Genomic DNA, 144179 nt, shown 5'->3' on the forward strand with positions numbered 1-144179 from the left:
CCTTTCCCCATTTCTTTTTTTTTTGTCAGGTTTGTCAAAGATCAGATAGTTGTAGACATGTGGCATTATTTCTGAGGGCTCTGTTCTGTTCCATTTGTCTATATCTCTGTTTTGGTACCAGTACCATGCTGTTTTGGTTACTGTAGCCTTGTTGTATAGTTTGAAGTCAGGTAGTGTGATGCCTCCAGCTTTGTTCTTTCGGCTGAGGATTGACTTGGCAATGCGGGCTCTTTTTTGGTTCCATATGAACTTTAAAGTAGTTTTTTCCAATTCTGTGAAGAAAGTCATTGGGATGGGGATGGCATTGAATCTATAAATTACCTTGGGCAGTGTGGCCATTTTCACGATATTGATTCTTCCTACCCATGAGCATGGAATGTTCTTCCATTTGTTTGTATCCTCTTTTATTTCATTGACCAGTGGTTTGTAGTTCTCCTTCAAGAGGTCCTTCACATCCTTTGTAAGTTGGATTCCTAGGTATTTTATTCTCTTTGAAGCAATTGTGAATGGGAGTTCACTCATGATTTGGCTCTCTGTTTGTCTGCTATACAGTCATGTCATCTGCAAACAGGGACAATTTGACTTCCTCTTTTCCTAACTGAATACCATTTATTTCCTTCTCCTGCCTGATTGCCCTGGCCAGAACTTCCAACCCTATGTTGAATAGGAGTGGTAAGAGAGGATATCCCTGTCTTGTGCCAGTTTTCAAAGGGAATGCTTCCAGTTTTTGCACATTCAGTATGATATTGGCTGTGGGTTTGTCATAGATAGCTCTTATTATTTTGGGATACGTCCCATCAATACCTAATTTATTGAGAGTTTTTAGCATGAAGGGTTGTTGAATTTTGTCAAAGGCCTTTTCTGCATCTATTGAGATAATCATGTGGTTTTTGTCTTTGGTTCTGTTTATATGCTGGATTACATTTATTGATTTGTGTATGTCGAACCAGCCTTGCATCCCAGGGATGAATCCCACTTGATCATGGTGGATAAGCTTTTTGATGTGCTGCTGGATTTGGTTTGCCAGTATTTTATTGAGGATTTTTGCATCAATGTTCACCAAGGATATTGGTCTAAAATTCTCTTTTTTGGTTGTGTCTCTGCCAGGCTTTGGTATCAGGATGATGCTGGTCTCATAAAATGAGTTAGGGAGGATTCCCTCTTTTTCTATTGATTGGAATAGTTTCAGAAGGAATGGTACCAGTTCCTCCTTGTACCTCTGGTAGAATTCGTCTGTGAATCCATCAGGTCCTGCAGTCTTTTTGGTTGGTAAGCTATTGATTATTGCCTCAATTTCAGAGCCTGTTATTGGTCTATTCAGAGATTCAACTTCTTCTTGGTTTAGTGTTGGGAGGATGTATGTGTCAAGGAATTTATCCATTTCTTCCAGATTTTCTAGTTTATTTGTGTAGAGGTGTTTATAGTATTCTCTGATGGTAGTTTGTATTTCTGTGGGATCAGTGGTGATATCCCCTTTATCATTTTTTATTGCATCTATTTGATTCTTCTCTCTTCTTTATTAGTCTTGCTAGCAGTCTATCAATTTTGATGATCTTTTCAAACAACCAGCTCCTGGATTCATTAATTTTTTTGAAGGGATTTTTGTGTCTCCATTTCCTTCAGTTCTTCTCTGATCTTAGTTATTTCTAGCCTTCTGCTAGCTTTTGAATGTGTTTGCTCTTGCTTCTCTAGTTCTTTTAATTGTGATGTTAGGGTGTCAATTTTATATCTTTCCTGCTTTCTCTTGTGGGCATTTGGTGCTATAAATTTCTCTCTACACACTGCTTTGAATGTGTCCCAGAGATTCTGGTATGTTGTGTCTTTGTTCTCGTTGGTTTCAAAGAACATCTTTATTTCAGCCTTCATTTCGTTATGTCCCCAGTAGTCATTCAGGAGCAGGTTGTTCAGTTTCCATGTAGTTGAGCGGTTTTGAGTGAATTTCTTAATCCTGATTTCCAGTTTGATTGCACTGTGGTCTGAGAGACAGTTTGTTATAATTTCTGTTCTTTTACATTTGCTGAGGAGAGCTTTACTTCCAACTATGTGTTCAATTTTGGAATAGGTGTGGTGTGGTGCTGAAACAAATGTATATTCTGTTGATTTGGGGTGGAGAGTTCTGTAGATGTCTATTAGGTCCACTTGGTGCGGAGCGGAGTTCAATTCCTGGGTATCCTTGTTAACTTTCTGTCTCGGAGATCTGTCTAATGTTGACAGTGGGGTGTTAAAATCTCCCATTATTATTGTATGGGAGTCTAAGTCTCTTTGTAGGTCACTGAGGACTTGCTTTATGAATCTGAGTGCTCCTGTATTGGGTGCATATATATTTAGGATAGTTAGCTCTTCTTGTTGAATTGATGCTTTTACCATTATGTAATGGCCTTCTTTGTCTCTTTTGATATTTGTTGGTTTAAGGTCTGTTTTATCAGAGACTAGGATTGCAACCCCTGCATTTTTCTGTTTTCCATTTGTTTGGTAGATCTTCCTCCATCCCTTTATTTTGAGCCTATGTGTGTCTCTGCACATGAGATGGGTTTCCTGAATACAGCACACTGATGGGTCTTGACTCTTTATCCAGTTTGCCAGTCTGTGTCTTTTAATTGAAGCATTTAGCCCCATTTACATTCAAAGTTAATATCGTTATGTGTGAATTTGATCCTGTCATTATGATGTTAGCTGGTTATTTTGCTCATTAGTTGATGCAGTTTCTTCCTAGCCTTGATGGTCTTTACAACTTGGCATGTTTTTGCAGTTGCTGGTACCGGTTGTTCCTTTCCATGTTTAGTGCTTCCTTCAGGAGCTCTTTTAGGGCAGGCCTGGTGGTGACAAAATCTCTCAGCATTTGCTTGTCTGTAAAGTATTTTATTTCTCCTTCGCTTATGAAGCTTAGTTTGGCTGGATATGAAATTCTGGGTTGAAAATTTTGTTCTTTAAGAATGTTGGATATTGGCCCCCACTCTCTTCTGGCTTGTAGAGTTTCTGCCGAGAGATCAGCTGTTAGTCTGATGGCCTTCCCTTTGTGGGTAACCCGACCTTTCTCTCTGGCTGCCCTTAACATTTTTTCCTTCATTTCAACTTTGGTGAATTTGACAATTAAGTGTCTTGGAGTTGCTCTTCTTGAGGAGTATCTTTGTGGTGTTCTCTGTATTTCCTGAATTTGAATGTTGGCCTGCCTTGTTATATTGGGGAAGTTCTCCTGGATAATATCTTGCAGAGTGTTTTCCAACTTGGTTTCATTCTCCCTATGACTTTCAGTTACAGCAGTCAGACATAGATTTGTTCTTTTCACATAGTCCCATGTTTCTTAGAGGCTTTATTCATTTCTTTTTATTCTTTTTTCTCTAAACTTCTCTTCTCACTTCATGTCATTCATTTCGTCTTCCATCACTGATACCCTTTCTTCCAGTTCATCGCATTGGCTACTGAGGCTTCTGCATTTGTCACGTAGTTCTTGTGTCTTGGTTTTCAGCTCCATCCGGTCCTTTAAGGACTTCTCTGCATTGGTTATTCTAGTTAGCCATTCATCTAATTTTTTTTTCAAAGCTTTAACTTCTTTGCCATTGGTTCGAACTTCCTCCTGTAGTTCGGAGTAGTTTGATTGTCTGAAGCCTTCTTCTCTCAACTCGTCAAAGTCATTCTCTGTCCAGCTTTGTTCCATTGCGGGTGAGGAGCTGTGTTCCTTTGGAGGAGGAGAGGTGTTCTGATTTTTAGAGTTTCCATTTTTTCTGCTCTGTTTTTTCCCCATCTTTGTGGTTTTATCTACCTTTGGTCTTTGATGATGGTGACGTACAGATGGGTTTTTGGTGTGGATGTCCTTCCTGTTTGTTAGTTTACCTTCTAACAGACAGGATCCTCAGCTGCAGGTCTGTTGGAGTTTTCTGGAGGTCCACTCCCGACCCTGTTTGCCTGGGTATCAGCAGCGTTGGCTGCAGAACCAGCAAATATTGGTGAACTGCAAATGTTGCTGCCTGATCGTTCCTCTGGAAGTTTTGTCTCAGAGGAGTACCCAGCCATGTGAGGTGTCAGTCTGCCCCTGCTGGGGGGTGCCTCCCATTTAGGCTACTTGGGGGTCAGGGACCCACTTGAGGAGGCAGTCTTCCCATTCTCAGATCTCAAACTGCATGCTGGGAGAACCACTACACTCTTCAAAGCTGTCAGACAGGGACATTTAAGTCTGCAGAGGTTACTGCTCTCTTTTTGTTTGTCTGTGCCCTGCCCCCAGAGGTGGAGCCTACAGAGGCAGGCAGGCCTCCTTGAGCTGTGGTGAGCTCCACCCAGTTGGAGCTTCCAGACCTCTTTGTTTACCTAATCAAGTCTTGGCAATGGTGGGCGCCCCACCCCTAGCCTCGCTGCAGCCTTGCACTTTGATCTCAGGCTGCTGTGCTTGCAATGAGCGAGGCTCCGTGGGCGTAGGACCCTCTGACCCAGGTGCAGGATATAATCTCTTGATGTGCCATTTTTTTAAGCCCATTGGGAAAGTGCAGTATTAGGGTGGGAGTGACCCAATTTCCAGGTGCTGTCTGTCACCCCTTTCTTTGACTAGGAAAGATAATTCCCTGACCCCTTGTGCTTCCTGGGTGAGGCAATGCCTCGCCCTGCTTTGGCTCATGCACGGTGCACTGCACCCCCTGTCCTGCACCCACTGTCTGGCACACCCCAGTGAGATGAACCTGGTACCTCAGTTGGAAATGCAGAAATCACCCGTCTTCTGCGATGCTCACACTGGCAGCTGTAGACCAGAGCTGTTCCTATTTGTCCATCTTGGCTCCTCCCTTCTAATTTATTTTTTTTAAGACAGGGTCTTACTATGTTGCCCAGGCTAGCCTCAAACTTTCTGGGCTAAAGCATTTTTCTTGCCTCAGCTACCCAAGAGCTGGGACTATGGGTTTGTGCCACCACTTCCAGATAAAACATGAAATGTTTAACTTAGAAGAAACTATTTGGTTTATAGCCAAATAGTTCTGAAATATAATTTGCAAATTAATTAGTTGATACAATGTAACAGTTATTCATTAATGTGATCCATATGTTACATGTTTGTTTCACTTTAAAAATGCATATTTGTGTGTAAGAGAGGACATTGGGAGATTTTGTAGCTGCCAACTTGATAGAAATTAAAAGACAACTAAAATGGAATCTAGGATTTCTGGCTTCCACTTTGGGATATGGAAAGCTGCAAGGAGCATAGCCCCTATGCTTACAACAAAATGACACAGAGTAAATGAAATTTATGATTTCTCAAACACAGCAGAGGGCTGAGACTGCTGAGAAGATCACTTGAAGAAACTCTGAGAGACACAGTGCCTATCAGGAGAGAGAAAACTTGAACTTTTTTTTAGAGACAAGGTCTCACTCTGCTCTGTTGTCCAGGCTGGAGTGCATTGGTACAATCATAGCTCACTGTAGCCTCAAACTCCTGGGCTCAAGTGATTTTCCCACCTCAGCCTTCTGAGTAGTTTGGACTACAGGTGAGTGCTGCTGTGCCTGGCTAACTTATTTTTATTATCTTTGTGGAGATAGAGTCTCACTATTTTGCGAGGCTGGTCTCAAACTCTTGGTCTCAAGTGATCCTCCCACTTTGACCTTCCAAAGCACTGGGATTACGGGCATGAGCCATTGCACCCAGCTTTGAAATTGATTCAACTATTGTAGATGCAACAGGACACCAGTGACAAGAGTTTACATACAGTAGCTGATAGATGCTGAGTGCGCACTGTGGGGGTGGTGCAAAGTTGCTGAGGACAAAGAAATCTGGGGACTCCTTATCATTTTGCAGGCTTTTCTCTACAAACTCTACCAAGTTGTGATGGAAAAAATATCAAAAAGACCTATAATAAGTGTCTATTATGCTTCAGGCTTGAGGCAGGGAAAGTATAGCTATATGGGAGGGATAAGAAACTCGACCTTCTGGGATCCTTTCTGTTTTCCCCATTTTCTTCACCCATTATGAACAAAAGCCTGAATTTGTGTGTGAGGGGAAGAGCAAAACTGCTTACCCTTGGGCATTGGTGAACTGTCTTTGACACAGGGAAAGGGAGAGAAAAAAACACTTTCTTGGGAGAAGAACAGAATTAAGTACTGAGTCCACAGTGGCAGCCCGGAAAAGAGCAGGAGAAAGGAAAATGCCACATTCCCATGGCCAGGGACATTTTTAAAAAATTAACATTGTATATGTTCTTAGTACCTGGTACATATTCTCTCAAGTCAGTCTAGAAGCCACTTTCAGCTTCACTGGGCAATTTGCATGTGTGGTTGTAGCTTCCTTTCTCAAGTGCTGTGCCTCTGAGACCGAGGGCATCCTGTTCACAGAACCAAGCTCAGTTAGATCTGAAGTGCCCAAGGAGTAGTGTCTCCAGTAGGAACCACCAACCAACAAACAACAAGAATTTGTGGATATGTATCTTAAATCTTTGCCTCTTGGTAGTGCATTGCAGACTTGTGTTTCATACGGTTTCTTAAAGGATTGGCAGTGGGACTGGCCCCTCGGCACCTGCTCATTGACCTCAGCCTTTTGTACTTTCCTGAAGTCTCTCTCTCGCTTCCCCATTCCCCCACTATGCTTCCTGGAATTCTCTCTCCAATAACTTATTTCCAGCAAATTTCTTGTGTCAGTGTTAGCTTTGGGGAAACCCAAATGAAGACACACAGGAATTATAAAAATGTCTGTGTCTGTATATTAATATATGTCTCTCTCTATATAGCTGATAACTGGAATGGAAGAAAGGGAGATTGTATTTGTATGTCTGTGTGTGTGTGTTCGTTTGTTTGTTTTATAGGCCTGCTGTACACAATTACCACAAGCTTGATGGTTTAAAAGAACAGAAATGTATTCTTTTACAGTTCTAGAGGCTATAAGAAGTCCAAAATCAAGTTGGCGACAGGGCCAGGACTCTCTGAAGGTTCTAGAGGAGAAGGTTTTCTTGGTTCTTCCATCATTTGATGGTGGCCAGCGGTCCTCTGTGCCTCTTGGCTTGTAGACACAGCACTCCAATGTCTGCCTCCATCATGCTTCTGTCATCACGAGGCATTCCTCTGTGTGTTTGTGTCTTTGTTTTCTATGTGGCCTTCTTAAATAGATACCAATTATTTGAATCTAAAAGTCCAATCTAATACAGTATGGCCTTTTCGTGACCAATTACATATGCAAACAAATATTTCCAGATGAGTTTACCTTCACGGGTACTGGGAATTAGGACTTCAACACATCTTTTAGGGGGACACAATTCAACCCACAGCAGTGAGTTAGGTATGTTTACTCATTGTAATATATGATTTTTCCATATTATATTGGGTAGGGATGCATAACCCACTTCTCTAAAACTGATTGCAGTCTTCCTGGCCTCAAAATACAGTCCATGTTGAAATTTCAGAATAAAAACCATTAGAAATGTCATTCCATTGTACTAATCAAACACGTTCAGATATTAACAATTTAATAACTAACACCTTGTCCATTTTCATTATTATCCTTTTATTCAAGAAGCTACATAAATAAATGTATATATGATCTCTATTGCCCATTTTTGTATCCGCTTGGATTTGATACCGGCTGTCTGTGATGGACCCTCACCATCTCAACATATTTTCGATGGGGATACCAAGGATGCGAAGCCTTGGCTTTTCTTTACCAGGCTATCTCTTAGCGTTGGGTTTGCAGTGATTTAACTTGAGAGACAACGTCCTCTCAATTTTTTTTTTTTTCTGAGTAAAGAGTAGACTTGGTTTATTTGCTATGAAGGCAGTGAATCCCCCAAGCTCTGTGTTCTTCCTCAGTGCAACCTACTGCATATATAAGCATTCATTAAGGCCCAAACGTATTATCTCCATGACACTTCATGGCATAGAAACCTGAAACCAACCACATCACACTCATGCTGCTTGTACCATCAGTAATAAAATCCCTTTTTCTCTGACCCAGGAGCTTCGTGTTTTCTGCCAGCGTCAATGGGGACAGTAACAGGTTAATGTGTGAGCTTGAAAAGAGTGTAGCAATCCCAGACCCTTCACAGTTAATGACAATGCAATCAAGAAATACCTTTTTTTAAAGTACAGTTATCATTAAAATACAGCCTCTGCAGAGTATCGTAATGTTGAGTGATTTATAATTTCGACTTTGTGCTTTTGTATATTGTTGGAGAAGTCAAAAAAGAATGAATAGCTATTACTTTTATAATAAAAATAAAGTTTAAAGATTCAGCCAGATGGTATCTTTATTTGGCTTGAATTAGTCAGTGTATAATATATATTTTAACTAAATTCATACATATTTTAACATATTTTAACTAAATTCATCCTTCAGATTTCTACTCAATTGTCTTTTCTTTTTAGAAGATTGTTTTAATCCCTTTGCTATTTTTTTACTTCTTAATACATGTCAGTTTTAATTATATATTCCATAGTGTAATACTTTGATAAATTAATGATAGTGTTTACTATTTAACTAGGAACCCCATAAGAGCAGAGGTTTTTTGATTTTCTTTTTTAAAAAGTCTTCCTCTCTCCTTCCTTCTCCTTTTGTTCCTCTTCCTCATCCTCTTTTTCTTAACATTTTTTTCTTCAGAGCCTAGCACAGTGCCACACTTATAGTAGGTACTCAACACATTTTAATTAGTTAACTAAATCACGTAACTTGGAGGCAAACGTCTGGACCCAAAGTCATTCATATCTCTTCTTGATTCTCCTGCATAGAGATCATCATGATTTTCTAGTGACTTTTGGTGTTATGATCAGCTCTTCATATTTTACAGATTACAGAATTCTCTCAGGCTGAAATTCCATACTCACTTCTTTAAAATATAGACTTATTGAAGGACTTGCAGGACACTTCATGGTCTGAGCATCTGAGCTCCTAAGTATTCCTTACCGTCTTCCTATATTCCCCATTTTTCAGTCTGATCTTGCCTCACTCAAAAGTGCCATAATCTTCCTCAGTCTGTGCCTTTGTTTGATTCCATATTTCAACAGGCTCACTGTAATCACCCTCCAGTTTTTATACTAGGATCATTTCTTTAAGGAGCTGTGTCTGAGGCCCCCAGGCCCAGCCTCTATATCATGACTGAAGAATTCCTTCCACAAACTCTTGTGCTTCTGTAATTCCCTGTGCTTCCACCTATTGTAGCAAAATTTGCATTGCTAAAAAAGTTTGCATTTGTCAATTTAATCTTTAAAACGGTAGCCTAAATTTAATTAATGGCAAGAACTTTGCCTTATTCATTGTTGATATGGCTCCTAGAATAGTGCAGGGTGTCAGATAAGTAGCAAATGCAGAATGAAGGAAGAGTGCAGGGACACCTATTAAAGGATCCCAAGCTGAGCAACAGCCAAAGAATATATATTTGGTTTAAAATATTCTTTAAATCTTATCCTAAAATGAGAAGTCAAATTTGTACTAGATTTTTCAGAATGATTCCTAAAATTAACTGTAAATATAATTTTACCTTGTCACATTGATTAATATGATTAGCCTGGTAAAGATTATTGCCAAGCTTTTAACAGGTAATAGATAAATTTAACTGAGTGTTAACCATATGCTGAGAAATATTTGAAGGGTTATACATACAGAAAATGATGTTTCCGCATTTAAAATCTTATGAAGTGGGCATTAATATCACCTCCACTTTAATGGCAGGAAAACTGAGGCACAGAGAGGCTGTATAAGTCGCCCACATAACTAGAAAGTGGCAGAACCATGATTAGTGATTCTGGCTCCAGAGCCCACAGTTCTGACTAGAAGGCTACAAATTTTCATACGCACCGCAAGTGGTATATTCTATACCCTCTGCCTCTTGTTTGCCCCATGTACATGCTCTAAACTCCGGAACTGTGCACAGAGCCATAGTCATGCTATGATGGACAGACAAAATTTGAGAAGTATGATGAATAAATTACCAATATCCCCCATAAATATGGTAAGAAAATGTTAGCCTAGTAGTCTAGATATGGCCGAGCAGCAGAAATAAAATGAGATCATCATATTCCTTGAGATTTTAAAATATCTATCTTTCACTAATATATAAAGTCCTCGTCTCCCAGACTATAGCATCAAGCGTTAATAGACATTTCTCAAAAGAAGATGTGTAAATCGCAAACAGGTATATGAAAAATGTTCAAAATCACTAATCATCAGTGTTAAAAAACAAAATCCCAATGAGATATGACCTCACCCCAATCAAAATGGCTATTATCATAAAGACCAAAAAAAAAAAATCCAAACAGGTGCTCGTGAGCATGTGGTGAAAAGGTAACTCATATACCATTGATGGAAATGTAAATCAGTATAGCCATTATAAAAAATAGTATGGAAGTTCCTCACAAAAACTAAAAATAGAATTACCATATGATCCAGTAATCCCATTACCAGATATGTATTCACAGGAAAAGAAAACAGTATATCAAAGAGTTATTTGCACACTCATTTATTGCAATATTATTCATGGTAGCCAAGATACGGAATCAATCTCAGTGCCCATCTACAGGATGAATGGGTAAAGAAAATGTGCTTTTTATAGACAATGGAATACTATTCAGCCATAAAACAGAAGAAATCCAGTATTTGTGGCAACATGGATGAACTTGGAGGACATTATGTTAATTGAAATAAACCAGGCACAGAAAGACACACACAGCATGATTTCACTCATATGTGGGATCTAAACAAATTAATTTCATACAAGTAGAAAGTAGAATAGTGGTTACCAGAGACTGGGAGGGGAAGTAGAAAGAGGGGACCTGGAAAGGTTGGACAATGGGAACAAAGTTTTATCTAGGAAGAATATGTTTTGGTGTTCCTGTTACACAGTAGGATGACTATAGCAGATAACAATGTAGTATCTATTTCAAGATAGTTAGGTTTTGAATGTTGTCATGCAAAGAAATGATAAATGTTTAATGTAATGGATGTGGTAAATACCCCAATTTGATTACTAAATTATGTATACGTGCATTGAAACATAACCCTTGACCCCGTGAATATGTACAATTATTATGTCAATTATAAATTTTAAAATTAAGTAATAAATAGTGAATATGTATATGCATGAGTATACATTGTAATGTATACTTGCATATGTGTATTTGCCTGTGTTTCTGTTTGTACACACACCCATGTATATGTCATTATATGTACACTGAGCCTTTTTAAATTGGCATATATGTATTTTTGCCATCTCTGATTGCTTTATTTTACTACTTGGCTATCATTTTGTAAAATCCGTGTTTTGGATTTGTGCTGTTCATCTTATTCTATTCTATATCTTTCTTTTATTTAGCTTAAAGCCTTTTTGAAATGAGGCAGGATATGGATTAAATGAATAAGCCAACACAGAATGAGCATAACATGTAATAGTAACTAAATGTCAGATGCTTTTATTGAATTTTTGTGCTTTTAAAAGAGAAATGAAAAAAATTATTTGCATTTGCAAATGAGTATCTTCAGTGGAAAATACTACCTAGCACCAAGAGACATGTTAATATTAGGGTTAAAGCTTTTTAATATTTTTGGATGTTAAAAAGTCGGGTTATTGAACATATTAACAACCATCCATTCATATTGTCTTAGTTGAGAAAGGCAATCTCAAATTCAATCAAGGATAGAAAAGTGGCCTCTTTGTGAGATCAACTACCCTAGTCATCTAAAAGGTCAATGGCATCTGCCCTTTTGCAAACCACTTATAAAGCGTGGGGGGCCATAGCATCTGTGGGCTTATCTTCCTTTTGCTTCTATAAATAAATCATCTTATTAAGAGGCATGGAAAGAAAAGGGTTTTTATGTCAGTAAAGAAACGATGATTTATAACACTGTAAAAAAAGTAAAATAGGGCTTTTTTAAGGTGATTATAGAAGTAAACAAAATGGGGTACAGTCAGAAATATTACTGAATTTAAATTCTCAAACATCTTAATTTTAAAATATTATTTTTTATTTCTGTCATCACTATGATGCAGAATATGTTTCATCAGACCACCAGTCACTTAGGATGCTGAAGTTTTTTCAGATTACTTGAATAATTTCAGATAGATGATGAATTTTTGGTTTGATAGTAAATATAAATAAAGATGATTTTAAAATACAATGATTACAATTTTGGAATTTTTCCTTTTTAAAAAAACACGGGCCGGATGTGGTGGCTCAAGCCAGTAATCCCAGCACTTTGGGAGGCCAAGGCGGGTGAATCACCTGAGGTCGGGAGTTCAAGACCAGCCTGGCCAACATGGTGAAACCCCATCTCTACTAAAAATATAAAACGCAGCCAGGTACGGTGGCGAGTGCCTGTAGTCCCAAGCTACTCAGGAGGCTGAGGCAGGAGAATCGCTTCAACCCAGGAGGCGGAGGTTGCAGTGAGCCGAGATTGCACCACTGCACTCCAGCCTAAGTGACCAAGTAAGACTTTGTCTCAAAAAACAAACAAACAAACAACACCAAAAAAAAAAAAAAAAAGAGAAAGAAGAAAGAAAGAAAAAAGAAACATAGGGGTGTGGTGGCTCACCCCTGTAATCCCAGCATTTTGGAGGCCAAGGTGGGTGGATTGGATCATGAGGTCCGGAGATCAAGACCATCCTGGTCAACATGGTGAAATCCCATCTCTACTAAAAAATACAAAAATTAGCCAGGTGTGGTGGTGTGTGCCTGTAGTCCCAACTACTTGGGGAGGCTGAGGCAGAAGAATTACTTGAACCCGGGAGGTGGAGATTGCAGTTAGCTGAGATCATGCCACTGCGCTCCAGCCTCGTGACAGGGTGAGACTGTCTTGAAAAAACAAAAAACAAAAACAAAAACATGCCATGAGAAATAGATGGAAGCCACATAAAAACACCTTGCTTATATATTAATAATTCCAAGCATGATTAGAAAATAGTGTCAAGTTTTAAAAATCTCTATTATGAAATAATTTTAAGTATGTACAGAACAAAAAAGGTCAATATTTCTAGGTTTCTTATGATACATAATGTGATTTTCTATTCTAACAGTTTGAAAATGCTCTCCAATTTTAGTTGAATAATTCTCTGACAAGTATGCAATCTTGGCTTGAATTACCTCCAAATCATATCATCTGGAAGAATAATAACATATTTTTGCAGTTTTCCTCCTATTGTGAATGTATCCACATTTATTGAAAGTTAAAGTTGCACTAGGAATTTATAAACACCCTATAAATGTCCTTATTTTCAGAGATGATGATATAAGGTTATCTTTCTTTGTTATTACTAAAATTTTGATCTGACAGTACTCTATCAACACTTGGATATGCAGAGCTTCAATGAATACTTAGAAGTATTCATTTTCTATATAATATAATAAATGCTCAATAATTGTTATTATTTATGAATGCAATACTACAAAAATAGCACTACTGACATTTTTTAAAGATATTCAGACACACAGGCCAATAGAGGAGGCCTTAATGATAACATCAATAGGAAAATACAGGAACAGTGAATGTACTCATTAAATAACAGAGCTAGCATTCACGTAATTTTAATCTGTGAGGGATCATTTTGTTATCTTATTATGGTGCGTGTGTGTATGTGTGTGTGTGTGTGTGTGTATAACAAAATGCTTTTTATTTTTGTGCATCAATATAAATTCTAACAATGGATTCTTCTTAATTTAGGAGTTATATTTAAAATAAAATTTATGGAAACCCAGAGGCAAACAAACATTTTCAGCTAATAAACAAGTTTATCCTCTAAGTTTGTATGTTGTGGTGTTCCATTGACATTGTCACGAAAGGTAGTGGTCCTATGTGTGTGTGAAAAAGAAAGGACATATTCAGCCTGCCAGTAAGTACTCCAGGGACTACCTGCAACTGATCAGAAGGTAACTGGATTTCCACACCAATTTCATCTTTGACCTTTTAACTTGGCCATTGTTTTTGTGATTCTGTGCGATGGGCCCCTGTTAACTTGGAATTCCGTAGCGACCGTAGGTCTCCTTTCACTGACTTTCAATCGCACATCAGATTGTAGCAATTTTTAGCTACTATTAACCCAGTCTGGTTTCAAATTGTTGACCTGTAGGTCACAGGCCCATTACTAATCCCTGGAGCAATTCAGTCTCTTAGTTATTATGTGTCATTTAGTAGACTTGATTCATGTGCCCATCTCTTAGCAACATCAATAGAACTTCTGTGTGGAGATCAAGAGTGAAGAGGGGCCCAGATTTTATTGAAAAAATACAATAGAAGAGCTGGATTAGTTTTGTGATTTTGAGGCATGACATCTCATTGATTATGAAGAGGGATCTATGTGTGCATAAAAACCAATGTGGCCATTGCACACATGAGAAAAACACACAATTTTAGAGAAATATAGAACATGAGGAATTTTTCTTGTTTTCCAACACAATTAATGTATACATGTAAGTGAGCTGTGCTGCTTTTAATCCTCATTTTGTAGAAATAAAGCTTCCCCTTGATTAGACTTTTTACTAAGCATGATTTTTACAGTATTCACTTTTGCATAAAAGGCATTATTTATTCAGGTTAAATAATGCAGTGTATTATGATAGCTTTGAGACAATATTTTTATGCAATAAGCATTTAGTAGTTATAAGGATAGTTTTGAGAGAAATGCATTATATTAGATTAGTTTTGTTTAAGCCAAAGAAAATTATTAAAAAGTGGAAACATAACAGGAAAGTATAACGTTAGGATGGACAGAAAATAAATTGATATATGAAGGGCTGTATTAGAGAACAATATGAACAACTGCTTTCTATTTTCATGGAGGATACATAGTTTGAGTGCAGGGAAGAAGCAGTTAGATCTAAGATAGAATATGTTAAAGAAAAAATGGTTATAATCCAGTCAATAAAATAATGACTATAATAACAACAGGTCTCTATTAAGGGCTTACTATGATGTCAGTATAACCAAAGCACTTAGCAATGCATTAACCCATTTAAGACTCAAAAAGCAAAATTAAACATTCATGAAGTATTACTATGGTTTTTCTCAATCTTAAGGAAGAGGAAGGTGAGGCTTAGAGAGGCTGAATCGTTTGCCCAGGGTTATTTTTGCTGGCCAATCCTAGGTCCCTGATTGGAACGCAGGCAGGCAGGCAGCCTTCAGTGCCTAAGCACTTACTTAACCACTATGCCATTGAAGAAAGTTCCTCCTGCATCCTTTAGACTGTAACTGAGAGTTACTATAGTATCAGTCTCCTCATTCTTTCCAGACATGTATCTTAACCCCCATTTCCCTATTTCTGTTACTAAATAATATTATAATACTTATCTTGTAGGTTTAAATTCTCAGTCACCTCCAAGTCCTTGTTATCCTCCATGCCCTGCATTTAATCATACATAAAGTCCTGTGCTTGACACCTTTCCTACTTTTGCTTATCCTCTTGCTTCCCCTCTGAGCTTAATCTCCCTTGCATTTCTCCTGAAAGATTGCAAAATATTACTAGGGTTTTTTTTTTTATTATACTTTAAATTTTAGGGTACATGTGCACAATGTGCAGGTTTGTTACATATGTATCCACGTGCCATGTTGGTGTGCTGCACCCGTTAACTCGTCATTTAGCATTAGGTATATCTCCTAATGCTGTCCCTCCCCGCTCCCCCCATCCCACAACAGTCCCCAGAGTGTGATGTTCCCCTTCCTGTGTCCATGTGTTCTCATTGTTCAATTCCCACTTATGGGTGAGAACATAAGGTGTTTGGTTTTTTGTCCTTGCGATAGTTTACTGAAAATGATGGTTTCCAGTTTCATCCATGTCCCTACAAAGGACATGAACTCATCATGTTTTATGGCTGCATAGTATTCCATGGTGTATATGTGCCACATTTTCTTAATCCAGTCTATCATCGTTGGACATTTGGGTTGGTTCCAAGTCTTTGCTATTGTGAATAGTGCCACACGTGTGCATGTGACTTTATAGCAGCATGATTTATAGTCCTTTGGGTATATACCCAGTAATGGGATGGCTGGGTCAAATGGTATTTCTAGTTCGAGATCCCTGAGGAATCGCCACAGTGACTTCCACAATGGTTGAACTAGTTTACAGTCCCACCAACAGTGTAAAAGTGTTCCTATTTCTCCACATCCTCTCCAGAACCTGTTGTTTCCTGACTTTTTAGTGATCGCCATTCTAACTGGTGTGAGATGGTATCTCATTGTGGTTTTGATTTGCATTTCTCTGATGGCCAGTGATGATGAGCATTTTTTCATGTGTCTTTTGGCTGCATACATGTCTTCTTTTGAGAAGTGTCTATTCATGTCCTTTGCCCACTTTTCGATGGGGTTGTTTGTTTTTTTCATGTAAATTTGTTTGAGTTCATTGTAGATTCTGGATATTAGCCCTTTGTCAGATGAGTAGGTTGTGAAAATTTTCTCCCATTCTGTAGGTTGCCTGTTCACTCTGATGGTAGTTTCTTTTGCTGTGCAGAAGCTCTTTAGTTTAATTAGATCCCATTTGTCAATTTTGGCTTTTGTTGCCATTGCTTTTGGTGTTTTAGACATGAAGTCCTTGCCCATGCCTATGTCCTGAATGGTATTGCCTAGGTTTTCTTCTAGGGTTTTTATGGTTTTAGGTCTAACATGTAAGTCTTTAATCCATCTTGAATTAATTTTTGTATAAGGTGTAAGGAAGGGATCCAGTTTCAGCTTTCTCCATATGGCTAGCCAGTTTTCCCAGCACCATTTATTAAATAGGGAATCCTTTTCACATTGCTTGTTTTTGTCAGGTTTGTCAAAGATCAGATAGTTGTAGATATGCAGCGTTATTTCTGAGGGCTCTGTTCTGATCCATTGATCTATATCTCTGTTGTGGTACCCATACCATGCTGTTTTGGTTACTGTAGCCTTGTGGTATAGTTTGAAGTCAGGGAGCATGATGCCTCCAGCTTTGTTCTTTTGGCTTAGGATTGACTTGGCGATGCGGGCTCTATTTTGGTTCCATATGAACTTTAAAGTAGTTTTTTCCAATTCTGTGAAGAAAGTCATTGGTAGCTTGATGGGGATGGCATTGAATCTATAAATTACCTTGGGCAGTATGGCCATTTTCACGATATTGATTCTTCCAACCCATGAGCATGGAATGTTCTTCCATTTGTTTGTATCCTCTTTTATTTCGTTGAGCAGTGGTTTGTAGTTATGTTCTGTCCTTAACCAAGATGAATCATTTTAAGACTCAACGAAGTTCGTGTGACTCTCTTTAAAATCTCCAAAATTCTTCTATTCCCAGTAGAATAAAGAATAAATCAAGAATTTAGCCTCAGCCAGGCATGGTGGCTTACAACTGTAATCTCAGTACTTTGGGAGGCCGAGGTGGGCAGATCTCAAGATCAAGACATTGAGACCATCATGGCCAACATGGTGAAACCCCGTCTCTACTAAAAATACAAAAATTAGCTGGGGGTGGTGGCGTGAGCCTGTAGTCCCAGCTACTTGGGAGGCCGAGGGAGGAGAATTGCTTGAACCCAGGAGGCAGATGTTGCAGTGAGTCAAGATCGCACCTCTGCACTCCAGCCTGGGCGACAGAGTAAGAATCTGTCTCAAAAAGAAAAAAAAAAAAAAGAATTTAGCCTGAAGTTTGGTTTTCACCATGACCTTCCAGACCCATCTTCCACTGGTCTTCCATACAAGCTGCTATGCATTCTTGAATCAAGCTGGCTTATTTACATGCTTAGAGTATGCATCCATGTCTCTGCCCTTGTTCTTCCACTCATATCCCTCTTTCATGTGAAATTCACTTGACCCTCATGTGACTCCCCAGAATTCTTGCCTTGCTTCCACACTCTTCAGTGACTCCCTTTCCAATCTCAGCAATCATTTGACCTCCAAGTGCTCACTGTGTATAATCCTCTTACATTGTCATCTACTTTTTCTCACTCTGTGGTCTTTTCATGGAAGCATATGAGCTAGAGGGGAATTGAATTATTATGTAACTTTCTCAAAACAACCTGTGCACTTAACTAAAATCTCAGATGCTTAGACCCTCCTCCACATCTACTGAATGAGAATTGTTGGATTCTACAAGTCATATACTGCAGCTGGACTACACCTTTCCTAAGGGCTAGCCTCATCTTCATTCCCCCAAAGGATGACAACAACCATGGTGACTGCCTAGCATTTTATTAGACAGTCATCCAGGGTCCTTTCCTACCCACTGATTCTAAATGCAGTTCACTGATTTAATTGTGGCTCATGACAGGATAGGTAATCAAAGCAGATGGCCCATGTTTCCACTACACTTTTTAATTTACTGCATGACATATCACAGATCATCTAATGGGTTTCCTATTTTAAAAAAGTAGTTAATAAGTCACACTTTATTTTTCTTATCCCCTCCCCTGATTTCCTTACTAGTAAAATCACACTTAGAAGCTACATAGTAAAGTGCACCAAAGAAAGCATCGCTTTTCTGCTTGAGGCCAGTTAGCATTTCTTACTCGTTATTGGGTTTCTGTATTTAACCTCTCATTCCCAGAACTCACAGTCATAATATTCCCCATGGTTTCTATGGACAAAGCTGTCCCTGAGGCAAAGTGTTGTTAGGATTTCTACTTTGGCAGTCTTCCAAGTGCTGAGTCCTAATCTTGGAAAACAACAACAACTAACAACAACAACAACACATTAATGTGGCATCAACTTGAGGGATCCATGTCTCAGATGCCCATATGTGTTCATACAAGGTGTGTGTGCCTGATGGTCTCCTAATCCACAGCAAAGTACCTTTTCCCAACACAGGTAAGAAGTTAACATCATATAATTCTTAGTGTAGCTCCTCTTCTCCTTTTTTCCACTTGAAAATGGAGAATGGAAACTCCTTTATTCTACTTAGAACATTCAAGGAAGTCTCATTGTCCTAACCTCTCTCTGCTTTTAGCTTTCTGAGAATAACAAAAGGAAATATTGAGAAGAGGTAGCTTGGGAGGGCTTTTTGGCAATTAAGAAAACAGATATAAGTTCAGTACACAATGCTGTAAAAAGGATGAAGGGTTATCACATTGGTAGCTAGATGGTTTCAATAGTCATTGCTTCAGAATTGTCTTTAGAAAGAAAGGATTTTTCTCTTTAATACAATTCATTGCATCTTATAATTTTGATTTTTTGCAAATTTTTCATTAAAGAAATATAACTATGGTTACCAAAACCCTAGTTTATTGTATCCACTTTCTAAAAATGAATACATTCTTGGCTTTATTTGAAAACAACGAGAATATTTTTATCAGAAAATGCTTTCACATAAGACAAATTTTCTAGTGAACACAGGATACCCAGAATTGCTGTTTTTTTCACTCTTAAAAAGGTTATTAAAAGATACTTCATTGAGCAATGAATAAAGAACCTAGCATGTTTACGCCATTATTTATATTGATCTAACGGAAAGCTACAGGAGAAGGCAAAGGAATGGAAGATATTTGCCCCCGTTAAGTATCATCTGTCACTGAGGAAGCAAATCTTTGTGTACCTCCTAGTAAACTGTAAGCTGCTCTTGGTAATAGGAGGGCTTGATAAGCTGTAACTTTATTTGCACCTTACACAGTAACACCATACACAATCAAAACAGAAATAAAAGGCACTTTAACTTGAGCACTTTCACTAAACATAAATATGCATTTTATTTTATCAGGCTGGGATTTGAGATGGACTCATTCATTATGGTTCTTTTTCTCTTATGGATTATCTCTTTTGTTCCATTTTATTCAATTGAATTTCAATTCAATTTCATATTTCAGTTAACATTATGTATTATTTCTAAAAGTATGATGAATTGTAATGATACTTCTGTAATTTTAATGTGTTTTTATGCCTTTTAATAGCAGAGGTACAGTAGTTTGTCATGAAGAATACTATTGCCTATGCTAAGAAGCACTAAATAAGTCTTTTTCTACGTAGAAATGCAGCATGTGTACATTTTTTTAGTTTATTTTAGTCTGCCAAGGCAAGACATATGCTATTTTTCTTTGTATTAATTTTCTCTTCTATTTAATACAGCAACTTCAATTGTTTCCAAGCCAGCTATTTATTTTGTCTTAATTTTATTTAAAATAGTCATCCATTAACTTAATTTTTATCTTTTCCCATTTTTTAATTTAATAAATAAAGTCACAAAATTTTCTCTCCTTAGCCTGAGGATGTAAATAAATATACAAATACATAATGACTGTGAATGGAATTGAATAGAAACATTAGTCAGTGGAAAGGATTGAAGAAATAGCACATTATAAGGCAAAGGGAGAAAAGCCAGCTTCAATCAGTGGACCATGGCACAAATTCATAATATATATCACTTCTCTACTTAATAAATCATATTTGATGAAGTTATCTTTTATGTAACCATTACTCATATATTCAGTAACTTTGTCATTAAACTATTCAGTTAACAAAAAATAAAAAGTAGGTCAAGAATACTGTACAACATATTGATATACCAAGAACTTCATATAAAATGATCATACTAATATTGTAAAATGCTTATTTAATTTTATTTCTCTTAATTAAAATTTTTTCTGAATTAATCATTTTATATTCTATATATTATTCAGTTTTTCACTTTAAAATGATTATCATCTTAATACAGTGGTATCATGAATCAGAGTTTAATAGCCAATGTTTTGGTTTGGCATAAGGCATATACATTCTAAAATTGACTATAACAATAAGCCAAGATATTAAAAATGGAGTAATGTGAAATATAAAAGTCTGCATTTAAAGTAAAATTGTCAAGTGCAAATTTCCATATAGTATGACTGCATGGCTAAATAGAAGGAAAATTTTAAATAAAAAATGTAAAGGACTTAATGAATTTTTTACTCTAGTTTCATTATATACCAACACTATGTCAGGAGTGCCAAAATGACTATAGTGTTTTTAAACTTGTAGTAATAGGAGTAGAGCACATGAATCAAAGGAAAACAGCTATCTGTTCTCCACTGTTGAGACTATGCTCAGGCCTTGGCTCATTTGAGCAAGAACTGAAAACCCTGTGAGCAGAAAACGAAGTCAAGAACAACAAAGGATTTAGAAACAATAGAAAACGAGGCTCATCTGAGGAAAGCAAGGGTGACACTCTCTCAAAGGTCAGTGAACATGCTGACTGTTCTGAAATATTTATATAATGGTCATATAAAGAATGCTATGCTTTCTCAGTGTAGATGTTAAAAACGAAACTAAATGCAGAAGTAGAAATTACATGAATACAGAATTTTGCTGATCTACCTAAGAATTTATTGCAATTCAAGTAATGCAGTCCTGGAATGGACTTTCTTGATGGCATCCATCTTCCTGTTTCTGGATGGACCAACAGTATTGGATACTTCAGACGAGGTTGTGATTTTCATTGTGTTTTGTTGTTGTTGTTGTTGTTTGTTTGTTTGTTTTTACTGGGGGCAGAAGCTATGGTTGACTTCCAAGGTAACTTCACTAATAAATACCTTCAATCTGGCTGTGTTTTTCTTTGTCTTACTGTTCATTCTGAATCTACTCTATCGCTAGCCTTCAACAGACCAGAAGACTTCAAATCCGCTTGACCCATTTCTCTGACTTTGCATCTCCAAGTGCTCAGCAAATCCACTGAGATCTTCCTTCAAGATACCCAGAGCATGACTGCTTTTCACCATCTCCTGCTACCAGCAGGTGTCTGTTCCTTTCCTGTCTCTCCAACAATGATCATCACCAAACTGCTAGAGCAATTTTTTTAAAACTTCAATAGCTCCCAATTTCCTTCAAACTAAAACCAAAGTTATTCACATGGGAAAAAAAAAAACCCTCATCTTTTCCATGTTTTGGTTCATATGTCATTTTCTCAATGAGATCTGACTTGACAAACTTTAATTAAGGATTTCACCTCAGCCATTTGCTTCCCTGAGCAGCACCCCCAGTTCACTACACTTTGTTGTCCAGTTTTATATCTTCGTAGCATTTATTACTGTTTACTATACTATGTGTTATGTATTACCTCTTTTTTTTTCTCTCATGGCCGAAATATAGGCAGAGATCATTTTCTGGTTGGTTTACTGATGTATCCTAAATGCCCCAAATAGCTTCTGTCACTTAAAAAGTACCTGGTACATATCTGTTGAATAAATTATTATTTTTCACCTGTTGTTAAGATGTTTGTGTCCCTGGGCTTTAGTATTTTTCAACTATGTTGTAAGTTTTACCCATGCATATTTTAATAAAGGTATACTTTATATAGTGTAAAATGTACAAACCTTAAGCACGTATTTCAAAGATTCTTTGACAAGTGAATATATCCATGTAACCTACCATTCTATCAAGTTATCATGCAGTACAAATGTTAATTTCATTTCTATTGCTATTAATTAGTTTGGCATATTCTAGAACATATGTAATCATGACATGAAATCAAACAGTATGTACCCTTTTGTATTTTTTCACTCAGTCTTATGTCTGAGTCTCACTCAGGCTGTTGCATGCATCCGTTGCTTATTCTTGGTATAATTCATATTTTTCTTATTTTCATTCCAGTATACAAACTGCAGCTTGCAAATTAGAATTCTCACCTTTAGATTTTTTCCAAGGGATTAATTTGTCTTTCTACTGCTGGCCTTATAGATGTATGTCATTTAGCATATTTGATATAAGCAACATGCTGATTGATAGGCCCACAAGCCCAGTGTTTGAGATGAGTACAATGGAGCGGCTGGAGAGTTTGCTTCTATGATTACCAATTTTTCCTCTTGTTTACATGTGTTTCATCTCTCAAAGCAGTGAGGGATGAAAATGTGTATGGATCTATCCAATCTGTCCCAGTACTTTATATCCTTTGATTGTCTTAAAAGCTCCAGGTGCTATTTGCGCTCAGAGCATCACCTCGTCCATTTCTGTTTCCAAGGCTTCCTGGCATTATTCATTTTGTTTAACAAATATCATTCCTGACATTCATATTTCTAGCAACTCTGGCAAATTTATATGAAAGGAGCCTATGTAGTTCCTGTAACCTGACTTAAAGTAATGCTGAAAATTAATTTCCAATGCAACTTTTGCCATTTGTGGTGAACTGGATTCAGGCTGAGGTGATTTTATCAAAATTCTGAACCTGGTGCTGGCCTCACCTATTGTCCACTTAACTGCAGCAAGCTTTCAATGCACAGACTTGACGAATAGGGCTTTTAATTGTTAGATTACCGTCTAATGATAGAATTTTATACATATTTCTTTCTCTACCTTAAAACCCTTTCTCACATGTAACCAATTCAAGCAAATCTTTTTAAATAGGCCATTATGTCATGAGTGGCAAATGTAATGATGCAAATAAGTACACTATTTGAATGTAAATGAACTGGCATTATTTTTGAAAAGTAAATATAATTATGGAAATTGACCTTTGGCACTGTAGTATCACTAAAAGCCTTTTTTTAATTAAAAAAAGATTTATAGATTGAAGAGATATGGGAATATTTATCTTGAAACTTGAAGTCAGGTTTTAAGAAATGGTTCATAGATGTCTCCTTTTTCTCCTTCAGAGATGATGACACAAACACAAAATACTCCAGGCTAACTGTTTTAGTAGTAAATTTAAATATTTCAGAAGTTACTGAAAAAGTATTTGAAGACAGAAAAGCATTTCTGTTTTCAAGCAGAATTGGCAAAATGATGAGTTTAAGCTGTCATGGATCAGAACAGAGAAAGGGCTAGACCAGGAGATGTTCCACCATTGAGAACACATATTCCAAATGTTCTATAAAGTGTCTTGAAACCAAGTCACACAAATTTCAGAGGACTTTGAAAACAAGGGTTGCAATGGTAAAGAGAAAACTGGTTATAAACTCGAGAACAATGTAGGAAGTGAGGAATCTAGAGAAGTTGACTCAAAACTGCAAGAAGAATTGACATAGCTGGAAGTTTGGAGAAATAATATCAGAAGGCAATAAGAGACAGCAAGAAGATGTTCAGTAGTGAGCAGATCAGGAATGTGTGCATAAGCTCCAGTGGTCAATTTTTTCTCAAACTCCAGTATTCAGGTAGACATACGGTGCAGTGCATATGTCTGCAGGCCATGTGGCTGTTTCATGTGTTTTTCAGTGATTGAAGAAATTGGAGAAGAGTATATAGGGACTCCTTTTCATTCCTTGATAATATTTTTTTTAGAATTTTAGGCCCAGAGCTGACAGTATGTTTCAGCAAGATCATTCTTATTGATAATTAAAAAATAGATAGAGGGAGAAGCTACTCTTTGACTCAAGCATAAAAATGAGCCACGTGTCAGTGGACATGCATTCTGATCTTTCCCCTAGTCCATTAAGAAAAGGGAAAAATTAGGCAAAGGATTTTACGGTGGAAATAGCTGCATTAAGTATATTCATTTTTCTCTTTGTCTTAATTGAATTGTCTTTTCTGAAAACTGATAAAAAACATATCTGTTTACTTTTTTATATATGCACGCCATAAGCAGCAACTATATTTAAAACATTTAATCTCTCATATTTAACATAAGTTCAATTAAAATGCATGCTGGTGTCAGTTATATGTATGTACTTCAATTTATAAATAAGCAAGAATACACAAGTTTAGAAAAGGACACTAGCTTTATTTGAGACACATGAATATAGTTTTCCCTCAATCAAAATATATCACTTCTAAAAGTCAAGTTTACATTCCGTTATCTGTGTCTGTTTTCATAGCATCATGTTGACATGTCATCAGTAGAGAGGATAGACTTGACAGGGTGACTTTGTGGCAGATTTCATTAAAAATAAAATATTCTTTAAGAATAAGGGCAAAATCGAAAAAACAAATGAGACAGGTGAAGTAAATAGCCTGCCTTGAAATTGAGAGAACTTTCTTTTTAATAGCTCAGTTTTCCTGATGAGACACAGGCCTCTGCTTTGTAAAGACCCAGTGTTTTCAATGCAGTGGCCTCATGGAATTACTCTGCCCCTAGGTATTTGTGGCAATGAATAGCAATGTACGTGTGTATAAAGAAGTAAATGGTGTGCACAAAATGGCCTTTTAAATCACTGCCTACAGTTATTTTAAAATATTGACTTTCTTGCAACGATAAATTCACTTTTTGGGTTCTCAGCGACCGTCTGAATTCCAATGTGATGTAAATGAAGAAGCAACTCTCTGCGATTGGCATTCTCCTCCTCACTGCCAGCCTCTCACTGGGCAGCCACATGTGGAATGCCACTGATTTGTATGCAGTGCTAAATCGTCCTATCTACCAGCGAGCTCTGTGGCAGGTGTATTGGACCACAGCCTCTGATAGCATTCAGTAAGTAATTTCTTGCTGAGCCGTTTACTCAAGCACTTGACTTTTTGACTCTGTTTGTTAATGGTTCTGCAAACTGAGGCTATAAAATATACCCAAAGTCATTCTCCTTTCTCTGTTCTTCATTATACCCTCCTCAGGCTAGTTTTGGACAATTGGTTTTCTTCTTGTAAGAGATATAGGTTTGGTATTTTAATTTTAATTTTTCAACTAGATGGAAGCACAAAGATGGGTTACATTTTTAAAACTACTATACTTCATATTGTTTAAAGGTTCTGCAGTTTATAAAGATCATCTTGATCTTATCAAATTATTGACGATAAATAAAGGGCAAGTTATTACAACTTAATCTTCATAGGTAAGATTTTTAGTTCATGTTCATGAGAAAAATTGTACTATAAGTATAATAAAGGCACATAGATACATATACAGTGTTATGGTCTTTGAAACATTGAAAATGCCGAGAATATCCATATAGAAGTAAAGACAATAACTAAGCATTGGAGATTTTCTTTCTCTAGGGTACACTGGAGTAAATTTATTACTTCAGTAAAATAATTATTTTAAAGTATTCCTTTTAAAAGCATACAGAATTCCAGACTTGCTCATTTGTGGCATATGTGTTTTCTCTTAATTTCTTTTCATTGATCTGATTTGCCAGAATTAGTTGGGGGTAAGTATTATAAACTCAAACAAATAAAATGACACTAAATATAACATTTAACTTACTTATGACATTCTAAAATTTTTAAAGATAATGTTCAACAAGGCGATTATTTTTAAAAGGTCCTTTACAATGTCCTAAGAGATGCATCTCCAGGAAACCAGATCTGATGTGTGCTCAGGCTATCTTCTGGTTGAATGTCTCATGAGAACAAGCCTTTAACGGCAAGTTTAACCCTTAACATTTACACCAAACTCTTTAATTGATAACAAATTCACAAGGGAACATGCAACAGATACATTTTCAATGTTCTGTGACATAGCTGGAATTCCCTGAAAGAAAACTACAAACTCTTATAGAATGTCTTAGAGATTGGTTTTCTCAGATGACAGGCACTGCAGGAGCTTTAGTTATGAACAAATAAAAACATGTAAGGTTACTGACTAAAGAAATGACCATTAGTTTCCTCTGGATGTGTTCAGTCATTCTTGTGAATTCAGTTGTATTCAGTTATATTCTCAGTTTTGAATACATAAAAGAGCAATACACTGCTTTATCCACTATTTCATACAAGTGCTTAAATACGTTGGTATGCAGGTCTCACAACAAGATCAACCTGTTGCAAATTTCATACCTGGCTTCTATAGTGTAAATGAAAGATTTTAAAAATCTGTCAGGCATAACTGACTACTTTCTATTCATGAGTTAATATATTTAAGGTTCTTAACAAGCACAATATGGCTCACAGTAACACTATATAAGTCTTGGCTGTTACTATTTTGGCTGTTACTACTTTAGGTCAAATACTGAGGTAGGCAGATTTTCTCAGGTCTCTGGTCATGCTCATAATCTAAAGAGAGATGAGTAAATTCTCCCCATATAACTAGTTTAGTCTCCCTCTCCTTTTTACATTCTATCTTCCTCTTGAGTGATTGCAGTAGGATGAACAATTAAACACTCTAGCTTCGTAGAAACTCTGCTCTTTCAAATGCAATAGCGTACACCTGCAATGCTGCATCATTAAAATAGTACACTGGTCATTTTTTAAAATAAAAATAGAATTCAATTTCTGAGCTTTTTGACAAATTTATACAACTGACTAAGAATCAACCCCAATAAAGGTATATAACATGTCTTTATATGATATGTATATATATGTAAAGAGACATATATGTAAAGATATATATATAGCATTCAGATATATATATATATATATATATATATATATATAGCATTCAGTAAGTAATTTCTTGCTGAGCCATTTACTCAAGCACTTGACTTTTTGACTGTGTTTGCTAATGGCTCTGCAAACTGAGGCTATAAAATATACCCAAAGTCATTCTCCTTTCTCTGTTCTTCATTATACCCTCCTCAGGCTAGTTTTAGACAACTGGTTTTCTTCTTGTAAGAGATATAGGTTTGATATTTTAATTTTAATTTTTCAACTAGATGGAAGCACAAAGATGGGTTACATTTATGTTTACATTATATATATATATATATATATATATATAGACCCCTTTACCTCCTTTCATTGAATCTCCATAAGCCATTGGTAACTATTGCTCTAATTTCTGATTTTGCTTATTCTTCATATAGATGAAATCATAAAGGATGTATTTTATATAAATTGAATTATAAAGCCTAAATTCTTTAGTCTGGGTTCTTTTGTTTAGCATAATGTTTTTGAGGCATAGGCCATGCCCACTCTTGTTTTTTATGCCAAATATAATGCTTTGAAATGACATACCATAATTTATTTATTCATTCTTCTGTTTATCAACACTTGTGGTGATCCAGCTTTTGTCTATTACACTAAAGCTGTCAGAAATACTTTTGAAAAAGGCTTTTTGTGGACTTATGTTTTCATTACTCTTGGATAAACACCTGTGCCTGAAATTGTTGAGCTATGGGGTTAATATGTGGTTAGCTGTGTAAGGAACTTCCAGATACCTTTCTAAAATGGTGGTATAATTTTATATGTTACCAGAAATGTTATGAAACCTCCAGTTGCTCCACTTCATGATCAATGCTTAGTATTGTAATTGTTTGTAATTTTAGACATTTTAATCGATGAAAAATTGTTTAATTTGCATTTTTCTAATAACTAATCTTTTTCATGAGTGTATTCATATTGTTTCTATTGTGTCCATTAAATCTTTTGCTTATTTTTTTATTTGGTTGTATCTCTTCTTGTTAATGAGTCATAAGAGTTTTTATATATTCTGAAAATGACTTGTTTCATATTAAAGTATTAGGAATATTTTCTCACATGCTGTAGCTTGCTGGTTTATTTTTTTATAGCCCCTTTCAAAGAGCATTTTAATGAAGTCAAGTTTATCAATATTTTCTTTTCTTATTTATGCTTATTGTTTCCTAACTTAGAAACAATTGCATACTCCAAGGCTGCAGAAATATTCTATTTTTTTTTCTAAAAGTTTAATAGTGTTAGCTTTTTCCATTAAGGTCAGAATCTATTTTGATTTTACTTGTGTGCATAGTATGAGTAAAGTAAATCATTGGATTTTTTTTCTGTACATATCCACTTTTTCCAGCACTATTTGTTAAAATAACTTTTATTTAACCATTGAACTGCCTTGGCACCTTTGGCAAAATCAATTCACTATGTATTTGTGTATTTATTTCTGTACACTGTTTTGTTCCTTTAATATATCTGTCTACCTTAATTTCATTACCACACTGCTTTAATGACTGTAGCCTTATAGTCATTTCGAAACCAAATAGTGTCAACCCTCACAGTTTGCTGTTCTTTTTTAAAATTTGCTGCAGTTATTCTTCATCTTCCTAATTTCCATATGCATTGTCACGCCAACTTCCAACACCTACAAAATGTCCTGCAAGAATTCTGATTGGGTTTGAAGTAAGCCTATAGATGTACTTCAGAGAACTGACCTTATGATATTAGGCTTTCAGTCTATGGATAGTGTGGATTTTCATCTCTACATGTTTTAGTTTTTATTTTGTTGTTATGTTAGTGATTGTCTCTAATTTCGGTGTAGGGATCTTTCATATCTTAAGTTGAATTTATTACTAAATACTTTGGTTTTGGCACTATTATAAATGCATTTTTTTTTCATTTTCCTATTGTTTGCTCCTAGTATATAGAAGTGCAATTGCCATTAGTTTATTAACCTTGTATCCTTCGACAATTCTACACTAATTTATTAGTTCGGGTACTTTTGTAAATTTCTTAAGGTTTCTTGTATGAACAATTACGGCATCTGAAAATGGAGACAGTTTTACTTCTTTTCCAATCTGAATGTCTTTTCCCCTCCTTGGATTATTGCCACAGTCAGGATCTCCAGTACAATGCTGGCTGTAAATTATGAGTGAGAAATTTTGTTGTGTTGGGGAATTGAGGGAAAAGCATCCAATATTTAACCTCTAATTATTCCCTTTATCAGCATGAGGGAGCATCCTTCCATTCTTAGTTTGGGAAGGATAAAAAAGTTTTACTTAATTTATTACATTTATAAATTTTAAATCATAGGACATTTTCTTCTATGTACTACTTGAGTTCCGTGTTATATATTTTGATATGTTGTATTTTAAATCCAACAATTAAAACATTTTCTGATTTCTCTAGTCTTTAACCCAAGTATTATTTAAAAGTGTATTTTTAAATTTTAAAACACGTCCAGACACTCAAAATATTTTTCTAAAATCTTATAGTTATTGATTTTTAATATAGACTAATATATTGATCCACATTAAATAAGTTCCCCCAAATTAAAAAAAATTGAAAATATGCTGTGTGTGACTTCAATTTTTTTTAATTTGGGGGAACTTATTTAATGTGGATCAATGTATTAGTCTATATTAGTAAATATAACAGTGTGCACTTGAAAAAATATTGTTTCTGTAGTTGTTGAGAGCAATGCTCTATAGATAATTAAGCTATCAATATTTCCCTAATATTTTTGACATATATTGTACCAACTGCTTAAAGATATATAACTGACATATATTGTACCAACTGGCTACTACGATTGAGGACACAATCTTTAATGTTGTCCATTTTTGTTTTACATATTGAGAATTTTTAGTAAGCAAATCTACATTTTTGATTGCCTTGTCTTCTTGAAAATTGATCCTTTTGTGATTATGAACTGGCAGTCTTCATCTTTGTCTGGATGACTAATTTATCTAATATTGTGACCACTCCAGACTTTTCATATTTGTTATCTACTTGACAGTTATTTTATCTATTTACTTTTAACTGATCGGTGTATTATGTTTGTATTTAAAATGCATCTTATGACAGCATATAATTGTGTTTTGCATGTTAATTGACTAATAATTTCTGTTTTAATGGAAAATTTACATCATTAATATCTGGTATGATTATTTTTATCATTGCATTTAGGTCTACTAATTTGTTACTTATTTTCTATTTTTACTCTATTTTCTATGTTTTCTCTGTTTTGAAGTCTTTGAATAATATTTAGAATTATATTTTAACTCACCTCTTGACTTTTTACCTGCTGGTTTTATATTTTTTAGTAATTCTGCCAGAGATTACTGTATACTTCCTTATTATTTTCGACAGTCTTTTGCTACTCTACCATCTCACATGATATTTAGAAAAATTGCAACCATGTGGGTGTATTGAACACTGCATCATCTTTTATCTCATTTAGTATATCAATAATCATTGAAAACCCCACAAGAAAATATTTTTTCTTTAAAGGATGTAAGTATTTTAAACAAATAGAAAACACAGTCTTTTATATTTGTCTATATGTTTACATTTCTGATGCTTTTTATTTATTTCTGAAGGTAGCACATTTCCCTCTGGTATCATTTCCCTTCATCCTTAACAACTGCCTTTAATATTACAATGCAGGTCTGATGGTGGCAAATTATCTTTGTTCTTCTTTACTTGTGGTTGTCTATATTTTACCGTCATTCTTGAAGGGTATTTTTGCTGGATAGAATTCTGGTGACAGTTTGTTTACTTTCAGCATTTAAAGGAGAACTTTTCAATAATCATAAAATTAGATTTACCTAATGTTTGAAGTTTTAGCCATTCTGTTTCCAAGGTCTTTTTGCTGACCTATTTTCTCTCTCTGGTCCTTTGGAACTGCAATTACCCACAGTTTAGATCTATTGAGGTTACTAGTAGAGTCCCCGAGGCCCTGACTATTTTTAATTCAATGTTTTTTCTCTTCTTTGGCTGAGATAATTCATATTGATCTAACTTCAAGTTCACTGTCTTCTCTGTCATCTCTATTCTTTTCTTAATCAATTTAGTAAAATTTATATTATAGTTTTTTCCTATGTATTTCAGGTGGTGATGTCTCCACTACTAGATACAAAGAGGAAACCCATGAGTGGGGCTAAGCTTGTCAGTTCAGCTGCCTTCCATCCCCTTTCTTGTCCCAGTGATGAGTTTAGAAAAGGGCAGGTGGTTTCATGATAGCAGTCCTCATTTCTTTGAATTTCATTTTCTGTCTCTGGGAAAAGAGCATTCTTCACTTCTGGCCTCAGGGTTGTGATATATGATCCTGAACTTCAAAAGTAGTAATTATTTTAAAATGTAATAATCATGCCACATCTCTGTTCTAAACCTTCTAACCGTTTTCTGTCTCATTGGAATGTGAGCAAATATTCTTTTTGTAACATAAATAGCTCTAGATTATTTCATCGCCTGAACTCTTTTTCTTTCTCTTCCCCACCACTATGCATCTTGATCACTGGTCCAGACACACTGGCTTCTTCAGTCTTTCTCAATCACATCAGACAAGTGCTGGCTTCAGAATGTTTTCCCTGGGAGCCCAGGAGTTCAAGACCAGCCTGAGCAACATGGCCAATCCCCATTTCTACAAAAAATTTAAAAAGTTAGCCAGGATTGGAAGTGTGGTCCTTGGTCCCAGCTAGTTGAGAGGGTGAGGCAGGAGGATCGCTTGAGCCCAGTAGGTTGAGGCAGCAGTGAGCTGAGATTACACCATTGCACTCCAGCCTGGGTGACAGAGTATGACCCTGTCTCAACATAATAATAATAATAATAACAATAATAATGTTTTTCTTGGTTTCATTCTGCTTGGAAGGCCCTTCTTAGAGACTTCTGCCCCTCATCCTGAATTATTTTTCTTTTCATCACTAGGTAGACACACACACACACACACACACACACACACACACACACACACACACACTTTCTCTCTAATCCCAGATAGAATGTAAGCTCCAGAACAGATATTTCATGTGTTTTGTTCTCTGTTCTATGCCTGTATCTTGAATAGTACCTGAGATATCATAGACACAAAAGATATTTTAAGTTAATGCGTGAAGTCTGAGATTAAAGCTAACTGAAGAATAAAGAGCAAGAGATGATAACTAATGTTATTTGAGTCCTGAATCAAGCGATGTCTGAGGCTAGACCACTCTCTTTTTACTTTTCAATTTTTGAGTCAAAACATTTTTTATAAATTCCTTTATTTATTTTTTCACTTAAATAAGTTTGAATTAGGTTTCTGTTACTTTCTCCCAGAAAATATCTTAAAAGCATTCTTTATTCTAATTGTTACTACAATTACTTCAACTTTTTATTCTATTTATGGAATAACAATTTGCATTCTGTACATTATGAGTATTCCAAACTAGACAATATCAGAATAATTTTTGTTATCACCACCTACAAATTGATATTTGAAGTTGTAAGAAAATCGCCATGTCTATTGAATAATTAAGGCAAAAGGAGATGCATTTGGTAAACATGTGTAAGCTTTTTTTTTAATTTTTATCTCCAGTGAACCACATAGGGAGGTGAAACAATTATGAGAACACATTTGTATGAGCGTGTATGTAGTTTTATTCTCTCAGTACAAAGACTTGTGTGCTTCACTGGAGAAGGTGGGAGGAAGCATATGGAATCACAAAAAGAAGCCTTTTATAAAGTTTCATATTTGAGCACGATAACTCAGTTCTCCACAGAAAAATGCCATGCACAACTAAATATAATAAAAGTGGTAAGCCATGCAACAAATCTAAATGTAGTAGAAGATCCCGTAAGAAGTGCTATTTAATCTGAACCTTTAGAGATAAGTAGATTTTTCAAAAGAAAAAGGACGAGTGCACTGAGCAAGAATAAAGAAAGGACACAGCAGGCTGTGTGCAACAAAGAGAGTAGAACTTTGGGGATGATTTAGCAGGTGATGAAAGATAATTTGAAGTCAGATCTTAAAGAACCTTGACAGCCATGCAGGAGGCTGAACTATACTCTTCAGGCAACGGGGAGCTTGCAGAGAGTTGTGAACAAAGGAAACCTCGCTCCAATATGCATTATAGAACATAGCATGATTGGAAATGTGCAGGAGTGATTGGAGAAGGATTCTATCGAAGCCCTAGAGGTTTAGCACTCAAGTTGGAAGAAAAGTGGGCTTTTGGTTTGTTGGTTTCATTTTTCTAATGTACTGACTTTCAGGTATTGGCCATTTAAAAAATTAGCAATTTCTTATTTTTACCCTGTTTTTACATATGCCCTCTCTTGTTTACATGCTTTTTAGACTATAAGGCAAGCTTATTTCTTCCGTACACATTGTAAACTTTTATTTATTACCTAACCCAGCAGAGTTGTCATCTCTGGGAAGGCATTCTCTTTTCATTCTATACTATTAGATAGACTTTCGTGCCTCCTAGAAGAGGAAAACATAGAGCAAACAAATATAAATTGAATTTAATTTCCAAAGAAAGCCAATATTACTCAAACACAGAATCACACTTTAATTCATAAAGGCAGTTCAGTTAAAAAAACACTGTATTGCTAAAACCAATTGGAAAGTCCAGCACAAGGTAGCACCCATGAAAATAGCAGTGAAGTAGTTCATTACACAACAGAATCCTAAAGAGAGGCTTTTTCTGTCTGCAAACAATTACCAGCATTGTCTGAGTTTTTGTAACTTAGGTTTATTTATTTTTTACCTACTTTTTGAGCCCACCACCTTGCTTGGTCATTTCTTTCTTCAAGAAATACTTTTGTTTATTTTTCATTTCTCCTATTCTTCTGGTGAGGCCCTGATTAAGTATGTATCACTTGATTTCTAAAAAAATTACTATACTTTTATTTTGCCAGCATCTCTTTTTTTAACCAATGAGTTGCATATATATGATTGATATTCCTGAAGAAATGATTTTGTGTCCCTGCAATGTTCATGTTCATTTCGTCTGTAATAATATCATGCGTTAATTGAACTGTATTTTATAAATTCTTCAATAATCAGTTCTCCCCATTAACCTGCTTTCCCAGCCATTTTTCCCAATCCCTTTTCTAATACAGGGAGTCGTGTGTATTCACTGCTTATACGTATTTGCCTTTATTCATCCTGCTACCTCAACGTGAAATGCCCTGGGTCCTTCTGGTTTCAGTTAAAGGAAAGGTTAACTTTCATAGCAGAATAAACAAACTGTGGCTTGAAGAAGAAAGAATGTTGCTTCACTTATACGTACATCTCCTGGGTAGGGCTGCAGGGAGACTCTACTCCATAGGGACATTCAGTGACTGAGGTTTCTTTAATAATCTAGCTTCATCAGTACCTAGGTTCTTATCTTAATCTGCACAATCAAAGCTGGGGTACAGGCACATCCATGCTGTAACTGTTAGGAAGGGGAACTCAGGGAAGGTCAGACAAGCTATTTTCTGTAAAGCAACAAGGTAGAAGCTCTATACATCACTTCTGTGCAGAATCATTTGGTGAAGACATTTACGTGGCTGGATAACTATGAACAAAAGGAACCAGAAATCTGTACTCAAGTTACACGGCCACACTGCTTGTTACATACTACTACTCCATTATGGCGGCAGATAATAATGCCATAATGATTGTCTCTCTGACATACTCTTGTTTAACTATTAAATTTAGGTTCATTTGAACATTTTCTAGAATTATTTCTCCTCACGGTTTTGGGCATTTCTCTGTTGTCTCAGTTTAAAAATCTTGAAAAATTGGTCCATATTTTACTTTTAAAAATCAATATTATTGAGTTATAATTTACACAGTAAATGAGCGCATTTTAAGGTACAGTTTGATGAGTTTTGATGAATGTAAATACCCATGCAATTTCTTCTACAATCAAATAATAAAACATACCTATCATCCTAAAATTCCCCAGCTAATCTCACACCTCAATATCAATTAACTCTTTCTCTGCATCCTATCACTATATATTAGTGATGCATGCAGCCATAATGTATATATTTTTGAAAATTTGGCTCCTTTTGATCAGAAAAGTGACTGCGATCAATTTATAATATACAAAATTTGAGGGGACTATAACATTAATGGAATAAACATAGTTACATTAACCATCTACCCTTTACAAACTACCATACTGGGTACAAAATTATGAAATCTGGTAGTTTAACTGCTAGAAAGATTTAAATAATAAATAGATTCCTGAGAGAACCTTGCTTTTCCCTTAAATAGTCAAACTCACTTGTTCTGAAAAATGGGATTCTTTATATTAAAAATCTCCGTATCATGAAGAAAAATCTCAAATAATTTATGTAAATAATTTTCTCTCAAAGAGGTAATCATAATTAATTCACTATGTCAGTCAAGTGATTAATGCTGTTGTGGCTGGGCGTGGTGGCTCACACCTATAATCCCAGCACTTTGGGAGGCCGAGGTGGGCAGATCACTTGAGGTCAGGAGTTTGAGACCAGCCTAGGCAACATGGTGAAATCCTGTCTCTACTAAAAAATACAAAAATTAGCCGGGCGTGGTGGTGCCTGCCTGTAATCCCAGCTATTTGGTATTGAGCTGAGATCACACCACTGCACGCCAGCCTGGGTGACTGAGCAAGACTTCATCTCAAAAAATAAAAAAAAAAGAAAAAAAGCTGAGTCATGTTGATAATGGGAACCTTTGAAATAATATGAGAAGAATGATACTTTACCTCTGTGACCTTCCTTCCCAAACATAAACACAACTTAATCATGAGAAAAACCCTAGCCAAATCTTGCATTAGTCACATTCTTCAAAATACCTGACCAATCCTTCTCAACATACCGAAGTTACCAAAAACAAGAAAACCCTGAGTTGTCACAGCCAAGAAGAGGCTAAGGAAACATGGTGGCTGTGATGGTTAATTGTAGGATGTGTTGACTTGACTGAGCCACAGGGTACCCAGACATTTGGTCAAACGTTATTCTGGGCATGTCTGCGAGAGTGCTTTTGGATGAGTTTAACATTTGTCTTAGTAGACTGAATACCACACATGGCCCTCCCTAATGTATGTGAGCCTCAACCAAGCAACTGAAGACCTGAAAGAACAAAACGGCTGAGTAAGAAGGAGTTCCTCTTGCCTGACTGAGCTGTGACATTGTTTTCCAGTCTTTGCACTAGGATGGAAACAGCTCTTTTTGGGTGTTGCACCTGCAGGCTTTTGGACCGAAACTTACACTATCTGCTCTCCTGGTTCTCAAGACTTTGGCCTGGGATGGAATTTTATCATCAGCTCTCCTGGGTCAACAGCTTGCTGACTGCAGCTCTTAGGTTTCTCAGCCTCCATAATTGCATTATCCAATTCGTTATATTAAGTCTGATATGATTTTGATCTGTGTCCCCACCCAAATCTCATATTGAATTGTAATCCCCAATGTTGGAGGTGGGGCCTGGTGGGAGGTGTTTGGATCATGAGAGTGAATGGTTTGGTCCTTCATGAATGGTTTAGCAACATCTCCTGGTACTGTTCTGGTGACAGTGAGTGAGTTCTCATGAGATATGGTTGTTTCAAAGTGTGTGGCACCTCCACCCCCTCTGCTTGTCCTGCTTCTGCCGACCCCTGCTCCTGTTTTGCCTTCCACCATGAGGAAAAGCTCCCTGAGGCCTCCCCAGAGGCAGATGCTGCCATGCTTCCTATACGGCCTGCAGAACTATGGGCCAATTAAACCTCTTTTCTTTATAAATTACCCAGTTCAGGTATTTCTTTATAGCAGTGTGAGAACAAACTAATATAATCTCTTTAGTATGTTCTATTGATTCTGATTCTCTGGAGAATGCTGACTAATGCTATGACTAAACACAAGATAATATCCTGGACAGGATTCTGAAACAGTTAAAGAACATTAAGTAAAAGCTAAGAAAATATGGGTAAAGTGTAGACATTAGTTAAACATTGTGTATCAATATTGGTTGATTAGTGTGGCAAATGCACCATGCTGGTGTAAGATATTAATCACAGGGAAAAGTGGGCACGGGTATACAGAAACTCTCCATACTAACTTGCAACTTTTCGGTAAATCTAAAGTTTCTCTAAAATATAAAGTTTATAAAATAAAATCTCCACAGGTAATTGTAACAACTGACCAGGTTTTAGACTTACTGCCATTGAGAATACAAAAATGAATTTAAAAGTTTAGGAATGAAAAGCTAATTTAAAATGTGTATAATTGAACACCCTCTTATTCTGATGAGAAAACCGTGACCTCAAGTCATAAATTTAGCCACTCTAAGATTATAAGTAGCAAAAGCAGCACTTGAAACTATACTTTTTCATTGGAAATCTGTTGTTCCTCACTCTAAGCTTGTTTGCATATTTAATTAAAATATAAATTCATTACAAAGAAAACTAGTATTCACAGATCTACTCCTATCTCTATATTGGCTTAATCTAGCATATTATTTCAGAAACATGTAAGAACATCAATCTGTACATAAACTCCCATTTCACAAATAACTATAAATCTAAAGTAAAATTATGTATTAAATATAAACCTAATGGCAAAGCAGCTAAATTTCCATCAACAAAATTAATGTAATTGCATAATTTGCCAAAACTAAATTGCTAATCACAAAATAAATAGGAGGAATTTATACTATTATGGGTCCTTTGTCACTCAATTCTTTCATCTTTTGTTTTCCATTTAAGCCACACTGAAATTTTCATTGGCATTTTACTATTAGGCCTTCACTTTTGGTCTGAAGCATAACTTTCTTACTAAAACCTCCTTTACTCCCAAGTTCACTGTGTAAGAAATTCTGTGTAGCATAACTTAATGCACAGACCATAAATACAAACAAGTGTAAATAAGGGCAGACATTGAATGGCACAACTTGGTCATAAATCTGTATTTCAAATTGTTAGTCATATACATTTGTTATATTTTAATGCAGTCTGAGACATAGTGAAAGTGTGAAGCATAAAATTTGAGTGTTCTGGAGAAACCTGAGATCCATGAATGTGTGCCCATGTGCCCCAAGACCATGATAATTTTCAGATGGACACCATGCCCCCAGTGAATTTACCGTCTAATAAAATACACACATACAATGTGAAGATTGCCTAACTTCATTGTGCTGGGTTGTAGGCAGCTTGGAAAGGATGTGGTACTACTGAGCCTGCATATGTCGGCAGGACTCAGGTTATGAAGCACTAGGAAGGCCAGGCTGAGAAGTCTTACCTTTTTAATGAATCGATAGGGATTCACTAAAGACTTTGAAAAGTGCTTCTGAAAGTTTAAAATAGAAATATTGCAAATCATGTATTTTTTGTGGGGCAAAAACTAGATATATAGAAACCAGAGCGTATGATAACTTAATTTCAGACACAGGAGGATAAAAGCTTAAACTAGGTCAGTGGAATAGCAAAGTAAGTAAAATCAACCCATCTTGGCAACTAATTGCAAATAGGGATGCTAACGTTAATATTAAGCTTCATGTCAGGATATGGAAGAATGATTGGATGTTGTATTAGATTTCTTTTGTGGTTTTAAAAATCACCATAAAGCTAGAGGCTTAAAACAACAAAAATGTATTATCTCACAGTTCTGCAGGTCAGAAGTCTAGGCACTGCATGACGGAGTTCTCTGCTCAGGGTCTCACTGGGCTGAAATCGAGGTGGCCACCATGACTGTTTGTCTCATATGGGTTCAGGGTCCTTTTCCAAGCTCACTGTTTTTGGCAAAACCTATGGCTGTATGATCAAGGTTCCCATTTTCCTTCTGTCTTTCAAAGACCTCTTCGAGCTTCTATTCCTTGCTAAGTGGCCACTGGGGGATGTTCATAACAGGATCTTCGCCCTCTCCCATTCCAGCTGGAATGCAATCACTGATATCCTCTTTTGTGACCAGCTGGAGGAAATTCTCCACTTTTAAAGAGCCCATGTGATTAGATCAGGCCTACCCTGATAATCTACCAATTTTAAGGTCAACTGATTTGAGGCTTTAATTACATCTGCAAAATCCCTTCACGGCAGCACCCCAATTAGTGCTTGACTGAATAACTAGAAGAAGGGGTGTGTTCACCAGGGTTGGGTGTCTTGGAGTTGGGGATGGTAGAATCTTAGAATTCTACCCCACACTAATATTTGAAAAATAGAAAATTTGGATGGGTGAGCAGACTTTCCCATACAGTAGCTATAATTTTCAAACAGCACAGCTAGACTCAAATAATTACAGAGCTTGCACAGATAATGTAAATGAGTAAGGAGGACTGAGTGTTAGGAAATTATAACAAAGGTAGAGCAATAGAGAGAAGACAGAGTTATAGAGAACAGAGTGCTATGAGATTGCCCAGATACAAATTAGAGTTGTCTTGAGAGAATGAATGCTTAGCTTGCCAGACCTCCGGGCCTTTTAAAAGAAGCCAGAAACCCAGGTTTTTATGTATCTCCTGATTTTCAAATGTTGGCAACTATTTCAAAAGATTTACAACCTTGGGCAGGCCAAAGTTATGTGAGCCAAACAAAACATATCTCAGGGCAAAATCCGGCCTCTAGCCTGCCAGTTTTTGACCTCTGCTCTACAATAATAAGATTGATTTTTAAAAATTGCTTATTAAATCACTCTCATTAATGTGTAGTCATACCTCAGGCTGCTGTGCACAGTAACTCAGACTTTTTTCTAACTAACTGAGTGACCTGCAAATCACACTTTCATATTTCCCTAAGTTAATTTTAAATGCCCTGATTATAGGTATTTTGCAAGGTTGTTGCTATAGAAAACTGAAATTCTAAATCTTGCTATTTTTAGAAATTCTTATGAGGTTTCTGGACATTTAATTGGATTGGCATTACTAGTAATTTTTGATGAAAGTGGAATTGGAGAAATTTTTATGCAGTTTAAGTCATATTTCTGAATAAATAGACTAAGAGGAAAATAAATAGTAAACTAAAACTATAGTTGTTCTCTTTTGCTTCAAAGGATTACTCCATAACAGGGCTTTGGCACACACTTCCTGACACCTGTGTTAGGTATACTGGATACATGTTAACACTGTTTATAGTCAAGTACATATCCACATATGTACACATGTGTACTTATACAGATATGCACAGGCTAGAATGTATGCTGTCATATCGTAGCATTCAGAAGAAGCATCTTTGTGTCAGATTTGCTAAATCCACCACCTTTCTTTCCTGACTTTGAGCAGTGCCATCAAACCCTTGAAGCTTCATTTTACTCATCTGTCAAATGGGTCTAATAATATTACCTACCTCTATGGATAAAAATAATATCACAAATGTAAAGCGCTTAATACAGGGTCTGGCCCATAGCGACTGTCAATAGTTATTAGATACTATTATTGAGTATAAACATGTGTATTCATGTAGATACACACGTGTTAATAGAAGGAGATATATTTATTCTAACAAAGTATCATTTAATACAGTGCTGGAAAAAACAACTTGACCTGAATATCTTGTTTACACTATTTTTGCTACTTTTCTGAGTAACATAAACATTACTATGTTAGTTCTTTTGATTAATGACGAGGGCTTCAAAAGAATATCTGAAGGAGAAAAGGTATTTTCAAGGTCATCATGAGTGATATTTATTGGAAAACAAATGGTGAGAGCATCATTCAATTATGTGGAGTACATAATAGGAAATTGCATGCAGCATATGTGGATGGGATCCCTGCAGACCGTGACATCACCAGACAACATTCCAGCTGCAGAGAAAGGTCTTGGTGTATCAGAATCACAAATTAAAAACTTCCATTACTGAGTATCACAGCCACTGAGTCATTAGAGAAGATATAAGTCTTAAATGTCAATAACTAGGCATTCAGGATATTTGCTTTCCCAGTCAGTCAGTAAAGCACCGTATTTGCCCTTGAGAGGGAGCAGATGGCTTGGCACAAAGGTGAAATAAAAGACTATCTAAGATAGATGATCTGAGTCTTTGACACAATTCTCAAACTCTTTGAGGTCAAAGTTTTGTGGTGGTAAAATGTCAAGTTCAGAAGATCTTTTTCTGTTTTGTTTTCCATTGCTGCCTTGTGTGATTCTTTTCAACGAGTCCGTTCACTTGTATTATTCCAAGATCTCTTTTTCCTTGCTGCTTATATCATTATTTTTTACCCATTTCCATGCCTTTATCACCTACTACTTGGATTATTTCAAGAACGTTAGAATTGATTTTCTTGATTCTAGCCTCCCCACTTTCATATACTCTGTTCTCTCTGCTATCAGAATTATCTTTAAGAAATACAGTGATTATCATGCCTGTCTCTTCTCTAGGACTCTTAATAGCTCTTTCTTGTCAATAATTATGATCTAAAATGAAATGGAAATGTACCTCTCTTGCCGTTTCTATCTGTATTTCAGCCCTATCAGAAGGATGAATTTATCCTGAAGCTTTCCAGTGCTTTGGGTTTGGGTATCCTATGTTAGTAGCTTGGAATGCATTTGCGGTCCATGATACACTTGCCTCTAGAAAGCTTGCTGTCCCTAAAGCCTACCTCATGGCAAAGATACCCTTGATAAACAGCCTTACGAGTGATAATAGCAACCATCCTCTATCGCTTTCTAAAATGCTAGCGATCATACACTTGGCTAAGTGCTTCACATGAGTTGTCTTTATTTGAGCTTTACAATCCTTCTGCTAAGACATTATTTGTATTTTATTTTGTCAATAAGAAAATAAAATTTTGGAGATATTAATAATCGGTCCAATAATTCGTGGCTAATAAGTGGCAGAGCCAGGACTTACATTCACGTGTTTAATATTAAGGCACTTGTTGCTACCACGTAAATCTATTTCTGCATCTATAAACATATTCTGCCTCCCCTGCTTGCCCCTTATTGAATGTGTACAAGTCTATCTATCTCTCAAATTAACTGTCTACCCTAAGAAAAAGAGATGGACCTCTTTGTTCCTTCCATGACTGGAAAAATTATGCTTAATATATTTTAATGAATTAAATGATCCACATCTCTATATAATCCCATAATTAAATTCAATCTGAAACTGTCATATACTGTCCTTTTTTATCCTCATTGTTATGTCTGTTAACTGTTAATGCAACAGATATTATTGTCCCGTTTAATAGATGAAAAAAGTAAGGCTCAGAGGCAAAAGTTGCTGTCCAAATTCACATAGAAGTGGTTGAACAAGGATTTCAGTACAGCTATTAATACTCTGTCATCTACTCTGAGCTTCCTTTTATTGCAATATGAAGATTATACACATTGGAAATAATCTAGATATTAGACTAAAACTCTGAGCTCTCATTAACATGTTTGGCTACATAAGATTGGAAGAATAATTGGCTCCTTGAGACTCACAAAATAATACAATCAAGTACACAAGACTTAAAAATAATAATTTCCTAAGTTATTTTTTCATTTGTTTATTTGGTTAGAAGGATAGTGCTTTTCTTTCAACCCTGGACAAATATTGTGCCATTTCCTACTGGTTTCTATGGTTTCCTGTAAGAAGTCTGTTGTCTTTTGAACTGTTTTGTGCTTAAAGATAAGATGTCATTTCTTACTGCTTTCAAGATTTTTTCCTTGCCTTCAGTTTCTGGAAGTCAGATTGTGATGTGTCTTGGAATTGATTTTCTGAGTTTGTCTTATTTGGGGTTCACTCAGGTCTTGAATTGTACATTTTTCCCTTTTGCCAAATTTGAGAAGTTTTCAGACATTCGTTCTTTGCATGCATTTTTAGTGCTACTCTCTTTCTTCACTCCTGAAATGGAAGTGACACGAATGTTAGATGGTTTTTCAGTCCTACAGGTTCGTGAGGTTCTTTTCACCTTATTTTAGCATAATTTCTCACAGTTGTTCACATAGGGCAATTACTTTTTTCAATTTTTAAAACAGCATTTTTATTTTTTTTGTACCAATGTATAGGGTACATAATAATTTTTTTTTCATGTATATAATGCATATTGTTCAAGTCAGGGTATTTAGGGTATCCATTACCTGAATATAGTACATTTTTGTCAAGTATAATTGCCCTACTCTACAATCAAAAACTGAATTTATTTCTTAGAGCTTACATATGTTTGTATCTTTTAAACCAATTACCATTATCCTTCCCAACCTCCCTCCACTCACCATTTACAGTCTCTGTTATTTCTCTTTCCACTCTCTACCTCCATGTCATCAAACATTTTAGCTCCAAAATATATGTGAGAACATGTGTTTGTCTTTTTGTGCCTGGCTAATTTTCACTAAAAGTAATGACCTCCAATTCCATCCATGTTGCTACAAATGACATAATTTTGTTCTTTTGTATGGCTGAATAGTATTCCATCATGTATATATACCACATTTTCTTTATTCATTCATCCATTGATGAACAAATAGGTTAATTCCACATCTTTGCTATTGTGAATGGTGCTGTAGTAAACGTGTGAGTGCAGGTATCCCTTTGATTTACTGATTTCTTTTCCTTTGGATAAATATCCAGTAGTGGGATTGCTGGATTGAATAGTAGTTCCAGTTTTAGTTCTTTGAGAAATCTTCATACTGTTTTCCCTTGTGACTCTACTAGTTTACATTTTCACCAGCGGTGTGTAAGAGTTCACTTTCTTTGGATCCTTACCTACATCTGTTATTTTTTTCCTCTTTTTCATGATAGCCGTTCTGAATGGGGTAAGATGATGTCTCCTTGTGGTTGTGATTTTCATGTTGCTGATTATTAGCGATGTTGAGCACATTTTAAATAATACTGTTGGCCATTTGTATTTCTTCTTTTGAGAAATGTTGTCTATTCATGTCCTTGCCCACTTTTTAATGAGATAGTTTTTATTTAGTTGTTTGGTTTCCTTCTATGTTCTGGATATTACTTCCATGTTGGATGAATAGTTTACAAATATTTTTGCCCATTTTTCAGGTTGTGTCTTCACTCCAGTTATTTTGAATTTTGGTGAGCAGAAGTTTTGTAGTTGAGTCTCATTTGTTTATTTTTGTTTTTACTCCCTGTGCATTTGAAGGTTTTGTCATAAATTCTTTTCTTAGCTCAGTGTCTATAAGAGCTCTCCCTAGGTTTGCTTGTAGTATTTTTGTATTTGGGGGTCATACATCTAAGTCTTTAACCCATTTTTTGAGTTGATTTTTGTATGTGGTGAGAGATAGGGAGTCCAGTTTCGTTATTCTACATGTGACTATCCAATTTTCCCATCACCATTTGTTTAAAAGAGTGTCTTGGCCGGGTGCGGTGGCTCACGCTTGTAATCCCAGCACTTTGGGAGGCCGAGGCGGGCGGATCACGAGATCAGGAGATCGAGACCACGGTGAAACCCCGTCTCTACTAAAAATACAAAAAAATTAGCTGGGCGTGGTGGCGGCGCCTGTAGTCCCAGCTACTCGGAGAGGCTGAGGCAGGAGAATGGTATGAACCCGGGAGGCAGAGCTTGCAGTGAGCCGAGAGCGCGCCACTGCAGTCCGGCGTGGGTGAAAGAGCCAGACTCCGTCTCAAAAAAAAAAAAAAAAAAAAAAAAAAAAAAAAAAGAGTGTCTTTTCCCCAATGTAAGTTCTTGTTGGCTTTCAAAGATTAGTTGGCTGTAAATATGTGGCTTTATTTCTGGGTTCTCTATTTTGTTCTGTTAGTCTAGGTATCCATTTTATACCAGTATCAGGTCATTTTTTTGTTTTGTTTTGTTACTGTAGGCTTGTAATATATTTTGAAGTCAGGTAATGTAATGCCTCCAGTCTTGTTCTTTTTTCTCAGGATTGCTTTGGCCATTCAGGCCTTTTTTTGGTTTCATATGAATTTTAGGTTTGCTTTTTTTCAAGTTATGTGAAAAATAAGGTTAACATTTTGATAGGGAATGTGTTGAATCTTTTGATTGCTTTGAGAAATGTGGTCACTTATAGCAATGTTAATTATTCCAATCAACGAGGATGGCATGTTTTTTGAATTGTTAGTGTCATCTTGAATTTCTTTCATCAGTGTTTTGTAGTTTTCCTGTAGAGATCTTTCACCTTATTGGCTAAGTATATTCCTATGTAGTTTATTTTTATTTGTTGGAGCTATTGTAAGTGGGATTGCCTTCTTCATTTCTTTTATGGCTAGATGATTATTGGTGTATAAAAATGCTACTGATTTTTGGACACTGATGTCATATCTTGCAACTTTACTGAATTTATATATCAAATCTAAGAGTTTTTTGGTGGAGTCTTTAGGTATTTTCAGGCATAAGATTATATCGTCAGCAAAGAGGGATCATTTGACTTCTTCTTTTCCAGTTTGAATGCCTTTTTTGCTTTTCTCGGCCTGATTGCTCTTGCTAGGACTTTCAGTAGCACGTTGAACAGGAGTGGTGAAAGCGGACATCCTGGTCTTATTCCAGTTCTTAGAGGAATGACTTAATTTTCACCATTCAGTATAATGTTAGCTGTGGTTTGTTGTATATGGTCTTTACTGTTTTTAGGCATATTCCTTTTATCCCTGGTTTGTTGAGAGTTTTTATCATGCAGGTATATTGCAGGGATGATTTATCAAATGCTTTTTTTCTGTGTTTACTTAGGTGATCATATGGTTTTTGTGTTTCGTTCTGTGGATGTGATGAATCATGCTTATTGATTTGTGTATGTGGAATCATTCTTACATCCCTGAGATAAGTCTCACTTGATCGTTGTGTCTTATCTTTTTTAATGTGCTGTTGGATTCAGTTTGCTAGTATTTTGTTGAGGATTTTTGCATATATTCATGGGCATATTGGTCTGTAGATCTTTGTTGTTGTTGTTGTTGTTATTTTTGGTTGTGTCCTCGTCTGGTTTTGGTATCAGGATGATGCTGGCTTCATAGAATGAATTATGAAGAACACCTTTCTCTTCAATCTTTTGGAATACTTTGAAAACAGTTGGTATTAGTTTTTCTTTGTATGTTTGGTAGAATTTGGCTGTGAATCCAACTGGTCTTGGGCTTTTCATTGTAGGGAGACATTTTTATTACTAATTTAATGTCACTACTTATTGTTGGTCAGTTCAGATTTCTATTCCTTACTGATTCAATATTGGCAGATTGTATGTTTCCAGGAATTTATTCATTTCCTCTAAGTTTTCTAGTTTGTCAGTGTATAGTTGTTCATCTGTGATTCCATGAAATACTCTGCAACCACAGAAAGGAATGAGATCATATTCTTTGCAGGAAAATGGATGGAGCTGGAAGCCATTATCCTCAGCAAACTAACACAGGAACAGAAAACCAAACACTGCATGTTCTCATTTATAAGTGGGAGCTGAACAATGAGAACACATGAACACATATAGGGGAACATCACATACTGGGGCCTGTTGGAGTGTGTCAAGGGAGGGAGAGCATCAGGAAGAATAGCTAAAGGATTCTAGGCTTAATACCTAGGTGATGGGTTGATCTGTGCAGCAAACCACCATGGCACACGCATACCTATATAACAAACCTGTACATCCTGCACATGTACCCCGGAACTTAAAAAATAAAAATTGAATAAAAAAGAAAAAGTCTGTAATGGTCTTTTGTCTTTCTGTGGTATCAGTTGTAATGTGTCCTTTCTCATTTCTGATTTTGTTTATTTTCGGTCTTCTCTCTTATTTTCTTTGTTAGTCTAGGGAGCAGTTTATCAATTTTTTTAAAATTTTCAAGAAACCTACTTTTTATTTTGTGGATCCTTTGTATTTTTTAGTCTATTTCTTTTAGTTCTACTCTAATCTTTATTAATGTCTTTTCTTTTGCTAATTTGGGGTTTAGTTTGTCCTTGCTTTTCTAGATCTGCGTGTGTGCAGTAGTGTACTCTCTGTATGATTTCTTCAGCTGTAAACAACATTAGTGGCATCTGTGATTTTCTCGATGGGTTAGGATGAGGTTATTAGTGGAGGTTGTGGAGAAGTTGTGCTGGGAACTAGGATTCTAGGTAGGCCAGTCTTCAGGCCCTAGCAGTGGTAGCAGTGGGCTAAGTGTGCCTATGTTTTTACTCCAGAATGGTTTGCACTGGCACCTGTGTTGGTGCCTATGGGCAGGTCAATTCTTGGGTGTTCATGTGGCTTTCTCAAGTGCAAACAGTGTTCATTGATGTTGGCAGTGGCTTCCAAGGAATGAGCAGGCCAGTTTCCAGACCTGAAAGTGGCATTTGCAGACAGGTGCTAGCTAAAGTTGTTGCAGCCGGAAGTTTACGCCCAACCCTAGGACCCTGAGAGGAGTGCTCAGGTGCCTAAGGATTGGTTTGGGTCAGACAGTCCCCCAAACACCAGGCTTTGTGCACTGTCTCGAGGATGGGAGTGGCAAAGCTTGGCTGAGTGGGCTCATTTTCAAGCTCCCCAAAGGTGAGAGCAGACCCCAGCCTTGGTGGATGACAATCAGGCAATCCTCAGACTCCAGGCAAAGTGCTCAAGTTGGCGTCAGTAGCAACCACACTGAAGCCCTGTTACTGGAGAGGGTGAGGCCATCCTTGATGTCCACAGCCTGCGTTGGTGGGTGAGAAACACACATCCCTCTTATGTCCCAGTCTCAGCAGAGCTTGCCCTGGTGGTGGTAACCCATGCCTAGCTAGCACCACTCACCTGGCTGCAGGGTCCCCCACCTCGCTGTTGATCAAGTCCCAACAGCACCTCACATTCCAGTTGCATCCCACTGTCAGTCCCAGTAGTGGTCACTTCCCAGCACTGTCAGCTGCAGCCCATGCCTCACTTGCTTCTTAGCCTTGGCTACAGGAGCACTCTTAGCTCACTCCCCAGTCTCAGTAGTGGCAGCCTGAGTTTTTGTAATGCCTTGGTCCCAGTACTGCTGGATCCCAGGACAGTGGGCAGTTGGCCAAAAGCCCAGTTGGACAGTGGCACCTTGCTGTAGCTGCTTAGGCCTAGAAAGGGTGTCAGATATGGCATGAGCTCCCTGTTTGGAGTAGTTTTGTCCTACAGTCTTCTGGAAGCTCCTAATGTTAGTTTCAGGGTTGGAAGGATCAAGGGGTTGTCCTGTTGCCAGGACTGCATGATTCCATGGTGAGGATGTGAGCGACTTGGAAGTCCCTCACTCATTCCTTCCCTGTGTTTGGAAGTAACTGTTGGTTCCCAGTCAATCTGGGCGAGGCAGGCCTCCTCTCTTCCTTCTCCTTCCCTGCTTTTGGTGTTTCCTGTCACTTCTCCGTTGAAATCCAGCATGGTCTTTCAGAGAATGTATTCTAAGTGTGACAATCTATATATTATTTTGGTTTTTCTAAGTGGAGGAGGTGGACATGAAATGTGTCTAGATAGCTATCTTAAGCCCTGCCCCCCTCCTCAGACTGGGTAATTTCTGTCTTTTGTCCTGAAGTTAATTTTTTATTGCCTATGTCATTTTTATTCTCCTCTTCGATTCGTTCTTAGAATTTTAATTTCAATTGTATATTTTTCAGTTCTAAAATATTCATTTGTTTCCTCTTTATGTTTTTATTTGGTGACAACTTCTGTTCTTTGGTGGGTCTTCAAACATAATTGTAATTGTTCATTGGATTATGTTTATAATTGCTGCTTTAGAATACTAGTCAGATAATTCCTTCATCTGTGTCATCACAGCATTGGTGTCTGTTGATTGTCTTCTCTAATTTAATTTGAGATTTTTTTTGCTTTTTGGCATGATAGATGATTTTCTATGTATGTCGAACATTTTGAACATTAGGTCATAATATTCCGGATCTTATTCATATATACAATTTTAGCAGTCCTCCTTCACCACCATGCTGGCAATGGAACTAACCTCATGGCTGCTGGGTGTGATGAAAGTTCAGGCTTCCCAGAATACCTTTGCAGACACCACTTCAGCTAGGATTGGAAGAGCGGCCTTATTACTGCATCCCATGTGGTCTCCACTGACACTCTGGGTGTATGGGGTAGGTCCTTGTTACTGCCAGACAGGGATGGAAATCCTTATTCCCTCTAAGCCTTTTTAAGAATTATGCCAGTGAGGAAAAAGAGGAACCTTAGGACAGCAGGGTAAAGCTGGAAGTCTAGGCTTTCAATTTGGTCTTTGATGACAGTCATAATAACAGGGCACGCTTGGTTCACGGTGTTTGGGTAGAGTGTCTATTCTCTGAAGGTTTACTGTCTTAGATGGATGCGCCTTTCTTGGTCCTTTGCCTAGAAAGAGCAGCTTCCTTTGGCATTTTTTCTTTTTTTGTCTGTACTCGTTGATGTCTGTAGATTACTGGCTTCATCAGCAGCCAGCATGGAACGTATTAGGCAAAATGTAGACTCAGGAAAATAAATACAGGCTAACTACCCAGGCTGCTATAAGGCCTGCCTTTTCCTCTCTATCTTTCAGAGTCTTCTTAACTTTGTTTTGTATGTAACATGCAGAGTTTTAGTTAGGGAGAAATGTATCTACCCTATTATGTCTGGAGACTAGTATCATATATAGTTATAGCAACTTTAACAAATGTAAGCTATTTGAATTATTCCATTTAAATGCTATAGAGTCATACAGTTAGAATGGAGTAGAGGAGCAGATCTAAGCCTAAGGTTGTCCTAACATTTAAGTGTTTTCAGAAAAGGAATAATCAATGAATGAGACTGAACACAAATGTCTAGAAAGGAAGTGGCTAAAACCAGAATAATGAGGCATCGTGGAAGCCAAGATACATGTGTTTTTCGTGAGTGCAGGAATGATCAACTGTCAACGGTGCTGAAATATTGAACTAAGATAAGCACTAAGAATTGACCATTGTATATTAATTAACAAAATTATTAGTGATCCTATCAGAAACAATTTTGGAGTAGTAGGCTTGGAAACATTTAAATGGCTTAAAAACTGGATGTCAAAGGCAAAACTATTAAGACAGTAAAAAGATGAGTGGTTGTCAGGAGTTAAGGGAGGGGAAGTAATAGTAACAGTTCAGCAGAGCACAGAGGATTTTTAAGGCAGTAAAATTATTCTGTATGATCCTGTAATGGTAGATACATGTTATTATACATTAGTCAAAACCCACGGAATTTAAAACACCAAGAGGGAACACTCATGTAACTATGGATTTTAGGTGATAGTGATGTGCCAGTGTAGGTTTATTGATTGTAACAAATGAACCACTCTGGAGTAGGAAGCTTACAGTCGAAAGACTGTGAGTACGTGGAGGAAGGCAGCATATAAGAACTCTATTTTCTGCCCAATTTTGCAGTAAAACTCAAGCTACTTTAAAAAATAACGACCTTTTTTAAAGAAGCAAGTACATTTTAAATACAGCATTTTAAAGGCAAAAAGGTATATAATATTGAGGACTTTGAGAAAGAAACCAAGAGAAATGAAATGGTGGCCAGAGGAAGAAGTGGGGTCCAGGGAAATACCCTCTACACACAAGATGGCATCAATTAAAGCAGAACATAGCAGAGAGGGAAAAATTGAACATGTGTAAGAGGAACACAATTTCAAAAAAAAAAGGCTTGAGTAAGTGAAAAGGGATAAGGTTTAAGGGCATGAGAGAGGAGGCGTAAGTTTGGAGAAAGAACTTCAGATAGAGAGACCGGGATAGTCTCTTATATGGGAAGTCATAGCAGTGATACTTCAGGAGAAGAACTTTATTGAGGACGTATCTATATCATTTATCTTTCAAGTTATTGGTACTCGAGACCATTTTGCTGTTATATTTTCCAAATCATGGAAGCTAAGAACTTGCCCTGGGAGTCAGATAAAAAACAAGGGAACTTCTCCTTCTTTAGAGTCAAAATCTAAATCAGGTTCCGACTTGCTGTGAAAATGAAACAATGTCACGATGATAGTTTTATATCCAAGAAATAAAATTTTCTTCAAGAGTATAAACAGATATTGGCATATTTATAATGCACTGTAAATGACAGAATTCCAATAAACTATCTTTATTTCCTTTGAAATGCCCCTAAGGAAAGAACAGACATTTCTACATTGTGCTCATTAAGAGCCATTTACCATATTTAGCTTTTGGTAGACCAACAACAATTAGCTTCTTTTTCATTCTTGACAGTTTTAAATTTTGTGAAACATAGTCATTCATATTTATTAACTACCTAAGCTATTACTTTTCTCAAAAGAATTTTTCTATTTCCTTTCCCTACTCTACAATTTTGGTCAAAAGAATGAACCCTATTAAATGCAAGAACAATAGACAACCTTATTGGTTATTTCAATGGCAGATAAGTTGGTCAGTTTAAGGGAATGAAGTGCCAGTTCAGCTGTGAAGTGGTGTGATGTGATGCTGGAAGCTTCTGAACGTATTTTATGCTTGACAGTAATAATATTGAATTAATATGTCACTGCAAGGCTTAGAAAATCTGGTTCAAATTTAGCCCAATTTATCAAGGTTTGGCAGAGTTATAAGAATTAACAAATCATGCTGTGACTTAAAATTAGCATTATGAATATTTAGGAGCTGTTAAAACTATGGGCTAAATATATAAAATGTCACTGTCACCATATAAAAACATAGTTTCACACGTTAAGGGAGGAAGGCTTATTACAGTCCAATATGGTACCAAGTTCAGCATTTGATTTTACTTTTGAGATCAACGTCTACATAAATGTTTTCTTTTTGGTAATAAAATGTCGCACACATCTGCTGCAAATATGTGAGCTCAGGATCTCTTTCTGTCCTGCTATCAGATCTTCCTTTACCTCCCTTTGCCATTTAGGGAATAAATAGTGACACTTCATTCTAACAAGCAGAAGAAAGTCCTTCCAGATACTCTCTCTCCTCTGTCCTACTGTAGGCTCCATGGAGAACCTAAGGTTCTATTCAGTTGTTTGAGCCACAAATGATTAAAAGTGAAAGTATATTTTTGACAATTAAATCTCTGACATATATTTGTCTCCTGAAAGTCAACGTATCAACACTTTAATATTCAAAAATTATAAAACTTTATTTTCATTTCACTTCTTTGGTCTATAATTTAAAATAAAAAAATACCAACATGTGTAAGATGCTTTACTTTTACGTGAAATGAGGTCAATAAATTGAATGGTGTGATAGATGAGTGCTTATGTCCATAAAGAGCTTGTTAAAAGGTAACTTATGATAGGTAATAGGGATTGACAAACTTGTGGAAAGCTGATAACTTAATTGTTAATTAAAAAATACTTTTAAGTGCAGTTTTATTCTCAGAAAGTGTCTTTGTGTATTTATAAGGGCAAAAGTGAGGCTATTAAAATATCTGTAGCCAAAAAAAATTGTTTTGTTTCATTCTGATTGGCCGGTATTTCAAGCAAAGCCTTTTCTCCTTATCCAGTAGGGATTACCTAGATAATTTGAGTTTTCATTTCACATTGTAAACATCGTTTAAATACTGAAGTGATGTTTTAAGCACAAAAGAAACACTCCTAGTTATATTTCACACCTTGAAATTTGTAGGTGGCATCCATTGAAAATGAATCTTTAAAATTACTCTTTAGAAATACAATTGATGAGCAGCTTTGCATCAGAAAAAGATAAAAATTAAATAAGATCAAGTAAGGCAAAATAAGAAATAATATACTATTAGAAATGTAGTTTTTAATAAGATAGAGTAAATTAATACTAATTGTACTAAGAAAATCTCATTTTTCTGAAATTATCAAAACATGATAATGAATAAAACCCAGTTCTAATGAGTGGATAGCAACATGTGTAAGTAAACAACAAAACAAACACCAAAACAACCTCTTCATAATCCTTTCAAGTAATAGCCAGAACAGTTCTGACACATTTTTTGAATGTGTAATGGGGGAAGGCCGGGGCTTGGTTGATGTGGGGAAAGTAGATTTTCTCTAATTGCCCTGAATTAAGGTGTGCCACATTATGGAGAAGGGGGAATTGGGTCCTCTCTAATTGCCACATTATGGAGAAGGGGGAATTGGGTCCTCTCTAATTGCCACATTATGGAGAAGGGGGAATTGGGTCCTCTCTAATTGCCACATTATGGAGAAGGGGGATGTAAGTCCTCCCTAATGGCCTTGGATTAAGGTGTGCCACGTTATGGGAGTGGAGAAAAAAAATCACATCAAATTAAAGAGTTAATTTTGAGGAAAATGGCAGCAGCATTGCACTGTTGACTGTCTCTCTTCGTGAAATGTGTCCCTGACTTGAGGGCTCTGAATGCTCAGAGGGAGTCTAACGACAGTGTTCCTGTTATTGAGGTGGCCAGAATAGGCAAGAAAGGAGTGGGGGAGGGAACACGGATGCAATGTTTGTACCGAATGTGTCCCTGGTTGAAGTAGAAAACTGTGCCTTTCCCAGAGATGAGTGATTATTTATTTATACACTGACATGTGTTTTATGAACATCTTGTCATACACCCAAGGACTGTCATGTGCTATAGTTTTTAGGGATATCAGAGGTTCATGATATTGTCCTCTTGGGAACTTGAGTCTAAAAGAGCTTTACTTTTAATGGATCAATACTTGTGATTAACAGTCCTTGATTTTATCCTTCTGAGCGTTGCCTGCATTTGCCAAAAATTATACGTTTCTTTAAGTTTTATATTATTTTGTATGATTTGGTTTGCAACTCAATGTTAATTTAATTTTAAAGGTGCTTGCCATAATCGTGATGGGGGGGACATGCCATAAACACTCAAATAATATATCACAACACACAAGAACAGAATTGAGTCAGAGCAGGTGCATAACAGAGCCCAGCATTGGAGAACTTGCAGAGTAAGCTACATCTAATCCAAGGTGAACAGTTTTTACATATCATACGCTTATATTATATTTACCAGTTTCCTCCTTGGTTTTAATGACAATAAAATGGACCAGGAAACCTGCAAACAAATGATCTAAAAGGATATCTAAACGTTCCACATCAATGGCTTTATCCCATGAATTACCCAGATAATCTATTTTATTTATAAAATAGAATATTATTCAGTCATAAAAAAGAAGGAACTTCTGTCAGATGGTACAGTGCACATGAGCCTTGAGGACATTATGCTATTGAAATAAGCCAGTCACAGAAAGACGAATGTGTGCTGTTCATCTGTATGAGAATCTAAAGTAGTCAAACTCTTTGAAGCTGGAAGGAGAATTGCTTGCCACTTGCAACGAGAAAGGGAGAAGTGGGAAGCTGCTGTTCGATCGGTAGAAAGACCCAGTTGTACATAATGAAAAAGTTCTAGAAAATTGCTGTATAACATTGTGTTTCAGGTTTACAATTCTGCACTGTTACTATTAATCGAAATTTATTAAGAAGGTAAATTTCATGTTGTGTGACTTTTACAACACACACAAAGAAAATGAGGAAAATACAGAATGTTTTTTTTTATTTGACAACATAATTGTTATTTCTATAATTTACTGTCTACATTAGCCTCTAAATAAACTTTGAACACTTTCAGGCTGTGCCTATTTCAACCCCAAAGTATCTGGTCAAACATGGCAAAATAGAAAAGTAGATGGTTTTAAAACTGCAGAGGAAGAAGATAGACAACTGCTCCGAGTGGTCCACATGCATTCCCAGATTGGAAACAGTGCTAAAGTGATTGCTTTCCTAATGTTTACGTTGGATAGAATCAAAGGAGGTACATGGCAAAACATATTTCCATCAAAAATATACAAGGGAGAGTTTCGAACTTCTATAAATGTATATAATAGTGCTTTAAAACTTTTCTTTCATTACATTTTTCTGTTATTTTAAATCTAGTTGCCAAATTTCTTTGACTCAGTCTGAAAAACTATGCCATGAAAATTAGAAAACAATACCCTCAAAAGCATAAAATTATCTTAAGAATATCTTCGGCTGGGTGCAGTGGTTCACATCTGTAATCCCAGCACTTTGGGAGGCTGAGGCGGGCAGATCACCTGAGGTCAGGAGTTTGAGACCAGCCTGGCCAAAATGGTGAAACCCTGTCTCTACTAAAAGTACAAAAATTAGCTGGGTGTGGTGGTGGGAGCCTGTAGTCCCAGCTACTCAGGAGGCTGAGGAAGGAGAATTGCTGGAATCCAGGAGGTGGAGCTTGCAGTGAGCCGCCACTGCACTCCAGCCTGGGTGACAGTGAGACTCTGTCTCAAAAACAAATATCTTCTAGTCTAATTCAGTGTTGCTAGGCATGTTTTACCACCTTGAAATTCAGCGACTTCTGCTGTTTAGAAACACCATCAATTGTCTAAACTAGTTATTTGTTTATTTATTTATTTATTGAGACAGAGTCTCGCTCTGTTACCCAGGCTGGAGTGCAGTGGTGCCATCTCGGCTCACTGCAATCTCTGCCTCCCAGGTTCAAGCGATTCTCCTGCCTCAGTCTCCCGAGTAGCTGGGACTATAGGCGCCTGCCACCATGCCCAGCTAATTTTTGTATTTTTAGTAGAGATGGGATTTCACCATGGTGACCAGGCTGGTCTCAGACTCCTGACCTTGTGATTCGCCCACCTCAGGTTCCCAAAGTGCTGGATTACACGTGTGAGCCACTGTGCCCGGCCCTAAACTATTTCTTAATGACATTAACTCCATCTTTCCTTTTATTTGCTGTAACTGCTGTGGAGTTTTGCTCATTATTATATTTGAGAGCGCACTGTTGTGCTTCTTGCTGTAAAATGCAAAGGCAATGTTGCCAGTAGTTTGGTATTAGACGTTTAGTCCTAGAGAGTTCCTATAGTAACTGGTTGCCTGGCTTTGAGGTAATATTAGCTAAGAGTGTTTCCTCCTACAACAAAAGACTGTATTGTTGAAGAAATGCTTGTTGCTCTAGTTTCTGATTCTACCCAGCACTCCCTGCACTGTGTAGTCTTTCCTGATAAGTCTTACCTTTTAATCCTTTTATAATTGCTATTTCTTTCTTTTGAAAGGGTCTTTTCTCATGTTGAGAGGTCAGAATTGTGCCAGTTAATTTAAGAAATGTGTAGCCCTTTACACAATATTTGCAAAGAGAGCATCCCATTAAAATGAAATTCTCGCCGTTGGTTAAATTCTTTTCGAATATTTTATGCTGCGTATTTACATTTTACTACGTGACTTCCTCTGGAAAAGAAATATGGTTGTGTAGTTGCACAGCTTGCAAATTCAACATGAGATTTCTCTGTGGAAGTCTGTGGATGCACAGAAATTAAATACAGTAAAATTATGTTGGAAATGAATGATCTGTAAATTCACTTGAAATGCCCATAGGTACACCCACCCCTTCCAAACTGGGATACTTTTAGTGATATGCTGCATTGATTTTCTTGTATGTCACATTACATTGAGTTTGCATGTCTCATTATGTGATGTTATCACTTTATGGTGCTGTGGCTTACGTGGTGACACTGTGAGCATAATGTAATATGATGTGCCATGGCTGTGAAATGCCATTAGACTATGACACTCTAGAGAGTCAGTGAATTATGCTATGTCACTACCACAGCTTCAGGAGGCTCGGAGAACTGCAGGAGGCACTCGCCTTGTAGCATTATCTGAATTTGTTTATCTACCTCATTTGAGTTGTGCAAAGATATTTGCTGTCGGAATTACCAATACTACTAAAACCAACACCATTTGAATTTGCTACTAGGAAACACACCTGTCTCTAAAATGGGTTGCTGTTATACTTCTTCACTTCAGCAATTACGGAACTATAATGAAAGAAAGTATCCTGCCATCTGACCCAATATTTTCCTCGCATTATGCAAAGAAGGAAGACTGGCCCTTCCCTGTTGTGGCAATTACACAGGAAGGTTTGCCCAGAATAGTACAGAAACAATTCAGTGGTTTCTGATTATCATTTATACTGGGGTTGCCTTTGCAGTCTCTTGCTTTATCATGAATGTCCTAATCCAGGGACCTTCAAAGTAGTCTAACCTTGAGTTTTCTTCCTCTCGATGCTACACTGCAAGGATTTGTTGCCAACAGAACTTTCATGCTGTCAGTAACACTGAGTTGAAAGAAGACATATAACCTTCTGTGCTCATCTACAATCTTGGCATCTTAAATAAAAAGGGAATATTTCTTTAAAACTAATGTTTATTGAGAACCTTTTATAATGGAATCCAGTGGGAAAACTACCATTTGCATCAAAGGAAATAGTGGCTATGGTTTTATTTAGTGATTGGATAACTTAAAACCAGCAAGAACAACATTTGAAGAAATGAAATTTGGTTCCATTTGTAAGACATTATTTTTTAATAAACATAATATGATTTGACTAGCACAATAAGCGTATGTGTTATTATTGTATTCTATAGACATAGAAAACTAACACTCACCGGATTAACCTATTCTCCTATTGTTTTCAGTCCTGTTTTTGAACCAGGTACTTATTGCTGCTGTGACTTCACCCTGTTCAAAGTTATTTGGGAGGTTTTTCTACCTAATTATCCATTTGCATGTTTGTTTTAAATACAAAAGGAATGAAGTGTTCATGGTGACATCAATAATATCAGCCTAGTGCATTTGTATAAAATAAGCTTATTAGTGTAAATGTTGCCCAGATTGTATTATCATCTAACTCTAACAAGGATTCTAAAAGCCATGTATGGTTTTCGGACCAGGAAAATCACAACCCTTATCTGAAAATCATGTTTTAACTGAAATGTGAGGAAGGGAAGTATGTGGAAGACATGCACAGGCTCAGAGGGAAGATATGTCCCTCTGTGAGGCTTGCTGTCCTCTTTAGACAAGGCCATCTTTCACTTTGCTCACAGTTTTCTCTTCCACATTTTGCCTATATTTATTACGTGCATAAATGTAATGCTGCTTCATGTGTTTTTTTTCCCTACTGATTACCAGGTTAAGTGACTTTCTTTTACACTTATATATAATTCTATAGTAATATATTTTCTAAGTCAATTAAAATGTCCTCTCCATGCTGCTGATAAAAAAATATGTAAGGTATAATACAATCATGCATTCCTTTAAAATTTGACCTTGACGTCAACATTATTCAATTGCAAGAGGGTTTTTCCTAAGCCCATTTAATATGATCTTATATTTTGTCAATGAATAACTGCATTCTAATTTTTCATGTTGACTTTCATGTACCTATAATATTTACCATAACATTTATAATTTTGAAATATTCATATATTCCATATATTACTGGCATGATAATATGTTGTAGGAGTGCTGTCAATTAAGAGTTCCTGCATAGTAAATTGGTTTAATTGGTTCTCATTTATCTCCAGAGGATATGAAATTCATGCATGAAAACATAGATTTTGAAGATCCAGTTGTAAATTTTTAGTAAAATAAGTATGAAATATTTTCACAACTGTGAATAGTCTTATTTTCCTATGTATCACTGTGTGTCTGTTTGTGTGTGTCTGTGTGTGTAATCAGACAATACAATTGTAAGATAGGTCTATCATGCCTAACTGGTTTGGATCCATGACTCATAGAACCTGTTTATGTCCTAGTTTGATTGGATGATCCTTTATACCATAAATATCCAAGATTTTACTCATACTTTAGGGATGCTATATAACCAGCCAATCCTCTCGCATTAGTTTTCTATTGCTGCACACCAAATTACTACAACCTTAGTGGATTCAAAACAATGCACTTTTGTTGTTTCACAGTTTCCATGGGTCAGTGGGCTGAACATGGATTATCTTAGTTATCTGCTCAGGGTTTACCCAAATGAAGATCAGGATGTTATCTGGGATGTATTTTTAACTGGAGGCTTAACTGGAAGAACATACTTCCACGATTATTCAGCATTGGCCGAATATATTTGTTTGTGGCTCTATGAATGAAAGTCCTAGTCACACAGGCTTACAGACTAAAGGCCACCCTCAAAACCTAGAGGCTGCCTGTAGTTCCCTGCTCTGGGGCTGTTTGCTTCTTTAAGGTCAACAAGATAATCTCTTCAGAGTGCTAAGAGAGTCTTATGTAATTTAACATAATCACAGTTTTGTATGTCCTTTGCCATATTCTATTGGTTAGAGACAAGTAAGTCAGTTTCTGCTCCCACTCAAGTAGACTGGATTATACAAAGTGCAACTCACTGGGATTTACCTTAGAGTGTGCACATGACATACCCCTCTCCCATTACATTAGTGAATTCCATTAGTTTAAAATATAGCAAGTACCTATTTTATCAGCATGTTCTGTTTCATACGGAAGACAAGTTAGTCTTAGCTCAGTGTATTAGTCCGTTTTCATGCTGCTGATAAAGGCATACCTGAGACTGGGAAGAAAAATAGGTTTAATGGATTCACAGTTCCATGTGGCTGGAGAGCCCTCACCATCATGGTGGAAGGTGAAAAGCACTTCTTACATGGTGGTGGCAAGAGAGAATGAGGAAGAAGCAAAAGCAGAAACCCCTTATAAAACCATCAGATCTCAAGAGACTTATTCACTACCATAAGAACAGAATGGGGGAATCTGCCCTCATGATTCAATTATCTTTCACTGGGTCTCTCCTACAACATGTGGGAATTATAAGAGTACAATTCAAGATGAGATTTGGGTGGGGACACAGCGCCAAACCCTATCACTTGGTGTCCCATTTTCCAAAAGGAACCATGTCAGCTGGGAATTTTGAGGCTTGAGAATAATGTATTTTGTGTCTATTCTTTCTTACTGAGATCTTCCACTAGAACAATATTAGTATTCTTTAGACTTTTTCCATTTTAATTGCATAGGATTTTAGTAGCCTATATTATCCCATACAAAACAGTGATAATGATAACAATAATAATACCGTTTGGTATTATTTGCACTGAGTGGTCCTTCTGAATATTGTCATTTACTCATTATAGCATTGCCAAAATGAAGCTTTGAAGTGTCCATTTTCTCGGATGAGAAAACTAATACTAAGAGTTTAGTGCATCCAAAGTAGAAAGCTGATAATCAGCAAAATGAATTTTTTTTAAGTGAGATCTGACTAAAATCAAAGCACTTATACTCCTTCAATGTGTTGTGACGTGATGTAATATAAATGTTCATAGGAAAAAATTAGCTCTCTTTTTTATTTAAAGAAACTTTTCCGAAGATATACAAAATCTAGTTTTTTGTTTGTTTGTTTGTTTTCTTTTGGGATTTGGGAGCGTGGTGAATATGTGAGTTCTAGAATTCTGGAACTGTCCACAGAAGAGTTGTTCAGCCTTGAGCTTTTGACACTTTGTGCTGGATCATGGCGTCATGCTTGGTTTTATGGGGCTCTTCTGTGCATTGCAAGATGTTTAACAGCATCTCTGACCTCTACCCAGTTGTGACAACCAAAAATAGCTTCAGACGTTGCCAAAGTATCTGAAGGGATAGAGGTGGAGGAGTGTCAAAATCACTCTTATGAGAACCCCTGGTCTGCAGTAAGGTCTAGTCTCTTTAAAGCTGACATTGGTTCTTAGCCTTTTTCCCAGTGAATACTGTTAAGATTATATTTCTCCAAATGTGACATGCTATCTGTCATTTTCCTTTCATTTGCACCTTTCCAATACCAATATTTTTCTGGCATTACCTATGCTAACTTGTCATTTAATGAATTCATATTTTACTTGTCAGGTATTCAAATGGTAGTTGGAACATGCAGGGACTTTAAGGTCTCAAAAAGCAACCATGTGAGAGCAAAGCCTTGTGCCTTCAAAAAGGACCTCCCAGGAAAGACTGGGAATGCCCCTTAATGTTGTGAAACTTATCCAAGAACTGATTTGTAACTTTTCCAAGGTGGATGTAGCAACTCTAGCTATGAAAGTCCTATATCCGACTTGGACTACAAAACTCAGACTTCTGGACTGCTACAACATGGTTATCAGATGAATGCATGGACTCTTCTTATGCTGGTTCTGCAAGAGCCACTTTATTTCAACACATACCTCCCTTTTCATTTTGTTTTATTTTATTATTATTATTATTATTTTGCTTAATAACACCTCTCTCGCCGTTGAACTATATTTTCTCTAGGACAATGGAGGAAATCTGTACCATTTAAACTAAAGTTGATCTCTCTAAGAATAAGAACATAGATAAGTACCTTCCTCATGAACTTGGGCCTTAATAATTTTATACCATAGCTAACCTAGAAAATAAACCTAATGTTTGTGAGTGGATGTCTTTTTGCAATTTAAGTTTCTAAAATCAAATTTAAATGAGGAAGTTAGGAAGATGAGAAAAACAAGCGTTTAAAGGAGTACAGTGTGATTCACAAACTTGAAACTTTCTCAGTAATTTCTTCTTAAAGCAAGACGATGGAGATGTCACAAGTAGAAGAATGATAAATGAGATTTTGCTAGGAGTTTTTCTCATCTAGAAATATGAGCATTTAGTTTTATTCTCTGTTGATTTGTTCAAGGTATTTCCTCAATCAGAGTAAAATAGCTCCTTTATTACTTAATTATATAATCATTTTTGTCTTTTTGCTTTTGTTTTTAATTCATGTGAATGTTCTTCGATTTCCCTTGTTTGGTATGCTTATTTACTTCTTTGATATGTTAGTTAAGCAAACTATCTCTTTAGAAAAATAAAATTATTTCTTTAACCTTATTAACCTTCCAGGAGAAATAAAAATCTATATTAATTCTTTGTTTATTTTTGAGACAGAGTCTCTCTCTGTTGCCCAGGCTGGAGTGCAGTGGCAGGATCTCGGCTCACTGCAACCTCTGCCTTCCAGTGTCAAGCGATTCTCCTGCTTCCCAAGCAGCTGGGGTTACAGGTGCACACCACTACGCCCAGCTAATTTTTGTATTTTTTGTGGAGACGGGGTTTCGCCATGTTGGCCAGGCTGGTCTTGAACTCCTGACCTCAAGTAATCCACCTGCCTCGGCCTCCCAAAGCGCTGGGATTACAGGTGTGAGTAACTGCGCCCGGCCGATATTAATCCTGAAAATACTAGATATAAACTTGCTTTTGTATTACCATTAAAAAGATAAGAATTGCTAAGAAGTAATAATGTTAATCAGAACAGATTGTGAATATTTACTCTTAAGAAAAAGCAAATAAAAGGAGAGTGATTTAGTGATAGCAAAGGATCTGTGGTTTAGGTGAATGGGTAGGTAAGAGACTTAGAAGTCAATCCTATCTGTGAATCTGGGATGAAGCTTCTCATTTCTTCTGGGAAGGGTTTCAGTTTATCAACTTTATTTTGATAGATTGATAAAACAAACCTCAGAAATCAGATTATAATCTGGTAAAGTTTTAATATTATTTGCCAACATATTCCTAATCCAGAGGGGTCTTCTCCCAGTTAACCAGTATTCATTGCTTTTCCTCGTGTGAGTGTAGATTTTATGTACATGTACATAGTAGGTTAACTGTTTGCTGCATAGGTTTTCCTTGTTTCATTATTTGTGCATGGCAATTGGAATCAAAATGTTAATTCTAATGAAAGTGATTTTACTTCCAAACACATGGAAACCTTGTATTTGCAAGGTTATATCCTGTTGCTTTTTAGCGCTCGCTCTTAGTATTAAGAAATCTTAGATTTAAGACAGCAAAGATCATTTATTTGTAAGATATCAGTCGGTCTTTCTTTTACCTTATCCCCCTCTCCAGCATACCTATGGCCTGCATCGACAGGATTAGAGATTGAGCTTCATGATATCTCTGCCAAGCAGGGTGGTCTCAGACATGCTATGGTAAAAACAATGACCTCCCCTTTCAGCAGCTTAAAGCAACAGAGGTTGTATTCTTCCTCTTGCTGTGTGTCTAGCAAGAGTCACTGGGATTTCTCTTCTTCCGCATTGCCACCCTGGGTCCTGTGCGGGTGGAACAGCCACTACCAGGAATATTGTCTCTGTGGCAGGGGGAGAAGGAGAGAGTAACAAATTGCACACTGTCTCTTTAGCTTTCCTATCATAAGTGACACTTGCTTTACACTGAGCAAAGAAGTAAACTTACCACTCATTACTCCTAAGGCACAGAGAGCACAATTATATCATGCCTGTTGGACAGTTAGAAATATCTGTGATCGACACCAACGCAACATAGACTATCACTATTCACCCTTCAGGTCACAAAAGATTCAGTTCACTAGCTTTTTTACATGCAGAACACACTAACCTCTTTTCCAACGGAGAAAGCCTAAAAGTCTTAAACACCCACTGAATCCAGTTCAGTGTCCAAGAGCTTTCGATTATGCCCAGTTCACAGGAGCATCCTCTGGGACCTGAGACTTGTGAACTAAAAAGAAAAGAAATCTGCTGCCCTGTCCTCTCCTCTCCTTTAGACCCCAGATATACAATAGTGGAATAGATACAGGATGATCTTATCCTGAAAGGAGAAATACTGGTCAAACAGCAGACATTAGCCAGAGCAATCTGGAATCTCAGTGAGCCGGAGCTGCCTGGTTGCTCTACACCAAGGGTGGGCAATGTTCGCTGATTAAGCTCTGGTTGCTCTTTGAAGGTGCTTCTGCATCCACTGTTTGTTAATGCTCTTCCTCTTCCACCCTTTGGCTTGGCCACATCTGAACTTGGAGGAGATGGCCTTCTTGGGGGCTGAGCAACTTTCTCATCCTGCCTCCTGCTTGTCACCTACTGAGGGGTCGGGGTCATTTTATATCTCAAATAGTCTCTTTTAGTCCCAGCAAGTTGTAGTTTAGATAGTAAAGCACTTTCAAAACTAAGTCAGCTTGTTGATTTCAAGACAGCCCCATATGACAATGGGCAGATCCATATTTCAATTGTACCTATGGACTTTCCTACCCCTATGCCTCTCTCTCTGTCTCTCTCTGTCTCTCTCTCTGTCTCTCTCTCTCTCTCGTGTGTGTGTGTGTGTGTGTGTTTCTATTTAATTGTGGGCAGCTAAGCTGATCAGGCCTTGGAGAGAGCCACACACTTTGTCTTTTTTTCTGTGGGACATTTTGTCCAATTGAAATGAGTTAGTGAGTGCTTCTCCTTAAGTTTCACCTTTACTCAGAGTCTGGTGGTGGATTTATTCTCTGCAGCTTGTGCACCTACTCTGAATATCACTTCAGTGGTTGCAAACTGGTAATGAATGGATGCATTAGTCAGGGTTCTTTGTTGCCATGAGCCAAAACTGAATCTGGCTGATTAAGCAGAAATGGCGTCTATTAAAAGAATATTGGGTAACTCACAAATTTTTTGGCATGGAAAAACCAAGCTTCAGGCTATGTTTCCAGGAATGATGCCAACACCTTTCCTTCAGAGTTCACCTGATGAAGCATTACTGATGCTGCCACCACCCCATGGAGCAATGTCAGTAGGCACCATGACCGCCACTTCTCACTTGAAGCTAGGTCTGTCCCAGGGAATTGTAATCACCGCTGGCCTCATAATTGGATGCCCTCACCACTACTGCCCTAGAGAACAAAATAAATTTTTGATGAGCCTACTTCCTAAAGTTTTTCACTTTTGAATTGAAGTTTTTGAGATGTTTTCTGGGTTTTTCCTTGAGGGGGTCAACTCATAAGTCTGAAAATTAATCAAACATAGCTAAGATGTTCAAAATGTTCTTGGCAGAGAAAATAAATAATGTTCACAATCTCATATTCTTTCCAACATTCATACTGGAGGTTTAGTGGATCTTTATTGACCCCAAAAACCAAAACCAAAATAAATTCTGCACATAGGTTCTGGAATGTCACCAGAATTCTATGTGTTAACTAGACTCTATGCCTGAAAATTTAAAATCAGATTCATTTCTAATGGGCATGTATACCTGAATGTGGCAGCACATGGCTAATAATGACATTCATATATGGAAAATCATTTTCTACATCCACATTCTCATTTTATCTTTACTTAAACTCTCTGATGTTTTTGTTAGTTTTACTTAACAGAACAGAAAATACATATAGAGAGGTTTTATAATGTTCTCAGAGTTTCTTTCTTCTGCAAAACAGAACTGGAAATTGAGTCCAAACTTTTGATTTCAAAATGTGTCTTCAACATACTAACTTGCAACTATGCATTAATACCAGAAAAAGGGTAGCTGTGGAAGGAATGAGATACAGAAAGACAGAGCTTTATGTCAGTGGGTGGGAGGGTTAAAATGAGACAGTAGGGTATGATGTGTGGATGCTCTGTGATGACGCAGTGTTGAGAAACTCAAATTACCTGTATGATAATGTAGGTCCACAAAGGAAAACAAAATGGGTATGGAAAGGGAGATAAAATAAATTAATATCGTCTATTTCACAATTAGTTGGAAACTTCTAACTGCTGTTTTCTGAAATCTCAAGTTATGTAGAAAATTTATGCCAACACCAATATCATATCCAATCAGCTTCCTAAAAGATACTTCGGCTATTTTCCTCAAATTCAGTTTTTCTCCCTGACAATGTTAATCAGTTGTGTAAATATTAGCATTGTCAATAGTAACATTGGTCAATAGTAGCATGGTCAATAGTAGCATAAGATTAATTCAAGCGCATTACACAATTGAAAACATCATTTTAAAGCTTGTTTGGCCTGGTGCAGTGGCTCATGCCCCTGACCCCAGCATTTTGGGAGGCCAAGGTCAGAGGATCACTTGAATCCAGGAGTTCAAACCAGCCTAAGCAACATAGCGAGACCTCGTCCCTATAAACAATGAAAGCTAGCTGGGCATGGTGGCACACACCTGTAGTCCCACCTATGTGGGAGGCTGATGGGGAAGAATAACGTGAGCCCAGGAGGTCGAGGCTACAATCGATCATGCCACCATACTCCAGCCTGGGAGACACAGCAAGACCGTGTGTCTAAATAAATAAATGCATACCTACCTACATACATAAAATAAAATGAAGCTTATTTTACTTTGTTGTTCCCACCTTTTTCGCTATAGCATTCTTGTTCTTGTTTTGCAGTTTTATTCACCAACTATTGCTATATTGTGATATTCCCCAAATGAGTCTTTGGTTTTTATAAAAGGCTTATCATGGCTGGTGTGGTGGCTCACACCTGTAATCCCAGCACTTTGGGTGCCCAAGCGGGTGGATCACGAGGTCAAGAGTTCAAGACCAACCTGGCCAACATGATGAAACCCCGTCTTGTCTAAAAATACAAAAATTAGCTGGGCGTGGTGGTGGGCACCTGTAATCCCAGATACTCAGGAGGCTGAGGCAGGAGAATCATTTGAACTCGGGAGGCGGAGGTTGCAGTAAACTGAGATTGTGCCATTGCACTCCAGCCTGGGGAACAGGGCGAGACTCCATCTCAAAAAAAAAAAAAAAAAAAAAAAAAGGCTTATCATGTTTCTTGAAAACTGAAGTGAAAAAAGATGAAAATAGTTGTTTCAGTGTTAATTCATCTCTCAGATGATTAACAGTGCACTGAGCTGAAGTTCAACCATTGGAATTTGTTGTTTAAGAAAACTGAGAACATTTGCAGTTAATTGGCACCTCTGACCATCGTCATGTTTTGTTCTGACACTGAATGATCCATTTATTCTGACCTGTCTATTTCAGGTCCTATAGCATATATTGAAATTTCTTCTGCTTTTCATCACCACAAGGGCATGAGAGCAGCTGTACAATACCACTATCAGGCTCTGCTTCCAGTAGGGCTTATGGGTTAATTCATAAGAAACACTGTAGCCTTGAAAAACATTCCCATTACCAATCACTTTTTCAGTTGAGCAGGATTGTAATGGTTAGTTAGGCTTTCAATAAAGCAGGAGCTTCCTTGACTTCAGAAAATTAATTAAGTTTCTGCTATTTTTCAAAGCCACCTTGTTTTTACACAAAGATGTTACTGCATATTCTGGTATGGTAGTTCCAGTTTATGTGTCATATTGTATTCCTCACCTCAGATCCATTTAGACATTGGGATCAGATGTTATCAAATTATTACTTAAATGCCAAATTGAATTTGATCCTACACAGAGTTCTTATCTGAAGGAGAAGCTTATTATTTTTATTATGTTGACCTTTTCACTATATGCCTGGGATCTTTATTTTTGTTTATTCCTTAACTATAATTACAGACTCAGGAGGTCCTGAGACTTTCAGGAAATGTTTGAAGCTCGTAATTAGATTTGTGTGTGTGTGCACGTGTATGTATAACTTCCATGAGGAAATTTTATATTACTGTATGGTTTATGTGGCTTTGGTTTTCTTAAACTTCTTAAATTCCCTTGTCTTCTTATGGAGGCTCCTATGAGAGCTTTTCCCCAGTATCTACACTTCATTTGGTTATCTTTTTTACCATGAGATACATTGTCTTTTTTATGCAGATGATATACTGATTTATCTCTTTCAGGGAGCTTTTCTGCAGCAATTTCAAAGCTGTCAGGCTGGCAGACTAAGATTAAAGACTAAAGGACTCAGCATTTCCACAACAAAGTGTATACAAACAGCCAACAAGAGATCTTCCCTTGATTTAACAATCTTTTGGTGTGACATTTTTCTTGCGACAACAGCCTGTCCTGTAGTGCTAAACCAAGGTCAAGGAGGAATGGATTCTTAAGGCATTCTTGCAGGGTACTATTCACTAGTTGCTTAAATGTTTCATTTAACTTCTAAGGAACATTGATCAACCATGACCATTGTTCTTTATAACTGATTTATAAGCACAGGAAGAACCTGAGAGTATCACATTACTAGATTAAAAATCAAAGAATGAGTAGGAAAGATGTTCAGAGAGAAAAGAAAAACTAGAACATTCTGTAGTCAAAAATATCTCCTTTATCATTTTCTAAATGGAGGTGTTAGTAAAGCCTTGACTTCCCATTTTCTCTTTTATTCTCTTTCTACACCTTCCCTCCAGGTCATCAAATTCACTCTCATTGCTTTTAATGCCATAGATATTTTCTGACACCTAAAGTTACATCTACAGGTATGTTTTCTAAGGTGCATATGTTATGTATGAAGTTTCGGTGCCACAAAAGGAATAGCACTCGAATATAAAATTTTCTTTTTAATTCTCAGCAAGGCAAGTTACTTCTAAAGAAGGGTGCGCCCTTACAGATGGAGCAATGGTGAGCTCACACTTGGACAAGGGAGGGGAAGGGGTTCTTATGCTCTGCTGCTGTGTCGTTCCCCTATTGGCTAGGGTTAGACCACACAGGCTAAACTAATTCCGATTGGCTAATTTAAAGAGAATGACGGAACGACGGGGTGAATGCTTTGGCAGGAGTCAGGGCAGAGCAGGTAGCAGGTGATCCGAATGAGTTAGGGCGGAGCAGGTAATCAAAAAAGGTTGCTCTACGAGGAAATTAAGTTTAAAAGTAGAAGGCAAAGAATTGAACATACTGACATATTAATTCTCTGAAAAGAAATTTAGAACTCATATCTAACATGGAGTTACACAGTGGCTTATTTGAATAGTACACGGAAATGCCACGGTTATTGCTCATGTGACACGTTATAAACTGAACTCTTTAGCTTGCAATTAGTCTAGTGTTTCCATCTAGGAAAGGGCACATTATCCAACTAAGTGTGCCAGCAAGACTTCTGGGAATTGTCCTTGACACATTTCTCATCTAATTCACTAGCAACTTAGGTTAGTTCTACCTGCAAAATATTTCCCAAATCATCTGTTTCTATTTGTAATGCTCACCCTCTATCTTGAGCTTCCACCATCTCTTATCTGGTTTATTGGTTTCCCAATTCATTCTTGCCCAACTTCAATCCACTTGCTACATAATAAACAGATTTTGAAAAGCCAAAGCACCCATTACTTCACCACCTACAACCCTGTAATCACCTTTTATTACTTCTAGAATACAAGCTGAAACTCTTTAAGAGTCAGCAAAATACAGTATTTAATTATGAGAAAACAAAGATTGACAGCATGGATTTCTGGCTGTTTCCAGGTATCATCTGTGTGAACTTCAGCACATCCTTTAGTCTGCTCATCTTTAAAATGGGAATGTTCACAGTGAAACTTTACTTCTCAGAGAGTACTTGAGAAGATAAAACAAGTTAATTACAGAAGCAATTAGAGTGGTGTCTCAACTGTGAAAAGCACCAAAGGTCATTGACTTCACCTTTCAAGTGTTGCATAATCCAATCTCTGCCTTTTTTTCAGTATTGTCCCCTCTAACTCTCCTATTCATTGAGTTCCAGCCACCTTACCTTTTGTTTAGTTCTTTACTTACCTATTCAATTATGCTCATGAGCCAGTTTCATCCCTATTTTCCTGCCACGAAGTCTGTTTAAATAGCATCTTAAACATCATACCCTATAATCTAAATTCTTTCACTCTTTGTTATTTCTTGCTCTAGCCTATTTTCCTCTATAACACATATCAAAATTTACATTTATGTGTTTAGTATCTATTCCCAGCATCAAATTAAAAGTTCCATGTGGGTAGAGATCGTGACTCTTCTGTCCACCATTGGATACTCAGTGCCAGACAAATGATCTGGCCTACAGTGATGCTCAGTAAATACTGGTTGAATTATTGAATGAGTACATTTATTATTTAATTTTTATTCCTTATGGTAATAAATAAATGTGAATAAATTTTATGGTAATACATCCTATGATAATATGTTATATGGTAATAAGGAAGTGTTTTTAATGTTTTCATTCTCTTTGAAGCAATATATTTTGCCTTACCCTTTTCCTTTTTCTCCCTTCTTCTAGTTTCCCCTTGAAGAAAACATTACCTATTTACTTACATCCACTTATTTGTCCCTGTTTTTCTTCATTAATTTTGTGTATGGGTTGTTGCTGTACATTTCTTCCTCATCTATATATCACTCTTAAAGAAAAACAAAACAAATCTGCCATCGCTCTCCTATTTTCATATGAGATAAAAAGACATGAATAATTCTATAACTATTCTTGATGTTACAAAAATGTAGAAATATAAAATAGAAAATTGATGAGTGACATCTTCAGAAATAGACATGTTCCTTCAGCCTGTAACTGTAATAATCCCACATAGGCAGAGAAAACAGCACAGAAGGGAAGATTATATATGGACAATGAAATGAGGAAGCTGTGGTTTCACAAACACTTTTATCTCTATCATTTTAGGACACATAAAAGTCAAAAAATCCATCTTTTGCAGCAGCTGAAAAGTATAACCAAGTATGTAACAGTTGAAGGAAGATCTGAATAGAGGTAAAACCATATTGTTTAGAAACATATCTTCTCTGTTGAAGACTATACAATAGAATGATTTCAATTGTATTTTGTTCTGTTTTGTTTTCATGTACTTAACTGATACTCCATTGACTCTTTTCCTTTTCTCATATTCAGTTTTATCGTCTTTCTAACAGGAGAAATAGTGTGTATATAGAGGCAGTATATTGTACTAGTTAAGAGCAGTGTTCCTACAAAATTTTACTTTTATAAGCAAAAAAAGTCTGAACACTATCTAAAAATCAATCACTCAGGAAATTAATCTATCAATCTATTTATTCATCTATCATTGATCTCTCTGTCATTCATTTTTATCAATTTATTTTGCACATTCACTAATATACTATGCAGAAGCCATAGTATTTTGAATGAGTAAATATAAAATAATCATCACTTTAAAAATAAAATAGTTTATTTACTTTAAATAAGATAAAACTTTTTTGCTTTTTGGTAAATACTACATCCTGTTAGTAATAATATTTTGGTGGGAACAATATAATTAAGTAAATTGAATTTTTGTTTCAATGCTTTGTGATACAGAATTGGGAAAGTTTATACCTAATTTTAGTTTATTAATACATTTTGTTTCAATGTTTATCACAGTTTTCAAAGAAGTGACTATATAAATATTTTTTAAAGTTCTCCGAGGGCTTCATTTGCTAAATTATTGGGCTTGTTTTTCAAACTTAATTACCAACAAGTCCTTTTCCTAGATTCGACTAGTAACAATTTCTTGTATTTGATATCTGTGATCTGTTCCATGAACCTAATTGGAAAGTCTCTTTCTTGCTTTTTCTTTTCTCTTCATTGTTTCTTTCTTTTTCTTTCTCATTCATTTTGTTTTGTTTTTAGCAAATATATTCAATATCCTGTCAATTCCCATTCTCTCTTCAGCCATCTACCTGTTGTCTAGACTTGCTATCTCCAAATTCTCTTTCTGATTTCCGTTATTTATTTATTTATTTTTTTAATTTTTTCGAGACAGCGTCTCGCTCTGTCACCCAGGCTGGAGTGCAGTGGTGCCATCTCAGCTCACTGCAACCTCTGCCCTTGGGCTCATGTGATCCTCCTACCTCACCCTCCCAAACAGCTGGGACCACAGGCGCTCACCACCACACTGGGCTATTTTTGTGTGTTTTTAGTAGAGATGGGGTCTTGCCATGTTGCCCAGACTGGTCTTGAGCTCCTGGCCTCAAGTGTGTTGCTCACCTGTGCCTCCCAAAGTGCTGGGATTACAGGTGCGAGCCACTGCGCCCAGCCTCTGATTTCTCTTGAAACCATTTCACTCAGGCTTGCGTATTAGTCATTCCACTAATCTTCTTATCAGCCAACAAATAACCTAATGTTGCTAAGTCCATGGTCTTTTCTAGTTCTCATCCAATCTGACCAATCATCGGCAATGTACAAGGTTAATCACAAAATTGCCCCTGAAATGCTTTCTTCACTTGGTTTCCAGGACAGCTCACTGTCCTTATATTTCCATCCTCCCATCCTGACCGCTTCTCAATCTCTTCTGCTGGTTTTCATCCTAGCTCTGACCTCTTAATATTTTAGTTCTCTGAAGCTAGTCCCTTGAACTTCTTTTTATGATTAACGGCTTCTCACCTGTATATGCCAACAGCTGCCAGTGATGTGATGCAGCCACCTTGTACCTGCTCCACCATGTTCTCTCTTCTCACTTGTGTTCAGTGAAGTCACACTGGTAACGGGCAATGGGCCATGTGGGAGTTTTTACACACCAGAAATTGGTGAGCAACTCTTCAACGTGTGAGTTTGTGTTTGCATGTAAGTGTAGTCTAGATCTCTCCTTGAATTTTACACTCCCCTGTGTACCTGACACATCCATTTATGTATCTGATAGTTTTCTCAGGAATATCTTCCCCAAAACTGTGCTCCTAATATCCTCCCACACCAAAATTCCTATTCCTTATCTGCAGCCTTCTAGGTATTCCAGCCAAGAAACTCAGAGTCATCTTTGATACTTCTCTTTATCTCACACTCCAAATCAGCCACTGGGGAAGACTTTGGTTCAATTCAAAGTACTTTCAGAATCTGACTCCTTCCTGTCAGCTGCACTACCATCCCCATCACTCTCACCTGGGATAGTCCAAGTAGCCTCTCACCTGATCTCCCCACTTCTGCTCTTGTACCCAACTGGTCCATTCTCCACACAACTGCCAGAGTGCTCCTGTTGAAACCTCAGCTTTATGACATGTTAGTTCTCAGTACCTTCCAGGACTGATGCTTCTAAATGCTCTTCTTACATGACCTGGCGTCCTGCGCTCTCTCTGACTTCATCTCCTTCATTCCTGCTGCTTCATGCCCACACTCTTCTGTTGTTTCTCCAACACACCAGGCATATTTCAAACAATTCTGGGACTTTCTATTTGTTTTCCCTCTGCCTGGGATATTCTACAAATTACTGACATACTAATTCCCACACGTCTTTAAGGTATTTCATGAAAATCACTTAATCAGTAAAGTCTTTCCTGGCTGCACTAAAATTTCAGTCCCAGCCTAGATGTTTATATATATTTTTTTCTGGTCCATATTTTTCTCTTTAGTATTTGTCAATACTTTATATTATATATAATTTATTTATTTATATTTTGATTATCTCTTTTCTTCACTGGGATATAATATTCATTATAATAAATATTTTGGTCTATTTTGTTTCTTTTTTCTTTATTTCTTCATCATTAACTCCTCCTGCTTCCTCTTGCCCCTCTTCCTTTCCATTTTCTTCTCGATTCCAGTGCTTGAAAAATTGTAGGCACTCCACATTTATTTTCTAAATGAGTACATTCATGCATACATGAATGAAAAATCTATAAATAAAAACTTATTTAAATCTTTGTTTAGAAGACTTTTATTTTATATTTTTTTCTTTTCTAACTCCTCTTACTATCATTTCCAATAGAAGATTTTTGAACAAGAAGAAATTCTAAGTATACAGCATTAATAATTATGAAGGTTTTTATGATTTTTACTATGTTTTGGGGGGAACTATCATGCACGGCCCAAGGGTAAATCTGGCACTTTTGCTAATCAATGCACCGACAGAGGAGATTGCCTTTTCCACTCCCCTCTTTCAGAATTTCTTATGTACTCTTCTACTTGCAGTATCTCCATTTTCTGCTCATCTAGCCAGATAGATTGAGTTTTATTTGCCCTGGTTGCTACAACTTCATTACTGGAACTGCCTTCAGGCCACAATCAAGAAAGCAAAAATGAGAGAGAGGAAGGGAAGGGGACCCCTCTTATATTCTTTTGCCCAAGGTGTTCCTTATTCCTGGGCCTTTGGCCAGAAAGACAAGGCTCCTCTTGGAGTTTTGCGGTCCATGCAATCTTGCTGAGGACTCATCTTCTGACGAGACTGGGTGCATTCAGGGTGGTATGGACACAGGTGGGACTCATCTTCAAAACATTGTCAGGACACAAAGCAGAAAAGAAAAAAAAAATCAATTACAAAATTCTGGGATCTCACTCTATGAGGTTGCTTATTCAAGTTTTGACTCCACTCTCCAATTGACTTGATTCTGATTCCTTTTCAAAGTGTTCTGGCAATTGCTTTTTCTATCCTACTCAGCATTTTTAAGTGTAAGGAGCTTACTCCATCTTACCCAGTGCTGGATGTTCATGAGACTCATTCTTAAATTCAAATACTCCAAATTATTTCACTCTGAATTATCAAGTGGACTTCAACAATTGCACTACATGTTTTTAAGGATAGTACTTTTGATTTCAAAGAATTATAAAGGTTCAAGCATTTAAAACTCTTATTTTTTGGCTGTGTACGGTAGCTTATGACTATAACCCCAGCAATTTGGGAGGTTGGGGCAGGCAGATCACTTGAGCTCAGAAGTTTGAGACCAGCCTGGGCAATATGGCAAAACCCTGTCTCTACAAAACATACAAAAATTAGCTGGCTGTGATGGTGCATGGCTGTGGTCCCAGCTACTTGGGAGGCCAAGATGGGAAGATTGCTTCAGCCCAGAGGTTGAGGCCACAGTGAGCTGAGATAGTGCCCTGTGTTCCAGTGTTGGTGACAGAGTGAGACCCTGTCTCAAAATAAAATAAAATAAAAATCTTATTTTTACTGACATCATATTATACATGATAACTTTCACCAGATATATTCACACACATACAAAAAAAGGAAAAAAAAAACCACAAAACAGAAGAGAGTGGGACTACCTATCAACTTTATGGAGTTTAGAACTTTCTCTTTTCCATTGGGTGTTTTGCGTAACATGAAAGTATTATGTGGAAGAACTTGAGCCCCCATAGCAACCTGAATATTAAATATAAATAATGCATTTTCCAAATATTTTAAGACAAAAATGATTGGGATTGCAATAATAATATTTCCTTCCTTCACTCCAATGGGTCATCTTGCACACCCCTTGAAATTGATCTATCTGCAGATAGCACTGGTCAAAAGCATACACTCTGAAGTCAGATAGAACTGAGTTCAAATCTCAATTTTGCACTTACAGATTTGGCAGTGTACTCAGGCATAGATTCCCTATTCTGGATGTCAGTTATTTCATCTGTAATAGGAAGATTGTGTAATGGCTAACTGATATAAAATGTATGTATTATATTGCAGAAAACCTCTCACAAGTGCACACACTCTATCTCTTGATAATACATGCACACACATATTTACTATACATATTTATATGTACATATTTTTGCATATAATATACCTATATTAGAATCGGTATCATTTACCTCTCAAAGTCACTGAAGCTTTATGAATCACAGTCTCACGTGTTTAAAATAAGTTTGTGTATGATTGCTGAGCCTCCATCTCTGCTCTTCTTGATGGCTGTATGCAGAATTGTCTCCTATCAACTCAGCATCATTGTCACTCACTTTAGCTTTTAGTTTTGCATAGCAGGAAGAACCCTGAAATTACAGTCTCCTGAAACCTCTTTACACTTAAATAATAAGAATGAAAGGCAGTGAATGAGGAGAGCTCCGGTCAGGTAGCTTAGATCATTGGTGATAACTGCTTTCGACTTCTCCATTTCTTCTTATGCATTTTGGTGCTGCAGACCCTTGTGGTCATCAGAGGCAGCTCCTGTTAATTAGTGAAAATCCTGATTTCCCGAAAGCAGTCTCCTGGCCTTCAGGTGCCCAACTCCTCCAATCGTTATGTAGTCTTCGATTGCCTATATTAAATTTGTCTCTACCAGAACCAACTAGAGTCACTCTGAATTTTCTGATCTTACCCTGACTGACAGATGTTCAAAAGACATAACACATGTAAAGATTCCATTAGACAAGGGTCAACATTATATGAGTGTTAGATTTCATTTTTAATCTCCTCCTACTTTCTTTTCTTTCTGGGAAAAAAATTCTCATTTCTCATCTGAATTGCTATGCATTCTCTTTCTTATTATTTTCCTAAAACATAATAAACCAATGTAGAAAATGAAACAAAAATAATTTGGGGTATAAGATTGTTTTATTTATGTTGTGTAGTTTTATCAGCTTTTTATAATTACAGACTCGTATATCAGAAAAACTCTTTTCTTTGAGTAAAATAATGTATTCGTACATTTTTTGTTATTGTGGATGTTTTTTGGTTTTTGTAATGCTTGAGTGAGATGGGACTTTTTAGAGTAGAGATGTCACTGCAATGATAGCACTTGTCATAAAACTGTCAATAAAATAAAATGGAACTTCCTCATCATAAAATAGTATTGGGTACATATAAGACAGCTCTGGCTATTTGACTAACCTCTTATACATCTCTTCACCAAGAGATGCTAATGAAATAAAAAATGAAGCTTATGTTGATTGAATTACCAAAGAATTTATAGCAGAGAATGACCACAACATAAATGCCAGAATCTCTCAGAGTACATGGGGCTGAATATGCAATGATTTGAAAGGTTTTAGTGCAAATAATATTAATGAGGGAGACAGATAATGACAAAAATGTAATTTAGTGTAAGAATTACTATCCACAGGGAAAAGCAACTCCAAGTACCAGATTAACCTTGTGACTTTCATTGCAAACCAGGGCCACTTTTCCTGAAGGAAACCATCAAGGTAGCCCTAGGCTACAATGAGACAAGTTATCTGATTCCCAGAGAAGCCAGAGACTAGGTCATTGATAATAAAATTTCTAATGTTTATTGCCTGGAGATAGATTTTCAAAGATGGCATGAAGCCAAAAATAAATTACTTTTAAACAAATCCCTGAACCTTTGCTCTCCGTGCCTTCCCTTTAGTGTCTTGTCAGATGTCTCCAATCTCATGGCCCACTTCATATGGAGATTGCTACAACCATAATTTATGTTGTGACTGGTAGGAAAAATTCTTCCTTTTGCATTCCATTCAAAAATTTTCCTAACTCATAACAGCAATACCATTAGCCATACTTAGGTCAGCAGCTAGTAATGGCTGCTCTTATGCATATTTGTTTCGGCCTAGAAATGTGTCATGGAAAAAATTAAAAGGGAACCAAATAAACTATTACAAAGAAGTAGCATTGTTTATTTCTTCTTTCTTTTCTAATATATGGTGCAAATATACAAATTGCACAATATAGGGTGTATACTAAATAAAGTCCATATACATACAAGTTATATCGGGGTATATTTGGGTAAATCCTTTTAAAAACTCATTAATTGGAGTCTAATTAATGTCTGATAATTCATAGTTTTATACTACAGTTTTAAAATGTGCCCCAAGTGAAATCAGACAAACTAGAAGTATATTGTATATTAGTTTGACACAGAATAGAATTTTTTGATATAGTTATTTTTTTGTATTCATGTACTATAATAACTAAAATTCACATTATGTGAGGAAGTGGACTTGTGCTTCTTAATGGATGCATAGCTAGTGTCTTAGGGCTGTGAAGACTATGCCAGTTGCCAAAAACAAGATCAAAAACAAAAAACAAAATGCAAACCAAAAAAAACATGGCACTACCCAATCATCAAGAGGAAGTGGAACTATATTCAGGAAAGACCAAAGCAGAAGCAACCAACTGGCATATTGCGGCTAAACAATATAAATAAATCAGGCTCTTCATTTGAGGTACTTATATTCTATTAGGAACCACATATGGCTATCTCTTATTGCAGGTATGTTTTTGAATCTCCATCATTTTTGCTAAAAATATTAATAGAATTTCATTACATGGAACAAAAAGTATATGTAATGGTAATGCTTTCCAAATCATGGAAAAAAAAGACCCGTCAAAAAGTCTATGTGATTCAATTTATTAATGAAAAGGAGAGTGTGGATATTTTCAGATATTCAAAGATGTAGAAAATTTGTTTCCAATTTATCTTTTCCTAGAAAGCTACTTGAAATTATGCTGGAACAAAATAAGAAAAATCAGTTGACTCAGGAGAGCGTTGAAGGTAGGTCCCCAAACATCTCACAGTCCGGCTTGGAGCAGGACAGTAGATTCTGGGACAAACTGGGGTGATAAGACATAAACAGAATAGTATAAATTCAAAATTCAAATAAGCGAAATCCCATGAAAATAAAAAGGTAAATTAATAAATTAAACATAAGTATCATTAAATAAACAAATAGGCAACTGTGAACTGCAGAATAAACAATGGCTCTCAAAATGACATGATAAAAAATAAAAAGCAAATTGAAATGTGACTTAATTTTAAGCAACTCATTGAATGTCATTATCACACACAATTTCACTTGACCTATACATAAAACAAAATTTTTTGCATGGCATAGGAGAAGTGACATTGAAAGAATTATGATTATTGCATCGAAGAGTTTACATCGAGGTGTTCTTAATTTAAGTGTCATGCTTGGATTTACATCTAACAGCATTTGTGTATCTTAACTTCCTAAAAAAATGTTGACTGTTTTTCCTGGTAGAATCAACAATGGACACATCACAGACAAATTTACACATACACTTTACAGAGACTGAAGGGAAAAGTGAAGGAAGAGAGGTAAAGCAGAGGGAGAATCAATCTTCTTCTAAAGTGGGTATTTGGAACCATTTTTACCTCTTAAGGAATAAAACAGAGAAGCTGAAGTATGATTTATGAATTTCCTGAGTTGAGCAGCAAGTGAACTATGAATTTTGATATAATAAGGAGAAAAGGGGTAGGAGAAAATATAGTGTTATAAATCCACATATGTTAACAGAATGTTAAAATAGGTTGAGCATTTCATAATTATTTAATAATATTTGCTTTTTAAGATTGGAACTGGGAGTTGGTGTTAACTGGGCCTCATAGTCTTTATTAAAATTCTCTTGCTATTATAATTTTTTAAAAACCATGTGTGCATATATTATTTCAGTTGAATTATAAAACAATTTAAAACAAAAATTTTATGTGAAGGGTGATATACTGAATATAACTGCATAAGAATGGCAAATATAATAAATGTATCCATGCTATTCTGTAGTTCCACATATCATTTATTAATTTCCTATCAAATTTCCCAAAGTAACTTCTCCAAAAAACACCGCATGTTGTGCACATGTACTCTAAAACTTAAAGTATAATAAATTAAAAACGAACAAATATTTAACCTCAGTCTCCCAAACTTTGATTCTCAACTCTTAGGAGAAATATTTTTTGTCTCTTACTTAAATAAGACAGTAGATGCCATCCAGAAAAACCTATATAAGTTTTCTTCTTCTCACCTCAAAATACTTATTCAGCTCATCTACATTCATCATCTTCTTTCTTCTCTGCTCTGGTAGACATGTGTCTGTCCTCTTTAAGGCAAACTCTTATTTAAGTATTCTTAGTTCCATCTCAGCCACCCTACCTTCTTCTAAACATATCACTTCCCTTTAGTCTTCCATTTTCACCTACTTTGTCTCCCTTCCTGTGCACTAATGTGTTCCAGTGTTGTTAGATTAATATTCTTCCTATGGTTTATGTGTCTTCCTTTGTTACTGTTATACCCAAACTTGCAATGAGAGAATCATGCACTCACTGCCTGTACTTTTGTAAATCTTAAACTCATTTGATAACCTTTTAAAATATGACATTATGTCTATTAGTCTAGAAAAACCACGTTTTGCATGTTAGTAATCGTCTTCTAAATATGACATGAAAATAATTTTTCTGTTCTGTTCTCATTTACTCTGTCAGTTTTGACCACTCAATCATGAGTAAAATCCCCCTTTTACATTGTATGAGCTGCTTTACATTTCTACCTTTTTGAACATAGTTTCTCTCTCACCATGTTTGCACTTCTTACTTTTTTCACACTCTAAATGATGTTACAAGTTTTCCCCCAAAACATATTTTTCCGATATGTTCCCTCTTCTGCTAATTTCATGCATTCCACACAGCTTTATCTTTTGCTGTGATCTGTCGTTATAGTTACAGTGCTATATTTGAATCAAAGCCATTCATCTTATCTATTATTTAACTCATTACATTTTGCCACCAAACCAGTTCCTCCTTTTGACCATATATTGCTGTCTACTCTTTCCGTCACCTAAACTTAAGACCTTATGGAACTGATCTTGTCTTCTTGGTGCTCCTCACTGAAAACTTTCCTTCACTTGACTATTTCAGCTGTTCACGTGTTCACAGTTCCTCCGCCATTTATCCTCTGCCTCTATTTTCAGCTTCCACATTTTTCTTCCTCCACGTTTATCACTGACAAATATTTACTCATCACTCAATTCTAGTTCTCAAAACAGTCTCTAGTGAGTTAGGATATATTTCAATAGCTACATACTCGCAGTCAAGTCATGAAGTCCATCATTTACGATGGATGCTGGATCTGGAAGCCAGCCTGGATCCCTGGGCTCCATTTTGCACTAACGCACATGTACACACACACACACACCATATATATAACTATACAGTTATATATGTTACTAACTATATATATTAGTTACTAACTATATATAACATATATAGTTATATATGTTACGTATATAGCAGTTTTATATATAATATATATTTATATATATTATGAAAATATAAAAATATATATAATATAAATATATGTGTGTATATATATTTTTTTCCTAGCAAGCAGACACATCCCTAGCACCCATCAAAGCTACAAAATTCAGTATTTTGCTTCCTGGACCTGGATCAATTCTCTAAATTTGATTTCTAATTGAACTATATCTCCCTAGTTTGCCTGTCAAGAATAGGGCTTTCTTGCTAGGTTTGGGATTCCACACTAAACCAGCTTGCGTTTGGGGCATTTCTGTGTTGCGTTTCCTCGGGTTTGTAATCTACATTTTACCTATCCGTATCCTCTGGCCGAAGTTCTGCTGTAGTTGGATAAATGTCCCTGAATGGACTGTCACTCAATAGGCTTCGGATTTTCATGTGCAGCATGGATTTCCCAGTGCGGTCCTGTGTTCACCGTGATTGTATCATTCAGGAACCATGGAGTCCCAAAGTCACGCTTGAGATTGCTGTATTTTTAGATAATATTCATGCTACTTTTATCTGAGACCAGGCTTGACAGCTGGTTCGTTTCCCTTTGCTTCTACCTTACCTTTGTGATATCTAATCCAATGTAGCTTTCAGATACTTTCCTTTCCCATTGTCCCAACTGTGGTGGTCCCATAGTCCAAACATAAATAATACCGCTGTCCTAATTCAAGTCTTGATATCACTTTACCCTCTTTCCAACAGTAATAGTTGGTTAAAAATATTTATTACTTAGAATTACTCTTCTAATTCTCCCTGTATATCATTCTTACATTGGTTTCCCTAATCTTCCTAATCTATTGAGAAGTATTCATTTGTATGAACTATTATTTCATTTATTAGTTTATCTACCCAATACATATTGATTCACACATATTTATTAATTTTAAAACACTAAACTGATCCAATATTCTCTCTCTCAAAGGCCTTCAATAGTACCTCATTTTCCTGAAAAGTAAAATTCAAAACCTATTTGCTTAATGTTTTGTTTTATCCAGGACTTTGTTTCAAACTACTTTCACTGTACTTTTATCTTTATATACCACCTGTCTTTTAGATAAACTAGATTTCTTATCTTTCTACCATAATTTTACTTATGACATTTCTTCCACAGTGGTTGAATTCCCATCCTCGCATCTATCAAAATCTCATCCTGTATTTTCCAGATCAAATCTTATCTTAAAAGGCACTTTGGCCAGGCGTGTGGTGGCTCATGCCTGTAATCCCAGCACTTTGGGAGGCCAAGGCGGGCGGATCACTTGAGATCGGGAGTTCGAGATCAGCCTGACCAATATGGAGGAAACCCGTCTCTACCAAAAATGCAAAATTAGCTGGGAGTAGTGGCACATACCTGTAATCCCAGCTACTCTGGAGGCTGAGGCAGGAGAATCACTTGAACCAGGAGGTGGAGTTTGCGGTAAGATGAGATCGTGCCATTGCACTCCAGCCTGGGCAACAAGAGCAAAACTCCATCTCAAAAAAAAAAAAAAAAAAAAAAGCAAGAGGTAACTTTACCAAATATTTGACTAGGGGACTAAGAAAAATCCCTCACTTTCCAAGGATTTTATTTACCTGCTTTCTAATCTTACTGCTTTAGTAATAATAAAATAAATAAAATAAAATAATAAAATAATTAATATAAGGTTGCTACTTCTTATGCTTCACAGATCATAAGTGATTAAAGAATATTATTACATTTGTTCTGAGTAGATGGCCGCTTTTGTTATTTAAGCATAATGAACAAACAATAGAATTTAATGGTGCTAAGCATCTTTCAGAATAATCTAAGCAGTTGGCATGATAATAAAAATAATATATTGATATTGGTTGAGCATTGATCATTATTTATGATTTATTAAGATCACACATTTAGATGGTATACCTACCTTCTGACTATCTCTTTTCCAGTATGTTAAAATAGAAATATTCAGCATAAAGATAATAAACAGATATAAAACTGGTCACTACAGAAGCTCAAAGATCTATGTAGCAAATTATCTTGATGATCTCAACGTTACCTACCTGCCTGTATTATGTGCCATATGAGCTTTGTGAAAATATACATAAGCACCTTTATAGAAAATAAATTATGTAAATTTTATTTCAGTAGTTTCAATGTAAAAGGTAAGGAAGTATAATGTATCTAAGAACCGCTCATAAAATGAATTCATGGAAATTAAAGGGAAAAAGAAGCTTTCATTTCTCATGCAACAAATTTAAGTGCAATATGAGGAAAATTTTAATGAAACAGAGAAGATTCCTGCTTTCATAATATTTATTATTTTCATAGGAAAGGCACATAATAACCTATTAAAATAAAAATGATGGTATTAGATACTGGTAACTGATAAGAGAAAAATGCAACAGTCTTATATGTGAATAAAAGGAGCAAAAAGGGAGTTACCTTCAATTGGCGGGTCAGAGGCAACCACTCTAAGGCAATACTGGAGCGGAGAGTGAAAGGCTGAGTCCATCATGAGAAGATTCCAAGCAATAGAAAGAACAGAGGCCCTCAGGCGGGAAGGAGAGTTGATTTCTAAAGAAAATAGAAAGAAAGCCAATGTGGTTTAACAAAAATAAATGAAGGGAAAATGATATAAAATTAAATTGGAAAGGGATAAGATCATGTAAAGTCTTGTAGGCCATGTTAGAGAGTTTCCGTTTTGTTCTAATATTTTATTAAGACATAAATCTTCCTCTAGCTGAGAATAATGTATCAATGGCCTTTGACCACCAAAGACTATTTCTGCATAATATAAAAAAGCATATCCTGAAAAGTGCAGGCACCTTTATTTAAACTTTTTATTCATTATATCTTATGAAAAATATTTATGTAATTTCATTTTATTGGATTTTTTGACATTCCATAGGGTAGAATACTGCCTAAAATTTTAATTATACCTACATCTTATAATATTTACTTTAGGAAACAGATGGGGATGTTTTTATAGAAGGTTAATGTTATTCAACAAACCATTGTGCTTGCTAAATTAACTGTGTCATACTCATAACTTCTTAGGTGAATCATGTTCGAGAACCAAATGGAATGTGTCAGGTTGAGATGCAGAGATTTTCATTTTCCTCTGAGATGTGACCTCCGGTATCATTGGTAGAAAGAAAGAAAGGAATTGCATCTGCCCCTGCCAATCAGTGTGAACATAACTTAATTTGTTGATCTAGACTCTTTCTGCTCAGTTGCTGAACCTTTAAAAGCAAAGCTCTAGGGAGTTAGATTTCCAGTGCATAAAATACTTGATGCACTATTGCTTTTCATACCATATGGGAATAAAATAAAACAGCCAACCCTTTATATGTCTGCCATTCTGTACCAACTTTCATTGAGCTATTACACTCCCAGACAACCCCTTGTCTACTTTGATGATTTCCTTGGCACAGCAAACAGGGAATTAAACAAGTTTTTTGTACCAAAGATGTTGATTACAACAAGAATATGCCTTTTTTATCATAAAATCATAGATACTTGCAAAAATAACACTTTATATTTTTGTTATGTAATATAAATGAAACATAAGGATTTCAAGAAATGAACAAAGACATAGATATTATTTTTCACCTTTTCTGAAGTGTAAATTAAATCACTTTCTGATACATTGTTTATTTAAATATGTATGAGCATGCAACACCACAGTTTACTACCTCAGTTAGAGCAAATTTAGCATATTTGATGTGTTACTTAGGATTAAGAACTTCAAATTGCCAATAGTCATGTATTTTCCTTTTTTTAAGTTAGTTTTGCTACAAAAATAATTTTTAAATTGTCAAGTAATTATATCATATATATTAATGCAGAAATTCTACATCACAATTTACAGAGTAATTAAATGATTGCTTGGGTAATTATTTTACTTCATTGTTTAAAGATATTTAGATTAGGATGCAATAAGCTATGCTGTGGTTAAAAAAAAACAGAAAAATAAAAGGATAGCTCAGGCCTAAAACGGGAATGCTTCATTTCTCTCTCCCAGCAGACAACTGTGGCAGGCTTGGGTGGGGCACTCTTCTCTACGCCAGCCACACTCAGGGACCCAAGCTGCAAAAGGCTCCCTCTTCCTTCATGAATCCACAATTGCCAGGAAAGGAGAAAGTGATCACGAGGTTGTACCTTGACTCCTACAGCTTCTGCCTGAAAGTGGCACCTACCATTTCTGCTGTCATTGTTGGGCCAAAGCAAGTCACTTGGTCACATCTAACTTCAAAAGAGTATGGTCTTGCAATATTACCCTCTGTCCCGATGAAGAAGCGGAAGTCTGTGGGGAGCAGTATGGGAAACCACCCCAGCTCCTGCTTCTTCCTTGCTTAATCCCAGTATTATATACAAAATTCTTCTTGTCCAAAAGCTTATCTTCTATTTTCAACCTGTGCTTCCAGTATCTTCTCCATAATGCCTCCTACACCCTGTGTTCATCCATGTCAAAATTCCCATTGTTTTCTGAACACAGCATAGCATTTTATGTCATCATGATGTTTTACATGTGGTGCTGATTTTTTTAATGTCTGATATTTCCTTTTCTTCGTCTTCTTTTATTTGCCTCAGAATCATTCTTTATTTACATTTTTAATGTTTATGGATACATATTTGGCATGTCTCATGGCATGCATGAGACATTTTGATACAAGCATAAAATATGTAATAATCACATCAAAGGGAAATGGGATATCCATCCTCAAGTATTTATCATGTCCTTGTGTGACAAACAATCCATCAATCTTTAAAACATATGTCAAGTGTCAACTTTTCTGAGACTCTTTCTTCACTCCCTCAAATAGACTTGGTCACTTTAGTCTGAGAGGCCATGGTGCTTTTAAAAATACCTCATTATCTTAAGCTTTTTTCGTCTATATTTTAGTTATCTAAAGTCAATTTAATTATTACAAGTATTTATTATGACTATTCAGTGCCAAGAATATTCTTCACACTTTCGACACAACTGTGAATGGAACACATAAAACTCCCTGAGCCCCTAGATTTCATGTTAGAGTGTGAAAACAATAGATATAGTAAATAAGTATTCTTTAAATGGGGTGAACATACTACTTATTTTTTGCTAGGGGACACATTTGGAGAGTGAAAGGTTGTCCTACTTATAATTATGTTAGGACAAGAGTTACAATCCTTTGTCTTTAAACTGAAATATTCAGTGATTCTAATGCTATGAAAATGAAAAGAAAGTAGAACCAGGCAAGAGTGATCCAAAGTAACTGTTGTTTGAGGGGTACGTTGCAATTTTAATAGCATGACCTCTGAAAAGGCAACATTTAAGGAAAGACCAGAAGAAGGGAAGGGAAGAAGCCCTGGAGATATCTGAGAAAAAATATTTCATTAGTGAGAGCAGCAAGGGCAAAGCTTCCAAGTTCAAACTTGTGGCTGCAGTAGGCAGTGGGGAGAAGGCACAGAAAAATGGGATAAGTGGTGATATGGTTAGGCTGTGTCCCTACCCAAATCTCATCTTCAATTGTAATAATCTCCACGTGTCAAGGCTGTCAAGAGTGGAGCCAGGTGGGGATGACTGAATCATGGAGGTGATTTTCCCTATACTGTTCTTGTGATAGTGAGAAAGTCTCACTAGATCTGATGGTTTTATAAATGGGAGTTCCTTTGCACAAACTCTCTTGCCTGCCACCATGTAAAACGTGTCTTTCTCCGCATTCGCCTTCCACCATGATTGTGAGGCCTCCCCAGCCATGTGGAACTATGAGTCAATTGAATCTCCTTCCTTTACAAATTACCCGGTCTTGGATATGTCTTTTAGCAGTGTGAGAACAGACTAATACATGAGGACAGGGAGTGATAGAGGCAGATCATGTAACTCCCGTATGTCCCTATAAGATTTGTGGTTTTTAATCTGAGTGAAATAAGGAGCATTCCAGGAATTTTCAGTAGATGAACATCATTAACTGATATTTCTGAGAGGCTTCTCTGGCTACTCCACTAAGAGCAGCATCAGTGGGAAGAAAAACCAGTCGATCAATCATTGCAACAACCCAGGTTAGAGATGATGGGGGCTCAGATCATGGTGGTAGCAGTGGAGTTCATGAGCTGTGGCCATTCTGGATATAGTTTGAAGGTAGAACCAAGAGCATTTCCTGATGGGTACGATGTGAAGTGTGAAAGAGAGAAGTCAAGGATTTTGCTAAAGTGTTTTCCCAAAGAATAGAAATGACAGTGTTGAGGCAATACTGTGGGTGTTGAAGGCTTGAAAGGAAGGAATATAAAAAATTCAGATTTGGTCATTGTAACCTTGAGATAAGAGCTAGACATCCTAGTGAGTATGCTCAGTGGGCAGTTGGACATATGAGTCTGGGCTTTGGAGAAAGGTCTTGTTTGTAAACATAAATGTTGGCACTGTAAGGTTCCAGATAGTGCTTAATGTGGTAAGGCTGGATTAGCTAAGAGGGAGTGAGACAGTTGGGAAGATGACAAGAGGGACCCTAAGGACAACCTACTTTAGGAGTTTGATAGGAAGGAGAGATACAAGCAAAGGAGACTAGGAAATGGCCAATGAGGGTGCATTAACTTGAAAATCAAGTAAAGAGAGTATATTTAGAGGAAGGAAGTTATCTATGTCAAATGCTATTGAATGACCACATAAGTGTCCCAAAGCAGGACACTTTTGAGAGTGGGAGTGCTAAACGTATTAAAATTATATTGTTTTATGAAAATTTCTATTAATTAGTATTCAAATTAATTTCATTATATTGGGTGAAATGTTGAAACAATCCATTCAAAATGATTTTCAAAATGAAATTATTTTCAAAAATAAAAATAACATATGGCCATGTACATTTGAAAAATTATTTTGTTTATAATTCAAATATAAAAAATAAACAGAATAAATATTTTTAACACATTTTTATGTACTTTAATCAGTTTCTTAGCCACAGGCCACTGGAATTTTCCTGAGGCTTTTTTTTTTCCAATATGGTATTTTTTTTTTATATACATTGGATAAAAATAAACAATTTTTTAGAGACAGGATCTTGCTATGTTGCCCAGGCTGGCATGAAACACCCAGGCTGAAGCAATTCTTCTGCCTCAGATGCCTATGTAGCTGATACTATAGGTGTATGCCACTGTGCCTGGCAAAATAAATCATTTTTGATAAGTTAGTGGAAATCAATTTGAAGCAAATGCTTACCAGATTTTAAACAGGCACCATTGAACTTTTAAAATAATTCTTCTGTTAATGTAGCCAACTGTTAAGTAGAAATCATGTCACTTACATGTGGGTACAAGAAAATTTATGAGTGGAATTATTCCCCCCAAATATATTAATATCTTGAAGCCTTCACTCCCAGGTCAACTGTATTTGGAGATGGGGCCTTTATGATTAAGTCAAAATCACCTGACATGGTGGGGAGGTGCTTAATTCATCATTAACTTTCTCAAGTAATGCAACTCAAATAAAATTTCCTGAAACATGCTATGTTTTTTGATTTGTGTTCGTTTTTGCTTAAAAGGTTTATTGAAATAATTTACAAAGTGTTACCCACAATGAAATATACTTTGAAAGTTGTGGATTTATACTGTTGGTACAGAGCTTTCAGACCACCGTCCATCCAGACTCTTTAGTTCATGATACCTAACCTGTAATTTCCCATTGTTTTCCTCACTGACACCATTTACAGAGGCCCAATGACTTCATGCATCTCCCAGGTCAATGAACTGGTTGGTACTAATAGTGACCAGCAAGGAGCAGCAGCATTACATAAATTTCTCAAAATCGCCGGAGACCAAACGGAGTATCTATCTTAGCACTCTGCATTCTGTCCTTGAAAAGGTGTTAGCTAAAATAATAATGATACTAATTAAGATGTTAGTTATGTTATAGCTGGACAGGGTTGAGAAAAGAGAATGGGTCAAGCATGTTTGATGTGCTTCTTTCTGATTTAAACTGCATCTAAAATTGAGAACTAGTTCATGACATGTTCATCTCACACACTACTACATGAAATGATGGCAGAGCTAGACACAAAGTAGTGATCTAATAAACCCCACCTACATTGTGCAAATGCTTCTGTTCACCTCCATTTTTAAAATTATCAATGAAAATCCAGCTCACAATGTTAAGTAGCACGACGCTGGATAATTCTGAGAGTAAAATGATGAGTCAGAGCTAAAATTTCAATTCAGAAATGTGGAGACCATTGGCAACCTTAGTAAGATCAGTTTCTTTTTTAATTATTTAATTGACTCATCATAATTATACATATTTATAAGGTACATGTGTGATTTTGATGCATGTATATGTTGTGTAATGATCAAATCAGGGCAATTGGCATACCTATCACTTCAAGCATTTATTATTTCTTTGTGTTAGGAACATTCAAAATGCTCTCATCTATCTATTAGAAAATACACTGTAAATTATTGTTAACTGTAGTCACCCTTCTTTTTTATAGAACGCTAGAACTTATTCTTCCTATCTAACTATAATTGTATACCTGTTAACCAACTTCTCTCTATCCCCTCCTTCCCTCTAGCCTTCCCAGCCACAGGTGACCACTAATCTTTGTGAATTTCAGTAAAAATATTTATATGTCAAACGGCAATGATCACATTTTGCTCAATTATCAAGCGATTTCTATAATTGTCAATCTCCTTCCTGGATTGGTATGGTCAAATATACCAAATATGGATTTTTTTAGGTCCAACAGACAAGGGTTCAAATTATGGTTATTTCACTTACAACCCACATGTCCTTGGGCAACCTAGGACAATGCATAGCACTTAGAAAAAACTCAACCAATTACTGTAATTTGAATTATTACTGAAAGTGTGTAAGTTACATAGCAGATCATAATCATTTCCTTATTTATTACAGTGCAAATATAATGTTTTGCTCTATCCTGCATCAAATAAGCATTTGTCAAATGTGATGGGATTTGTCATTGTGTCTTTATGGATCTAAGTATATCAAAATTTGTTAGGGAACTTGTTTCTTGTAGTGAATGTGAAAGAGTCTATCAGTTGGCCAGGTGCGGTGGCTCACGCTTGTAATCCCAGCACTTTGGGAGGCCGAGGTGGGCGGATCTCGAGGTCAGTAGATCAAGACCATCGTGAAACCCCGTCTCTACTAAATAATGCAAAAAATTAGCTGGGCGTGGTGGTGGGCGCCTGTAGTCCCAGCTACTCAGGAGGCTGAGGCAGGAGAATGGCGTGAACCCGGGAGGCCGAGCTTGCCGTGAGCCGAGGTCACGCCACTGCACTCCAGCCTGGGCGACAGAGCAAGACTCCGTCTCAAGGGGGAAAAAAAAAGCAAAAGAATCTATCAGTCATCTGTGTATTGATCTATCGATCTATTAGCTATCTATCCAGCTACCCATCAATCTATCTATATTGGTTTAGGACAAAGCAAATTTTCTTGAAGTATAAAAATGGCTGTCTTTGTAATAGCAGTAATGTGAAGGTAAATCATAAACTTTATAAATTAAATGTATTTCTTCTCACCCTAAGGATCTCATATAATGAGAATATCATTAAAAGATGATGACAAGAAAAGAGCATAGATTAGAGTTCATTATTTCTCAAAAGGATGTTTTTTCATAGTGACATTTTGTTAGGAAATTGATCTTTAGCAACTCAATCCATGTAGGTAAGTGTAAATTTCATCATGCATTGAAATTAGAGAAAAAAGAGCTAGTAATTACAGCGATATAATTTACAGCATGAGCATTAGGCCAGTTTACTTTTGAGTCAGATGAACTATTTTGGTTATTGGCCAGTGTAGTTTAGATGGTCAGCAACCTCAGAAATAGAGTAAGACCGCTGAGGTCTTGATCCTTTGCTGTGTTAATGATGTTGGCCAATTATCTTTTTCTTAGAGGATTGACCAACTTAATTCTTTAGAAGCTACAAGGTATTTCAGCCTTGATAAGAGGAATCAAAGGAAAGAATGAAATAAAGGCATATTCTTTTATCTTAGAAATTACTGACAAGAAAGGAAACTCACGCAGCACTAGTTACTCATCAGATGACACTACAAAAAATAGTTTTGATGAGAATATTGTTAACAAATTGATGATTGAATAAGAAAAGTTACAATAAAGAAAAAATACTACTAACAAAATATCAATATAATGAATAGAATACTCTGACAATAATATTTAATAAAGAACTTGAATTAGATGTAAGTAATAAAAGTTAAATATTTTACCAAATGTCCCATAAATCCAATGCACACTGAGTTTGTCTATTCCTGTACACAAGTTTTGAAAGTTAAACATATTTTCAACTTCTCTTTCACTATAATATTTGTATGTGATTGCTTTTGTAAAATCTCGATGCAAAAGCATTGATTTTGTACTTAGCTTTTTTTTTCTCTTGATAGCTTTTCCTTTGTTAGACCTTAAGTCTACAATTTGCAAAATCAATAAAAACGCAGCTTTTCCTAAGAAAGAAAAGTCCTCCAGAGGTTTACACCAAAGTGTCCAGGACAAGATTTCTGTGACCTTGAACTATTTGTAAAGTACCAGCCGTGACTTTTCAGAGTGTCACATCAAAATTGGTTTTGTGTCTCCAAGGAAGGTTCAGCGTGTAATGTCAGTAACAGCTGGGGTAAAGGCAACAATTATATGTCAGCTCTGCTTTCTTTTCAAAGAGAGCATTTTCCCAGGCTGACACATTGCTGGGGAGAAAAAGGACACATACAAAAGTTTGTTTTCATTTTCAATTATTTTTGGATATACGGAGACTATGACAAGCCAATAATAGTAAACAAAAATGACAAGAATCGACACTGGTGACCATAAGACGTGGAAGCTGCTATGGTTAGTACACATTTGGTTTGACCGCTTTCCATTTTATGAGTTTAAAGAGGAGGAAGGAAAGAAATCCAGAATGCCATACCCATTTAATAAGATTTTTCTAGCTATAAAAATATATACTACCCCATGCTTTCAAAATTTCCACCTTTTAAGAAATACAGAAATATTTGCTCAGCATGATATTATTGCAAAACAGTTCAAGATTGACAAAACCAAGTATCCTCACCCTTTATTAAACAGAAGACTGTGCCATTGTCCACATATTAGAGGACCTTATTCGTGTTGTTTGAGAGCTAGCCATAAAAAGATTATTGTAAAAGGAAAACGTGAAAACTTAGCTATGACTAATTGATGTTTAATCCATATTTTATAAAATGGAAAAAAAAGCTGTTTTATTGAAAACAGTTGTGTGGGCTTGCTGGCAGAAGAACTGCTATGTTATGTTATGAAATAATCAGAGGAAAAATTCTCTAATGCTCTTTTCATAACACTTAAAGGAGGTATTCTAATATCACAGAAACCTTGGGGGAAGGTTGCAGACAAAAAGCAACATAATTAAGTTTCAGTTAAAGGTCTGCCAGAAAGGGATTAAATCAATAGTACTGTTTTTCTTGGTAGACCCCATGGTGGGGGCTGAACCAACACAGTAAACACCAGTTGTGGGCAGTTGTCTTGGTGGAGGTTGTGCTTAATCAGGATTTTCAACTATTTGTTTTCAAAATTTACTAGAGATTTTTAAATGTATGCCTAAAATGCTCTGGTTTTACTAATGGAAACTCAATGACATTTTAGCTGAACCCCAGTTATTTCTCATGTTTGTTTCCTTGCCTATCAGAAAAAAAAAAGCTTTATTTAAATTTGAATTATCGTTGGTTTTTGATTTAGCTCAGGTTATTATGTCCACTGGGTCAAATGCATATTTGTTCATTGATATTTAACATTTTCCATTTTAGCACTTTACCCCAAGCATTAATTCAGTGTTTCTAAATAATTTAGGGAGGAATAGGTGGGCATTAGACTCCAGGAGGTGCCCAGCAGGAGGCCTGCAAAAGTATGGGCCAAAGAAATTGTTCAGTAAGGTTATTTGTTAGCAGATCCTTAGGACAAAAACCTACAGATATTTCTTCTCCTTCTGTACATTCGAAAACAAAAACAAAAACAAAACAAAAAGCACACAGCCACAAAAACTGGGAAAAGAAAAGAGGCCAAGTTCCCTGACAATTCTGAATGTAGGGAGCAGCACCAGTGTTTTGGATGGACCCTGAGCAATGGCGCAGGCACCCTTAAGTGGCGAGAGTACTTTGGATGAGTGGAAGAGGAAGGACTAACAGGTCATGATCAAAAAAAATGCTAATGTTTATTCGAATAGAGTGTTCAAAAGAAAACTAGTTGGAAAGTTTTTCTTTGCTTGGCTAATGCTGTGCCGCTCTAACAATTCCGCCATTTCAGCTGCAGACAGAAATTCACGGAAATTTTGAACCAGACATTTTTCCTGAGTGCATTTAGAAAACATCCCTTGGAGTGGCCACATTTAAAGATACTCTTGCAAAAGGAGAGAAAACTAATCTCACTACACGTTGCAAATATTAATAATGAAGTGCATGTGCTTTCAAAATTTAACTTACAGTGTTTTAGCTATCAAGCTTCAGAACACTTGCAAAAATGTATTAGCTATGGGCTGAGAAGAAGTTTGGACAGAAAGGTAGGAAATTAAATCAAAGAGGGATATATTAACATAAGCAGACTGGAGTGACCAGGAACCAGAAGATGAAAATAGAAGATAAATGGCCTGTTCCTAAATCCTTCATCTCATTTAGCTACTGATTGTACCAATCAGCTAGAATGATGAGATTGATATTTAATATAAGAAACATAAAGTAGCAATGTATGTATAATATTCATTTTAAAAATTCATGTGTGTTATATGCATATCTTAGTAGTTTATATGCGTATCTTAGTAGTCTATATGTGATGTATTTCTACATATGTACATTTAAATGTATTTTTAGTTAAAGGTTTTGCTCTTCTCCATGAATCATTTTCTTTCGTTTAAACAAATACACATTAAATAACTTGTCCAGATTTTTGTACAGAATGTCTCCTGAACCATATCTGTAATCACAGTCTGCAGGCCAAAAGTCCATAACCCATGTGAACCTTGCTCATTAGAAAGTGTTGCCCACAGTTACTGCTTTTGACCCTAGCACTGAAGTTTTGTCTCCAACTGTCTGCAGACACAGTTCTTTGAGTTTCTGCATGACATCTGCAGTCCGCACTGATCGCGGGAGCCTACCCGACTCCTTTGCTCTAAGCTCTGTGCATGCGCCAGGAATAACCTCCAAGGAGTGATTCCCCTTACTCTACATAAATTAGACAAAATATAGAGGAATTGGAAAGGCATTAGAAAATGTCATTAGCTCTAGCCTTTTTTTTTTCTTTTCCTTTTTGGAATAGAAAACAAATGGTGTGAATGCATACTGTACCCCCCAAAAAAAAGGGGTGGGGGGTGGAGAAATTAAGGCCGCTGACCTAATACCCTAAGATGTGGCAACACAGCTTATTTGGGATATGACAGGGAAGAAGATGAAAATAAGTTAGTGTCATGAAACAGTAAAATCTCAGATACATTTGTAATATTAAAATTACCATATAAATGAAGGCCTACATTTGTATCTCATTACTTCCCTCTATAGATTTCCAACTAATTTATGCTAGTATTTAAATTTCACATTTTCATTGAAGCTGATAATAATTATCAAAATAATAAACTAAGGTGTTTTAGGCACTGGCTATGCGTCAAGCATCATCCTGAGTGTTTTACAGATGTTTTCTCTTTTATCTTCACAACAACCCTATGAGGTAAGAAGTTTTTCTTCATTTTGAAGATGAAGAAGCTGAGGCTTTGAGAGGTTAAGTCAATTGCCAAAGTCAGAAACACATGACCATCTGACTCCCAGGTGTGGGCTATTAAATGCTACATTATTTTGGTTACGTTTTCATATAATAATAATTTAAATAAGGCACACGAAGGTTTAAGTAAGGGACACAAAGCAAGTTTTAGAGTGTCACATTTGGTACTGTTGCATCCTCAATGATAATGAGGAATGCTAACAGTTTTCCTATACAGCTGCTTATTAAAATTTGGTGAAAGTAGAGATATCTTAATTCTAGATTTGATTGAGCAACAGTGGAATTACTTTTTATCTAGACACATCAAACAACTTTGAAGTATCTATATGTATTATGAAGTGTTTTAGTATTCTTTTGTAATCAAATTACAATCTTTCAGATTCAGATATCTTTGGAATCAGATTCTTCCAATATTTATTGCATATCTACTATGCACAGATATGCTAGCTTCTTAACTATTAAGAAAATATTCACAAAGACATATATCTTTTGAGAAACTCCTTAACTCATCAATAAATTATTCAATAATTAAATGGTCAGATTATTTAAAAATACACTTTGCCAAAAGATGCATAATGTCAGCTAAGCACTTGTGAAGATTCTCAACATCTGCAGTGAAATGAAAATTAAAACTCGGATGTCCCTACAACCCCAACATAGCTGCTTTATTTATTTATTTTCAAATGTAGTTGGGAATGTGAGCAACTGGAAAGCTCCTACAGTTGATGGAAATTCAAAATGGCAGAGCCTCATTGGAAAACAGCTCGGCAGTCACTTGTCACCAAACTCAGCGTGGCCACTTCTTGTTATGTAATCAAGGGAGACAGAAACATGCCTATGGGCTTGTAATCAGATGCTCAAGACAGCTTCCCTCGTGATGTCTTCAAACTGGAAACAACCTGCACTGCTATCAAAAGCGATTGTGGTATATCTATAAATAGAATATTCGGCAATAAACAAACAAAGAAAAACCCTGACATGTAGATAAATAGATAAAGAGAGAAAAAAGTCATTGATGCATGCAACTACAATCTCAAAAACATTATGGAAAAAGACAGAAGCCAGACACCATAAATTATATAATACTATATGGTTCATGTAAATGAAATTCTAGAACAGACACAGCCGTAGTGATGGAAAACAGATCAATGGTCACCTGGGCTGGGGATTGGGAGAGGTGGTCCCTGGCACAGGGACAGGAAGAAATTCAAGGGTGATGAAAACATTCATTCCTTAGTCACTGCATCCACCTGCTTTTGGCATGGGGCCGGACTCAGCCTCTCTATTCATTCCTGCTAGAGATTGACATGTCACAGACCCTAGCTCTGCATCTCATCCATTTTTCTCTCAGTCCCCTTTCTTGCTATTTACATATCACATCTCCTATGCTTTTACTTGTTGATTGAGATAAACACGAGGGTCATAAAATGAGTGTATATCCTTTGAATTAAGTAGTAGACAAATTTTTAATTCAATGTTTCTTAAGAAGGCAAATTGACAATTATCTGATGTGAAGCAGAAGATAGTTTATTATAATTATTTTATAAGGTTAATAAAATTAATGTCAATTGTTTTCTGTAACATTAACAACATCTTTAATTTAATTTTGTTTATAACAATGAAGCAGAAATTACAAAGTTTTTTTTACCTTAAACATAAGATTGTTTTAAAATGATATACTATTAAATGAATAGAATTTTTAAAAAAGTAACCTGTGGTCTTACCATGGGAGGAGAGGGTAGAGGCTCCCATACAAACCCTTTTATCAGGAGACACAGCGAAAGCAGAGTTTAATTGTGGATACACCAAGCACATCTTTATCTAAGTGATATAGTTTCTATGTTATTTCCAGGTAGGAAGAAGAAGTCTAGCAGATACAGACTGGGGGCCAAAATATTGGTATTTCTTCAAAGAAATGTGTTTATTGGGAGTGAAGCATGTGACAAAAAAGAAAAAAAAATCATTTGAAATTATAGTAGCTCTGAAAATTTTCACTAAAATGGTTTTCTCTTCCTTTGCAAGTTTTTGCAGTTACCTGTGGAGAGGTGCCTAAGCCACAGGGTACAGCCAGTTCCATGGCTGAATGATGGGCCTGCTTGAGTAGTTGGCCGCAATGCAGGCAGAGCAGCTGATGAGTGGTAGAACTGGAGAGAGGGTTAAAAATATGCATGTCAAGAAAAAGAGGATAGCTAGGGGCTTACTTAATTTGGGATACTTGAAGCTGAAAAGAGATGTAAATTTCTATCTCTTTATGTGTGTAAATATTTAATTTTTTATGTGCAGAAATTTGCAATATAAATGGTAGTTAGTCTCGGAGTGAACCAAATAAAAAACTACTACATATTGGTCAATGAAAGTAAATGTGCAATTGCTTACTCTAGAGTTTAATTAATGTATTCATGTTCATTCTCTCTTCTAGAACGATGGAGGGAACTATGCTATTCACTGTGATATTGGGAAGTTTAGCTTTAACTTTTTTCCACATCCAAGTAAAATTTCTTACCAAGTTCGATATTTTATTTTTTTGCAAATTGACTTGACAAAAGAAATCATGTATGAATGCTTTTGTGTTACACACATGTCCAAACAAAACGAAGTCGTAAAATGTACAGAATTTCAATTCAATGCTTGCGTTGAAAATTTTATGAATTAATTATCTTTTTATTTTTGAGATGGGGTCTCACTCTATGACCCATGCTGGAGTCAGTGGTGCCATCATAGTTCACTGCAGCCTCGACCTCCCACGTTCGAGCAATCCTCCTGCCTCAGCCTCCTGAGTAGCTGGGACTACAGGTGCACATCAGCTTGCCTGGCTACTTTGAAAAAAATTTTTTGGCCAGGCACGGTGGCTCACGCCTTTAATCTGAGCACTTTGGGAGGCCAAGGCAGGCAGATCACCTGAGGTCAGGAGTTCAAGACCAGCCTGGCCAACATGGCAAAACCCTATCTCTACTAAAAATACAAAAATTAGCCGGGCATGGTGGCATGCACCTGTAGTCCCACCTACTCAGGAGGCTGAGGCAGGAGAATCACTTGAACCCAGGAGGTGGAAGTTGCAGTGAGCCAAAATCGCACCACTGCACTCCAGCCTGGGTGACAGAGTGAGACTCCATCTCAAAATAAATAAATAAATATATATATATATTTTTTTTTACATTTTTTGTAAAGATGAGGGTCTCCCTATGTTGCCCAGGCTGGTCGCAAACTCCTGGGCTCAAGTGATCCTCCCACCTCGGCCTCCTAAAATGTTGGGATTTTAGGCACGAGCCACCATGCCCAGCTGAAATAATTATCTTTATACTTTTCTGTTTGAATTACTTACAATGGTAAAGAATCATAGGAATTATACACTATAGCTCTAATTTATTCAACTACTATAAAAAGGCTGCAGATTATCTTAACATTGGCAATAATAATAGGAAACACTAGAAAAATTAGTATATAATAGGCAGCATTATAGGTGCTTTATATATTAATAGGCAATCCTTACAACAACTGTATGATTGAGGCTAATATAATTATCCCCATTTTACAAGTGAGAAAATTAAGGCTCAGAAGTCACACAAGATATGGCAGAGCTAGGATTTCAGCCCAGGCAACAAGGCTCTAAAATCGATTGATCTTAAACGCTATTTCATAATGCCTTGAAGTAGGATAGAAACACAGCTGAAGACATGCTTTCTTGTGAAGTTATTTTAAAACTTCAGTGACTATGTATGTAGCTAAAAATCCATGTAAAATCTTTATTTGCTATCATACCTCAAAATAAACATACAACGACACATGAATTCTGAACCCTTTTTGAAAACATGCAATTTGGGGGCTTAAAGGCATTCAGAAATAATTAAGTGGATATAGTCAAGGTCCCTCTGTAGTGATGGTAACTATAGATAAATAACAACAACAACACTAATAATAATAACAAATGTCTGACTCTAGAAGGTCATCATGGTTTGGAAGTTGCTTAAATCTCTCATTAGATTTAATGATTCACAGTGGATGATGCTTCCATTAGGAATTGGAGCCTTTCGCTCTTCCTTTGGACTCTGTCTCTGGCCTGCTCTGACCTGCTTCTCTGCTGCTGAGACTCCCTCATGCAATGGCATGCTTGGCCATTCTACAAGTTTGGAATGACATTCTCAGCTTCTGCCACACTTCACATCAAGTCTCTTTTCTTGATTTTATCAAAATGTGTCACATAAAAAGTGGAATCTTTAAAACTCTGTGAAGGAAATTTCATATGGTTTCCACAGCTTCTTTTACATCTCCACTGACTTCAAAGAATATTACAGAGCAAGGGCAAAATGACTCCTCTTGATATTCATGGGCATGTGCCTTTGGCCTGCAGGTGATCATGTAGAAAGACCCCTTGTCTGGGATGTGGATAATATAAATTCAAATATTGGATTTGACCCTGTTCATGTTTGTGACCTTATGCCAACAATGCACTTTTACAATCTTGTATTCTTCATCCATTGCATGAACTAAAATATCTTACATTTTTTGTTAAGCTCCAAATTCCAAGTCTTTATGCTTGAGACTAATATCTCACCGCAGACATTTATTTACCCTGCTTTATTTTCTTGTCATGCTGGTTTGTCATGATTTCTCCAACCTTGAAGTTAGCATTCAAGGTTGAAATGGGCTTATCCTATACTTTCTGTTCTTCAACCCTCTTTTGCCTTCAGGTAAAATTCTGCAAAAATTATGAGACAATTGAAATTCCACACTGTGTCTAACCGTCTTATATTCCCTTGAATGCAATGAGCTGTGTCATCCCTTGGGCGTTGTTTGTAATTATAGTACATCTCTGAAGACAGATTGCTTTGTCATGGAGCTATTTTTATATCTGGATATTCTACAACTAGATTGTGAGCTTTTACAACTAGAGATATGACATATTAATGTTTTCAATCACCCACAATATGTAGCATGTATCTTTTCTAGTGGACTAGAAATGATTTTTTTTATACTGGCTTTAAAAAGATGAAATTTGTCACAAATGAGTAACATTGCTTCTATTTAAAAAGATTACAGAAGACATACAATGTAAACATTATTACAGCTATAGAACATCTGTACACAGAAAATAGATAAATTTCTATTCCAAACTTGTTTTTGGAAGACATGGAATTGAGCATGAAGGAGGAGGAACTGGATTGAGTAAAGAATAAAAATTTATGTTCACATATTCCAAGGGATTCTTTTTCTGATGCATGACGTTGGTCAATATTAGATCTGAGAAAAGAAGGGGAAAGGGAGATTTAGGAAATTGTTATTGCAGCCGGGCGCGGTGGCCCGTGCCTCTAATCCCAGCACGTCGGGAAGCCAAGGCGGGTGGATCACAAGGTCAAGAGATTAAAACTATCCTGGCCAACATGGTGAAACCACATCTCTACTTGGGGGGTTAGCTTGGGGGGCTGGGGGGTGGCGCGTGCCTGTAGTCCCAGCTACTCGGGAGGCTGAGGCAGGAGAATCACTTGAACCCAGGAAGCAGAGGTTGCAGTGAGCCAAGATCGCCCCATTGCATTCCAGCCTGGCGACAGAGCAAGACTCCCTCTCAGAAGAAAAAAAAAAAAAAAGAAAAAAGAAATTGTAATTGCATGACTCATTCGATGAATTTCTGATTGAAAGCAAAAGGAAAAGAAAGCGATAACACCAGAAACATTAAAGCATCAGATGGTTCTAGAATCTGAGTTTTCATGTCCCCCCCAAAATTCCTATGTTAAAATCCTTCCCCCTAAGGTGATGATATTAGGAAGTGAGGCCTTTTGAGAAGTGGACAGAGCCCTCATGAATGAATTTTATAAGGGAATTAGTACCCTTATAAAAGAGACCTCAGAGAGTTGGTTCTCTGCTTCCACCATATGTAGATGTGTGGACTTGGCAAGAGAGACTCACCTATAAACCAGGAAGTGGGTTCTCACCAGGCACTGAATCTGCCAGTACTCTGGTCTTTGACTTCTCAGTCTCCAGAACTGTGAGAAATAAATGTTCATTGTTTATAATTCATCCACTTCATGGTATTTTGTTATAGCAGCAAACTGACTTAAGACAGATGGAGACGATTTCTTGCTTAGTCCTTTATCAGCCTCTAGGTAGGCTATAGATAGAAGGTGAAATCCTGACTGATTGAAAATATATGCAGAGGTGAAATTACTTGTGGATAGAATAAAGGAAAGATAGCTTATCCCCTGCAAAAATCAGGGAGGAGACCATAATTACACAGTCAGGATATGTGGTAGATTATAAATAATAAATACATTCAAGATGGGTCTGTAAGTTATATACTTATTAATTCAAATTGTAGGAGTAAAGGATTATGCTGTCAGATTTGGGAGTGAGCAAACCGTGACATCCTTGGGGAATAACTAGATTTTTTTTTTTAAGGCATTAAAACCAAAGTAAGCATGTGGTTTTTATCAAACTGCTGACTGAGGTATAAAAAATCTGAGTAAAATATGAGCAAAAGATATGTGTTTTTTTATTTTCCCCCACCCAAATATAATATTTGAAACTGTTAAAACTTTAAAATAATGTTTAACTCATAACATAGAAGGTATGTCTTCTAAATGATAAGAAAAGAAGCATGTTTTGTTTATATTTTGAAGTTGATTTTATTGCTATTTATGTCAATGAAATGAAAGATTTGTTTATAATGACAATTCCTCCAAGATGAAAACTGACATATATTTAAAAGAACATAGGAGGTAAAATAAAGGATATTGAAGGTGAGATTCAAGACAAGCAGTTTGCAGCTGTGCGTGGTGGCTCATGCCTGTATTCCCAGCACTTTGGGAGGCCGAGGCAGGTGGATCACCTGAGGTCAGGAGTTCAAGACCAGCCTGGCCAACGTGGTGAAACCCCACCTCTACTTAAAATACAAAAATTAGCCAGGCATGGTGGTGGGCCCCTGTATTCCCAGCTACTTGAGAGGCTGAGTCAGGAGAATCCCTTGAACTCAGAAGGTGGAGGTTCTGCCAAGATCGCTCCATTGCACTCTAGCCTGGGCAACAAGAGCAAAACTCTGTCTCAAAAAAAAAAAAAACAAAAAAAACATGCACTTTGCACTTCTGTTTTTATACTGTGTGGACCTGGGAGAAAGTGTTTAATCTTTTTAGGTTTAACTTTCTTAAATGCAAAAGAACACATGACTGGTCTTATGATTCGGTCCTTTGGAAGTGACTCTGGAGCAAAAAACAAGAAAAGAGATACAGGAAAAATGTAAGAAAATAAATTAAGTGGAGATTCTATGTGGCCTGAGACTCCTTGGAATAGAACAACTGAAGAAGCAACCAGACGCATAGGAAATCGGCGTGGAGCATCAGCACTGGAGAGAGAACATCAGGACAGAGAGAGCTGGCCTTGCCTAGGCATCGGGGGCTAAGTCCGAATAAATTCTTGAAAGTTTAACACCAAACTCCACGCATCTCAAGAGTTCACATATCAACTTGGACAAAAGAAGGAGCTGCTAAAATTTGCAAGCAAGGTAAAGGTTCTTTGTCTTGAAATCATCCAGGAATTTCCTATACCACACTTACCTACTAACTGCTTACAATATTAAAAAAAAATTATTTAGGTTTTGATTTGGTATTATATTCACATTGTTCACAGTTCAGACATGTAAGTATTGCACATATCAAGGTATGATTAGTATCCCTCTAAACCGCATGCCAGCCACCTGATTCACCTGCAGTAAATAATTAGCATTACAAGTTCTTTGTATGTATTTCCAGATATTTGATGCATATACAAGCATGTGATTCTATCGTCCTTCTGTTTATCCACCTATCTGCCCTTGCATCCAGCCATCCATTCATTTATCAACTCTTTTTCTCTTTTCTTTTCACCAGTCTTCATACCACACACACACTTTTTTCCAAACCATACACACTGCTGTGCGTTTATGGCTTCCTACTTAATATCCCTTGGTGATACTTCCATATTATTATCTAAAAACGTCATTTTTTAAATTGTTGTATAGTCTAATTTTTGTACAGATGTTTAAAAGTCCCCTATTGTTAGACAATTGTTTATACTCTTTTTCTATTATGAACAATTCTGAAATATTAATTTCACGTGTTCATTATTTTGAAGGCGTACAATTGTATCTACAGGATAAATTCCTAGAAGTGACCTTCCACTGGCAATGTACAAAACTGTGTTTTATATCATTTACCAAATATGTACTGCCACACATTTAGATCTTTTGACCATTGGTAGGAAAAATGTTATATCGATATACTTTTAATTTATATTTAACATATTGTGGTTTTAGTCTAACGTATTTTCAAACATTCGATATTTCCTTTGCTGTGCATAGTGGGATCGTACTCGTCATCTTTCAGCTAGCCCTTTGGCTGTCTATAAGTGGCAAATATTATATGCAAGTGTTTGTGTTACTTACAATGGGTTTTACCACACAGGAGGTTAGTTTTGGGGAACATAATTTCATGTCCTTCTTATAAGCTTATCCATAGTTTGATTGAATATTTTATGTTTTCCTTTTTATGTATAACCATCCATCCATTAGGGATTCATTCCAGTGAGTAGTATGCGATGTAGTACATTTTTTCTTTAAAAAATTTATCTTTTTCTTTACCTCTGCTTTGCTTTGCTTTCTTTTTTTTTTATTATTATACTTTAAGTTCTGGGGTACATGTGCAGAATATGCAGGTTTGTTATATAGGTATACACGTTCCATGGTGGCTTGCTGGACCCATCAACCCGTCATCTACATTAGGTATTTCTCCTAATGCTATCCCTCTCCTAGCTCCCCACCCCCCGACAGGCCCTTGTATGTGATGTTTCCCTCCCTGCATCCATGTGTTCTCATTGTTCAACTCCCATTTATGAGTGAGAACATGCGGTGTTTGGTTTTCTGTTCTTGTGATAGTTTGCGGAGAATGATGGTTTCCAGCTTCAACCATGTCCCTGCATAGGACATAAAATCATCCTTCTTTATGCGTAGTATTCCATGGTGTATATGTGCCACATTTTCTTTATCCAGTCTGTCATTGATGGGCATTTGGGTTGGTTCCAAGTCTTTGCCATTGTGAACAGTGCCGCGATAAACATACGTGTGCATGTGTCTTTATAGCAGAATAATTTATAGTCCTTTGAGTATATACCCAGTAATGGGATTGCTGGGTCAAATGGTATTTCTAGTTCTAAATCCTCGAGGATTGCTCACTTTTGTCTCCTATGTTCCTGATAGCTTTTACAGAAGTGGTGTCCTTTCCTTTCCCCTCAAGTTTTCACTTTATTTATGTGATTAATTTTTTTCTTTCTCTAAGAAATGTGTTTTGTTGGCATCACTTTCAATTCCTCTAGTTATCTTGCTGTCTCTCCATGTTTCTTCTTTTTGCTGTTTTTCCAATTATTATTATTATTATTATAAACATTATTTCTGACCATATTTTTGATGACCATTCTCATCTTCTCTATGGCAAGACTTTGTGTTGAGAACACTTAATCTGTTATTTTTCATTCCATTCCCTTCTTCTCATGTAGTGTATTTGCAAAGTCTGTGCTATTCCTCTTTCCTTATACATCAAGGAGATAAATGCTCTTTCCTGCAGCAACTGTTTGCAAGCAATTTTTTCTGGGAGTTGTCTGGACATGTTCCAAGCTAATTGGAGTTTTGATTGTTATTGTTTGTTTGTTTTCATAGATCCACTTTTTTTTGTCTGAGTTTGATCATGCATTCCTTCTTCCTACTTAAACAAGATAAACAGCTCATTATGAAACCCAGAATACAAAGATTCTCTTTTACTGTTTTAGAGAAAGTATACATTCTGTATAAATGGCTTTCTTTCTTTCTCTTTCTTTCTTTCTTTCTTTCTTTCTTTCTTTCCTTCTTCTTCCTTCCTTCCTTCCTTCCTTCCTTCCTTCCTTCCTTCCTTCCTTCTTTCTTTCTTTCTTTCTTTCTTTCTTTCTTTCTTTCTTTCTTTCTTTCTTTCTTTCTTTCTCTTTCTCTCTTTCTGTCTTTCTCTCTTTCTTTCTTTCTCTTTCTATCAGTCCTCACTTGCTTCTGCCTCCCTTGTTTCTTAGGACCAGCCATCTAAACAGTAACCCAGTGTTTTTTTAAGTAAGCATGTACTTCTCACCTTTAGAGAGTTGTGCTTCCTTTGTCTTTGCTGGGGATCCACTATATCTGACTCTTCTCTACTGGTCAGTTAGCTTCACTTTTTCCTGTATGCTAGCTTCATTTGTGTTTTCCCTGGTAGCTATTCCATCTGTTTTGGCGTCTGGCTTCCCAGCTGTCTCTTTATTTCACTGAAAAGGGATTTTTTCTTTTCGATGAGTGTTTTTTTTTTTTTTTTTTGACCTCTGAGATGAGATAATAGAAAACTAAATTTTTGCCTCCATGTTCAAACTGAAAGAATCGCCTCATAACTTCTTAATTAAATTTACCAAGTAACATATCCCTGTGTTTTAGAAAATTCTACCAATATTTAGCAATATGCCTTAAAATTAATTGCATGGAGTATTTTTTATAATAAATGTGTCTGGATGGATGAAACTACATGAGTAACATTTTAATATTCTCATATGTTTATTCCATATGTTATCTCAGAGTAACATTATGACATGAATGATCCTGTTCCCCTCAAGGAGAGCACCTTTGCAGTGCTGAATGGTAACAGACTAAGTATTTTGATATGGTCATTAAAATATTCAAACATAAACCCCAATCCTTAAAGCATTCTTCAACACATGATTAAATACGTAAATAAATTACAAGGTTTCCAATGAGTCACCTTTCACATTATCTTTCAAAATCAAGGGTAGAATTGTCTATAAGGATCAAAACAGGTCACTGCTACCTATGATTTTCAAATGTCTGGTCAACTTGTCCTTGCACGAGTGTAGCTCACAATAGATTCCCAGATTTCTGATATGCTAAATTGTTTCTACATAGCAATGAGCATTCTTTGTAAACAATATTGTTTGAAATTATTTGTATGATGAGAATCATTTCATGTGCAAAGCATTTTTGCTATTAGTAAAACCATGAATGAATGAATATTTGCCAAAAGTGGCAAAAAAGGGAAACATACACCTGTAGTACAACTTGTGTATGGAATATAGAGACAGTCATAAATACATAGAATGAGACAGATGAAACTGAATTGGCATCAAGATAAATAGGCCTGACTCTAGTCTTTGCTAAGCTCAGATACTGAACGAGGACACATATCCTCCATGGAAACTGTAGGTCAGGCTTTTTTCTTTTTCAATCTTGACTATACAGAGCCCTAGGGGTCCCACAAGAATTCTTTAGGACTCGAGAAGGAGATGGCAGGGTCAGAGATGCTCAAGAGCGGGGCTATCATTTTAACATCATCTCTACAGACCAAATGTGCAAAATTACACTTAAAAACTGAACCTGAAGCTTAAAACTATTTGAATAATACTCTTTGGTATTACACTCATTAGATTACCAGAATATTCAGTGTGCTCAGCAGCATTACTCTTAAGCCATGTCAAGTAAACAACAAGTTCAAAGAACTTCGTGAACATCTTAGTTTCATTTCAGGGTTGTTCATGCCGCCTGCACATGTAGAGAGGGTGCTGGGTTTCTTAAAGTGAGAACCCATCTGTCTTCCTCATTGCCTGACACTTTTTGACACACAAGTGTTACCCTGGTGTCTTAAAACCGTGACTTGAGAATAGCAGCAGAATCAAAAGAAAGTTCAGTGAGGCTCCATCTTTTTATTTTTATTTTTTTATTGTTTCCACTGCTTTCTTCTGTGATGTGTTTGAAGTCTGGAGACAATTTATCACCAATAGGATTTAAGGATGGGACAAATTGTGCCTTTTTGACACATGATGATGATCATAACATTGGACCAATTCTTAATGGTTAATGTACAGGTGAGGAGTGTGCTCCACGGTGAGTACCAGAAGCCTAAAAACATGGAAATGAGGTGTAAATAGATTGGGTTTTATTTTACTAAATAAGAAATGAAACATTCTATGGTGGTTTACCAGTCAGAATTCGCTAGAGAAACCGAACCAAAAAGATTATATATGGTACATACACGTATTTACACACATCTATATATGTATCTGCTTTTATATCTATATTTATATAATTATCTAGAGAGAGATTTAACTGGAATTGGCCAATGTGGTGATGGTGACTCGGCAAGATACAAATCTGCAGGGAGGCTGGCAGGCTGGAGGTCCAGGGAAGAGTTGCAGTTTGAGTTGAAATCTAAAGTCCAGAGGCTATCGACAGTCTGCTGACAGAATTTCCTCATCTTCAGGGAAAATCAGTCTTAGTTATCAAAGCCTTCAACTGACTGGATAAGGCCCTCCACGTTATGGAGGGTAATCTGTTTTATTCAAAGCCTACGAGTTTCAATGTTAACCTCATCTATAAGAATTTCTTCACAGAAACTTGTTTGACCAAATATCTGGGTACCATGGCCTAGCCAAGTTCACACATAAAATTAGTCATCACGGGTGGTCAATTGAGGGTTGTCATGGCAGCTGTGCACCATCAGCAGGGACCTAAGATCTTTCAGTATTTTTTTTTTTTTTTTTTTTGAGATGGGGTCTCGCTATGTTTCCCAGGCTGGTCTCAAACTCCTGAGCTCAAGTGATCTTCCACCTCATTCTTCCAAATTGTTGAGATGACAGGTGTGAACCACCATACCTGGCCCTTTCAATATTTTTGTTCCATCATTTTTAATACATGCCTTTTATCTTCTAGGTTGCGTCATGGTCACAAAATGGCTTCTAACATTCATGCAACATAGCTATGATTCCAGCCAGGGAGAAAGGTAAAAGCAAAATGAATGCTGCCAGTAAAAACTGCCTCTGCTCTTTTTGAGCGTTCCTTGATGCCACAAGTTACCTGGCATCTCATTGATCATATCTATTTTACATGGTCACCTCTACCTGCGAAATGTCCTGGAAAACAGATTTTAGTAGGCATAATGCAACTCCCAATAAAACTGTGATTTTGTTAGAACAAAGGAAGAGTAGCATGTGTATTAGGCAACTAGCAACCTATACCACAGCAGCTGATTTATAATGAGCACTAATTTTGTGCCAGGCACTGTGTTGAGCATTTTGTATATATTATCTCAAGTACTCTTCAGAACAACTCTATGAAATAGAAACAATTATTATGATCCTCACTTAGAGTTAGAAAAGCTTGGGCTTGAAAACTTCAACAACTTGGTCCAAGCCAAACATATTAAAGAGGCACACCTGGAACTGACCTTAGGACTTCTAACATCTCTGCTTTGCGTTACTGCTGCCATTTCTTTTCAGACAGTTGATGATGGCTCTTCAGCTCTGTTATTTTGAGTGCTTACAGACACATGCCCTCTGCTGTCCTCAAACTCCAAACCACAGGCTGGAAAAAACCCTTCTGCAACTTCCAACTGAATGTAAAATATGAACCTGAGCAATTGTGCATCAAATATTCACTTACCTTTTCTTGTAAATTTGTTTGAGTTCCTGCGGCACTATTCACAATAGCAAAGACTTGGAACCAACCCAAATGTCCAACAATGATAGACTAGATTAAGAAAATGTGGCACATATACACCATGGAATACTATGCAGCCATAAAAAATGATGAGTTCATGTTCTTTGTAGGGACATGGATGAAGCTGGAAACCATCATTCTCAGCAAACTATCGCAAGGACGAAAAACCAAACACCGCATGTTCTCACTCATAGGCGGGAATTGAACAATGAGAACACATGGACACAGGAAGGGGAACATCACACACTGGGGCCTGTTGTGGGGTGGGGGGAGGGGGGAGGGATAGCATTAGGAGATATACGTAATGTAAATGACAAGTTAATGGGTGCAGCACACCAACATGGCACATGTATACATATGTAACAAACCTGCATGTTTTGCACATGTACCCTAGAACTTAAAGTATAATTTATATATATATATTCACTTACCTTAAGTGTATAAAATCAAATTTCTTCTATTTCTTTTTTTTTTTTTTTTTTTGAGACGGAGTCTCTCACTGTCGCCTGGGCCAGAGTGCAATGGTGCGATCTTGGCTCACTGCAACCTCCGCCTCCCAGGTTCAAGTGTTTCTCCTGCCCCAGCCTCCTGAGTAGCTGAGATTACAGGCAGCCACCACCACACCTGGCTAATTTTTATATGTTTAGTAGAGATGGGTTTTCGCTATGTTGGCCAGGCTAGTCTCGAACTCCTGATCTCGTGATCCTCCCACCTCGACCTCCCAAAGTGCTGGGATTACGGGCATGAGCCACTGTGCCAAGCCAATTTCTTCTATTTCTTATCTCAAATTATTTCCATTGAATGAAAAATGACCCACATATGTTATTTCTGCAATATTTAAAAATATCAAACATGTTGTTTTAAATAGTTTTCATGCATGGAATCCACCTGCCTGGCCTTCTTCTGTTATGTAAACGAGTAATCATTTTGTATTTGCGTGTCTAAGCCATTTTTTCCCGAGTGATTCAAGCCACTGAGAAAATCAGTGGCTCTGAGGTTTTCTTTCTAGCTTTATTGAGGTATAATTAGCAAATAAAAATTATATATATTCAAGTTGCACAATATATTTTGATATATGTATACATTATGAATTACTACAATCAAGCAAATTAACATATCAATCATCTCACGTAGTTACTTTTTAAATTTTGTGGTGAGAATACTTAAGATCTACTTAGCAAGTTTCAAGTATACAATATGTTGTTATTATTAATTATAGTAACCGCGCTGTACTTATTCATCATAATTACTACATTGTTAGGCTTCTATCTTCAGCTCAGCCAATCCTTTTGTCCCCCTTACAGTGTCCTTGATGCAAATCTGGCCTGGCTTTTTGTCTTGTGACGACAGGAAAGTCACAATTGCCCTAGGAGTATGCTTCAACAAGTTGGTCCCGAGAGCCCACAGTGGAGTTCCTATATCTAGCCCAGAAGACCACTCACCTGCAGTTGTATCTTTTAAAATGGGTAGCAGATTGTACTATTTTAATTAATCTTGTTGCAGATTTTGTTTCTCTACCAAACTGACATTGAAGCCTCTGGCCTTGATTCATCTCCCATTAGTGCTACTAATCCTTGTCTAACTTTGCCACTTTGTTGCAACAAGGTCCACCAGCCAATGCCACCAGATTGGAAAGTGAATGCCAATCACAGCAGTTCTAACAGTTAGCCATCCATGCTACGGCCTCCTGAAAGTCAATTGTGTCAACTGTGTCCAAAGGACATAAAATTAATTCCCCGTTGGTTGTTCCCAGAGGCTTCTGAGGCTTCACTTAATTAACCTCTAGATAGATGGCAGATAGTGGCTGTGTCTTACAACAGTCTTTTCCTCACATGAGTTCCTTACTTCCTGAATGACCCTTCCTGTCTTTAATGCAGACCAAACCTTTTTCCCAGATGCTGAGCAGAGACTCAACCCCTGTTACATAACACACCTAGCTACTTAACCTTCTCTACACAGAAGCAATTTAATAGCCATCCTGGTTCTTCTTGTTTCTGTGATGGAAAGGTGGAAGGGCCACTAGAACCCTGAGAGGCTGAATTCATTTCCAGGTGTTAATGCTGCCACAGGTTCAAAGGGAGGTACGCAGGAGACGTGCTTTCAATTAAATTCACATACCCGTTAAACATGGGGAGCTTGTTTCCAAATCTCTCTATTGGGCATCTGACCTCAGCACATGGGGCTGTAACAATACAGAAAACCAGGAATTTATTTGCCCTTAACTTGCTCCCTTTTTCTTCGTTTTACATTCTGATAATAACAATTATTGTCTTATGTCCAAATCCAAGATAGAGAACGATGAATCCAGGAACAACTCCTCACGAAGGTACAGGAATATTTCCATACTGTGTAAGGTGGAACATTTCTAGGATGCCTTCCCTAGGATTTTCTATAGCAGAAGCCTTCCCTCAAATGGTAGCCTATACAAGGTTCTCTCTCCACGCCAGCTACACAGGAAGAAAACTAAAAAAGAAATAACAAGAAATCTCATAAGACCATAAGAAAGGTTCTCAATCTCATAAGAAATTTCCTTTCCCTTGGCCCTTTGGTTTGATACTAACTGTGTGCCCTTGAATTTGATACACACATGCCACTCCCAGTGCTCAGGACTAGCACGGATGTTGTGTTGAGGCAGAAGGGTGGGTAACGTGCTTCTCTTCCATCAGTGGGTGGATATCTTTTGGTCATGGAACTCCTTAAACATGGAATATAGCTTTGGATTTGACCCCCCCAGAATGCCTTTCTGCATTTAAGCAGCACCTTTATATTTTATTTTAGAGTCTATAAATCTGAGACGCTCTCTCACAGACCTCTAGTTGAGAGATTTGCCCTAGTAGTTAGAACGTACCACTAACAATAGGATCTATCAGCTCTGTGCTCCAGGTTCTCACCTCAGTTTCAATTTACACAGCAATTTATCCCCAAACTCTGTCTAGCTAGACAGAGTTGATGGTGTTCCACAAAACCCATTATTTCAATGAAAGATGTAATTAGAATTGTATCATGGAGTTTGTTGTGTTCTCCTTTAGCCAATAATCTTTTAGCCAACCCTAAAGGAACCTATGGAATTTCTGTGGCAGACAGGCCTAGGACACGGAACCTCAATTCTGTCTGAATGGTACAGAATCCTGAGGTTAAGAAGAACAAATGCTACACGGAGAGATCTCTGTTACTGGGCTCTAGCGGAAGGCACATTATGTGGAAAAACAAGCATTGACTGGCTCTGTTATTTATAATTTTGGTTCTTTGGAAGTTGCTTTCTGGGCCTTTTTCTTCTCATATATAACATGAAGATAATCATTCTTAGCCCACGGAGTTATTGCAATTACTAAACAAAACAATTTGGCTAGTATAGCAGAGGCACTCCATGACTGGATGAATTCATGTGTGAGAGCGCATATCCCATGCTCACACTCTATATGCATCAGCAAATGCTTATGATACAATCACTATAAAAACAAGATATATACACTCACAATACATAAAGGCCCTCAGACCCAGAAATGTGTTCTTTTCACAAGAGCCAACAAGTATGTGAGTGTGTGAAATGCAATGTCCCTACCCATAAAGAAATATAAAACAAATTTAAATAAGCTAAGGTGAAAACCAATTCACTTCTTTAATCCTTTATCCTTATAGCCTTTGAAGTGACCTCAAACCAAAGCATAATTATGGGCATATACTAAATACAGACACAAATAAAACTGATAAATGCTTGACGGAAATTATATTCTGCTAGCTAGAATAAGAACAATGGTTTTCCTGTTTAGTGTTTTTTAAAAGTGCTTTCTTTACTCTGATTAAAATTAATTTAAGATGAATAGATGTATTTTGAATTTATTAACGAGTGAATATCATATATATAAAATTCTGTTGATATGGTTTGGCTCTGTGCCTCCGTGTAAATCTCATCTTGAATTGTAATCTTCACCAGTGGAGGGAGGGGCCTGTAATCCCCACCTGTCAAAGGAGGCAGGTGATTGGATCATGGGGGGCAGTTTCCCTCATGCTCTTCTCATGATAGTGAGTGAGTTCTCAGAGATCTAGTGGTTTTATAAGTGCTGGGAAGTTTCTCCTTCATTTTTCTCTCTCCTGCTGCCTTGTGAAGAAGATGCTTGCTTCCCCTTCGCCTTCCATCATGATTGTAAGTTTCCTGAGGTCTCCCCAGCCATGTGGAACTCTGAGTCAATTACACCTCTTTCCTTTATAAATTACCCAGTCTTGGGTATTTTCTTATAACAGTGTGAAAATGAACTAATACACTTGTGTTTGTTTAAAAGGCTTTGTAGGCATAAAGGTAATTGGTAGAAAGGCAAACTTGTACAGTAAATACATAACTGTTCAGGGATTGGTGTTTAAGAACATGGTCTTTGGATTTAAACTGCCTGGCTTCAAACCTTGTTTTTACTACTTACTGTTCCTTCTACTTAACTTCGTTAATCCTTACTTTCCTCATTTCTTAAGCAGTGATAAAAATATATATGTCTATTTCAGAAAGTTGTGAGAATTAAATGAGATGCTATCTATAAAATGCCCAATCTGGTGCCTCACAGAGTAAACAATAAGTGTTTAATATTAGTAATATTTTTATTTTAAATGTTTTAAATCTTCCGGTTTGGTAAGCACTGGTGTTAAAATGTTCTCTTTCATTTGAACAGAATATTAACTTCTTATATAGCAGAATAGCATCTCATTTTAAAAGATAAACTGTTGGCCAGGCACGGTGGCTCATGCCTGTAAACTCAGCACTTTGAGAGGACGAGGTGGGGGATCACCTGAGGTCAGGAGTTCAAGACTAGCCTGGCCATGACGGTGAAACCCTGTCTCTACTAAATAATGCAAAAATTAGCCAGGCATGGTGGTGTGCACGTGTAATCTCAGGTACTCAGGAGGCTGAGGCAGGAAAATCCCTTGAACCCAGGAGGTGGAGGTTGCAGTGAGCCGAGATCATGGCATTGCACTCCAGCCTGAGTGACGAGAGAGAAACTCCGCCTCATAATTAAAAAAAAAAAAGACAGAAATTATCTTTTTATCATAACTCTATTGTGTCTAAAGAGGATTTAAACTTGAGGCAGGCAAGAACTCAGCCACACTGAGAGAGCGATGCAGAGAAAGCCAGGACTCAAATTGGGAGGGGCCGGGCTAGTGGACAGTTTGTAGGGTTGGTCCTGTGATAGAGTTTGGACTCACATGAACACCTTGTGATACCAAGGTAGTGGTTTGGGGAGGAGAGTCAGAGGTAAAGATTAATTTGTGTGTGTGTGTGTGTGTGTGTGCGTGTGTGAGAGAGAGAGAGAGAGAGGGAGAGAGAGAGAGAGATTGATTTACTGCAAGATTCATCCTGAAAAGGAACAGGAGAACAGACAAAATGTGTAAAATAAACATAGACGACACAAGGTGATTAAAGATAGTCATCTTGTCTCATCAGACACTGTATTAGTCCATTCTCACACTGTTATAAAGATGTACCCGAGCTTAATTGGCTCATGGTTCTACAGACTGCACAGGCTTCTGCTTCTGGCAAGGCCTCAGGAAACTTACAATCATGGCGGAAGGCAAAGGGGAAGCAGGCACCGTCTTCATATGGCCAGAGCAACAGAGAGAGAGGAAGAAGAGTGGGAAATGCTGCACACTTTCAAATAAGCAGACCTCATGAGAACTCACTATCACAACAACAGCAAGGGCGAAATCTGTCCCCATGATCCAATCACCTCCCACCAGTTCCCTCCTTCAACATTAAGGTTTACGATTAGACATGAGATTTGGGTGAGGACACAGAGCCAACCTCTATCATTCCATTGCTGCCATCCTCCCAAATCTCATATCCTTGTCACATTTCAGAACACAATCATGCCTTCCCAAAAGTTTCCCTCAAGGCCCCTTCTCTAACATTGAGGATTACAATTCAACGTGAAATTTGGGAGGGAACATAGAGCCAAACCATATCAGACGCCATACCTTCCAAATTCCCAACCCAATAAATATGATCAGAAACCTGCCAATACCTAGTTAACCAAATTCAGATTAATATGTAGGACTGGTTTTATAACCTCCACTGTTCAGGAATATGTAAGTTCCCTTTTACAAATGAAATGGACCCCCTAAAAGTCACCCTTCCTATTTTTTCATAAATATATTTCTTGATGATAATAAGATTTAGTTGTTCCCTTTAAGAATATTTCTACAAAAGAAGAGAGTTGGGAACTTGGATCAGCATTTCTTAAACTCAGTTTCTGAGAACACTAGTAGGTATGTGAGCTTAATAACTATTCATACTAAAAATTAAACTGTAGCTATTTTGTAAAATGCTAGCTTTGAAAATTAGGCAAGCTTCTTCACATCATGACACCCTGAAATCACTAATAGGATAAATTGTGTTGTGAGGGATGTTGTATTATTTCACAAAAGTGAACAGGAGAAGGCTTTAGCTCAGAGAGGCCATTTTGTTTTTTCACCAAGCATTTTAAGTAACTGTCCAATGTCTTCTGTCTTCAACTAGAGACAACACAGCAGGGTGATTAAGAAGACACAAATCCTGCAGCCAGAGTGTCTAAGCTCAAATCCCAGCTCTACCACTCTCTAGCTGTGCTATCTTGAGCAATCACTTACTCTCTCTCTTTCTCCCCACACATTCACACACACTTTCACTTCTCCCTCAGTTTTCTTGTTGATAAAATGGGGATGAAAATGCTACCAACTTCATGGGGTTGCTGTGAAAACTAAATGAAATGAAGTTCACAAAGCAGTTAGAAGAGGCTGACACATAATAAATGATAAGTAAGCTATAGTTTATAGACAAAAACAATTACATAGAGAACAATATTTGTGTAAAATACAAATTAAGTGCAGTATTTCCCTTTATTTGTGCTGGTTAGACATTTGAATCTTTACTGAGTTATTTTATTCCACACCAAGTGCAAAAAATGTAAATTTGAAGGGGAAAGAAAAAATAAATTCTAGTTACGTCTCAGAGAGATGATGGGACTACAGCATTTTGGCATTTTGGGGACAGACGAGAGTGAATATGCATTTAATGGGTGGGGCTTGAACAGCTTTAGTCCATGGGCGGGTCCTGTGTAGGAATATGAGTTAGGCAGTATTATCATAACTATTTCCAAGGTGAGCACTTTGAAAAAGAGAGAAGCTAGGTTACCTGTCTGAGCATAAACTTCAAATATTTGACAAAACTGAGATCTGCGCATAGGTATTCCTTGCTCTGAAATTCACTTTACTAATCATTACATTTTTAGTTTATTCTTGTAGCAACATCTCAAGCAATTGGTTTTATCTCTACAAATTGTCAATGAAAAACTTGTTGGCACAGATGAAATAATTCCCTCAGGACTCAGAAATCTGGAAATCTATTCCTTTTACTCTCCTCAAATCTTCTTCCCCCTACCTCCGGCTAAGTAACAATAATTCTCTGCAGCTGGTCATGAAAATTCAGTTCTAGAATTTACAATGTGTCTTTAATTTTAGGCACACGTGTCTTGTTTTGTAACAAAATTTTATAATAGAGTAATTGGAATTTAGATTATAAACTGCTGTTTGTCACATTTAATGGATATTTTGGTTGTTTCCACATTGTGGGGATGTGAGGGTGATGTTATGGTACTCTTGGGTATTTTGAGTGTTACCAAAAGCTATACAAAAATGGGGCTAGTGAAAGCTATTTTTGGAGGTGCTGAAATAATTTCAGTGGGAAAATGGTCCAGGCCTCAGATGTTGAAGAAATACCTGGAATGCCATTCATTCACTTGAGTGCTCCTCCCCACACTAAACATCAGCTGAAATAAGAAGGCACCTGGTGTGTTTGATTTTTGTATGTATGTTAGTACTCAAATTTCTCCAAGTGGTCTGAGGGGGCATGAAAGTGAGGTATGATTGATTGATTGATTGATTTTAGTGCTTCCAATTTCTCTGTGAGAATAAGGACTGACCTGGTGACGAGAGGGAGTTTATAGTGTTGCATATTGCTTATGGGCACAATTTCCTTACATGAGCTTAGCTCTGTCCCAGGACCCTCAGTTCAGTCTCTTTTCTAGTGATGCCTAGTGTTACATCTCCACCCTGTGTCTCTGCCCTGAGTCCATGTGTCTGACTGCCTACTCAGTGACTTCACTTGGACGTCACGTAGGAGCCTCTGAGTTCACTTGTACAAAGAACAACTGATTTTTCCCAACAGTTGTACAAACTTTTCCTTCCCCAGTCGTCTGTGTTTCAGCAAATGATGTCACAATTCACTGCATTGCTCAAGCCAAACTCACATGACATGTAGCATCCATCAGGCTTCCTTTTCTTAACATTATTGTTTCCACGTTGTGGGGGTGTGAGGGTAATGCTATGGTACTTTTGGGTGAACTTTGACTTTTCGTAGTGCTTCCAATTTCTCTGTGACAACAAGGACTGATTTGGTGAGGAACGGGAATGACATATTAATGATGTGTCATTGACTAGCCAATGCGATCAATGTCACCTTCACAATGTAGCAGAAATTCATTCACTTCTTGCCATTTCCACTGTTATTACCTTACTCCAAAGCATCACCATCCAACCAAAGAACCTCACCTGGTTTACTGCATCGTACTCAGCCTAGTCTCTTTGCTTCTGTTTTATTACACAACATCCCATTCTCCAGACAGCTATCAGAATTATGCATAGCTCTGATCAGAGTCTAGAAAAGGCCATGGGACCTGACTCACTTACTGTTTAGACTATTGATCCATTGGAGTGACACAGGTTATTAGGAGAGAGCTTCCCTAAGGAGCAGGCAGAACTCTTCTGGAATGACGTTTCTCCTATATGGAGAAGTTAATTGGGTTTAAGCTTTAAAAGCTGTTGGATGAAAAGATGTGTTTATCACACATCACACCCTAACCACAGGATAGCAGCCTCTGTGCCTGTGTAATGTGATCAACACAAGCACAGCAGAAGTCTCACAGCTCAACTATCCTCCACCCTCACTTTACAGTGGGAGACTAAATGAATTAAATCCAAAGATTGAAGCTGCTACTTTCTGCAGGGCCAGAAGCCACCCTTGAGAATCCCTGCTTTATATGTTGCTAAAATGCCACACCGTAGCCATTGTGTTCTTGGCCTCAAGGGAAGAAATGCTCTGACAGAGGTCAAAGGACAAAATAGAGTTCTCTAATCCACAGACAGGCAACAGAAGAAGGAATTTGGTCCTTTTCTAGAGGAGATAAGTTATATACACGGAACATAATAGATGCCGAATTGCTTTCTTTGTGTGCTATTTTCTTCAAGTTCGTGTAGTTGGTATATAATATGGAATGGGAATTTATTTCAGATTTCGAGGTGCTTTGCAAAGAGCAGAGTGGAAATGGGGTAAGACCAGAAATAGTGCAAAAATGGCCTTAGCCTAAGATTTTCCCTAGTGTGCTTTTATTTCTGCATCCACTGGAAGAAAGGTCTTGAAGATTAGATATAATTCAGGTCTATAAACCAGGATTCAACAGATAGTCTTTGTGCTAAAGAACTTCTCTGTGGTATTCAGATTAGTGATTTTAGAGTCTCGGTTTTATGTGGAATCATGACTTTGGGGTGTTTCCATTTCTTTTCTCTTTTAAAATTGGACTATATGTTCATAATACTTGGATGCAAACACTGAATTTTGAAGGAAGGTGGAGGGCTAACTGCTAGTGTGAACGTTCAGTTTTCAGTGTCACGCCACCTTAATCACACACCCACCTAAATAATCACTATTCTTCCTGTCAACAGAAAAGGATAGATGGCAGGGTGGAGATCGTGTGACTATCTGAGTGAACAAAATTATAGGAAAGAAGGAAATGGACTTCATTACCACATGTTCCAAAATAAAGGTTAAATTATGGTATTTATCACTCAAGCAATATGATTCCAAAAGTATGTTTATATGCTTTGATCAGTTAAGTGTGTTCAGCCATTCTTCCTTAGATTTAAAATGAAAGAATAAAAAAAGTCTGGCACCATGTTCTCTAGGATTATAGTCTTTTATCAAAGATTAGCAGCCTGTGTTCCATTACCTAACACTCTGGAGTTCTCCCAATCTGTTGCCTTTGGAAAGCAGAATGACAAAATTCAAATTTCAGACGCAGCCAGGGAATAAATAAAGAGTGGAGATGACTCAGCCTGGAGAAAATATGACTGTTGGAGAATAACTGTAAAACAAGCGTCTCTGTTGAAGCTGTCAACACAAACATCCAGCACAGCTCAGAAAGGCCATATATTAGTCTGTTCTCATGCTGTTATGAATAAATACCCTGAAAGAAAAGAAGTTTAATTGACTCAAGATTCTGCATGGCTGGGAAGGCCTCAGTTAACTTACAATTATGGTAGAAGGCACCTCTTCACATGGCAACAGGAGAGAGAATGAGTGCTGAGAACAGGGCTCAGATCTTGTGAGAACTGACTCACTATCACCAGAACAGTATGGGGAAACTGCCCCCATGATTCAATTATCTCCACTTGGTCCCACCCTTGACATGTGGGGATTATTACTATTCAAGATGAGATTTGGTTTGGGACACAGAGCCAAACCGTGTCAGGCTGGGTAAAGAAGACTGAATGAATAGGGAGTTCTCAACCTTTTAGCTGGTTATAAAAAAGGAAGAATACCTTTGTAAAGGTGGAAGAGATTTCTTACCTATTGAAATGTATCATACTCATTTAATTTTTGTCTTTAAATTGAGATAGGAGATGGCATGAACAAATGGCAGCTTTTGGACTTCTGGTCATGATGTTATGGAATGGATCTAGATTAGAAGTTTACCTAGATATGTCTCAGAAGGGTAATATATTGACCTGAAAAATCCTTTACTTGGTATGCAGTTTTATTTATTTGTGAATTTTCTTTAAACATTTGTGTTTTCTAAACATTAAGGCCATAGAAATAAAAACACCAGGATAATTCTGGAATAAAGTATAAAACTTATTATTGTGTCATGCTTTAGCTAAAGAAGAACATACAATAATATGAGCAGTGATGATGGGGAATTGCCTGCTATTGATCATGAAGAACCAAGTTAGTGGTTTTTTTCTTTAATAAACAATGTTTGAAAGATCTAAATGAGTCTAAGCTTTGAGACACGTTTATTGTAGTAAAGTTGTGTGCTTTTGAGAAATCCCTAGAACAGAAATTTTAATTGAAGGGTCCAATATATTGATTAGCTTTTGTGCACAGGGATCTGCCAATTTGATGTTTAAAGCAACATGCTCCATTCTATCAACCGAACGTTTGTGTTACCCCCAAATTCATATGCTGAAGCTGTAAACCCCCAGTGTGACTGCAGTTGGAGATGGGCCTTTGGAAGGTAATTGGGGCTAGATGAGGTCATGAAGATGAGCACCTCAAGATGGGATTTGTGTTGATAGTAAGAGCCAGCAGAAAGCTCACCGTCTTCTCAGTGCACATGCACTGAAAAAAAAGTTACCTCAGGGGGAAGGAGGAGAGACCTAACCAAAACCTGGCACCCTGATTTCCAGCCCCCACAAACTGCAAGAAATAAATGTCCATTGTTTAAACCACCCAGTCTGTGGAATTTTGTCATGGCAGCCCCTAACAAAACTCCTGAATATGCTCCCATGTTATGAGCTATGCTCTACATTCCGAGGAATAAAATACATTTGAGAGGAAGAATTTGAGTTATTTATTGTACTAAATCAACTATTTACTTATAGCCCTAGTTTCCCCCAAAAAGGTTTGAGGTGACAAGGGCAACAAAAGCTGTTCTTATAGTTTGCAGATGCTCATCAGTGCCCAGTGGCATGGGTCCCCTTTTCACCAACAGTACATCCAAGAACTTACACACAGAGTGAGTCCCACTTTGACTTTTCCTACACTACAATATTTTTAAGTTGGCTTTATCTGCATCAGTAATGTGCTCTTTCTTGTTCTTGAGGAGGCTCCGGTATCAAGAAGCAGAACTACATTTAGGAAATGGAAGCTCTTCTATAGGGCTCGTGACTTTTGGGGGCCAGTAAGGGTGAGAATAAGTGGTAGTAGCCTTCGGTGCAAACTTGCTTGGTGTTGGTTTTGTTGTTCTTCCTGGGACACACTATGATAATGCCTTATTTTGATGGAAGAAGAAAGGAAAATTTCATTGACTTTGGACGTTTAACATAAAACCAAATTATAAACATTTAGATTGTAGCTATAACTAGACCACCAGAAATATCAAATGAACTTCTCTGCCACCATTATTTGTGAAAAATTTGCATTTTATATATGTATTTGAGGATTTGTATATTTTCTCAAGAAATTGTCACATATTTCAGAGTGTATCTATATTTACATTTTTCTTATCAATGCCCTTTTGTAAAAGTTTGTGAATTTTTACCAATGGTATTTTATTATACATTTGAAGAGGTTAACTTCCCCAGTACTTTTATTGTTTCTGTTTTTTTTTTCTTTTTGAATGGAATTATTTTTCTACCATATTTTTAATTTGATTATTGTTGCTGAAAGTTTCCACCATTTTAAAATATAGTTGGTCTGTTAAACCTAACCAGTTTTAATTAACTGATTGTCTTGAGTTTTTAATGCAGACAATCATATCATTTAATGGTGATTTTTCTCATTTTATCTCAAACTTTTTGTATTCTTTTTAATGTATTATTCAGTTGGCTAAGTTGTCTGGTATAATGTTGAATGGTGGTATTATTTTTTTTTTCCTGTCAAAGAATGCAACAGAAATTACTTTTTAATTTTCTTTTTTTTTTTTCCTTTGGCCCACACCATTGTCAGGTTAATGACTATCATGTCCAGTTCTAGTCAACTGCTTTATAGTGAATATTTAAATTTTATAAAACATATTTGCATATATTAAGATGGTCACCTTTTAAAGGTATTGAGAGCATATATCATATTATTCAATTTTCTAGAATGAAATAACCTTGTCCATCTAGTACATCTAGCTTATCACTACCCGGTTAGGGTATTTTTTTTTTTTTTTTTTTTGAGACGATGTCTCACTCTGTCACCCAGGCTGGAGTGCAATGGTGCAATCTTGGCTCACTGCAACCTCTACCTCCCAGGTTCAAGTGATTCTTCTGCCTCAGCCTTTTGAGTAGCTGGGATTACAGGCATGGATTACAGGCATCCGCCACCACGCCCGGGTAACTTTTTGTAGTTTTAGTAGAGATGGGGTTGCACATGTTGGCCAAACTAGTCTCAAACTCCTGACCACAGGTGATCCACACGCCTCGGGCTTCCAAAGTGATGGGATTACAGGCATGAGCCACCGCTCCCGGCCAGGGTATGTTGTTTAAAAATATACTTCTGAATTAAATGCAGCTAATATTTTTAGGCAGAACTTTTGCTCTCTTTAATGTTGCAAGACTTGTGAAATAAGTTAGGTAATCTTCCTACGGTTTTCATTTTCAAGAAGTGTTGGCTTAAGATTGTAATTTTTTCTTTTTAAAAATTAGAAAGCAAGGGATAAAAGATCATGTAATTTTACTCACTTTTTTTCTCAGAAGATAAAATGCTTTTTGTGTGTGTTCTTGCCATATTTTCCCTTCATTGTCTGTATTACTAGGATTTTGAATTTGTAACCACTTTTTGTTTTGCTGATGATTTGAGGTTTTTTTTGATTATTTGTTTTACTTATATTTATTTTTTAATTTCATGTTCTCACTCATTTGAGTTTACTATATTTTTCTCTTCCTCTTTTAGCTAAATATAGCTTAATTACCTTTATGTCTCTTGTTTTATCATACAATTTAAGGCCATAATTTTCATTTATTTCCAGTTTTAGCTGAATGTAACCACATTTTATATAAAGTTGCTCTGCTAACATGGATGGGACTGGAGGTCATTATCTTAAGTGAAATAATTCAGAAAGTCAAATACTTCATGTTCTCACTTATAAATGGCTGCTAAACAATGTGTACCCACGGACACTCAGAGTGGATTCATAGACATTGGAGGCTCGAAACAGTGATAGGGTGGGAGAGGGGGTGAAGGATGAGAAATTATTGATACCTATTGGATACAGTGTTCGCTACTTGGGTGATGGGAATAGGAAAAGCCCAGATTTCTCCACTACACAATATATCCATGTAACAAAACTACTCTTGTAACCCATAAACTTTAAATAAATAAATAAATAAAAAGATATTGTTTTATTAGCATTTGATTCGAAGAATTTAATAGTTTTTATTATTCTACTATTCTTTGACCCATACAATATTAATATTTTGGTGTTGATTGCTTCAGAATATTTGGTGACTTTGAATGTTTAATTTATTTATTATCTAAGAGGTTACACATGGACTACATGAATGTTTTACAAGTACAAGAAGAAATACTATACATATTTGTCTCCCTTCCTGCTTCCCAACTAGCATCTCTAGATGCATCCATTCTTGGGTGTCTTTTCAGATGCAGTCCAAGCACCATGTATGTATTTTTTTCCGTACAAAGAGACATAATAGATCATTTAATTTTCAATTTAACATTACATCTGGAAATGTTATATTCTATATTAAATTGTAAAGAATTTCGTTGTATGGACATAGCATAATTTATTTAACTTGCTTAATATTTTAAGCACATATGCAGTTTTACCATAGCACATGATGGCTGTAATGAATGTCCTTAGGTATACAATATTTTACAAATATGTAGGATAAATTCCTGAGAAAGTGACCTGCTGACTCACAAAGTATGTCCACTTATATATTGGTAGTTTTTGACAAATTGCTTTTCATAGCAGTTTTAAAATGGCATATTCTCACCAGCAATGTATACTTTTAAAAACTTTTGTATTTGCTTCTTTATAAAATGCACTTTGCTTTTTTTTGGTGGTGAATTTTTTTCCTTTTTTTTTTCTTTTTTAATCTTTCAAGCTTTTATTTAAATGCCATGATCCAGGATGGATTTTAGATCTTGTTGAAAGCAGCCACATCCATGGACTGCACATAGTCCTCAAAAGCAGTGATCTGCTCCTCCAGCATATCTGTTCCAACGTTGTCATCTTCAACTACACACTGTATTTGAAGTTTCTTAATTCCGTATCCCACTGGAACCAGTTTAGATGACCCCAGACCAAGCTGTCTGCTTGAATGCTTCTGACACACTCCTCTAATTTCACCATATCTGTCTCATCATCCCAAGGTTTCACATCTAGTAAGATGGAAGACTTGGCAACAAGTGCAGGGTTTTTGGCTTTCTTTGATTCATGTTGTGCAAGACGTTCTTCCCTTAGCCTCTTTGCTTCTTCACTTTCCTCCTCATCATCAGATCCAAAGAGATCAATGTCATCATCATCTTTACTATCTGTAGCTCCACTTCCTGTAGTGTCTTCCACATCGGCAGACAAGCTTTCTGCCCAAAGCTTTCTTCACTCCTGGCAGGCTGGCCTTTTCCTTTTTGTAAGACTTGATGTGATTATACCAACGTAGGGCATGACACAAGTCGGCAGGCAGTGGGCCGGACGCGGCTTCAAATACTGCCACATCTGCTTGTGATGGCACATACCCCTCGATGTAGCTCTTGTCTGCCAGGTAATCGTTGAGCACCTGGAGGCCGGCGGGGCTTTTCAGGTCTCCAAAACCCATGGTGTCGGCTGTATCCGAGAGCTGGGGAGCAGCAGAAAGAGAGGGCCGAATTTTTTTCCTTTTAATTTACAAGAGTATTTATGGATTAAGAAAAATTTTCTGTTGTCTGTAGTGTGAATTGCAAAGATTTTGCCAATTTAATAAGTCTTTGTGTAAAAATTTTATATAAAGAATATTAACCAGGCATGATGGCACACACCTGTAATCTCATCTACTTGGGAGGCTGAGGCAGGAGAATTGCTTGAGCCCAGGAAGTGGAAGTTGCAGTGAGCCGAGATCGTGCCACTGCACTCCAGCCTGGCCAATAGAGTGAGACTCTGTCTCAAAAAAATAAATAAATAAAAAAAGAGAGAATATTAAAGTGTATGTATATTAAAATTTCTCAGTGCTTTATTTTGTCTTCTGTATTTTGTTTGTTACTTAGAAATGCCTTGTCCGCTATAAACCTACAAAACTAAATCCATCTCTCATGCTTTCTTACAATTTTCCAATTGTTTCAAGGTTCAGTTATCTATCCATCCAAATTTATTTTAACAAAAGATATAAAATAAAATATCAAATTATTTTTCCTTCAGATAACTATCCAGTTTTCCAATTTGTTGAATAATACATGTTTTCCATTGATTTTATGTCATCTTTTTTACATTCTGCACATTCCTCTCTCTTTCAACTCTTCAAACCCTCTGCCTAATAAACAACTGTGCCTCTTGCTTCCATAATCCTAGTTTTTTAAAAACAGCATCTCTTGAATCTCTTACAAGACAAAAAGTATCCTAGGCCTCTAGACATAAATCCCTTCTTATCTCTTGTGTTATGGGCAAATACATTTTATTATTTTCTCATCAATCTAGAGAAAAGACATGATTAATTGCTTTATCTAATTGTTCTGTCACAGATGGAGTAGGCATAGCAATAAACACAAGTCTAATAGTCATACTTGAAAATATTTTTTCCTTGTGAAAAATGTTATCTCGTAAATCATAGGAGTTGGAATTTGTTGTAAAGTAAGGTAGTTGAAATTGTATAATGATGTTTAATCAAATATAATTGTGTGATCCCCGGCATTCTCTGATTAAATTTAGCTGTAATTTTAATCCTGTGAACTGCTGTATGAGACTTAAGAGGTCTATAAAGAAAATTCAGTGGAATTGGTAGACGAGTAGGTGCCTAATTTAGTTTGGATGTTTGTTTGTCCCCACCCAAATCTCCAAATACACAGTGTTGCAGGTGGGGCCTGGTGAGAGGTGTTTGAGTCATGGGGACACATCCCTCATGACTTGGTACTGTCCTCACCACAGTGAGTGTGTTTTCCGGAGATCTGGTCACTTAAAAGTGTGTGGGACTTCCCCTCCTCTTTGTTCTCACTCTACCATGTAATTGCCGGCTCCCACTTCAACTTCTGCCATGAGTGAAAGGGGTTCCTGGGGTCACCCCAGAAGCTGAGAAGATGCCAGCACCATGCTTCCTGTACAGCCTGTAGAAACATGAGCCAATTAAACCTCTTTTCTTTATAAATTACCAAGTCTCAGGTATTCCTTTATAGCCACAAAAGAACTGCCTAATACAGTATCTAACGGCCATTTCTATATCAATTAGATCGGCTAAAGATACATCTATTTTATTCATTGAAGTTTTTAAAAAATATATAAAATGGTATTTGAAAGAACTTTCTGCTGCTAAAATACATTGAAAGATACTAAACAGGCCGGGCATGATGGCTCACGCCTGTAATCCCAGCACTTTGGGAGGCTGAGGTGGGCGGATCACGAGGTCAGGAGATTGAGACCATCCTGGCTAACACGGTGAAACCCCGTTTCTACTAAAAAAAAAAAAAAAAAAAAAAAAAAAAAAAGAAAAAAGAAAAAAATTATGGGGAGGCTGAGGCAGGAGAATGGCATGAACCCCGGAGGTGGAGCTTGCAGTGAGCTGAGATCGCGCCACTGCACTCCAGCCTGGGTGACAGAGCGAGACTCTGTCTCAAAAAAAAAAAAAGATACTAAATAAAGTGAACTGTATTTTTTCTTTGATGAAGGCTACAATTCTGATATCTCTTCAAAATACTTAAATTAAGATTTTTATTACATTTTCACTCCATTGAGAAGTCATTTATGATTACCCCATGATTAATTATATGATCTTTCCTACACATCTCATAATGTTCTGTGTAAACCTCTGTATTAGTGAGGGTTCACGAGATAAACAGAATCAATAAGATGTCTGTCTATCTATCTATATATCCATTTATCCACCTGTCTTTCTAGGGAGATTTAATATAAAGAAATCGCTAAAGTGATTACGGAGACTGGTAAATCCCAAGATATTCAGAGTAAGCCAGCAAGCTGGAGACCCAGGAAAGCTGTCGATGCAGTTACATTTCAAAGGCCAGTGGGCTTGAGACCCAAGAAGATACAATGTTTCAGTTTGAGCCTGAACACTGGAAAAAAGCCAATCTAGTTCAAGAGCAGTTGGTTAAGAAGAATTTCCTCTTATATGGGAGATAGTCAGCTTTTTGTTCTGTTCAAACGTCTAACTGATTGAATGATGCCCGCCCACACGAAAAGGAGCAAGTTGCTTTAACTCAGTCTGCTGATGGAAATGTTATCTCATCCAGAAACATTCTCACAAACACACCAGTAATAATGTTTGACCAAATATATCTGGACACCTTTTGATTCAGGCAAGTCGACACATAAAATTAATCATGACAAATTTCAATAGTGAATTTATCACCGTTTGCATCTAGAACACCTAGAACTCCGTAATGGCAAAGACGAAGACTTTGGGTCAATGTGTTCTTAGTGGGAAGCACTGTGTTTGGTCTATAATAAGCATTAAGGAATGCAGAATAAACTATGCATTAACATTGAAAAAACTATATTTGACAAGTTAATGATAATAAACATTTTGGTAAAAATGTGTATTTCTTTTAATAGAAAATTTTAAAGAATTATCCTAAGTGAAAATATATTAGATTATGTTTTATTTATTTTATTTTATTGTTATTATTATTTTTTTTTTTTGAGACGGAGTCTCACTCTGTCACCCAGACTGGAGTGCAGTGGCGCGATCTTGGCTCACTGCAAGCTCCGCCTCCCGGGTTCACGCCATTCTCCTGCCTCAGCCTCCAGAGTAGCTGGGACTACAGGTGCCCACCACCATGCCCGGCTAATTTTGTTTTTGTCTTTTTAGCAGAAATGGTGTTTCACTGTGTTAGCCAGGATGGTCTCAATCTCCTGACCTCATGATCTGCCCGCCTCAGCCTCCCAAAGTGCTGGGATTACAGGGGTGAGCCACCACACCCGGCCTAGATGATGTTTTTAATTAATTAATCAGATTTTTAAAAAATCTATAATTTGTCTGGCTTCTTTCAGTTAGTCTTTGATCTCTAAAATAATGAAGTTATTCAACCATAACTCAAGTAACAAAGTGTCCAGACGTACTTGGAAAATCCCTCTAAGAGAACTGAAACTATGAACATTTATATACCTCCATTAAAAATGTGTCTAATTCAAATATTAAAAATCTGAATTTATAAGAATATTAGTGGTTTTAATATCTGCTGATTTGTCTTTTAATAACTTTCAGAATTAATTTTGTGTAAATATTTTTCTTTTCTCTTTTTTTTTCCCAGACATAAGTTCCACAAGGTGAAATGGCATGCAGATAAAGAGGATGCCTTTTCTTTTGCAGTGTCTGGCAAAATAATAATTGTAAAATTAAGAGGATTCTTAGTCTTTGACTTTTGTTCAATGTTGTCTCACCCATCCAGTTTCTCCTGTGCTATAAGACTTAGATCTGTAATGTTAATAATTAATAACTTGAAAGGTAATGTCTGTGCTCAACCAACCTATAATGTTACCCCTAAAACAATGAGAAACAATGACAAGTTAACTAATAGGGATCCTTTAAATTGTGTGAATGTGTGCTGTAAGACTAAAGTTGTAGTTGTTTCTTAGATTTAACACAGAGCTACCTCCTTGACTAAAAACTTTTGTTGCTATGTTGAGAAATTAGTTTGGCCTTAAATTTTCTTCTGTGAATAATAAAACTTTCCTTGGAGACTGGATTCATGGCAAATTCTCTTTAGGAAATCATGCTTGAATTTGACGCATTTGCAAAACCATCGCTCTTTGGGACTACTGGCTTCTGACCTCTGAATCCTAATAATTATTCTAAGGCCACAAATGTACCAAATATTGTCCAGAAGAGCCGTTCATTGGCTCCTTACTTCCTCAGTCTCATTGCTTGTAGAAACTGTGTTTCTCATATCCCGATTATAGGCCTCCAGGCTACGGTCTTCCTGCTTGGTTATCTCAAGCTACAGCTGCTCCTAGTTGGTGCCTCCAACAATAGTTTTTTGCTTGTTTGTTTGTTTTTTTTGAGACGGAGTCTCGCTCTGTCGCCCAGGCTGGAGTACAGTGGCGCAATCTCGGCTCACTGCAAGCTCCGCCTCCCGGGTTCACGCCATTCTCCTGCCTCAGCCTCTCCGAGTAGCTGGGACTACAGGCGCCCCCCACCACGCCCGGCTAATTTTTTGTATTTTTAGTAGAGACGGGGTTTCACCGTGGTCTCGATCTCCTGACCTTGTGATCTGCTCGCCTCAGCCTCCCAAAGTTCTGGGATTACAAGCGTGAGCCACCGCGCCCAGCTGCCTCCAACAATAGTTTTAACAGACTTCATTTTCTATGGCAGACTCATGCCTGAACTCAACTTCTCTATGTCTAGGTAGTGTCCACATATGGTATTGATATCATGTGTATTCCTTTCATCCTTTATGTTTTATAAGAGGAGAAGGGTACCACAACACTTAGGGGGTGATAATGACTAGACTGAATACATTTATATTGGAGGGTATCTAAGGAAGAGGCTTTCAATTTTCATACAATGTGGGAGAGAGCTAATAAGTAAAAAGGAAACAGTTGAAACAATATCTCTAACAATATTGGTTCACAGGGAATAATAAGAAGAAAATGGGAATTGTTTGTGGAAAAATGCTATCTCATAGGTTGACCTAAAATTTTACATTAACTAAACTATTTTGATACACTGTGTTCTTTCTATCTTTTCCCCAAATGACCAGCATAAAAACCTATTGATTAAGCAAATTAAGTTTGTTAGACTGTAGCAGTAAGAAAAAAACAACCTTGACAGAGTCTCATTAGAGTCTGTAAGTAGTGATACTATGGAAGTATACAGATGCTTTAGAGCCTGGGATATGTGATTTAAAGGTAGATATTTCAAAGTGTGGAGCTAGTTGGAATTGAGAAAATTTTATATAATAAAATACCTTTGCTTTTGCAGGCACAGCAAAGAAGTGAGAATCTTGAAGTAAGCCCTAATGAGCAAACTTGGTTTAATAGACAAGTGGTTCAGTTGCTTCATATTCTTATCTTCCAGGAACAAGTAATTCCTGGAACAACAATATAAGCCATTTTTACTTAATCTTGGTATAAGTATGCTTGGTCCTAGCATTGTTTAACACAGGACAGGAATTACGCTGGTTTAAGTTCTTGGTCTTAAACTGACCTATTATACCATGCCAGAAGTTTTTAGAGAGCTATATCAAAAACTAAGGATTTTTTTCTCAGCTTATCTACCATTTCCAAAACACAAATTTTCACCAAAACACAAATTCATAGATGCAAGATTCTACCATAGTCAATATTTACTATAGTGCTCCTAGTGTGAGAGGAATCATGATTGGACTCTGGTATCCCATTGGAGCTTGGCTTTCCCAGTAGTTTCTGGAGCACGTTGGTTAAATAATAGTGTGACTCCAACAAGCTGTACTGTGTTTACTCTGAAAACCTTTCCGGGAAAATTTTGAACTACATTCAATATATTTTCAGTTTTAACAAAATAAAGAGGTCCAGAAATATCAGGTCATTAGGATGCTTTTAACAGCCCATCTTTGAAGAGTGGTAGAAAAATATATCTAGGTCTATCTTAAATTCAGGCTATTTACATAGTGAAAATTGTTACCTTAATAAGATTCCTCATTATGTCTTAGCCCAAAAGTCATTATAGAAAGGCTCAAGAAAAGTTCATGTGTTTGTTTTTGTTTAAGGTTTAACTTAAGGAACATTTTTCTCATTGGCATATTCCTGAAGAATCAGCAATATGCCTGCCATAAAATATTAATTATTTGCATGTCTAAAGAAATTTTGGATACCACAGAAAACTGTCATCAAACCTCAAAGATTTGGTATATGCAAAAAATCTCTTTATAAAGACTTGTCTTTATACAAACCTCTGTGTGACAGATGGGTAGCAAATTTTAAAGATTGAGTGCAGAAGTGTTCAAGGTCATTCAACTAGGACATGAGAGAGTTGAAAGTGGAACCAGTCCTTCAACAATTAGTTTAGTGTGTTTTTTTTTTAACTCTGTCATTCTGATTTGAATATAGGAATATGACTTCAAGACCTGCAAATAATGAGGTCAAACATTTTCTCTGTTTAAGAACTAATTATTTTTATACCTGGTATGCCTTCCTAGACACTCTGAACAAGTCTGGATATGAAGAAAAATAAATTTCTTGCTAGTCACCAAAGCTGTTGTCAGCTACAGCCTTGTGGGATGGGAGGGTGAAAAAAGAATTTGGCCTGAGGCCCTTAAGTGTTGTGTTTTTAAATGTGGGCCGTCTCCAGAAGAAAGTCCTTGCTTCAGAGCCTTTCAAATGAGGCAAATAATTAATTAAAAATTTTCAATATATCGTGGTATACCTCTATAACACACAATAAAAATAACGACTAGAAAAAGAAAGTGGGAAAAGTACACAAAAAAAACCCAAACCAACATTTGTTTATTATTGTGACATTCAACATACTCAAATTTGTTGAAACGTCTTTACAAGTTTCAAAATACGGACTCTCAGTTTCTGTATTTATCTTGCCGTAGACCTAAACAGTTCACAGAATAGTGCTGGTCCTTGGGCCGCACCTTGGGTAGCGCTGCTTTAAGGCATGGTCAGATTGAGGACTTATAGGCTGATGTATTTAAGGAGTGTGAAGCAGCTTTTCACAAAGCTCAGAATTAGACGGGGAAGAGAAAACACCCTTTCTTGACCATGGCTGTTAGTTGGCAATGCTCTCCTTCCTTTTAGAATCTTACCCTGAATCTCTTAGGGTATTTATTATTTATTTATTTAGAGACCAGGTCTCCCTCTGTTGCCCAGGCTAGAGTGCATTGACGTGATCTCAGCTCACTGCAACCCCTGCCTCCCAGGCTCAAACGATTCTCCCACTTCAGCCCCTCAAGTAGCTGGGACCACAGGCACATGCCACCACACCCGGCTAATTTTTGTATTTTGTGTAGAGACGGGGTTTCTCCATGTTGCCCAGGCTGGTCTCAAACTCCTGAGCTCAGGTGAACTGCCTGCCTTAACCTCCCAAAGTGCTGGGATTGCAGGAATGAGCCACTGCACCCAGGTATGTTTTATTTTAAGTTGGTGGTATTTTATGTGTGTTTTATTTCTGTGTCTAAAATATAATTTCCTTTAAAAGAAGCTCTGTGTCTAAGTCACATGTATAGGGTTCACTGCTCAGCTCAGCTTGCCTGTAAGTGGTCAATAAATATTTTCTTACTCAATGAATGCACCCATCATCATATATATAACAAAGAATAAGACATTATAGTCTAAATTAAGTTAGTGGTAATCAAATACAGTCATCTTATTCTTAATTTGTAAAAGGCTCAAATCCTGCTAGATATAAAATAGTCAGAAGTAGTCTTGTATTTTAAGTTGAATTGTTTCTGCTAAAATAATATGCTGAACTCTGAACCTTCAATACATGGGAGGTGACCTTATTTGGAAATAGAATCTTTGCAGATATTGTTAAGATAAGATGAGGTTATTAAGGTGGGCTGTAATCCAATATATCTGGTTTTGTATAGAGAGAAGGGAGAGGAACAGAAGGAAGAGAGCCATGAAAAGTCAGAGGCAGAGATCAGAATTATGCTGCCACCAGCCAAGGAACACCGAGGGCTACCAGTAACTCTACCAGGCAAGAAGATTCTCCTGAGAAGCCTCTGAGGGAGCATGGCACTGCCAACACCTTTATTTTGGATTTCTGGGTCTCTAAGGTCATAAGGGAATATATTTTTGTTGTTTTAAGCTACTCAGTTTGTTGTATTTTGCTATGATAGAACTAGGAAACCTACACTTCAAGGAAATCTGAAAAAAAATTGGAATGGTAAGTTCCAAGTGGAACTTCGGTAAAGCCTGGGCAACAGACAAAAAAACTCAGGCATTCAGCCGTTGGGTGCAGGCTGTAGCCCAGTGGTTCAGATTCTGTGCCTGAAAAGAAGATGAAGTCCAATCACCTAATGGTCCAGCATCAAAAGTCAAACAAACTTCTTCAGACCCAGAGAGGAAAATACCAGGTGCAAAATTGGCTTGTCTCATAGTCTGCAACAATAGAGTCATCTTTCCCTACACAAGACAGAGAGACATGATACTCACAATTAACAATTTCCAAGTCTCAGTGTGTCTCATGCTGTTTGCTACTTGAATTCTTTTTTTCTGAACATCATTAGTTATTTCTTGGAAGAATGGTAACACACTTTTAAAGAACTGTCTAATTGCCAAGTTTTTCATGCCAACTGCAATTTCTCTCCACTGATTTATTGTTCAAGCTATTCTAAAGAAAATAAGAAAATATTGTTATTTTACAGGATTTGAGTTAAAGCAGTTATCAAAATAACATTCAAATATGAAATCACATTCAAAGAGCATATATTGATTCATACAGTTTAAAAGCTTAGGTATGTATTGGCAGTAATACATTAAGTACAGAGAGGTGAATATGTATAGAATCAAGTACATAAAATAAAAAAATTAAGTACTCTTGCCCATTAGGTACAATATAATGCACATAAAATTTATGGTTTCAAATATATGAAGTTGATAGTAAATGAATGTTAATTCTCAAACCTATCCTAGATTTATTTAGCCATAAAAAATCTTTTAATTCATAATTAAAACTGGAAAAAAATTAAGAAAAATTGAAGTGGAAACAAGAATGGGTTGAGGTGGATGAGCAGGTTTAAAACAAAGTGATACAGTAAAAGCAATCTATTAAAATATCAACTGTCCTTAAAAGTGAAAAGGAGACTTTAAAGTTGAACTCAAGAGGATAACTTTCAGATGCTATTATACATGTAAAAGAATAAGCAGTTGTCTGCAATATTTTTAAAGGTCAAAGATATATTCAGAAATAGGTCAGCAAGAACTAGTGGCAAGATGCCACACTGGCCCTGAGAAAGGTGGCTCCGCACCCCAGCTGCCCTGCAGGCCATCTCTGATGATTGGTAAGAGCTGTGCAAGAGTGGCTGTGAACAGGTCAGGAATGTGGTCGCTGAAGGTGCCATCAACATTTGCAGCAATGCTTGGTGTATGTGTAAGGCGGCAGTAGAAGAGAATGTTTGAGTGATTGATTCTAGGAATATTTGCTAGTCTCCAAAATCAGGTGAATCTAACAAATTGAATTGTTAAATATGGGCACTCTTCTGGAATAAGACTTAAAAGTCAAACATAAGCTTTTAGACATGATTTGCACCCTTTGTTAGAAGGGGATTCTAATTAAAAAATAAGTAAGTCTGGCATTTCAATAATGCTGAAAATATAAAGAAAGGCAAAGCAAAAGAAGGCATGGTAACTAAAAAAAGGCACAGACAACATGGAGATACTGACCTATCTAATATTTTCCATATGGAAGACACCCCTCTAAATGTGTTCCATCAACCATTGTCAATCCATTTCATCTTCAACATTCCCACCAGGTAGGTTCCACTTCAGAAATGAAGAAACAAAAACTCAGAGGGGTTAACTGACTTGTCCAGGGTCACATAGCTAGTAAAAGCTGGGGGCTGGGTATCCAGGCAGCCCGTCTCAAGTTCAGTGGCCAATTCTTGTTATAAAATAATACTGACAATCTGATAGCTGCATGATTTCAGTGTTGCATCTTTTCTGAGCTACCATTGTTTTTGTATATAATCTTTCACCTCGATACTCATAGCAAACTTTTTTCAAGCTATCTGCAGTTTCACTTAAAGAAACATGGAAGGCTGAAAATACAATGTGTCTTAATAGGTTATTAAACAAATTAAGAACTAGGAAACACTATTAACAGACAAAATAATCAATACTTTATCTCTTTCTGCTTTACAGAAGTTTTGTTTTGTTTCTCTTCTTATTGTAAAGCAGAACAATACCTCTAATTAACTTCCTAGCATGACAATGCTTATTTAAAAAACAAATTGGCATTAGGCTTGTCCCAATATTAGATTCATTATTTAGATCACAGACAAAGTGCTTTTTTCACTCATTAGCTTGTGTATATTCTTTTAAAAAGCCAAAGAATAGTCCTATACATGTAGCAATATTGACTGTGGAGATAATGTCTACTACTAGACAGTGCCACTGTATTTAATTGATGAAATAGGAGCAAATGTGAGTTAATAGGTGAAATCCAAAGCAGCAACAAATGTCATCAGCACTTTTTCAACCCAAGAAACTTACATATTAACCTCAATGAAATTAACTGTTAATATTTGTATAAAATATGAAAGATTTTGAAGATGGTTGAAAATCATAATAGGATATACAGAATACATTAAGTTCTGAACATAACATTTATAAAGTGAATTCATCATTTTTAGATTTTAAAATTAAAAGTTAACTTTGAGATTGAAAATTAGCTTAGTTGGCTGAAGCCAAATGTAGTAGGTTGATCACATATGCTTATCAATGTGGGTTTTTTGTTTTATTTTGTTTGTTTGAGATTATCATTTCACTCTGTCACCCAGGCTGGAGTTCAGTGGCGCAATCTTGGTTCACTGCAACCTCCGCCTCCCAGGTTCAAATGATTCACATGCCTCAGGCTCCCGAGTAGCTGGGATCACAGGCGTGAGCCACCATGCCCAGCTAATTTTTGTGCGTATATTTTTAGTACAGACAGGGTTTCCCCAAGTTGGCCAGGCTGGTCTCAAACTCCAGACCTCAAGTGGTCCGCCTGCCTTGGCTTCCCAAAGTGCCAATGTGGTTTTTTGATAGCTGACTAGGATTGCTATTGCTACTGGCCTTTTCCAGTGGGCAGAGCTAGTAGTTTTATTTTTAATATACGTAATATTTTCAATTCAAACTTAGATATTTCTAATTCAAACTTAAAGTGTTGAATGTTTACTTGACTTTTGTGAGTTTACATTTTATCTTTTTCTTCTACTGAAAATCTTTTTTTTTTTTTTGAGACTGGGGTCTCGCTCTGTTGCCCAGGCTGGAGTGTGGTGGCATGATCTCAGCTCACTGCAAGCTCCATCTCCCGGGTTCATGCTGCTCTCCTGCCTCAGCATCCCGAGTAGCTGGGATTACAGCCACCTGCCACCATGCCCGGCTAATTTTGTTTTTGTATTTTTAGTGGAGATGGAGTTTCACTGTGTTAGCCAGGGTGGTCTCCATCTCCTGACCTCATGATCCGCCCGCCTCAGCCTCCCAAAGTGCTGGGATTATAGGCGTGAGCCACTGCACCCGGCCTCTACTGAAAATCTTAACAATACAATTTTAATTTGCTCTATCATACATATATCAATTTATTTATATTCATCTATTACTTATGTATATATAATCTCATAATTTCAAGATAAAATATTAATAATGAAAGAGCTTACAATTTCTTTGCATTCATTATTTTTGAAACTATCTCACCAGGGATATGTGGTTTATTTACTGTGTTTTAAAATCAGTTAGTTTGATTGGGCCACCAATGTAAGGAAGAGTTAGACTAAATTTATGTATTTATGTTATTTTTATTTACTATTATTTAATTTTTGTGGTGTATGTATTTATGGGTACAAGAGATATTTTGATACAGACATGCAATGTGAAATAAGTACATAATAGAGAATGGGATATCCGTCCCCTCAAGCATTTTTCCTTTGAGTTACAAACAATCCAGTTACACTCTTCAATTTATTATAAAGAAAATGTGCACGTATACACAATGGAGTACTATTCAGCCATCAAAAAATATGGGATCCAGTCATCTGCAACAACATGGATGGAACTGGAGCTCATTATGTTAAGTGAAATAAGCCAGGCACAGAGAGACAAACATTGCATGTCCTCACTTATTTGTAGAATATAGAAATCAAAACAACTGAACTCAAGGACATAGAAAGTAGAACGAAGGTTTCCAGAGGCTGGGAAGGGTAGTGCAGGGCTTGTGGGTGGGGGGAGGGTGGGTTAGGGGGATGGTTAATAAGCTAAATTTAGGCCAGACCATTTTTTAGTTCCTCTTACAATCTTCAGTTATTTAATAGAAATGTTAAGACCTGATCAATCAAATTTTAATTGAATCTAGTATAATTTCAGAAAAGGTTGTAACTGTACTCTAAGTACATATTTCTTTGAATAATGCAATTTAATGATTTTTTTTCCTGTAATACATTATCATTTGGAATAGCTCCTCTACAGCAGAGGTGAATTATAAAATGGCAGCCATGGGCAGCTCCTAGTGCCTCTGATTATCTCTTGGCACTGTCTCTCTCCTATTATTTCTTCTCTTTCACCACAGTGACTTTCTATAGACACATAATATTCAAATACGTCACTTTTCTCTAGAGTTGGGAGGAGAAAGACGGTAAAGACAAGCTCAGCATGATCACACTGTTTCCCTGGGTAAACCCAAGCATCACTGGATTCTGCTCAATCACTTACATTCCATAATTCCTTTTGGGATTATCTATATCCCAGTGCAATGATGATGCATTGGTTTGTCTTTATCAGCAGGATTTTTGAAGCCCTAGAGTTTGCTTTGGCAATTTAGCTAAAAACAATACCTGTATAAATGTCTTCATTGCTTAGAGAATCTTGCACCTTGGATAAGCACAATGGACCTTTGAAGAAGAAGGAAAGGGAGAGGCACTAGCAGAGAGCAGAGATAGAGCTCAGGTGGGCAGTCACTCTCGGCAGAGTTCCAGGTGGATGGCACAGATGGGGGCTGGGATCCAGAGTCCTTCCCCAGGCCACAGCATTTTTTGAAACGGCTTTACCCCTGAGAAAGACCTTTTCGTAAGTAGCATAAGAATATTCTGTGTACTCATGGGATTTAAGGGATGGAAGAACAGAACAGAAGTAAAGTACTGCAGGAGAAAGACTGGAGAAACTGAACCCAGGCAACCTGGGTTTGAGTTCAACTTCTAACATTTAATCATTGCGTGGACTTGGTCAGGTGATTTATGTTTTCTTTTTTCTTTCTCCACAGCCTGTGAGATGAATGGATAAATAAAAGAATGAGAAAAGAGTAAATTGAAGGTATTCTGAAAATATTTCTTGAGAAAGCAAAAGAGAGAGAAAGGATAGAAGGAAGGAAGAAAAGAGGGGGACAGGAGAGAATGTAGGAGGACAAAAAGAAGGGATGAGAATGTAAATTTTACTAACTGTACTAGTACTTTTTTTTTTTTTTTTGAGACGGAGTCTCGCTCTGTCGCCCAGGCTGGAGTGCAGTGGCGCAATGTTGGCTCACTGCAAGCTCCGCCTCCCGGGTTCACGCCATTCTCCTGCCTCAGCCTCTCCAAGTAGCTGGGACTACAGGCGCCTGCCACCACGCCCAGCTAACTTTTTGTATTTTTAGTAGAGACGGGGTTTCACCATGTTAGCCAGGATGGTCTCGATCTCCTGACCTCGTGATCCGCCCGCCTCGGCCTCCCAAAGTGCTGGGATTACAAGCGTGAGCCACCACGCCCGGCCCTGTACTAGTACTTTTGGCAAGCAAGAATTGTCGGCCGGGCGCGGTGGCTCACGCTTGTAATCCCAGCACTTTGGGAGGCCGAGGCGGGTGGATCACGAGGTCAGGAGATCGAGACCACGGTGAAACCCCGTCTCTACTAAAAATACAAAAAATTAGCCGGGCGTGGTGGGGGGCGCCTGTAGTCCCAGCTACTCGGAGAGGCTGAGGCAGGAGAATGGCGTGAACCCGGGAGGCGGAGCTTGCAGTGAGCCGAGATCGCGCCACTGCACTCCAGCCTGGGTGAGAGAGCGAGACTCCGTCTCAAAAAAAAAAAAAAAAAAAAAAAAGAATTGTCACCTTTATTTTAAACATAAAATTGAATTTTTAATTCTGTTTGACCTTGAAGCTGGCTTGAGGTTCAATATCAGTTTCCTGTGTGGGTCTTGAACTTCATTTTATCCTAGTAGAGTATTAGGCTTAGTAGGTTCTAGACAGAAGGAGGAAGCTGTTTTATGGTTTCTGGTTTCTGATGGTAGCAGCAGGCACTGGGTCTGGTGAAGACTCACAAGTGCATTCAAAGCTGGGCTCCACTGGACTCTTCCTTGCTGAGCCATGCAGGCCATAGAAGAACTTCATAAAACATCTCCAGGATGAGGGCATTAGGAGAGAGTCCTCAGGACACCTTGGTCCAAAGGGTGACTTTGAGGAGGGCTCAGTTCTTTGCTTCTCCAAAGAACCTGGATCCCTTTGCTCCCCTATCCATCCGGTGCACTGCAGCTTATTTTATCCCTTCTTCGTTGTTGACAAATGTGGCTAGATTATTAGTTGGGCCTAGACTTTCCGACAAAGAAGGAGTTTTTCTCTTTTTAGGAATTCTTCCTAGCAACTCTAGACTTTCTCTTTCTTTTTCTTTCTTTTTAAAATTGGAAATGTAATAAAAACACTTCCAATCTCCCATCCACTTGCTTCTCTCCAGTGGAAGAGTAGGGAGAGCCCCAGTCCTGAAGCACAAGGCCTAACTCTGATGATGGCAGGGACTGGGGAGGAGAGGCAGGGCCTTCATGCACTGAGCCAACAAATGTGTATACATCAGGTGCCTTTCAAGCCCTAAAGTTACATCGCTGGAAAAATAGGCAAAAATGATCTGTTCATAGAAAGTACATTTTAGTGAGTGAGACAGTATTTAACCGAATAAATAAGAGTCTCAAGGAGTCTAGGCGGTGGGGAGGTAGTCAGTCTCCCAGAGAAAATGTAGGTTTTGTCATTGACTTTGTTTAGAATTGGGAGTGCATGGTGAAAATGAAAAGTGGAAGATTTTAGCGAGTTTATTGTGTCTTTAATTTTTCTACAGTAGCATCCTTCATTGCCTGTACCCAGGAAGGCTCACCCCGCCTCCCTAATGTGGTATGCTGCTGACAGGTAGCAAATGCTGATAAGTATTACGGAAGATAAACAGAGCAGGGGGAGGTGGCACAGGGCAAGAAGCTGGGAATACAGAGATTATGGGGATTTTATCCAGGGCAGTCAGATGTGAGCACATAACTGAAGGGGTGCAGGAGGACAAGAGAGTCCTCTGGCATCCCTCAGCCCATTTCTGATTTTTGTAGCAGATACTTGTCTGCAAGGATGGTATTGCACCTTGGCTAATGGCATCTTACCTCCAGCACTAGTTGTGAGTCAGACTTTCTCTGCCAGGGCCTTCTCCATCATAGCAGAAGCCTTCATCCACTCAGAGACAGAAGCCTCCAGTGGATGACTTAGGCGGACAGTTCTTGGAGCCCTTCTGAACACTTCTAGGCAGGGCCTAGCGGCAACCCAGGCAATATGCCATTGTTTAGGATTTTCCTCTGTTTAACCTTCCACTCCCTCATTTATTTCTTTTCAGGAAGCCCCAGATAGGAAAGTAAGTCTTGTGGCTATCTGGCAGGGGAGTATTCAAGACAGCGGGAGGAGAAGGCCATAGAAAGCCACCTCTTGTATGCTAGGTACAGAAGGAGGCCAGGGTTCTGGAAAGGTATATGAACAAGGGAAGGAGTAAGGGGAAGTGCTCAGAGGTAGTAAGAGCCACGTTGTGTAAGACAGCTGCTGCATTACTTTCAGAGAATCCCCGGGTCTGCAAAAACAAGCTCAGTGTAATTAGTAGTGGAAAATACTGTAAAACATTCACTTGCTGGTAAATCATGTGCCAGGAAAAGAAGACATGGTATCAGTATATCTGGGTTCAGAGAGGAAATCAAACTCGACCTATATTCATACCTGAGTATTATCTAAGCCCATCAGAAAAAACATTGCCACCTTCCACCTTTTCCTTTTTCAGTCATTTCGAAAGAGTGTACTCCTGTGCCTTCCTGTCTTGTCATTTCTTCTTTCCAAATTATGTTTATGCTTTTGTCTATTTCTCCTGCAAAAAAAAAGTCTCCCCATTTCTCTTATTTGTAGCATACAAATCCAGTGATACGTACAACTTCCCCCCACCCATGTATTACAGCATGTGAGTCTCGCCAAGACACACAGAGAAAAAGAAATGAAGACAGACCGAGCAAGCTTTCCTTTATCTCGGTGCATAAAATGGTAAATATACATCACAAGATAGAATACTGATGAATTCGGTTTATGGGAACCATCAAATAGATACATTTATGTTCAAAGAAACAACTGTAAAGCTAAATTATTCTAACAAGGGTTTCAACTTCAGGGTCTCTAAAGCATTTTAAAGAATAAACTCACTAAAATTTGATATGCTTATAAAAATACACTATATAAAGTTATTTAGTAATCATTCATTGCTTCAGAACCCTTTCCAAAGATATGATATAGCACCTGTTACATATTTATGTTCAAATATAAAGTCTAATATTCTTAGTTTTTGAATGTCTGTCTGGCAAATAATGAGGACCATTTGAATATAGATTTAAAACTCTGGAAAAGAAAGAAGCAATTGGACAGGACAGTTCATAATAAAGGGGATGTTCAATGCATTTTGAGTAAATGAACAAAAGCGTGCTTACCAGCAACTCTCACTATATAGCCTCAGCTAAACCCTCACTTTTGCTCGGCTCTCCTAGTAGGCATGTCTTTATTATCTTACTATTGCTTTCTTCACATCCAGTTTCATATTAATTTTGAAGACAGGATCCCACATTTCTTCACAAAAGCTACCCTGAAATACTTCCCCACTTTTTAAAGCAGTACACTCAAACCTATTTCATTTCTTTGCTTCTGCAGACTGTCTTCTGCTCTGCTGTAGGTCAAAGCCATCTGCATTTAAACTCTCCCTGGATTCATGAATAGTATTAGTAAAGCTAAAATGTTTCAAACCTTGCTCTGAAATTGCAAGATGCTGTCACTTTCTAGTTTCTTTGTAGCACCTAATACATAAGCTCTTGTATTGTGGTAGTATGTGGGCACATCTTATATTTTTCATTAGATTTATTAAATAAGTAAATATGCATTTAATGTTGAAAATTAGGAAGTTGTTGTATATATATGATATCATATATATATGCATGATATCACATATATATGACAGCAGATCTGTTGTATCTGCGGGCATCTGCTGTCTTATATATATGATATATATATGCATTTAATATTGAAAATTAGGAAGTTGTTATATATATGATATATGTGATATCATATATATAACTTCATATATATGACATATATATTCATATATATAGCAACTTCATATGTATAACAACTTCATATATATTTGGTAATATAATTAATGGACTTTTAAAATGCTGCCATGCAAAAGCACACTGTTTGCTGGGAACACAGGGTAAGTGGTGCTGAAAATGACTGGTATAAACCTGCAGTGACAAACTGGAATTTGATGACACAAGTGCACTGACATATACCATGTTTGCTGTGCAGAATGTAGAGGTAAAGTAAATAACTGTCATTTTAAAGAATGAATGGACTAAAATGCTATTTTCAATAGGAAGTCACTCTACCATAAACGTCATGGCAATTGTAGATCCACAATTAAAAGTATGTCTCCAAAATCTCAAATTATTTTATTACATACTGTATAAAATTATGTCAAATATATAATGTTGACTATGTGAAATAACATATACACATTAAATATATTTAATATATAGATGTATGTATATATATTAAATAGTATTACTATATATAATATACTAATATATTTTATATATGTATATTATATATATTAAATATGCTCAATATATAGATGTGTGCATATTTTATAGTATATGTATTAGTACTATATAATATAGATTGTATCTATTACTGCCATATATAATATACCAGTACATATTTTATATATATATGTATGTGTGTCTATACTTACACATTATTTTTGTAACCAATAATGGATAACAAGAGTGATGGCAGTGAAAATGGTGTAGTAGGTAGCTCCAAAAACCCATCCCTCTTTAAGAACTTTAAAAATGAAGCAAAAACTGTCAGAATTCAGTGGTCAGAACTCTGGGAAAAGCCTAAAGGTTTCAACAACCATGGAAACCACTGAATCCAAATAAAGACAACTCAAAAATCGATTGCAAATCGTGAAATTTTCCACGCCCTTGCCTCACCACATCCCATCCAGTTCCATATTAATTTTGAAGACAGGATCCCACATTTGCAGTGTGGGACCTTAATCCCTGAGTCAGCAGGGAGCAAAGCAGATCTTCCTCTGAAAAGATTGTGCTTCCACTGTCTGATCATTCTGAGTGTTGCCTGAAAGACTGGCACAAGCAGCTGGTCTTTGTTTTGCCTCATTTGGAACTCAGGGCATAAAAGCAGAGGTATTCTTTAAACATATTTTAAGGTAAAGGAACAACCCACTGCTACCTGAGGTCAAACATTTTAGGTGAGGCAATGATAAAGCACTAAAGGCCTGAGAGGAAAAGCAAGTAGAAGATATGAGAAACGAGGATATTCAAAAGCAGCCCAAATACACTGGGAAATTTAGAAAGCCACACACATGCCCAGGGAACAATGTAGGCTCAGAAAGATCTGAGAGAACCTAAGGTTCTCACCTCTACCTGATCTCTAGGCTTAGCATAGATCAAAAACGAAGGCTGAGTTAGAGTTTTAAGTGGCCTGGATAAGTGTTGAAGGAATGACCCAGAAAAAAAGCCAAGAGGCAATGAAGTTTCTTTTCATTTTCTTTTATTTCTTGTTTCTCTCTCTTTTTTTCTCCTTTCCCTTGTTTCCTTCTTTAGCTCCCCACTTTTTTTAAAAAAAAAAAAAACGTCTTTCCATCAACTGAACAAAATCTCAAGAAGTAGAGAATACAGAGACCACATAATACCAAAAAGATAGACTTCACAGAAATACATTGTGAAAGTCACTAAATAAATAGTGACAACCCACAGCAAACAACAAAAATGAACCCTGAAAAACATGACCACCATATAAAATTCAAAATGTTCAATTTTCAACAAAATATTATGGAGCAACGTAGGAAACATTGCACAGTGTCCTACTCACAGAAGAAATGAACAAACCCTGCCCTGAAGAAGCACAGATATTGGACTTACTAAATCAACTCTGAAATATTCTTATAAAGTTCAAAAAGGAATTATGGACAAATAGCTAAATGAACTAGGAGAATGAGGTAGGAACAAATAGTGAACATGAATAAAGATACAGAAAAATGAACCAGATATTTTGGAACTAAAAAGTACAATAATGGAAATGAAAAATGTACCCCAGGATTTCAATAGCAGTTTTGAACATGCAGAGGAAAGAATAAGTGAACTGGAAGAAAGTTCAGTTGGAATTACTCAGACTGAGGAGCAAAAAGGAAGATTCAAGAAAAAAAAAAGTTTAAGAGACCTGTGAACATTATTAAGTGTAGTAAATACATATAATAGGGGTCCTAGAAGAGTGAAAAAAGCAAAGGGCAGAAAAATATTAGAATATAAATAGTTGAAAATTTCAACAATGTGAAAACAAGCATGAATCTGTAATCTAATCCAAAAATATCAACAAACTCTGAAAAGGAAAAACACAAAAAGATTTACTCTGAGAAATATTATAATTAAATTATTGAAAGACAAAAATGGAAAGATTCTTTAAAGCGCCAATAGAGAAGAGACAACTAATGTACAAGCAATCCTGCATTAGATTAATAGCCAGCTTGTCATCCGAAAGCAGGAGGCTAGAAAACAGTGGAATGACATTTTTAAGTGCTAAAAGGAAAAATAATGTTAACAGAAAATTTTATATCCAGCTAACTTATTCTTCAAATAGGAAAGATAAGTGAAGACATTTTTAGATATACAAAGCTGAGGGAGATTATTGCCAGTAGATATTCCTTGAAAGAAATGTTAAAGGCAGTTTTTCAGGATGAAATGAAGGGCGACTAGAGAGTTTCCCAAAGCATTATAAAGAAAGAAAGAATTCTGGTATGGAAAAATACATAGGCAAATATAAAACCCAGCATTAATGTATATTTAGTTTATACTCCGCTTTAATTTGCTACATTATTTTTAATAATGCTTAAAATAATTATAAATCTATATTAAAAATCACAAAATGTTTGAAGATGTAATTGTGACCATAAGAATGTGGGGGGTGGGGGGCAGTATTGAACAAAAATTGGAGAATAAATTTTGTGTGCTATTGAAATTAAGTTGGTATCAATTCAAATTAGATAATTATAAATTTAAGATGTTAATTTTAATCATCATGGTAATCATTGAAAATATTAAAAAATACACAAAAACAATTGAAAGAGGAATTACAATGGTAAATTACAAAAGCCAATTTAATATAATACATAACAGTAATGGAGGATATGAGGAATGAGAAAAGGTATGAGATACACAGAAAACAAAGAGAAGAATAGTAGAATTAGGTCCTATCTTAATTGTAATTACTTTAAATGTAAATGGATTAAACTGCAATCAAAAGGCAGAGATTGGCAGAATGAATTTAAAATTCATGATCCATCTATATGCTGTGAACAAGAAATTCACTTTAGATCCAAAGACAAAAATAGGTGGAAAATGAAAGAAGAAGATATTGTGTGCAAATAGGCATCAAATGAGGGCCTGAATGGCTGTCCTAATATCCAGCCAAATAATCTTTCAGTCCAAAATTCTTATGAGAGTCAAAGATAGTCACTAGGTAATTATTAAGGGGTCAGTTTATGTCAGGAGTTCAAGACCAGCCTGGCCAATATAGTGAAACCCTGTTTCTACTAAAAATACAAAAATTAGCCAGGCCTGGTGGCGGGCACCTGTAGTCCCAGCCACTCCGGAGGCTGAGGCAGGAGAATCGTTTGAACCTGGGAGGTGGAGGTTGCAGTGAGCTGAGATTTTGCCACTGCACTCCAGCTTGGGCAACAGAGTAACACTCTGTTTAAAAAAAAAAAGTGAGATTAAATTCATTATGGGATACAATGACACACTACAGAGCCATCAGAATTACGACTTAATCATTGAAATATAAAAATATCTACAATACTATGTAAAAAGAAATTACATTGAAAATGTCATGTGTTGTCCAACCCCTTTCATTAAAAAATACAGATTTATATTTAAGTAATAGTTTCTTCAATATTTATTTCCAGAAACTTCCCTTTTATTTTAGGTCGTGAATCTGCTTTCTAGCAACCTTTTCATGCTACTCTATGCCTTTCTCTATCTTGTCTGTTTGCATAACAATGTACAACAAACTGTTATTTTGAACATAATTGTTTTTCTTAACAGGATTTTTTAAAAATAAAGTGTCTGAGTGAAAGAATTATTCAATTAAGATGAGTGACAGGTGCATAATTTCTTTTTACTCAAGCACATATTCACAATTGAAAGCATCAAATGTTACTGCCTATGAACTTTATGTTTTTATTCTCTGGCCATTTTATTCCTACATTTTATATTTTTAGATTTAGTCTTTTAAAATAACAA

General features: G+C 36.8%; 1 pseudogene across 1 annotated transcript; it reads right to left on the bottom strand.

Moving 5' to 3' along the window:
- Positions 1 to 121834: 121834 nt before the first annotated feature.
- On the bottom strand, positions 121835 to 122602 carry LOC100597783 (annotated as a pseudogene). Its single transcript, XR_178329.3, has one exon. The product of XR_178329.3 is annotated as an elongation factor 1-beta pseudogene (transcript).
- Between the last annotated feature and the right edge of the window lie 21577 nt (positions 122603 to 144179).

This window comes from Nomascus leucogenys, chromosome 5, assembly GCF_006542625.1.
Source record: "Nomascus leucogenys isolate Asia chromosome 5, Asia_NLE_v1, whole genome shotgun sequence".
Classification (NCBI taxonomy): domain Eukaryota; kingdom Metazoa; phylum Chordata; class Mammalia; order Primates; family Hylobatidae; genus Nomascus; species Nomascus leucogenys.